This window comes from Atractosteus spatula, chromosome 14 (assembly GCF_055471065.1).
Source record: "Atractosteus spatula isolate fAtrSpa1 chromosome 14, fAtrSpa1.hap1, whole genome shotgun sequence".
Lineage (NCBI taxonomy): Eukaryota > Metazoa > Chordata > Actinopteri > Semionotiformes > Lepisosteidae > Atractosteus > Atractosteus spatula.
In genome coordinates, this window is record NC_142719.1 from 40,321,760 (window position 1) to 40,465,938 (window position 144,179).

At 41.8% G+C, this 144,179-nt stretch overlaps 3 protein-coding genes across 3 annotated transcripts; 2 read left to right on the plus strand and 1 right to left on the minus strand.

The window, feature by feature from the left end:
* The first annotated feature begins 4,705 nt into the window (after nucleotides 1-4,705).
* flt4 (fms related receptor tyrosine kinase 4) lies at nucleotides 4,706-73,255 on the plus strand. Its single transcript, XM_088933019.1, has 30 exons — nucleotides 4,706-4,936; nucleotides 37,450-37,546; nucleotides 39,280-39,554; nucleotides 43,825-43,952; nucleotides 44,306-44,483; nucleotides 45,929-46,068; nucleotides 46,539-46,710; nucleotides 47,523-47,640; nucleotides 48,281-48,456; nucleotides 49,187-49,352; nucleotides 52,761-52,902; nucleotides 53,992-54,100; nucleotides 55,138-55,497; nucleotides 56,226-56,372; nucleotides 59,308-59,439; nucleotides 61,889-61,995; nucleotides 63,117-63,252; nucleotides 63,922-64,026; nucleotides 64,782-64,895; nucleotides 65,139-65,227; nucleotides 65,604-65,754; nucleotides 66,428-66,522; nucleotides 66,872-66,994; nucleotides 67,741-67,852; nucleotides 68,674-68,773; nucleotides 69,253-69,358; nucleotides 69,662-69,795; nucleotides 70,428-70,548; nucleotides 71,663-71,748; nucleotides 72,550-73,255. Exons 1-30 carry the CDS (start codon nucleotides 4,879-4,881, stop codon nucleotides 72,746-72,748), a joined length of 4,176 nt encoding a protein of 1,391 aa, XP_088789145.1. The 5' UTR covers nucleotides 4,706-4,878; the 3' UTR covers nucleotides 72,749-73,255.
* Nucleotides 73,256-73,761: 506 nt separating this feature from the next.
* On the minus strand, nucleotides 73,762-101,088 carry ergic1 (endoplasmic reticulum-golgi intermediate compartment 1). Its single transcript, XM_088932330.1, has 10 exons — nucleotides 100,952-101,088; nucleotides 90,649-90,710; nucleotides 87,230-87,302; nucleotides 84,618-84,712; nucleotides 79,830-79,954; nucleotides 79,426-79,530; nucleotides 78,972-79,032; nucleotides 77,817-77,917; nucleotides 77,303-77,425; nucleotides 73,762-76,431 (listed from the first exon to the last, which is right to left on the minus strand). The coding sequence occupies exons 1-10, from the start codon at nucleotides 100,969-100,971 to the stop codon at nucleotides 76,324-76,326; spliced, it is 873 nt and encodes a 290-aa protein (XP_088788456.1). The 5' UTR covers nucleotides 100,972-101,088; the 3' UTR covers nucleotides 73,762-76,323.
* A 7,546-nt stretch (nucleotides 101,089-108,634) lies between these two features.
* Nucleotides 108,635-113,213, plus strand: dusp1 (dual specificity phosphatase 1). Its single transcript, XM_088932942.1, has 4 exons — nucleotides 108,635-109,386; nucleotides 109,715-109,863; nucleotides 110,355-110,574; nucleotides 111,625-113,213. The coding sequence occupies exons 1-4, from the start codon at nucleotides 108,984-108,986 to the stop codon at nucleotides 111,978-111,980; spliced, it is 1,128 nt and encodes a 375-aa protein (XP_088789068.1). The 5' UTR covers nucleotides 108,635-108,983; the 3' UTR covers nucleotides 111,981-113,213.
* Nucleotides 113,214-144,179: the final 30,966 nt, after the last annotated feature.

A 144,179-nucleotide genomic window follows, 5' to 3' on the forward strand; every position in this document is an offset into this window, starting at 1 on the left:
GGCTGAGTTCCTTTGGTGATTCAGCCCCTCAAACCCTGCCCAGAACAGCATGTCCAGCTATTCCACTGTTTGTGCGTTTCATCGCGCTCAGTTCAGCCCAGTGCCACAGTGTCCAGCCAGGTGTGACTGCCTCCTGTTCGTCACTGAGGAAATGGGATGCTCTCTTGCGGAAGATGTCATACAACATTAGGACATCCACTTGGCAATTAGGGCTGAAAAAAATTGTAAAAGGAAGCAAGATTTTTTTCTTTCATTATTATTATTATTATTTTCTCCTCGCTGGCACTTGAAAGGCTACAATTTCCTTCTCAAGAGTCCCCCCCAGGGTGTCCACTCAAGGACAGAGCCTTGAAACCAGTTCTTTCCATTCATGAGGTCCCAGGGTCAGGAAACACATTACCGAGCCCCAGTCAGACACGCTGCCCAGGATGGAGCCTCTATCTTTAAAAGTGTCGCAGGAGTTACGGTCCTGTGCCGAAGCTCTTTTATCTGGAAACTGATACGCATTAATTGGCATTCCCTGCTGATCTTTCTTTTCTCTGTTGTTCACTTGATTGTGGAACAGCAATGAAATGCTCTGCGTGATGGCGAGTCCCAGTTATCATTTTACCAAAAAACAGCATCTTCCTCAGGGGCATTCCTGCCCTTTGTCAATCAGTTATTTTTGTGCTGTGCTCAAAGGTATGTTACTGTTTACAGTAGAAGAATACCATCACGATATTATCTATTCCCTTTTGCTTTGGTTTTGATCAGTCTTGCACATTTTCTGTGTTTTGACCTCATAAAACAGCTCAATCTCTGTTACCCAATGGTCCTGTTAAATTAAGTGATGCCTCTAAATTACTCCTGGGCATGTTTGTATGCACATGACATGAACGGGCATCTCATCCAGGATGTACTGGTGCTTTGTACCCTGTGATTGCAGGAAAAGCTCCAGGATACCGTGACCATTACCTGTTGCCTTGTCCTGTTAAATCAGATTGTGACAACAATCTGTGTATCGTTGCTCGGGACGCAGACCTACTTAGGGAACGTAACCACAAAAGCCAGAGCACGACGCGTACGTGCATAGCAGTATTTGACGTCTACTGCTTTCATTTTCCAAAAAGAGAATAGATTTCAGGGCGCTTACAAAATTTGACAGTTTAAAATATATAACACGGTTTAAGCTATAAACAATGAAAAATTCAGAGTTAATCAAATTATTAGTTCCAGTTATACATATATACTTAATATTGCTTGCAAGGGTAAGCCATTCCATTAGTCAGATATGCATTCTTCTGTTCTCAGACTGTCAGTTATAAGGCAATGTTCAGCTGATGCCGAATTCAGAAATTCCACACCACAGAGACAAAAAAATGTGATTAGAGTTTTAAACAAAGGACTGGTCCCAAACAAGTTTGTACCCCTCTCTTTTCAAACCTTGAAAAATATGATTAATTTCTGAATGGCTGAAAATGAGTCTTGTTTTTCGTTCGGAGGTGGTAGATGAGTACTGTGAGGGAGTTTTGTGCTTTTCATGCATTGAAGAGAGTCTCAGGCCGCTGTCTTGTTTGGAATCCATTTGAGAGGGAAGAGGAGATGACCTTCATTAACACTCTTCCTTCCATTTTGTATTAGACAGTTGATCTTTATAGAGTGCTGGGCTGTTTGTAATCCCTTTAACTGACATCTTCACGTTTACAATTGGTTTGAATCACAGGGACATTTTATACATAAAAGTTGATGCATGAGCTCTGGGGTCACTCTGTGATCTTCAGCAACCTCTGGCTCTGTCTGGGTTGAATCAGCAGGGTCTGGCCAGACATTTATGTACTCAGTGAAGATGTCAGCATGCTAGCAATCGCGAGTCTTGAACAGGGGGGTTAACTTGCCAGAAAGGAATGCCTTTTATTGTCAAGGATCCTTGCCAAGAGTTGTGGACCTGAAATCCAAAGGAACAATTTTTAATTACAACTGTTCAATGCAAACATTGTGTGGAAGGTCTGAGGTATGGGTGCCTTGAGGCGCAATGTAAAATATTCCTCACTGCTTAAAATAATAGAAAAACATTCTTATTTCAATATTTTTCTTTACATTCCTGCTGAAGAATGCACTTTCTTTGCACAATGTAACTTCCTTTCAGGGCTCAATGGCATTGTTCAGATCTCTCTCATCTTATGCAGATGTCATGTCCTCACAAGACTTGTTGATAACTAACATGTCTCTTTTTGTTAACTCCAGTGGCTATTTCTATATTGTGAAGGGTGCACTTAATCAACCTTTTGGGAACTTCCACACACATTCTTAGTTTTTGATGCCACTGAGCAATGCACACAAACTTCAGCATTCTATCATTCAATATTCAGTCCTGAGGCTATTTCCAAGGTGGGGAGTATCAGAATATTTCAAGTTTTGTAATAGCTTTGTGACAGCTGTTGATATAAACAGTACAAAGATAACAATGAACTCTGTGTGAAGAGATTTGGAGTTCTTCAGGAGGAATCAATTTAAGGTAATGCATTAGCCTGGAGTTCCTCTGCCTGTGCTGAATGTGGGCTCATGAAGAAGAGTTCTCAGCAGGAGCAGGCTATAGAATGCTCTGCCCACAAAAACAGCTTTATTGATAGATGATGCCATGGCCAAATAAAACATAAGCACAGGGAGTCTTCTCTGGGAAAACATGATACAGAGCTTTGCGATAACTTGACATGGTGGGGTGCCGATTGTCAAATTCCTGAAATGGAGCTTTGAAAATATCCAAAGTTAAGCATTTTTTCTTCCCGGTGGCTTTTGATTACCCAGCCTCTATTATTTTTTTAGTATAAATTCAGAGTGATATGAATTCACAAAGGACTTACTTAATATGAGTCTGTAGGGAGCACATGGTTTTAATTGTGATGGCTTTTGCAGTCTATGAAGATGGGGCTTGAGAGTAGAAAAATACTGAACATCTCTTTACATCGCTTGTTGCAAATGTACAACATACGTTGGAACTGAATACCAGATTTTATCCCTGTTTCTCAGTAATTAAAAATGTAAATGCACATCTGTAGTGACTTTCCCTTAGGAAGAGTTAATCACTTGCATCATTCTTGAATCTTTAGGATTTATACAAATGTCTGTGAAGCAAATGAAGGCGATGCTTCACACTTAGTACTTGTATTGGTTTGCTTTTCCCCTTACATACTCTCCCACACCCCCGAAGGTTCGTGAATGGGGATCACAACCATTAAAAATTGCTAAGCAGGGGTGCAGCAGTCAGGAACGTCTGCAGGACAATGGCGGTACTGATGAAATTTAGACATTACCTTCGTCCATCTAATATTCAGGATTTTCCTGTCTGGCTTGGAGTACAAGCTTACTGTGCCTTAAGTTTTGCAGGTTTTTACGATATTGTTTAAGGCCTAAATAGTCGAAAAGGAAACATTGTGCTCAGATATCAAAGCCCAGGGAGTCTGCGGTGTGGAGCAGCGATCAGGGTTCTGGTTGTGGGTTTGGACCTCAGGTGTGATACTGCTGTTGCACCCTTGAGCAAGACACTTACAGTACCTTGAATTGGTCCGTCAAAATGGCCAACTGTGTCAGTGATTCCAACTGCAAAGTGCGTTTTATAAAAGCATCAGCCAAATTGATTTTAAAAGCCAGTTCACGCAACATGTTCTGTGGTGTATTGTCATTACAAAGCCTTGGTAGATGTTCATTTAACTTGAATGCTAATATATTGCATGAATCTGAATAATCTCCTCGCTTTTTTTCCAACTGGTATCACTTATTTGTAGCTATGGTGTTTGTGATCTAATGACATGGGCAAGGACTGCATTTTTTCCATTTGTGGCTACATTTTCTTGTAGGAGATATGTTGCGAATACTATACTTTGTTTATAAGCACATTTTAAAAATCTCAAAGCTCTGACTAGAAGAAGGAGATGAGATATAACAATGATATAACAGAAAATACTATTTTGGAAAGTTCTGTACTCTAGGCATTGGTCTTATGCTCACTGGCAAACCAAAGTAAAACACACTGAGGTATGGGAGTCAGCATAGCGGGGTTAATTTCTGTAAGCGGTTCAAAAGAAATTAGTAGGTGTTGTTTCGTGGGAGACCTGCAGTAGTACAAAAACACCAAAGCACAATTTGCAGTGTTGATTTTCCTTCATTAGGTATTTGAAATTTTTCTTTTAGAAACGTTTTCTTCAGCTTGGGATGTTTTTAGACTCTTATCACTGATGTTTCATTCCAATTGGTTTTAAACAGATCGAAGCGTAAAGATCATTTAAAGACACAGAGATATACTCGATTTAACTTCCTAAGGAGTTTTTTCTTTCTCAAACGTTTGACTGTTTTCTCCTAACACAGAGAAAACAATACTTGAAAGTTTTACTTTTCCAGATGTCAGATGCTAGAACAATTAAATGTACATCAGAATCATTCGGACACTTGTCTTCTTCGTTGTTATGTTGGCGCTGGTATTACAGAGTGGAGGAGGGATTCTCGCTTTTTACTGAAGTGAGGAGGGGGTTTATCATGGAGAACAATCGCCAAAACCATTTCTGTATTTTTGTGAAAGTTAACGGTGGATGTGGTGCCTCAGTCGCGAGCGCTAAAAGAAGGGGGAAAAGGAAATCATTGTAAATCCATTCTGATCTTTAAAAAAACATTTCCTTTTAACAGGAAAAGCGCCTTTTCTCTTCCCTGACTTTTTAGACATCCTCCCTGTCGCGCTGTGAGGACAGAGCAGCTTTGCTGAAGCTCACCTGAGACTTGCTGTAACCGCGGACAGAGACTTCTCTCTCACCCCTTTCTCCTTTTTGATTTCACAGATAAAAAAGGAACAACTGGGTTTTTATTTTTTAATTCGTTAGCTCTAAACATCCGAGGACTGGAAATCTGGAAATGAAGAGAGATTTTACTATTTTCTGCCGGATTTGGATTGGGATCGCTTGTGTATCAGGTAGGAGTACCCTCTTTTCGGTCATTCCTCATTTGTAACACCCTAAACTTTCAGCTATTTCTGCGTTATAATTAATCTGTTATTATACCAACTGTCGAAGTTTTTTTTTACAGAGATGTGAGAGAAAATGTATTTGCAACACACAAGTTAGTTTTCAAAGAAAATGCATAGAAGCCCAGCCAAAGAAAGCTGTCGACTTTGTGTATGTGTGGGATTTATAATCTCATTCATTTATTCTATGTATAAATGTAATATAAGGTAGATGCTGTATCTTCGGGAGCCAGTATCATCGTTGTTGTGGTTTGGTTGGTTAATGGAACAGACCGGCAATTACGATGGGTCCAAGTCATACAAAGGTCTCTTTCCTAATACACGTGAAATACAAAGAAAGAATCGTAGTTAATATTTCGGAACTCTATACATTGTTTTTTAATCAATTAATATTGAAACTGTTCATATAACTAATTTCTTTGGCTATGAATGGAATTCACTTATTCACTCGATATAAATTCAATAGGCTTATGGAACTAACAGACCTGTCTCCGCAAATAAAGTGATGCTTGTAAAAGTATTTTCCCATATTTCGCGTAGTAAACAGCCCTCGATTACGCTACATTTTGCACGGAATGTATTTGACAGGTTGAAACAGGTTGTTTACGTCAGAAATACGAGCTGTTTTCGTGGGCCTTTGTAACAGTACATTACGGTTTACTAAATAATTTAAAATTCTCGAAAGTCGCAGGTTTAAGTAAAAATAAACAACGAGGATAAGCGTTAAAAACTCTGAACATTCCGATTACAAAAATAATTATAGAGGAGGAATACTATTGTAGAGTTGAAACGTCTTTAAAATCTATGCGACAGAAGAGAATCTTCTGTGATGATGCGTAACGCTACTGGATGAAATAGTGAGAAAGATTAACTTTCAATTGTGTCAGACTATTCGTTTTTGAACAGTTCTCAAAAGTATATTATTCACTAAACTGATAGTGTTACAATGATATATCATGAAAAAATAATAGCTACATAAGTGTAGTTTAATGATCCGACAGTTACATTAATAATACGGAGCTGCAGCTATTCATCTCCAAAAGAGTACAGGAGGAGTAACTTAAATATCAGCTGAAGTGACAGTATCTGGGATCCGCGCCACTGCCTTGATGATCCAAGGAAAACGATTAATTGATCAGAGAACGCAGACAACGCCTTACAATTTCACATGCAGTAGTATTACCAACCGCAAGGGGGAGACCCTACAGTATGTTATCATACCGTCACGCCACAGCAACTTCTATAGCATCCGTCCTGAAGGATGCTTATAACGGGATTTTCATTTTCAGATGCTACAAAACTTTGAGTATGATGTGAAACTACATGGTATACAAATCCCCATGCTCCTCATTTAGATGTGATGTAGTGTAATACAAAGACTTTTACATTTTTGGTTCAAAATGTATTTTTGTCTCATGACAGTAACAAGGCCGCTCCACTTGAAACCTGCATTTTACGTGTTTTTAGTTTAATCAAAGTGTTTACAATGACTTGTGAAATGGCTCCATGTATGACCTGGCAGACGTTTCAGAGCAGTTGCAAAACTGAGTCCGAGTAATTTTAGACAGCGCAGCGCAGTCTCAGTGGATGAATAATAGATGAGAGTTTGGAGAAGTTTTCACGCGCGGCCAAAGAATTTCACAAGCGCAGGATGTGTTGTATCACAGTTTTAATAAGTGCATTGTATGCTTTCCTCAAGGTGATTGGTTTTGAATGGTGAAACCTGTCAAAGTTGAAGGGGAACAGCCACGCATTTTACATAGGCCACTCACTCGTTCAGATGGAAATCGAATCCTATGTTTTACTCTTGTTTTTTTAATAACTGAGTATCGCTTATACCTTGTAAGCTGGCAGTCAGACTACTATATGGAAATTACCCAGAAGTCTCCATATCCTTGATTATACCGGTTTCATTTGTTAGAGAGACGCAATGGATTAATTATGTTTTTTACATAATGCAAATATTTTTTCCTTGTTCTGGTCATGAGAAGACATGGTGGCTTCTGCCTCATTTGCAGAGTTTACATTCACTTAAATGTTATACAGGGACGTTTGCCTTATGTCATTTGTATAGAAGGAACGCAACTGAGCTCATGCGACGTGTCCTATAGTTACCTCAGCACATTTGTGAGCAACCTAACGTATTTGTAAGACAACAACACATAAAAACAATATTTGTTTTATTAGTATTTGCCTATATCAACTCTACAAGAAGATTATTGAAGCTTTTATTGTCTTTGTGCGGAGTTACCATCGAAAGAAGAACATTTTCCCTTTTCACTTAAAAACTCTGCCGCTTGGCCTCCTTTTTGAAAAAAGGATTTTGTTGTTCAAGGCATTTGGCAAGACATAAAACAGTCTCCTCACTCTTCTCAAAAAATATCCAGCAATTTCTAAATGGGATCCTCTGGGAAAGGAAGTTGCATGGATTTTGGAATACTTGCCTTTATTTTTACTATTTGTCTTCAAAACACTGAAATGTGATATGCGAAGTGTAGCATTAAAACTTGTAGATTCTTGCACTATATTGATGCTATTGTCAAGGGTGACTGTGGATTATGGTAACTTTTTGATGAGTTAAAGATGAGTTATATAAGTAATGCTATTCTTGTATGATGAGATTTCCAGTTTCTTTTTTAAAAAACATGAATCTCTTTTACAGATGAAACAAGTCGTATGACTCCTAAAAAGTTCCTTCTTGAAAGCAATAAAAATCTGTTTATCTGTGTATTTAAAGTATTTGACTTCAGCTTTCCGAAACTATTCTTCAAACCTCACTGTTGTATGGCCAATGTACAGCAAGACGTGAACGACAATTTTTTTAATGCTCTTTATATTTAAAGTAGTGATGAAAACAGACATTTTAAGTAGTTGTGATAATATTAGGTTAAGTTTTTAAAAAAGGAGGCTCCTGCTTGAACATCCATTTTCTAACCAATTCTGGGTCACTGGAGCCTATCCCAGCATGCAACAGTCAAAAGGCAGGGTACATCCTGGACAGGACACGAGTCCATCACAGGGCAGACAGACACAAACACGGACACGCACACATTCACACCAGATCCATTTAGCTTTTCAATATGTGATAAGTGTGAGGTAAACCTGCGCACCCAGAGGAAAACCATGCAAACCCAGGGAGAACATACACACTCCACACAGATAGCACCCAAGGCCCAGAAGAGGACTCTCATTATTTTTATGGGATAATGTGGGGATTTGGGAAGAGTGTTGGTAGTGCCTACTCTAGCCTGGCTGGAAGAAACCGAAAGCCAAAACTTCTGTTCTGATATTTTCTTCAGTGTTCTCAATTCTTGCCCTGCAGAAAGCTAGGATGTGTTCTATGTGGCTGAAGATTGAAGAAATACAGTAAGTGTGACAGATTTTGTAACTCCTTTAGCTGTGAATCAACTAAAACTCAGATGTCGGGTTTGGGATCAGCATTGTGGGGAGCCTGATGGACAAGACATGTCTGAAGTTTTATTGCTGAATAAAACACTAAAGAAAATATGTGGGAGCAGGGGATGAATTCATATTATTACTCTTTGTCCAAGCTGAGTTTGGATTGCAAAGAACCATGGGTAATGGTCATGAGAAAAGCTGATTATGAGTTTTACTAGATCAGAAGAAACTATCTATTTTTACAGGAATCCTGGTGGTATCTCTTTATATCCCAATCTCTAAGATAATATCCAGTACTATCCAGTACTGTCACATTCTGATCTTAGATGTGACGAGGACTTTTTTTACTTGGAATTGTTTCGTGCTGTTATGATCATTGGAGAAAAGATCTGTTGCACAAATGTTGTTAACAACAACAGACAGACACATTTTCCCAGCTTTTGTTTAACCATTACTTCTCCCCCCGGAAGAGAGAGGAAGCAGGAGCAGTTTTCCAGGGGACTCTGCTTCATTTTCAGATGTGAAGTGGGTTTGTGGTTTCCGCAGTTAAACTTGAAAGATACAAAATGGAGGATCTTTTTTGAAGTCTAATGCTTGGTTACAGCTGAAGTTCCTTTAAGGTTGCATAACCTGGCTTTTCATCACTTCTGATTCTGGTCTCTTTTTTCTTCCAACAATGTTTATTGAAGTTTGTAAAGCAAAGCACATCTAACAAATCCTCCAGATACTGTATAGGCACAAATCCTCCAGCTGTAATTGGGTCTTTGTGGGGGAGTCTGTATTTGGCTTTTTAGAAGGGACAAGTGTCACATGAAAATTGTATCAGTAACAGAAATCTGATCTAACTTTAGGGAGTGACAATACACTCTGTATAGGGATAAGGGCTAGACCTGAGAAGAATAACATCAGTACAGGTAAAAATATTTTTTAGTCATAATTTGTTGCCTAATTTTGTTATTGCAAGTATTGCTGTGCACCAGTAAAAATGAAAACATTCAAGGACACTTTAAAATAGCAGATGGGTTCCCTCTGCCTAATTAGTTCCTGATGTATTTGAAACATGGTGTGGTAACAATAACTGAAAGCAGATCATATCCTAAATTGATAATTAAAAGATAGGGGCTATGGTCCTGATAAATTAAAAAAAGATTAGCGGACACTAGCAGTGTAATACCTAAATGGATAGGGACCTTTAAAGGATCTCAGCTTCAAGATTGTACTTAAAACCATACATCTCTTTAGTATCCAATTTATGAATTTGACAAAATATCTAATTAGTTCAGTTAAATATGACATACTTGTCCTTATTTGCCTCACCCTGCCACTGAATTAGATGGTCTAATAGTCTGAGACCAAACACGTATTCGGGTTATAAAATAGCCTTGTCACTTTCCTGGATCCTGAGGCTTAATTTGCTCTGCCCTGGTTCCACAGCATGCGTCTGAGCTTCAGGAACTAAACTGAAACAACAAGAGTAACTATGATGAACATGCTTTACGGTTCAAGATCAGGCATAACTACATTAAGTTGTCGACACTAGTATGCAAAGATAGGTAATCTGCTGAATCCAGGAACTGTTAAAAGAGCATGTGAATACACATGAAGAATTTATTGTTTTCATATTGATTTATGTACATAACGTGCTTGATGACAGAGAGGCTATAACAAAAATGGATAAATGTGGAACCAATAATTTAATTATGCTATAACTTGTTACATATGGTTCCAGATAATTAAACATGTATATGTCTTTTGCTGCTCCACTGCAGATGTGTGCAGGATGAAGGCACAGTGCTAAAGTAATAAATTGCTGTTAAACTTGTTAAGTGAACTTCCACGGAAATGTGGACACAGGTTTTTTAGGCAGCTGTTGTTGTAAGTTTTCGCAGGTTTTGTCAATTAAATTAAAACACTGCTTAACTTGCCAAATACATTAACCACTGTGTGGGCCACTGCACCCCTCGATGGGGAAAGAAATGATTTTTTTCCAGTCTGTCCCCACTAGAATCATTATCTTTGCAAAGTGGCAAGGTTCTTTTTCAAAAGGCTGCACTCCTGCTGCACAGTTATTGCATTACTGTCTAACTGAACAGTTAGGTTAACGTGCTTTTACTGGTCCTTTAGTCTTGAACAACGAACTCTACGAGAAAGCTGAGAACAGGAGACAAAGGCAGTTCCCTGGCTTTTTTGAAGAAATGGCTGGGTGAGATCCTTGGTTCAATTAATTACTACATACCCAGCAAACTCGATGGGCTCGTCTCGTTCTAATTTTCCTGTGCTGGCTCCAGCTGCACACGGATCAAAGCTCTCGTTGCTTGTACATGGGAGCTGAATTAGGTGCCTGTTTTGCCATAAACCCCAGTGGCAGGTATATAAAAACCCAAAAGGCTTGTAGCCCTGAGTGTAGCTGGGCGTGTGGGGCTGGGAATGTCCACAGTAGAGTGACAGGTGGACCCGTTGTGTACTGGCCAGGGCTGAGGCCTGCTGTGAGGTGTTGGACATGTGCGGCCCTTCTTTTAAAGCCTGCATAATTGAAGCCCCCGAGGAAGAGCTTGCAGACTGCTGCTTAATTTCTGGTTTCCTGTCCGTGAGCTTAAGAAACCACGCGCTGCTGGCAAATTCACCTTCAGTGCGGCCAATTAATGAGAGCGCAAGAGGCAGTGACTGGGGAAAAGCCAACTGTGGCACTTAGTCGGGGCGCTAATTAATTTTGAAAAGTTTCTCCTTAGACAATTTAGTGGTAAATGATTTAAGCATTCCAGAAATACAGCAAGGATTCCCAGCATGGGGAACCTCTTCCCTTCTGACTGGGAATCCTAACGGTAGCATCAACAGATGTTGCACTCGGAGACATTCAGGCTGACCATTCTTATTTCTTGCACGTTTGTGTAGTCTTAGTCATGCATTCACAGTAAGAGCATGGCATGCATGTTTCTGGTAAATAAGACAAAAATAACAAAACATGCATTGAAATAGACTGAATTTGCCAATGGATGAATTCTTCTGAATCCGTTTTTTTTTTTTAAATGTTGTTTTGCCTTAATGCTCTTATCAAAGCCCTCTCCTCCAGCTGGGTCTGCATTTCAGGGCTGCTATGAAGTAAAACACTTTTGCAATTTGTATAGAATTTGTTGTATGGAATTTGCTCTTCAGTTTTCTTTACACTATAGTGCCTGAGCGCCAGGAGCTCATAATCCAAACATCTGTACCTCCAAGACCAGAAAATAATTTATTCACAGTTACTTTCCTGGGTCAGGAGAAAATCATATTAGTCAATAACAGAGGTGTTAATAATAATATAATCAGTGATAAAGTCATTGTGCAGTATTGATTCTCATTAGTGAAAACGCATAACTGTATGTTAAAAAATACTGTTTCAAAAAATGTTCTATTAAAACTGACTGTCATGCATTTTACTCTTACTATGTACTATGTACTATATATCCAGACATCCCCAGATCATTTGACTTTAATAACAGAACTCTTTAATAACTGTATTACAGATTCATAGTGTGATGTACTAGCAACTGAAGGTCTTGCCAAAGGTCTCTCACAGTCTGGCATGTTAATCTGATGACTAGATAAAGAAAGTGAAGAGGTCTGTGCAGTCATTTATATTTCTTTGCATTTAAGGCTGTTTTGTACATAGTGTGGACTTCCTGCATGGGATCTTTTTAGACGTCTGTAACAGTTTTTGCAAGAACTTTAATAATAGCCCTTGTCCACTGATAATTAAGTTGCCACAGTTTCAAAAAGCGTTGCTTCCAATTTTCTGAAACTAATTGTCTGGCTGTGTCAAGTCTATCAAGAGAGTAGAAATGGCAAAAAGAAAAAATAATTTCTAAGGAAATTGTAAAAAAAATTCACATCAGCTGGAGTCAATTTAGAGATTGAAAAAGTGGACCAAAAAGCTTTCATTGTCCTGTGAGAAGATTTTGGGCCTTCATCTCTGAGTGTGTCCCTTCTTGACTGGATAGGCTTATTGTCAGAAGGTTCTGTGTTTCCAGTCTTAGGATGTCTATTTCATTTCAAGTATTATTTTCATTATCCCTGTGTCTGTAGTCTCTTCTGTCCATTGTTTCATCATTTAAAACAGAAGAGCTGTAATAAATCACAGCAGTATGATACTAGGAGCCTATGCTGCTTTGGGATGTGCTGGAATGTGCTTTTTGTATTTATTAGGTGCAGGGTAGCCTTTAAACCTCAGAATAACAACCTCAAGCACATCTCATAGGAGGTGTTTTCTGTACCCCATAGTCTCGCTGCAAGAGGGAGAAACAGAATACAGGTCACTGTGAGCAGGAATGTGGGTAAATGAGCAGAGTCACACAGGGCCCTTGAGCAGGCTTTGAATGTCAAGGTCGAATCTGATTTAGCCAGATTTCATTTCTAAGGAATCTGCGCACAACATTTTTCTGATTCTGAGAGATTCTGCTGAATTCCGTGAATGGAGGTCATATTTAAGTTGCAATAAAAGAGGAGTAGAGTAAGTGGTCCATTTCTAGCTAACACAAACCATTGTTACAACATTTGCAAATATTGCTGGCAAACTATTTTAGCAAGGCTTTTACACCCTTATGGAGTTTTTAACATGTCAGATATTTTAGACACGAAGCTATAGCCACGTTCCAAAAACCTAAGATGTTTCCCTGTGTGTATATGTTTTAGAATACATTAGCCTGGGATGTTTTATACACTTTATTAAAATGTCAGAGTGTTACAAAATCTCGTGCTGGCAAGTGAAAGTTCCAGCAGCATTGTGTTAGTTATATTTTGGCTGTGTCAACATGGTAAAGAGTATTTTGTCAACAGCTGCTGGAGCTTACAAATTGTCTTTGTCACAATTCTGTACTAAGTTACAACTTTTCGTGATGTTGCCACAAAGTTATGGGGTTAGCAGGGTTTGCCAAGGAGAAAAACTGGTTACCAGGAAGTAACTGTCACTGGGTGCCTGCAGCAGCAGTTGTTGATGAATGCTTTACCTTATAATGTATGTAAGTTGCTTTTGATTAAATGTTCTACTAAGCAGCGTATATTTGTGTGCATTTGTATTATAGTAATCAAATAAAAATGATGCACCTAAAATTGTCAGAGTCACTCCAGTTATACTGTATAGCCTGCCCTGTACTCCAGTGAGCAAAGTGTGGGTTTGTCATATGGTCTCTGGAAGCTGAGGCTCCTTTATGGGTGACGGTTTCAGCCAAGTGGCAACCAGAGTCCTGCCGTTCGGCCACGAGACCCTGTTCTCATTACCCTGCGCTGGAAGTGACCCCTGCATTCTGTGGGTCAGCTTTCCTAAGCTATTAGGTTGTATTTGCAGAGGGACTGCAGAAAAATGAAGAACTCCCAAATCAGCTAAACCATACCACACACAGAAAGTCTGACTGGGGCTTTTGAATAAACTGGAGATCAGGTGCTTCAGTCAACAGTGGGGACGTCAGTTCGGAACACCTCTGGGAGTGAGCAGTGTTTCCACAGTGGTGGTCTGCTCACGGCAGGAACGCCCGTGGAGAAATATAGACTCTGACAGAAGGCCTCTGTCAACACAAAAAAAGCGCAACTATCTGAGCCGTGCAGGTTCAAGCATCTTTTTTTAATGACTGAATTAAGCATCTGTGTCCGTCTTAAATATGTTTTATAATGAGCCCCATATTGTGACCCCTGACTTCTTCTCTCTCCATAAAAACACTGTCCTAATGATCGTAGCTTACTTCATTTTCTGAAAAATGGGTGATAATTCTTAGTTCTGACCACAAATCTAGTCTCAAATGGCAAACCTTCCTTGCCTTTGAAAGCTTTAATCACAAGCCTAAGGAAGTGAGTTAGCACAATGTTTTTTGTGTTCAGTCTTGTTACACATAAGCTCTCTGTTAGTTGTATTTGTAAATGTGTCCTGACTGATCCTTGGAAAGCACCAGTTGTCTTTTTCACAGGCTGAGATATACATGGATGAAATATCATCTTGCAAAAATTAAAACCAGAGTTTGGGAGAGTTTCTGTCACTAACTTCATGTTGTCCAAACATTGAATTATGTTACATTCCATATCATATGGATATTTCTTTAACATAATTCAAATACACTTAAAAATGTATGACCTAACAATGAAACATTGATAAAACTATTTATATATTGCTTGATATCTCTGTTTTTTTTTCTTAAGATAATATATTGAATTTAATCTTTCTTCTGGCCAATAAAGCATCCAGACTGTACTCATCGTGGTTAGAAAAAGAAAAATACAGCTGCAGATTTTAAATAAAATCAGTCACTTCAATTTGTCGATAACTTCCTCTGGCCTTCGCCTTCACCAAATAGAGCAAAGCTGTGTTTTGTGTTACAGTAATGAAGTGATGAAAAGCAAACTCAGGGGACTTGTTGCAGTCAAGATGTTCTCTGTCTGTTAGGTACAACGCCACCTTCGCGTCAGTCAGATGGAATACAGACACGGATGTTTTTAGAAAACCACATATTGTCTCATGAACCATTTTGTGTGTGTCTGTTTTGTATATTTTGTCTCTTTGCATTTCTGTCAAGGACTGACTTCTGTGAAGGCAGTAAACATTCATGGTGTTCTCTACAGGCTATAGCGAAACTGCGCTTAAATAAAGACAGGCCTGACTGATACAGGCCCTTCGAAGAGCAAAATACAACTCGTGTGCCGTGGGGAATTTTGGACAGGATTGCAAATTGACTGCATTAGCTGTGTAGGAATCCTGGGAGTTATCAACTGACAATTCCAGTTATCTACCATGTAACTGTGCAAAGAAGAATGACACATCTGAGGAATGCTGATATACCATTTGGGTTCAATGTAACCTATTGTAAGAAAAAAAATTGAAAGATGTCTGAATGGGTTGTTATTATTATTGATAGTCATTCGTAGTCCGTGACTAAGAAATGTGCATAAGAAATTGCTTTACAAAATTAAAATGGCTGTGTTTGTGTCTGTCATAAGTAATTTTTTAATGGCAATAAAAAAGTAATAGATCTGGGTTTAATTATATGCGTCATTCAATTTTGGGATAAGTCTTTATTCTGAAGCCTTAAATGTATTTATAGACTGTTTTAATTGATGGATGTCTGTGCATGTACTGTACCTGGTGCCTCAGGAAAGTCAGTATACGAATGCTTGGCCACAGCAATGTGTACTGACTTGCCTTTATCAACACGGCAATCCATAAAGTGAAGCTACGTCACAGGCACAGAATTACCTTAAACCAGGTTCCAAAATGACTAAGCCAAAATCAGTCATCTCGGATGTTAAAGGAGTGGCTTTTAAAATGATTTCATTTGGTGGGACATATTTGCAACAGTACAGGCCTCAGTCATTGAGTGGATAAAAGCCTGTGGAGCCTCTTCTTTTCTTGGTAGTGCTTATACCGGCTCCACTTGTGGTGGAGGAGTAATTTTATTCCACCCTCAGTCTTTGTTCTTGTCTTCACATGAGCATTTACAGGTTAGACCACTGTGACGGTGAACACGATATTTCAGGGGGTGATAATGGAAGTATGGCAGGAGGATTAGAAGGCAAAGCTTTTCATAAACGAAAGTCATACAGTATGTCAAGTCAAGTCTGATAAAGACATTGCAGATACTCTTCTTACTGATAAAGCCGTAAATGAGAGTAAATAAAACAGAACATGTCACAACAAGAGCATAATCTTCCGAATCCAGTGTGTTCTAGTCCCTCACAGTGCAGACATACCACCCATCCAGCTGATTTGTTAGCCGAGAGCTCAGCCAATGGGAGTCGAGGTCCAAAGCAGCTGGAGAGCTGGACAGCTGTCCAGCTAGACCAAGGGACATATCTGTGCAGATAGACCAAGGGACATATCTGTACAGATAGACCAACAGACACATCTGTGCAGATAGACCAACAGACACAGTTTGGTCCAAACAGCATTATTATTTTATTCTTTATGTATTATTTGATTGGAGATAAGAAAATAGACATTGCCAATGTAGAATGTATAGAGTTCTAGTGTAGTTTTTAACCTGTTCATATTCAATACGTTCTGAACTCAGTTGTGCTGCGACTGAACTTTTGTACTAGAAAAAATCACCAAGAGCTGGAACAGTAAACCCTTCTTTCCTTTACAAGTTTCCTGAAGCAGCTACACGATCTTATACTGTCTTCTTCTGTTTGTAGGGCTAGTACTGTATATCATATTGAGCAGGCCTCAGCCATCTTGTCTACTGCAGCTCAGAGCCTCACGCAGGTGGCCCGCTCTAGGAATCGGCCACCTCTGGTGATGGAAGAGGGCTTGAGGGCTTGAGTGGTAAGGTGGTCTCACTGAGGTAGAGGGCCAGGGGGGAAGTTCAGAAGCCTGATCCACTTGGCAGCACAGCTCCTCGGAGAGCTCCGGCCAATACAAATAAGACTGTTGCCTAGATCGGATGAAAGCTGCAAGACGTTTTTTTTTTAAGCTTTTATGAATGAAGCCCAGTCGAAGCCAATAAGAACGAAAACCTTTCCTTCCCTCATCTTCTGCTAATTGCGATTGGTGCTTTTACAACGTATTCTGTTTCCCCACTTCACTTCTGATTAATTCGTGTTAAGAAAAGAAAACGAAGAAAAAATTGCCTGCTGGGAAGCTCAGCCTAGGCTGCAAGAAAGCAGACACCACCGAAAAAAATCTGCGCAGGTGTTCGAAGGCTGCTCACACGTCCTGGGTGAGCCTGGAAGAGGCATGAAGACCGCACTAAAGGAGTGAGCTAGTCAAACAGCATTCACACTGCATGTCCCCTGGACACTGGAAAACAAGATGTGCTGAGGGGGTTAAGCAGGTCTGACTCCTCTGGTCAGTGACACTGCTGGTCCTGGCAGCGAAGGTCAGTGGAGGTTCATGGGAAAGCGAGAGCTGGCAAAGCCAGCGGAAGCCGGCCGTTTCCCCCTCAAACATCCCCCCCCCCCTCCTCCGTCACCTCCCTCCCAGCAGCCGCTCCGCTGGATAATGTTGGCTTTATTTAGCTCTCCTGACAACCTGCAGGACTCCGTGCAATCTGTCTCCCCCTGATAAACAGCCTACCATGTCGTGCAAACAGCCAGAGCCACTCACAATAACACACTAACAAAACAACAGCAAAGCGGCCCTTCGGTGATACTGTATCTGTAATATCGCAATCCCACTCTTTCGTTTTGAGCTTGCATCAATACAATCATTCATTTTTTTTTATGTGATCCGAGCCAAGCGCTAATGATACTGTTGCTAAACCATTCTTTATGGAATTGTAGCCTTTATCGGCAATATATTCCATAAGCCGTAGAATAATTGACCAAACCGTTCTGAAGGTATGCATCTGGGAATTTTAGTTCTGAATTACATTTAGATGGGAGTGCAAAACTCTAGCCAGAACTTTCTGGACTCAAACAATCATTGTCACCTTTGCCAATTGAAGGTTAAATCTTTTTTTTCTTCTTTCTTTCTGTGTTCAAACTTGGCAGCAACTCTGTGCATAAGAAGGTTGGCCCATGACCTGTCCTGGAATTGTTACCGGTACAAGTCATTTGAGCTTACTTGCAGAGGAAATGATTTCTAAATAAATACGATGACATCTCAAAACCAAACACGGCAAATGAAAGCATGAAGATGTCTGTGGGCCCATTGCAGGGGACAGGAAGCTATAGCTGGGATGAGAGGAGGAAATCAGTACAGATGGTCCCACAGACATCCTCACTGTGCATAACTGTGCAGAGACAGGAAAGAGGAAGCTTGAGGCAGGCAAGCAGACATTCACTAGAAAATCCAGTTACTCCTAAATTTCTGTCCAAATCAGATCAACCAAAAGAAAACACTGTCCTTCAGCGATTTCTGGCTCTGCATCCCCGAGAGGAGGGAAACTGGCCTACTCTCTCTGCGTGCGCAGTGCATCCCCCCGATTCCAGTACCCAGCAGCCTCCTCCAGGGGGACTGAGGGCTGCTGACTCCACAAATCCGGGAGGAGGTCTGCTCCATGGCCTGGCTGCCCTCCAGTCACAGGCCGGACACAGGGCTATTTCAGAGCAAGGTGGTGCTGGCTGCGGGCCTCTGCGTGTGACTTCTTGGATGCCGGGGTGTGTGCAAGCTGTTTTGTGCTAGGCCAAGGAAAGGAGAGTTTTTCACATTTCGTAGCTAGGAATGATCCCTTTCCGAGACAAACAGAATCGCACTTTAGCCTTGTTTCTGCCCTTGTCACCTTCATGATGTAAAGTGAAAGATGGACTATCTAAATGTTTACTGTTCGTGAAAACTTGCCAGTGAGGTGATGCTATTGGGAAAAGCTGATGAACAACGAGGAAACACTTTCTATCACTGATAATTTTAGGTTACCATTGTAGGTTTAAATGGTTAGTTCATTTAATATTTCAATTTGTGTATTGTCTGTGGTAGGAAATGTGTTATATCTCAGATGTGTATCTGTTGCTAAATTTTCCTAAACAATCCATGGTAATCAGTGGAGAGAGGCAATATTTACTGTCTCTCGCCGCTCAAAAACTCAGCTTGTGAGTGCAAGTTAGCAACCCACACCAGTGCCCATGCAAGTGGATGCCTCTCTCTCTCACGAAGCAATCATTTGTGAGTCAAAACTACAGAGAGCAAAGGAAATGCCACATGATACTTCTCAGTCTGTGAGGGGAGGAATTGAAGAAGAGTAAATGTTAACAGGAAATTAGCCTGGAAGAGAATATATATATAAATGCCATTGGGTTTCCTGTTACAGAAAGGAAAGAAGTTGCAGGCTGTTCATTTATATGATTGTTCAAGGAACAGTAGGCAAAGCTAACATGCTGTGTTTACAGTTCAGGATATTTATGTGAAGTCTAAATCAAGGTGCTCTTTTTTATGTATTCGACTAGAGATTGGGACGACTTCATCCCCAAAACAGGCCAAGACCTACTTAATATACTTCATTGTTGATCATGATTAAATTCAAAATGGGAATTATGGGTATGTCTTGGTTCAGCAGGAGTTCTGTTTTTCAAGTGTGCGGAGACAGCCCAGAGTGACAAACTGATAGTGTGAGATTCTTAGCTTATTCAGCAAAAGGAGTTCATTATGAACCACACGTTTCCATGTAGTGCCACACGTACTGTTGTGCCAAAAAAGCAATATTAGAAGCAAGTGTTTTTAATGAAGTTTATTGGGAGATCGGAGGAGTTCATTTGGAACAGAAAATGACAGATTGTAAATCGGCAATACATCATTAATCCAAGTGAACCAGAATTTCCCACAGTTTTTTTTTCCTTCTTGTAGTAAAAGCCATGCGTCATGAGCAGGAAATTAACCTTCATAAAAGTTACAGAAACCTCAAGAATTTTGAGGGCAGAAAACTATGATGCTCATAGGGGAGCGAAGGCGGTTATACCATTCATATATTTCAAGATGTTAAATAAAATTGACTTGATTTTACACCTTTTATAATTATATCACAAAGCATTTTATATCCAACCTGCAAAGCAATGATAAAATCATTTAACTGTAAAAGACCAACAAGATAGTAGATACTTCGCAAAAAAAAAACATTAGGAAAAGTATGTTTTAAGCTGTAATTTAAAAATGATAGGTGATCCAAAATCTCTAAAATCCTCAGAGGAATATTAAATGTGATATATTACAACTAAATGTCTTGCTCCCCTTAAAATGCCATTTTGATTAAGACACACAGCTGTTCAGAATCTAGATTGGGACTTTCGAGTTGATTTGTTGACTTTAAGTTGATCTGACAGGCCCAGTGGAGTTAGACTATTTGATGCTTTACAGGTCAGCAACCAAATTTTCAAATCAAAAGGACGAGAAAAAGCACAGTGAAACATACATGTGTAGAATAACCATCAAGGGAAGGTTGGTCATTGCTTTGACAGCAGCAGACCTTTGCAGGGTAGTTTCAGGTGACAGCCTGCTACATCTAGTTTAATGGTACAAATGAAAAACAATTCAACAAAGGAAAGTCTCTCGCTTTTCGGCTGTCTGAAAAAATGCTCTGCCTCGAGTTATTTTTTTTGTAGAGGGAGCAAACGTAACATCCTGAAAAGTTGCTTGAAGAACATCTGGAGACTACATGCAAAATGCCAAGTTTGAAGAAGAACATCACTGATTGTCTTCAAAGACACACACAGTGTCTGGAAAAGCAACACAAGCTGAGCTTTCACCAATAGCACACAAACCGTTCACAGCCACGGTCCTCACTTTCAGATGTGCCAAAGAGCAAAAGATGTGGTCTGCGCCATTATCTTTATTGTCTAGATGTTTTGTTAAACCTCTTAAGTTTCATTGAAAAAAAAAAAACTTGGATAGTTTGGCTTTTGTTTTTGCTTGCATTTACTTGAAGTTTTTTTCCCCAACATAATCCTGGATGCCAGCTAGTTCAAAGATAATGCCGTTTGAGGTTTGGAAAAGAAATCTGCCTTTGCTTTATCTGTCTTAATGGGATTTCTCCATGAATTTGTCTCTAATTCCTATATTTTTTTACTCTTCTTTAATAAACATTTTCCTTCATGGGAGATGTTGTGTCTGGCTTCTAAAGACCACATGTTTGGCTGAAGGTTGAGGCTTTTTTTGTGCTTGTTCTGGGAGCTGAAAAGCTGTTATTTATGTTAAAAAAAAATTAAACGAATTGTGTCCTTGGCAACCACCAGTACTGATGCCAAATTTTTTCTATGCAATAGCAAATATATACTGTATATACTCTGTTAATTAAAATGCAAAGTTCAACATTTGTACTAAGCCCCTCTGTCAGGGACTGAAACTTCATCTTCCTACTGGACATTGAATTATAGATATGAAAAAAAATCCATTAGGCATCCTTATCTTTTTTTAAGCTTGTAGGACACTTTGTTTGATTTATGTTGACTAGATAATTTAATCAGAGGTGCAGTCAAAGCAGTATAATAATTTTCACACTGAGCATAGCTTCTCCAGATGGATTCCTTCATCATCTTTAGCTTTACAGGTGACTAGTGATAGCTGGAAGCAGAAAGAGATTTATTTAAAACAGACTTTTATCTATTTAATGCAGGCAATATCAAGACAACTGTCTATAGGGTCAATCAGTTTCTATTTTTTCACTATTTAATAACCTAAACTGTGTGATCATATGTTAATTTGATATACAATTATCTTTTTGATAGCTAGATAAACTAATCTCCTTTACTCCAACACCAATCAATCAGAAAAAAAAATGTGCAAGACTGAAGCTTGATCCATTCTATAACTTCAAGACAAACACATTTCTGGATATTGTAAGCTAACATTTTTTTCACTGTGAAATTCAAATAAATGTATTCCCTTCCTCTTTCTTTTTTTAATTTTGAATTGCAAATGATCATTTACTATACTGACCCAGTTATGAATGTGCAGTTGTTTTGAATCCTGCTTCTCTGGGAGCAGCTTCGACTCATGTGAGAATGAGACACTTAGACATGCTCCTCCAATGTGGCCTCTCTACAGCCATTTGTCATTTTGCATGCTTCAAGCTCCAAAATGCATGACAGTAGAGTTAGTGCTGATTGGAGGAACTGCCTATCTGTCAATGACATCACTGCAAGCCTACAGTCCTCCAGGCCTTACAGAGTTACGGTTTGCCAGCCCTGCCACAGAGTGATGCCACCTGTGGAATTCAGGTCACAGTCATCTAGTCTCATGACTCGGGCACCCCATTCCTTTTTTATCAGTGCAATGTACAGTATACAAGAGCCCAAAAATAGCAAAACCTCAAAAAAACCAAACTGCCATGCACGTCTTCATCAATTACCTGCACTGGTGAGGTCCACACAGTACTATTTTTTTTAAATATCTGTATTCTTCTTCCTCAGAGATTTGAAGTTCAAAGAGACTTTAAAGACAGTAATTAAAGAGAAAACTTTAAAGCACTTTGAAATAAAACATTCAGCAAATCAAGGCCGATACTTCTTCTAAAATAAAATCTTTTGAGGAAGGCAGAAAACAAAGAGTTAATTGAGATTGCTCCTTTGTACAGTTACAGCAGAATTATACTGGAACTAATCACTTTTGAGCTTGCAACCCAGTACTATCATTTAGGCATAAAACCAACGTACCGCTGAGTATAAACGTCACAAGCTAGATTTAAAATTACTGCAGAAATGTCCAACATTTGAAAAACAACTTCCTTTTTATTCTTTTTCACATGTTAATGTTCCTAAATTAGGTATCACATTTCTCAAAGAAAACAAAACAAATGAATTTCTTCCAGGCTTAAAAAACTCAGTCTCAAACCAAATAACTTTGTGAAGTACTCTTTGCATATTAAAAATCAATGTATTTTTTTATTAAATCAAAAAGACATTAACAGACTGGTTCCAGCAGCGTCCACTGTTGGCTATCCAATGTTGTTAGGAGGTTGAATTAATATTAGCATAGTCTTGCTCTATAAATTGTATGATTGTATGAAGTCGTGTAAGAAGATTCAACCACTGTAATGTAATACCAGGATATTTAGCTTTTGGGAAGCAAAATCTCAAAGTGAAATTTTGTCACCATATTCATCAGGAACTTTGCAGACTTATAAAAGGCTTAACTCTTTACTTAAAGCATAGCAGTTTCAAAAACAATATTTGATCATCAGTTTCCACAGATACTGCTGAATGAGAAAATTACATTTGTCTTAAGCAGTGTGGATTTCCAAGAAAATTTCTGAATCTGATGAAATGCAATTCTGCCCATATTATGCACACAAAAAGACAGCTATCCCTCCCAAAAATGATCTCAGTTGCTGTTAACCTCTTGCCTAAGGGCGTTTTCTCATAGTGTATAGATCGTAAGGGATACACTTTATAGATGTATGATTCTTCACAGACACACTGGATGAACCTTTGCTTGCAATTATAGAATAATATATAGATATGTCTTTCTTAAGTATCCTTGTTAAATGTGAAATTGCCCATAGTCCCATTGCTGGAACTGAGCCCATTTATTTTTCTTACCATACAATCAGCAATCTGTGCTGTACAGGAAGTCCTTACAAAACCATGACAACATCACAAGAGTCAGGCCCTGAAAGTTACCCTTGATTCGGCCTCTCTGGAGGATGGGGTGGGGAGTACCTATGCCTACTGCATCACATCATAACTTTGACTCGCCTGGATTCATTTAAACAACTGAGCTCAGAAAACAGCATATTTTCAGGAAACGGCTTCACACTTAACACAGGTTCGAACAATAGAAAATCGGTCCCCGATGACTACTAAATGTCTCATTCTCATTTCTCTATGTTAAAAACTTTAACCCTCTTCTTACCAAATGCATGAAGACTTATGAGCATCAGAATTCAAACTTTTGTGCATGTTTGAGCTGTTAACTGTTTTTACTTTGCTACCTAGTAATACTTATCCAGATCCCTCTGTACTCCCTACGTAAGTAAAGCTTCTGTGTTCTTGATGGCATAGTTTAGGACCCAATGCAGACAGTATAAAGGAAGTAACTTGAAAATGACAACAGGGAAAAGACAATGAGGATCAGAATGGGATGACAGACAGGGGGGGCGTGACGACGGTGATCCGGTGCTCGGGGGGCGTGGCGCAGGCGAACAAGTCCCAACAGTCCATAAAGGGAATCCGGGGTGCAGGCCAGGGTCCAGGTGCCAGGAGAACCATCCAAAACAGACAAGGTTAAAATCCGGAACGGGATCCGGAACAGGAACAGGAAGTTAAAAACAGGATAACAAGGCCAGGCGCTCCGAGCCCCGGACTCAGACGGTCAGGACACCGGGGAATAAGACCAGCCCTCGGCTACGCGCAACGCCCATCTTCCAATGCTGAGCGAGGAATAGCGGGAGTGCCGGGCTTAAATAATAACAGGCAAAACAGGGGGCAGGTGCACTTAATAAACTAAACTATGAAAGGGTCAGAGCGCCCTTAAGAGGAGGGATGACGATAGTGACAGACGGTATGAAAGCATTACACGGAAAATGTTAATTTCTTTTTTTTTTTTTACATATGTATGTTAGAAACTAGATCATTCACCAGTGGGCTACAGTCAAGCTACTATTATCAAGGTGGTCATTAATATACAGTGAGTGTAAGTGTGTTCATTCAGTCCTGAAAGACAAGGGAAATCACCCTTTTGGAACCAGGAGAGTGTTGACTTGTCCCACAGTGGGAGGACCAGCCTTTTGGCTTTCTGGAATAGCTGAATGCAGAGGAGCCTGTGAGAGGCTTCCATCAAAATCCCACAGAGGGCAGAGTGGCACTGGTCACAGGTTTCAACTAGCGTGAATATCACAGAGGCCGCGCCTTCTGGGGAGGGCTGCCCGTTTCCTGATTTTGAAATTGTGCTTTCCTGTCGATCAATTGTAATGAAAAACAACCAACAAAAAAGTCAGAAAGATGCAATATATAATATAATGACGCGTCAGACTGCATATAATGACAAAACTGCAAGTACACTCTACATTGTAAGAAGCAGTGTTTTCTAAAAATATCAATGAAATGTGGTTTCTTATTGGAGATCCACTATTCATTTGGGCTAAGTTCTAGATTTTCTTTTCGAAGTCCATTTCAGTTCAGTCAAGTTTATTATATTGGAGGCAATAAAGTTCCCCAAATAATCTAAAAATATTGTAAACCTAATATTTACAAGGTATGCTACACCCAATACAAAATTTTATATTTTTTGTCCAAGAGATAATTTGACAGACGGAACCCATCAGTCTCTTTCCATATGTAATCTCTGAAGCATCGGGAGAGCCTATACCAAAATTAATTCAAAAACCTTACATACACAAAAATGTGTTTTAAATAACTCTTTGGGACCCCACCGGGGAGATGATGTAATGGTCGAGGAAATGCAGGCCAGAAATTCTAAACAGCTGGAGGCAAACTCTAATTGGGCAAAATTAATCTCATTTAGGTGCCTTTTTGTCCAGCATTGTGAGTTTGACCTTATATTTGGAGGAAACTGTGGAGCAGAATTAAGGAGAGCTCTGGTTGCAATTGTCTTATAACCCAGCACTGCCTTCACCAAACAAAGACGTCCATTCAGGTAAATATGACCCGTATTTTATCAGACCTAACGTAATGACGTGTTATTCATACCACAGTACTGGCCAGAAACAAAGACATACAAATAATAAAATCCAGTCTTATAATGTGCGTGCTTTGCAGCTTATTTTTGCATACAGAACAAACATTGGTATCCACTTGTAGCTAGTTACTGCACAGCAATAACTAGGTTTGGGGGAGTAGTTTGGATAAGGTACTTTGCTCATGGGAAAAGCAACAGCATTCTGATCTGGGATTCGAAGGTATGACCCTCCTCTCAGGAATCTAGAGCCCTAATTAATGTTCCGCCGCCACCCTCTTAAAAAGCCCTGAAGTGTGTTGATGATTTGTAGGTATCAGGATAGCCAGAATATAGGGATCACAAGAGCAAAGATCAAAAGGTAATTGGTAATGGAGCAGGCCTACAAGGCTGTCAGCAGGTAGCTGGTGCAAACATCAGGGTGATAGAAAATATCTATGTGTATATGTTAGTGGAGATATATAAACTGTATGGATTACCTAAGTGAAAGCTTTATCTGCTCTAGTCATGGTAATCATGCGTCATGCTCATCTTGTTATTCAGGAGAGACTTCAGATTGAACCTGTTTAGTCTCCAAATGTCAATGAGTTTGACCTCCTCAGGGAGACTTTACAGAACCATCATGAGGTGCAAATGGATGCGGTAAAACTTCCAGATTGCAGCCCAGGCTTGACTTGAACCCCAGTCCTCAGGCTGGAAAGGTCCGGCCTGTGAACTTCCCCTACCAACAAATTCCTTTTAGCCTGGTGGTATTTGGAAATTTGGATAATGGTTAATGGTTTTTATCGAGAGCTTATCTTGCCTCCTCAGTACGAAATCAGATCTGGAGTGCATCATGATGATGAGGCCTACACAGAGCAGCGTGCTGTCGAGTTGTGAAGTGCTACCCAAGACGCTGCAGTGAACATACCAGGCACATTTCACTGATGGTTATCTTGCTGTGTATGCTGGACAGATGCAGTAATCCCTTTCAGGCCAGGCGGAGTAGTGGAGAGCTGTTGATCGTCCCACTAGTTGCACAACAAAAGAAAAGATCTGGCAGTCATCAAGCCAGTCATCTCTTTATGAGTATCTGCATGGACTGTGTGAAATGTCGATGTGGGCAGTGTTTAGGAGGATCAAAAGCTGCCAATAAAATTTCTTTGGCAAGATCTGGAGCCCTCATGGGGCCTGTATCACTGCTGTGCTGCTCCAAAAGCAGTAGAAGGCACGATGGATGAAACAATGGTAAATGGGATGTTTCAAAGCTTTGCTTTCCAGGGAAAATCACAAATCCATAACCCAAGGCCCACAGGCAATGGATCACAGAATTGCTGGGCAGAGCTCTTAAGATTTTCAGTCCCCCCAGGCAATGGGTACCTCCATTCCTGTGAGGCAAGTAAAAGATAATAAAAACTGAATTGTATGAATTCCCCTATCCCCTGTCCTTTCAAATGACTGAGCTAATTGTGCTTCTTAAATCACACAAGAATAATGCAATAAAATGCAACAGGCACAGCTAGCATCCAATATACATAACTGAATAGTGTCCATACGTTACAATGTTCATGAACACATGGTATTGCTCATTATAACTGGCACGTGTTTCGAGAACATATAGTACATATCTTAGCAGAACAGACTGAAAGTTATGAGAAAATGGAAATTCCTGTCAAAAGAAGCTTTAATCAGTGGAATTCAAATTTCTGTACTTTGGCCAAATAATTAACAAGGGCACCACATGGAGGAAGTCAGACACTGAAAATCTGAAAATGTAATTGCACTATGGGCTTCTAGATTTGTTTCTTCTGTGTGTATATATGTCTTTAACCAGGGCAGGATTAGTACTCTGAGCAGACAGAGAGAAAAAATCACTTGGTCTCAACATAGCACACTTTCCGCTGCACCGTACGGCTTCATGGTGTGAAAGCAAACACACCTGTAGCACTCTGGAACTCAGGGTTTTAAATTCCTGCTTTTATTTGCAGAATTTTAGTGCCTCCTGGTGGTCACCATTCATTTTTGTTTTCCAGATCTGGTACAGAATGAAACACAGTATTTGTTTTTCTTATTGAAACCTAAACATGTAAAAAACACATTTAAATAGCTAAATCCAATCTTGGTCGGGTTCGAAATATTCCACAATTTGCCATGTTTTACACACTCACGTATATAATTCTTGCTTGTTACTGCCAGCAAGGTGGATAGCAACAATTAATGTTCACTCTGACATCCAAGTCTTTCACTTCATTGTCTTTGACAGGCAGCATAATTGGCATAGAATCCAAATCAATTAGTTGTTTTAAGATTTTGTTTTTGGCCTTAGTTATCTCTAGTGAATTTCTAATCCCCTAAAATACAGTTTGGGCCATTATCCTGGAATGCTGGTTGATTCACTGTTTTGCATTAGGAGGAACAATTCCATTTTTTTATTACTTTTGATATTACTTGCTTAAACTTTTGTTTTGTGTTACAGTATGTTTAATTTAAGTACTTGTGTTTTGCTACTGTTCTAAGAATCAGTTCAACGGGTTAATAAGAGGTTGTTCTGCTTCCCTATGAGACAATGCAAGCTGCTGTTCAATATATCAAAGCAGAAATATATCTGACAGTAAATCCATTAAAACTGGAGATAAACATTTTATAACTAAGCAAATATCCACAAAAAGACTGTCCTGCAAATATATACAAAATCAACAGTATATATAACATACAGTGTAGATGCTTTTAAGTAGCTTGATAAAGATAGGATCCTTGTCTGCAAAAACATATTCAGCCTTTTTGCAATTTAGGGTTTAGAAACATGTAGCATACATTTTTCCACAAGGTTGGAATGGCTGTCCTGTAATATTTAATCTACTGTACCTGATTTAGCTCTCCCATCCAAGTCATGGCAACCTGTCTGCTCTGCCCTTAGCATATGGGAATGCATTCTGCTAACAGAAAAAGTACATATGGAATAGATCAATATCTGGCTGGAATTCCTTCTGTTGCTGTCATTCTTGAATTTAAAGTGTAATTAGAGTATGATTTATATGTACTGTATATATTTACTATCACCTGAATATGAGCAAAACTGATCCAACCCAGGTATTTTTTTCTTTAGCAGTGCTGGCTTTGTACCTATATCATATCTCAATGTGTGATTTCTTGTTCCAATCCGTTATGCCCCACATGTTTGAAAACACGTAAGGATTCCCACCAGATGAATTTCCTCTCCAATCCAGTGCAATGAGGGAGAATTTAAAGGCTGACAGATACAGGTCTTGACGTACCCATTCAAATAAGTGTGAAACATCATAAATCATATTTTTATCCTTTCAAGCAGGGGTGAGCAGCTGGAAGGAGTTTCATTCAGTAATGTTTAAGATGTGATATGGCTGCAGGACTGTAAATCATCACGAAAGCTTAGAAAAATAGTTACATCTGGTGTTCAGTAAATAAGTAGCACCTTGGCCTACAGTAAGAGACTTGTTGTTAACAATCCAGGTTGTAAAAAACCCTGATGTCAGCCCTGAAAAGGATTCAGGAAAAGAGCATTTTCCTATATTCAAAAATAAAATTTAATCAACAAAGTCATGCTATTAAATGCAGTTTTATTAACTTTAGAAATGTTAACATGCTTAAGAAAGGATGAATTATGTTAATGCACACATTCAGTTACAGTTTGGAACAGTCAGATATTTAACATGATTAATTTATCAAAAGTTTTAAGGTAAGATTAAATATTGGTGTTAAAATATAAAAATAATTTCATAATGATTTGTTATTAGTTCATAAATAAAGTATGTAATTATTTAGGACTGTAAAAAAATTCTGTTATACATCCCTGAAAGAAAATATTTTCAGATCTGTTGTTCTGTAAATTAAAAAAGAAATGATAGAAATATTCATTTGAACCCTGCAAGTTCAAGTGATTACAGCTGTCACAGTGATGCAAGCCACAGATTCACAACTCAAGTGCTTCAGTGCCAGCTTACAAGTGCTGGAATATAATCACCAAAAAGTCTGTTTTTCACAGTGGGGTTCAAGCCACATGAGCAATGGGAGCCTAAAATAGAACAGCTGCTAGCAGACTTTTCTTTGTGAAACGTACACGTATGAGACTCGGTTCCTATTGGATTCAACAATGAAGGGCGTAGCCCATCTCCCAAAGGAAAACAGGTTCTGAGAGTTAAATAACGTCTGTCTCAGAGCCAGGCTCAAGTGTTGTAAACAGCACGATGCTTGTGGTGTCTATGAGCAGTGCACACAGATGTCTGATGTCTGCTTTGACATTGCAAGTTAAAACCGCACACACATTGTTTCTTGTCCATTTATTGGAGCCAGAAGCATAAAAGCTCACTAGTCTTACACCGCTCTTTGTGCACTTTGGTGCTGCCACACAATTTTGCATCATGGTCATTTCTAACATAGCACATAAGTGGTTATGTTCCATAGCCATACATAGTTGGCCAGTTCTCTATACAATAACGAAGTATGACTCTTATACATACTGCCACCTGTCAGAGCCCTAAGACCATTACAGTAACTTAATGTACTTTTTCTCTAGGAAGCCTAACATTCTTCCCCAAATTACCTCTTCACAAAAAAACACTCTGCTGCTAAACAATTCTTTGTTCGAATCATAACATTCAGATAAAGGGACTCCCTTAATCCCTTAATTTATAGTAGTAAATCTTTGTAGTGTATTTACTCTGTAGTGTACATTTTCCTTAACTTGTTGAGTTAATTTCAACTGGCTTGAGCATGGTACCAACAATATCCAGCTCTGAAGTTTGATTCCCGATCGATCAGAATCCCATCCTGCACCTTAGTCACCGACTCTACAGCATAGCTGAATCTGCGATGCTGCTGTGACTTGACTGAGAGAGAGGCCATCAGTTAGGTGGGAGACTACCAGCATAGCCCCGATATAAATCATGAAACTAAAATTGTCCTTAGTTCTTCACATACTGCCCAAAATCAGTGAGAGACTCTGCCTGGAAAGTTGTCCCAGTGAAGTCAATCTAAAAGGATTACATTGGAAGGGCTTAGTTAAAGACCCTGGTGAATCATGCACCACACACACTGAATTTACTTCATTTTAAAGGATGAAAAATAAGTATGTAGGTTTTTAAAAAATACCACATGTGCTTATTCAGTGGTAAGGGTCAGGAAACCTAAGGGTAACAAAACTAGCATCACAGAGCTTAGTGTTAAGAGAGCCGGGATGCAGCTTACTTTAGGAATGTACCACTCTGGCACTGACTTTCTCAAATCATAGGGCAGTGGGGAGGAAGATTTCTAACATGCCAAGAGTAAGCTTATTTCACCCCAGGTATTGTATTCTCATGAACTTCAAAATTTAAATGGAGAAACATTTTTCCTGCCCGCATGAGCCCTTACATTTTTTGCTCATGCCCACACTCCTAGTGGAACACTGTTTCAAATATCCATCAGAATGTGCACAGGAGTTTGAGTGTAATGTTTTATTTGCCTCGCAAAATGGCCAAACACAGTCAATAAAATACCTTAGATAATCTGCTACCCGATTGTTAATAAAAAGGATGGAGCATACAAAATTCACTCATTGTGTTCTGCAAAAAGAAAAGCAAGTTTCTTTTAAATCACTGATCACTTTTTGGATGCAGATGATGATAGTTATAGAGCAGAACAAAAAACAGACAGTTCTAAGTGTGATGTTACTTCTCATCAGAAGACAGACAGAACATTTCTACCTCCAGTACATGATCTGCAGGGCTTTCAAACTTTGCCCACATTAGCCAACAGAAATGAGGCATAAACTGCAAGCCAGCTAGTTATAGTACAGTACATTGATTTTAAAAGAGAACAAAACACTGTGCAAAGATTGATTGGAAAAGGTTTCCTCAGACCGTGTAGAATGTCAGACCTCAAGCGTCTTCAGCTAGTTTTTCTACATTTCTTTCAACAGCTTTTTTTTTGTCACAGTGAACCAGTTGAATTAAAAGGCACAAAACATGGTCAAAAAGGCCCAGGAGATGTTTATTTTAGAAATTATCTCAGATTCTTCAAACTCTTACTGTTTGCTCATATCACGTTTTTCATGTTTGGTTCCAAATATCTCACAGACCAGAGCCTGAGCAGTCATCATTCCTTTGGGTTTATCCTGTGTTATTGCATGTCTAACGGATTGGTTTCAAATGAGATTCCCACACAGAGCAATGCCAGTCAAGCATTAATAATTCAATCACTTTCAATCGTATTTGTTTTACAAAGATTTTTGTCAGCTTTACCAAAAGCCGGGGGATTGTAGAGACAAGGGAACTCTGAAGGTGAAAGTAATTGCAAATGTTTTTTAAATTTAGTAGTATCCAAGAACTGGAATGGTATACAGCACAGAGGTTTCAAATAAACCTCTCTTCATATTCTCAGGCTCAATGATTCATCTTTGTATGGTGTGTCCCATTTGTACATTCTCAATTGATACGTATCCAACAAAAATATTGAAAAAGAAATGTGTTATGTTTGTGCAAACCACTTTGCGTCACACACATTAATTCTATTCCTAAATTCAAAACTGACAGGCCTGGCTAATCAATAATAGAAACTCATAGCAGATGCATTCAATTAGGCATTTCTGCTCAGATTACTTCACAGAGGATTTCACATAATAGCTCTTACATTACTTTAATAAAATCCAGCGATTTCTCTTGATTTGGCTATTACAGACATCAATCAATCCGCTGTTGCTACTGCTATATCAGCACTCAACTTTCACCACACCATAATAAGAAATTCCAAATTGTTATTGTTTTTTTCTAAAGAACATAATCCAATTCCCCCAAATTTCCCCCATTTTGTGATGTAAAATGTCCTTCACTCCCTCGGTGAATCTTATCTTTTTGGCATTTGTTTTGAGAAGAACATAATGTCTTCATAAAACAAATCCTTGTAGCTGTGATAATGTTTGGATAAAAACTCATGTCAGGCTCTCTGACTAGGCAGTGGCAATTTGTAATCCACACATGGAAAGCAAAGTATTTATTCTTTTGTTTTTATCTCAGGCCACCAATCTGCCCATTTTCAAATATGTTAATGGATCCCCAGTGTAAACAGCTCTTCAGCAGATGCATTTAAAAAAAGGGTTATAATTATTGCCAGATACAGGGTAAGGACTAGAGATGGCACTAGGTTAAGGTTTGGAGTCAGGATTAGAGATAGCATTGTGTACGGAGACGTACAGTATAAATTCTCCATCAGCTTAAGATACTACTGCAGATTTTTCAAGTTGTGAAATCTAAAGTATAACTTTGAATTGTACAGATTTTTCTTTTTTTCACCTGCAATTTTCTGTCATTCTGTTTCCTGCTTTATCCGTGGCCACATATTCTGTATGTACAGTATGTTTAATGTGCTTCAACTTCCTGCTTCAACACTGTATGTTTTTTTTTTCTGGGCTTCCTAACTGTAGAAAAACCAATATGGTAGGTTTGTTAAAAACCCCTTCACATTGACAAGAAAATGTGGTGGGAGGTACATTACCCCAAAGCCCAGTGGTTACGACAAATAAAACCTGTGCAGCACTGATGTGTACTTCTGTTTCAGTTATTTTTATTATATGACAAGTAGTTTGGAATCACCACATTTTTCATTGTTATTAACATTAATGTCCCATACCTGTTGGGAAGGACTAAAACACATGGACATGCTTAGTTATTACCCCCACTTGAAGAATTATTCATTCATACATGCAGCAAAGTCCACAGTGCCTGACAGGAGAGTTACCACCATATTCAATGAGCAATTAGTTCAATAAGCAGTGCCTCTCTAATTGACTTTACTGCCAGAAAGCCCGACTGATTAATCCCATCCCAGTGTTTTGCCAGATGTGCACTGTTGCTTGGGAAATCAAATCCCTACCGGATAATTATATGACATAAACTTAAACTTGCATTGTCTTGCATAGAACGTAACCTGCTCTCCAAGCAGATGTCCTTGAGCTAGGAGCCCCACCTTGGGCTTTCTTTAAATACCTAAATACTGATCACCTGGTCAGAATATAGTATCTGAAGAGCAGGTAAAATAATTAATCCATCGTCATTAGCACTGTAATATAGGGCATTCGATGTGTGCTGTTGTAGTTCAAGTACAAGGAGAGGGGGAAGTTGGGGAAATAAGTGAGTTTCTCCCCCGGGCTTGAAGGAGAAACGTTTCCCAAAGAAAGCTGTTTGTTTCCATGCATTCGGGAAGGGTAGGAAATACAACGTTCCAGAAATAGAGGAGGTGCGAGCCATCTTGATGGGAATTTCCTTTCTCACTGTCCAACAGTTGGCTGATGTTTATTTAAAAAGCCACAGGCGACTCAGACTCTGTCTGACAGCGACCCCTGAAAGCAGCTTTCTTCGACACAGTCTTATGCTCTACAGATATCTTCAGAAAGCTACCACAGAGCCTTTGAAATAAGAGGTCTGAATTTCCCGCTGTGATTATGGTTATGAAATGTTCAGTGGAAAGCTGTGTTCTTCTGCACAGTCTTTGTTCCCAAATGTCTAACGGGGTGTCTTAACTGTTGTTTCTCTCCATTGTTTCTCTAAAATGCTCAAAAACGTTCATGGTTTTCAAGCAGCAGAAGGAATTTCAGCACTTCTGTGGTCTACTAATTTCTACAGATTTTCTATTTGAAAAAGGCTGAATTGTTCCACTGTCCATATACTGATGTTGGACTTCAACTCTGGGAAAGAGGCAGTAGTCAGGCAGAACAGAGACAGTCATATGCCTGCTGGTGCTACATGGGAAGAAAGGTAATGCCCCCAAAAATAAACAGCATCTGATCGTACTGAAGAACAGGTGTGATCAAATTGACCAAGAAATGTAGGAGGAGTGGATGGCAGCCTTTGAAGAAGGAACTCTCAGCTCTATCTTCAGGGTTGTGGGACAAGTGTGTACCATCTGAATGAAAAACCACAAGTTTACATCCCCCAACAGGCTTCCATGCAATGATCATCTTCATGCAGAGGATACTGACAGAAATATATTCCCTGGACACCTGGATGTCCGACCAGCGTGTGCATCAGAGACATGGTCATTCACCTGTGCAACATCATGGCTGTGAGGAAGCAGGAGACGTGACAGTCCCTGTATATGCATACTACCTGTATTTGTGGTGCGGAGTGCTAAGTGCTGGGCCCACTGCAACCAAGTTCTGCAGCTGCTCATATACCCACTGTGCCAGGTCATTCATCAGCTGTTTGTAGCTGGTTTCCACAGCACAGTGATACTCTCTTCACGTACACCATTTTCAGGTAGGACCTGACTCTACTGTAAGAGAGAACAAAGGCCTTCGTCCCAATTGTCATCGTTCTGCTAGAATTTTCTCAACAAGAGTATTTTAAGTAGAAATCCAGATGCATGAGTTTCAAAGTCACTGTGATCTTAAAGCAGCCCAACAACAGTCTTCAGGAGAAAGCCTTCAAAACGTCAGGAATGGCCTCATCTTGCAGATGTCTGTCTATTGCAGATATCTATTAGACTACATTCATATGTAGTACCTTTTTCCAAAGCTCCTTTTTCAGAGCTCTCCCTGATGGCCATCAGTCAGCTAAAAGCATTACTGAAGGAATGCAAAGTAGTCAATTTCTGCAAACACATACATGAAGCAATTGCTCAAGAAAATTGTTGGAAAATTTTTCCACATTAAGAGTCGGAGACATTCAGCCATGTTTGGATTTTGGAGCTTCTTCCGTTTCTGAGAATGGCAGCCCCACAAGCTACAATTCCTGGAAGAAAAAGAGAGCAAATGCAACTGGAGATCCCTGTGAAAGAGATGATGGGAGGCTCGCGTATCCCTATGACCAGACAAGAAAAAGACGGAGGATCTCTTTGGATCAAACAGAGCTTGAGACAGACTATAAAATAAGTGGAAGTGTGACAAGAAAGACTCTTTTGGGAAAGATGTTGTCCTTCAAAGCATCTGAGGTTCCCTTATCTCAAACTGTGGAATACCCCTACCCAACGGACGACACCTTCTCCCTTGACACCCAGCCCACAGCAGAGAACAGAGAACAGGAGAGCCTTCTTACACTGCAATCACATTTGTGTACAGAAAACCACAGGGCTTATAGACTTTTGTGCAGCTTTGTTAATTAAGAATTCTTAATTGTTAATTTTTTGCTTGTGGTCATACGTGTATACAGTATGTGCAATCGTGTTTGCAAAAATAGGACTTGTTGGCATTTATTTTCACAAAAACAGAGGTTATGAGAAAGATCTGTCTATGTGAGATAAGGATGTTGTGTTGGTTAGTGAAAAGGGCTCTGGATTCATTAGTGGAAGGCTGTTGACACAGAACTCCAGTGGGACACTGCTATTGTGACCTTGAGCAAGGTGCCTGTCTCCAATTGCTTTAAACTATACAATGGATACAAATGTTACAAATGTACTGTAATTGCTTCAGAAAGAAGCATCAGCCTAATTATTAAATAATAATTTTTATCTTTAATTGGTAACAGGACACCATGTGTTGGTAATGGTGTTGTGTTAAGTGTCATTTCAGTCGGGATATTTTTGCATTACAATTTCCAAAATTATGACATAATGTTCAAGTTCATAAATTATGGCAGAAGATAGTGGTATTTTAATTATTTAACATCTTCTTTGCCTGATTTATGGATGTATGAGACTCAGTGGATCAAAATATCAAAATGACAGTTGATGTTATTTTGGGGGTGCTTACAGTGCAGTGGACAGGAATGTCAAGCAGGGAATTTCTTATCAATGCTACCGAGTATCGTGCAACCTTTGAGTTCAGCCAACCTTTTAAAACAGTGAAACATGATTGCTCAGTTTTGTACAGCCAGTTATCTGAGGGCTTAATTTTCATTTGTTCGGTTTACAGAACACTAAAATCATGTAGCTAAAAAGAGAACAATCAAAGCCCAAGATTTATTGCTGAGATAATAGATATTACTGCATCACTGAGAACATTTCAAAATCAGTGGCTGATGCTTAATAATTGCTATGTTCCAAACTTGAGGTTTTTCCCTGATCATTTGTCTCATTAATTTTACAATTTCCTGTGGTCTCGTGATAATCTAATCCTGGAAATTGGTCTAATTGGTTGTTTGTCCTCAGCAAAACATTTTTCTAACAGTTACATGGTCTGTTTGGTGCTTTGCTTCCGCCTTTAATGAGCTCCAGGTGTGATATCAGTTGCAGTGATATTTTTATAAAGATTGAAGCGTGTGACTTTATTATACCCACAGGGGTTTTTAAGTGTAGGTAATGAAACTGTGACTTAGCGTTGATGTGAACACAACTCAGTGTGACAGTAATTACGGAGATTAATAACGAAGTCTTAATGGCTAGGCTGATGTGAATATGGTCCCATAGCTTTAAATCCATCAACTAATGCAAGCACCAAAGCCTTTGATTTATCAAGGAGCCTTCAGTGAGTGGAAATTTGCACCATATTGCCTGAATGGGCAAAGCAAACGCTTGATTAGAAACATTTCGATACAAGCAGCTCGTGTGTTGCATTCTGAACTCTGAAAGAGTGCTGAAGGTCAGAGTCTGCATTAGATGGCTTGATTACCTCACTACAAAACAATGACTCTAATTACATTTTGACTTGAATACTATAAAAACTCTTACCCCAAACATTGCCTCCATGTGGATTGGGATTTGTTTTACCTCAATCAAATGGAAATGTGCAAAACGCCTCCATATTCCTTGACAATCCTGACTCTTAAACTAGCCTATAGGGTAGTGAAGGATTCTCATCTCATCTCATTTAAGGCAGGTTTTGCGATATTCAATCAATTTAAAATGCTTCTAGACCCATAGGTCGTCAAGGTTACTTGGAGAAGCAATCATCTCAAACAGCACAGGTTATGGGATATGCAACTGGTTGGAGTGAATAAAAAGGAAAAAGTTTGATTCTCGAAAAGCTTGCTTTCTCATGCAGTGAGAAACTATCTGGGTCAGGAGGAGACTACAGGAGACAAACATTGTACTGCAGAGCAAGACTGTCACGCAGGACAGCTAATCACACTGGCTGACTGACTGATGAGGAGAAATAATTATTATCTCTTCCTTTCTCCTAAAGGTCAAGTGACTGGATATTCTATGACTCCACCTACCATTGACAGCCTGAAAGAAGACCTTGTTATCGACGCCAATGACACATTGACCATTACATGCAGGTAAATGATTTCCTATCTGAATGCCTTGTTTATATAAGATATGAAATGCAGGGGAAAACTATGTGGCTGGGCAATTTTTGATTTTACAAGTCCCCAAGTTCACTTATGAATATAACGCTGTCCGAATGTTGACTTTTTGCATTATTTTGTGCATTATTGTAACATGTTTTTGTTACATTCTGATCAATGTGAATTCAGGATTGCTAAATAATCAGTTTGGTTTATTCTCACTCAAACTAAGCTGTATTAATATGATTCCAAATCTTTATCATAGAAGAAAACACTTGTGGAGGTTTTGTTGAGGCCCATACAATATACATATCTAGTAACTCCTCATTGTCAAAAACATTTACACAGCAGTGTGTACGTATTGTAACATCTCCCACTGACAATGTGCCAACTAACAGCCACCATAGTGAGAGATGTGCCACTTCTCCAGTTGGCACTGAATCTCCAGCAAGGCCCAGTGGAGTTCACAGTGTGTGAAATTGAGAGTGGCACTACCTGCCAGGTGTGGGTGTGAAAGGAGCATGTCCGCAGGTTCTTGCTTCCTGTGGAAGTACAGGAGTTGTAGCTGTAAACCTAACTCATAAACAACTGGCCATCCCCCAATGGGAGAGTAACAAAATAAAAACAAAATGACTTGCACTTCCAAATTCAATATTGTATCAATGTCAAATAAGTGTAGTTTAGCAGACGTCCTCTATTACAGAAAGAGCAGAATCTGGTCGACATGTCTTGCTATGGAGACTTCAATATGGGTATTAAAAATATCATTTGTTTCATTTCATAATGTTGAATGGCCTTTATGTGCATAGAGAAAATATGTCCTTAAGCAAAGAATGTATAAGAGCTGTTACAGGTGTTTCACAAAATGCAATTTCTCTACTATGCATACACAATAAGTCCACATCTTTGTATTAAAGCTTCTAAACATCACCAATCCCCTTATTACTCTCTTAAGTAGATTATAGATCTGCTTTTTCCAAATATTAGATAGTACCAGATATTCACTCATAGACAGCATGTTCAGGCCTCCCTATTCAGCCATTCCGGTCATTGTTTTTAATTAAGGGGAAGCAAAATAAAAATGGAGACAAGAAAATGCAAAACCAGAAAACTGATCTTTCTGAAGGAGTGTGTTTATTCAGGCTAACACACCTACATTTCTGAGATATTTTTTAAAGGATACTAATATTCCAAAGCCATGTTGATCACTACATCTTGGGCACTAGTGGTGAAGTGTTTCATAACACGTGTGTTATGAAAATGAAGTATTACCAGCTTAATTTGTCTCAGATTGCAGAAATCTCCCTTCTGTTGTCCCTCTTGCCAAGAATCCTGAAGCCAATCTGTCTTTTGCAGTAGCAGCAATATGCTTTTTGGAAGAGTAATAATATTCTTGGCAGTTCTACTTTGGAGTTGTTCATAAAACAAAATGTTTTGCATTTAAATATTTTAGGGTTTCATATTTAAGGTAGCTTTGAAGGTCAATACTTTATTCCAGAGGAAGTTTCTTGTGTTCCCAGCAAACTGCATTGGGTAGAATTGATTTGTAAAAATCAAACAGTGCTTGCACATGTCTGGTCAGTTTTGACAATAGCCAACTCAGTTGCTATTTGGAAGATTTAGAATGTAATCTATTACAGTATAAAATGCTATTGTATTGTATTGCATCGCTAGTGTACAGTATATTTGCAGGTGACACTGTCCCTTCTTCTTTCACTGTCCAGGGGACAGCACACTCTGGACTGGGCCTGGCCTGAGAAGAGCCTCAGAAAACAGGAAGTGAAAGATCGCCAGGACCTGCTATATCCCACTGTGCTTCCAGGTCACCGAGCAGTCTGGGTCAAGGAGTGCCAGGGGGAGCCTGGAAAACCGTACTGCAAAACGCTCGTGCTGACCAGAGCCTGCGGCAATGATACCGGCTACTACCGCTGTTTCTATAAGGATGTTAAGGCCGCCATCGATGGTGCCACTGCAGCCAGCATTTACGCATTTGTTAAAGGTCAGTCTCTGCCATCCAAGGCCAGGCGCAAGATATAAGGGGTAGATTGATCAGACGTGCAATATGTCTCTGTTTTACATCACAATTCTGCCCCACAAAACACATCAGAGCAGTTAATGGAGTGGGTTTCAATTTTTTCTGTTGTATGATAGTTTTAAAATTAAAATTATTTGGAAGTACAAACACATTTTGCACTGGAACAAAGACTTTTCTAAGTCGTCTTGGATATTGTGACGGTTTTACAATTCCTCACTACTAGTAACAGAACTTTGTAACTCAAACCTCTGATCCTGTAAGTTCACTTATTGCAGGAACTTAACACACAATCAAGTACTAAGCCTTGATTCTGCTGTGAACAAGGAGAGAAAAAGCACATTCTTACATCTAAGAATCACATAGCTCTGATTTTTTAAATTAGTTTTACATTTTACAAAAGCAGAACAAAATAACACAACAGTAGAACATGACAGCTGTCCTTCTCCAGTCATTTCATTAGAAAAACTGATTCTTTCCATTTCACACTTGGTCTTGTAGTGTAGTGCTTTCAGTCACTTTACTGTACTGTGGGTGTTGGCCAAGAGTTCACAAATATGAATGTCATGTTCAAAGAAGAAAAAAATGCATAACAAAGAAAATCCCTTTCTGTTTCTATTCATTCACGGCAATTAAAAATAATATAGCCCATTGCACCCTCTTGCTAAGGGGATTGAATAACCTACAACAGGAAGACAATGTATAAGATATTAATTTAATAGTACATTCAAGCATGGTGCAGAATTTCTCAGGCTCTTCTGTTATGGTTTCATGCCATGACTAAAGCAGTTGTGTTTCGTCTGTTAGCTTTCTGAAGTTTGTTCTTCTACTGGCATCTCATGCAAGTGACCTTTCTCACCTCTAGTCTTAGCCTTCCTTATTTTAAACCACCAAATAAAGCGATTAGAGGAATGCACTTCCAGGAATGAGAATCTGGAAGTGCAGAACCTGGGGTTGAAGAGATTGTGAGAAAGCGTTGTGCACACCACAGCCCAGGGGAGATAGGATCACATCTCACCTCGAAAGTTGCATTACTGTTTCATCCAAAGTTAACAAAACTCTATACTGAAACTAATTCAATTCATTAGTGTCAACGCTAACATTTCAGATCCGGCACAGCAGTCCCATTACCTCATCTGAACTAAGCAGGCCCCCAGAACAGTCTGAAGCCCATAGTACTCCAGACACTTTCTACAGACAGCCAGTGAAGATGTTGAGAGCAGGTTACCAGTTGACACATAGTTTCTGTCAGTTTTGGACTGTGTCAGTAAATCATACAATAGGGCTATGCGTCTATTTTTCCTTCCAGTTCGATCAACGCACTGATTTAGCTTTAAAAAGAAACAACATGTCAAATTTGGAAAGGAAGGCATTTTAAAGCATTCAATGTTTCTGAGTCAACACTTGGTGTGTTGTCATTCTGCACTGCTCTATGATTCATTTAAGAAACCTTCTGTTAGGTTTTACAGTGTGTAGGGGTAAGGTTAGCAAACACAATTAAAGCATGATAATATCAAGTCAAAGCTCAGATTATGGTATGGTAAAGCAACCTAAATAAAAGGGAATGTTTTCTTATTCAAGCAAACATCCTGAAGCATTGTTGCATCACAGATTAGTGCTTTACAGTTATATTTGCTTAGAACAGCATTGATTTGGATAAAGCAGACCATTCCGAGTTCCTAATTTTTTTAACCTTTTATAGGAATTGAACACTGGGCCCCTGTGCTGTGAGGCAGAAATATCACCATGCCACCCATAAATATAATACATGTTGAAGATAAAAATATCCAACAGAGCTAGGATGAGGGCAACACTGTTTTGCTTTGGGTACTGTAGGTTACCCACTGGTTGCATTAAATTCCGTTATGTGTGCCATGGGATTCTACAAAGGTTCAAGGATGGACAGAACTGTGAAAGAGCAGGGATCTCTCTCTGTGGTCAAGAGGCTGACCTTTGGGCCTGAAAACATCTGCATCTGAGGTTTCAATTAGCAATGTGCCAGAGGGCTGCAGCTTCTGAATGACAGCCACCACTCTCCGAGTCAAGAGCACACAGCAGTCCACTTTCTTGTTTTCACAGGCATGCCAGTAAAAGTATGCAAAGGAAAAGCTAATATTTTCCTTTTGGCAGTTTAGCTTTTTTTTTTTTTAACTGCACGTCTTTATTTATTTTTGGTTTGTTTGTAAAATATTTGTATAGGCCATTACAATGAATTTTTCTTTTAATCAGAAAGAATACAGAAAAACAATTTTTCTAATGAATTTTAAAATGCTCTTCAAGGATAGGAACAGACAATAGACTCTTTTGACCTTGTAAATATGTCTTTTTCGAGTAAAAACCAAACTATTGGCTTAGATTTTGTTTCGTGCTTTTGTAGAGTACGACAAAAAAATCAGAAATCAGCCGTGTTTGTTCAGTTCAACGGTGAAAAAACATATTTGATCATTGCTTCCACTTTACCCTGACGTACCACAAAAATCTATTTCGTTGACATGCGAGAATGATTTGCTTATCAATTATTTGATTTTTACTAACACAATTTCATTAACACATTCACTTTACTTTCAGCACAAGCGTATAGCAATTAATAAAACCCACTGCAAAATCAAACTAAAGGCAAAATTTCCTCTCTCTTTTATTTGGATTTTATTTAAAAAATGTCCCTATGCACTACAAAGGAGATAAGTATTCACAGATTACTAGGATTTTTTAGGAATTCAAGCCATGTTTAGCACCATCCATTACCAGAAAGCTCCTTTTTCCTGGAGAGGGTCTCAGTGTCTTGGACTAATGGTCTTTAAACAACAATGCCTGCTGTGCTGCAGATCAAACTACGACTGGGCATGGCTGCTCTCTCTGATGTGCTAATTTGCAACGACATCACCTGGAGTTTGGGGCCAGTTGACATCTTATGGAGGTCAAATACATTTTCACTTAGCCCCTCGAGTGGCTCAGAACCTCTAAGGTCAGCTCAGGTCACACACTGTCAGTGGGACAGAAACTCAGTATTTGGTTTTCAGGAAAACAGAAAGCGTGCTTCTGTTTGTGGGGTTTTACAATATTCTTTAATACTCAGCGCCAGAGCATCTCCTCTTCCATCTTGCACAGTCCTGAGGTATAGTCTCTTTCAAAGAGTTTGCGTGCCTCCAGCGGACGCTGCCCGAAGATTTCATTCGGTGACTTCTTAATGCAAAAAGGGGTATGAGTTCATAGTAATTAAAGGTATTAGGTGCCAAAGAGTTCACCTTTACTCTTTCTTTATTTCTGCTGGTTTCCTTTCGTCCTCAAAAATAATGAAAAAACGTGGTGTTGATTATGCGAGCTCACTTCAGATTATTTTCAGAGGGATGGAAAAATGTGCTGGTTCCTGCGAACACACACCAGACGGAACTGGCCAAATGTGATAAACACTGCAATAGCAGATATTCCGAGGGATGTGACTGAGGTGACAACTGTGTCTGTTTTGCTGGTTTCACTTTGTTTTGAGCAACAGTACATCCAGGGAAATTCCGGTTTTAGTCTTTTTCTGCATTCAGCACACACAGTCTCCCTGTCCGTGTTTGACTGTTACCATGTGCCTGCTGGGGTCATCGCGACCACTGTCTCTCTTTGCTGCGAGACCCCTCTTTATTAAGCTTGCTGTTCACGGTTCACATTGAGTTCAGACAGCAGCAAAGCTCTAATTCGGACCCCGAAGCCTTTTTTGCCTGTGGATGAGGTCAGCAGGCGGAGACGTTAAGTAGGAGACTGGTTCTATGAAATCTGTCCCCCACTAATTTCCCCTGACAAGGTGCCAAAACAGTTTCCACAGATCTTACCAGGGGGGTGATAAGAAACAGCTGAAATCACAACTGTAAAAGAAGGATGAACGTATCTGCAATGCCCAGCAACTTGGATGGGATTACACGTGGTTTTAGTTAGGAGGCCTGACTTATCTTAGGGAACCCCTTTCAAAGTTGGCTGTTTTACCATATAAAGTACGACTGAACCAGCCACTTAGGAGTCACCTAAGTTTGGAATCGACTTCCAGCTTTCCCTTGACCTTCTATTGGATAAAGTGGATAGAGAAATTGATAAATATTATCTGTACCAGATATCACCTATGATATTATTCCTGCATTTCCAAACAGTCTGCTGGTGTGACCAGCTGGGACCGTCTATCAAGTGTGTGTTTGCCCAGAGAAATCCGAGTCCACCCCAGGTCAGAAAGTGTCTATTCTTTTCTTCTCGATCGCAGATGAGACCCAGCCCTTCGTTAAAGGAAACAGCGATGCAGTCGAAGCTGTTTTTATCTCCCCGTTGTCGACTCTTGTCGAGGTACCGTGCCGGGTGACAGTGCCAGACGTGGAGGTCAAAGTTGGTCTGGTGAGTACCCCTTGTCCCATTACAAGAGCTCTGCCAGCAACCCCCCATCCTTAAAAATAAAATCAAATAAGATGAAGATCATCACTTATTGCCTGTTTTCCCTCCACATTATGCATTTGAAGCACAATTCTGAATGATATCTTAAAATTCATATTTCTCATGAGCACAGTAGTGAAAACTTGAACTTGATTGTGGCACTTTCTCAACAACACGCCCTATAATTGCAATAATACCTGAGTTTGTTTGTGAACTGACTTGCAGCAACTGTTGTTTCCTTTATGCACTTTGTACTTTGGGACGTTTCTGTATTGCTGTTCATCGCCACAGACGCTGCTCACAGCGTGTCCTTTCAGTTTGACGCAGGGGTGGGTGTCCCTCTGGACGAGAAGCAGCTGATCTGGAACAACAAGAAAGGCATGTCCATCCCCACCCAGCTAATCGTCACAAGGACCACACTCCTCGGCCTTTACTGCCAAACCTTCCTCAACAATGTGGAATACAGGTCCCCTGTCTTCCTCACGCACTTTACAGGTACCGAGACCGTCCTCTCACTCCCCCAAACCTAAATAGCAATGGTAAAAAAACACAATGGCAAAATAACTTCCTCAGCAGCCTCTACTGAACTGCAGAGCTTAGCTTTCTTCTTACAAAAAGATCAGACATAAATACATTGTCTTCTGATGCGCAAATGCACTAAATGACTGTGCCAAGGCCCAGAACTCACTATTTATGAAGGACAGGAAGGTCTTTCAGGGCAGGGGCAGGTACACAGTTTCTGGACAGGAGTGGATGTTGCGAATGACAAGTATTGGCATTTTTACCCCAGTGAAGTCTGAATATTGAAGGCTAGAAATAAAATCTAGGATGTTAGGAGCTAGAGAAAGTGGTGGGCCGAATTATCAGCTACTGTATGTTTCTCGATGAATAACATGGTGGAATTACACTAATATTTGTAAGATAAATATTAATACAAAGTACTATTAATATACATAGTATACAAAGTACAGTACACACTTTTTGGGCTATAGCAAGTAAACTGATACAAAGGGCAGTCTTATTTTCCTTGTAACCATTTGAGATCTCCTGGTCAAATGCTTACTGTATTCACCGTGTCAACACCACACTTTTCCTGGTAGCTTAGTGGAAAACCGAGCTGGAGTGCAAAAGAAAGAAACTGATTACAATTAAATACATCAGAATTAACGGGTTTTTTTTTTAATTAATGAATGCACTTGTTAAGAAAGCTACTGTATACCTTTAACGCAGTTCTACTTTCAATACTGCCAACCAGTGGTTTTCTTCCAAAGGCTCGAACTGTCGCTGATGTAAATTTAGGCGAGCGAGTCAAGGACGTTTGCTCATTGGAGTCTGCCAAACCATCTCTGTATTTAGTAATCTTGACTTCCACTATGAATTACACGAAGAAAAACCATTTCAAAAACAATTCACTTCCCTCACTTCACAAACAGCACGACAGCTAGCGGAAGCCCTTTTAATGTGTAGTCTGTATTGTCCTTTTTGAAACCTTCCGCTTGGAACTTTGCTTTCCAATAGGACTTGAAAGAAGCAATACATGTATACACTTTCTTTTTTAAAGTTCTAGAAAATATAAGGCGGCCACATTCATCTTGCGTCACGTTATAAAGCCAAGCACATTACAGGTTTTTCCTTGAACGCAGAGACCATTATGCAGGGGTCACTGTTCATAATGTTCAGGAAGCCAAAATCACAACGCTGCCCGCCAGTTCTTCAAACAAAAATGAAAAATGTAACTTATTTTTTTTCAGATTTTGTTTCTAACAACAGATAATTGGAAAAAAAATAGTTACAGAATTCCCTGCTAAGCAGAATCCTTTTGCTTCGGCCGTGCCGGAGAATTAGGTCGTTTACGGTCAGGAACAACTGTAGCAAGACAGGCAGCGACACCAGAAGGCTGTCCCCTACCCGCTGTCTGAATCCTGTTCTTCCCCCAACAGGCACCATCGTTTACGATTTCAAGCTGTATCCCGAGGAGTCGGTGGAGCTGATGATGGGGGAGACGCTAGTTCTGAACTGCACGGCGTTTGTGGAGTTTGACACCGCGGTGCATTTCAATTGGACCTACCCGGGCAAAAAGGTAGAGGGCTGATTAAAATCAGGCCGAGACCGGCGAATGGCGCATTCAGCGAAGCAGCAGCAAAAGCAACCCCCCACCATGTAAAAAGTAGTTCTTACGTGGGATTTTATGACCGTTTCTAGACTTTCGGTTAACAAAACAAGAAAGTAAATAACATATCTCCTTCAAAAGCAGCAAAGTACTGCATGTCTGCTTTTAACATCCATCAAATGCTGCCTCCCCTGAAAGAAAATATTTGGGGATTATCTACCAGGATCAGCTGCTTCTCATTAATAAGAACGCTTGTCTTGTTGTTAAATACACACATTCTCGATAGTATATAATGTTACAGTTTTCAATACTTTTACAGATTCATCTTCATCTGGGCAAAATTCCCTTGTTGTGTCAAAGCGCGCTTTTCTCTCCCCTTTCCATGATTTCTCTGTCGTGCTGAGTTTCCTTTCTCCCTGGTGACTGGCTGTGCTTGGCAGGCTAACCGCTCAGTGCAAATCCATCATGAGAGGAACTCTCTGACCCACAAGACAGAGGCCTCCAGCACTCTGGTCGTCCACAGCATGAACGTGACAGACACGGGCTCCTACACCTGCACTGCCAACAATGCGGAGAAGAGCTTGCAGCGCTCCACCCATGTCACTGTGCAGGGTAAGGCTGTCCTGAAGTCCTGAAATCCTGACCCATGGGGAAGGGTCTCCCCCGAAACCCCCCAGGAGAACTTCAGCAGGTCAATAAGTGCATTACAGCGAAGAAAGAGCAAGAAGGGGAGCAAGGAGTCTCCCTTCCTCAAAGGAGTTCAAGAACCCCTCGGCCCTCACACATTAACGTGTTGGCCGTCCCTACAACAAAACCATTGCATTGCCCGAATCAGTGAGTGTTCGAATAAAAATATAGGGAGAATCTGAATCCCGAATCCAGGGCCCATGAAGGCACTTGCCTGTGAAGCTTTAAACAAGACGAAAAGCTTTATCCTTGCTGTGCTTCTTTGAAAAAACGAAAACTTTTGTTATACAATTAAAAGTTCAAACTATTTAAAGGGGCTCACAAACTGTTATCATGTCATATTTATGCAGTACCGTAAAACATGTCACCTGAATTTGTTTTTTTTGTTGTTGTTTTTATGAATGCAAAAAAAAATATTTTGAAAACAATGAGGTGGTGGGCTGCTATACATTTGGCCTTCAAAAATGATTTTAATGTGTATCGCATTGTGAACTCACTTTTTATTGTCTTTTTTTCAATAATAGAGTAAAATCTCTTCTTTGGATGTATGTACCATAACCCCCCTCTCCCCAAGGAAAGCAACAAAGTGTACAAATAAAACCACTAAACAAATTTGGAGGTTGCAAAGTAACATCTGTAATTGAACAAAACATCAGTGGATCTGGGAATTTTGTGGCTTACAAATCTTTATTATTAGCACAGCTGTGACATAACTTTCTCATAACTTTGTGTTTCAGAAAAGCCCTTTATCAGCATTGACTACAAGGCAGGGCCACTGGTCGAAGCCACAGCTGGTGACAAGATCCTCAGGCTGTCAGTGAAAGTTTCTGCCTACCCCTTGCCTGAAACACAATGGTGAGAGAAGACTGGTTTATATTGACAGACTCATCACTACACTCCTTTGAAAGCTCCCTCAGCTCCAGATGACCACCTTATAAAAATAATAATGTGAATAATGAGAATAATGTCTCTGAAATGTCTTCTGTGGCTTGCATTTCTCATTGACAACCAAAAAGCAGCAATCTAGATGTTATTTACCATATTCACAAATTAGTATAAAGTCTCTTGAAGGCTTCAAAGCTTTTTCGTTCATAAATCATTTACATTTACAATACAACAGTCTAGAACTCTAGATTTGTGTTCACTTGGAGTGAGATTTAAAAGTGAGATAGTGAGCTACTGTATGTGCAAGTAAGATACATGTACTGTAGTTGTAGTCATAATTTTATTAAATTTTGAGCTAATCATAAGAGTACTGTAGTGTCTCAGTGGGAATTTGTTTAGATTTGTTTTTATTTTGTTTAATATTTTTTTTATTTTAATTTTATATATTAAACCCCCAGCCCAGAGGGAGGAATTGCAGAAGCAGTTGACAAAGCAAAACAACAAAGAAAAAAGTGGGGAAATGTATTTGGACAAGGAACATGAAACATCATATCACTGGAGCAATAGAGTTTCAGCGGGCATTTTTAAGGGTGATTTGTGCTTGTTTCAGGTACAAGGATGGAAAGTTAATAACCAAGAGCCCAGAGTTCAACAGGATGCGGTACCAGAACCATGGACTGGAGATCCGGGATGTGTTGCAACAAGATTCTGGCAACTACACCATCGTCCTCAGAAACAGCGCAGCCGGCCTGGAGAGGAGCCTCAGTCTCAGCCTGGTTGTCAACGGTAAGCACCTCGTCACACAAAGCTAGGCTTTGAGAAGGAGGGGGAGATCGGAGATTTTCATCAGCGAACTTACAGAAAAGTCCAGAAACCAAAAGGCCATATGACTTTGGAAATCTAAGAAGAATCAGCTGTTTGCATGAAGTTTAGAGCAGCAAGTCCTGCAAAAGGACAAAGTACTGTAACTATTCCTGTGCCCAGTTCCACAGTAACCTCCCACAGAAACTGTCTTTAATACTGTGTGTTTGGGAGCCGTGGTAGCTCAGATGGCAAGGGTGTCTAGCTCCTGACCGGAAGGTCCCGGGTTCAGTCCCAGGTAGGGGCAAGTGATTTTGCTTGCTCTAATTCCTTCCATACAGCTCCAGGTCCCCTCAGCCTGCTTTCTAAATGAGAACCGAGGGTTAATCCTTCCAGGGAAAAATGGTGACCCTTGCCCCCCATTCCCCATGGGGCATTCTGGGCCTGAAGGGACCTACTGTACCTACTGTGTGCTTGGCAGTCTGGCCAGAAACAGTGGAATTGGACAGCAAGATGAGAAAGCATGCAAAGAATAATCAAGTTACCTGAAATATATAGATGAAGCAAATGAAACATATCAACCAGTGTAGCTCACGGCATGTTTTGCATGGACACACGCAGTACTTTTAAAAGAGAAAAGCGGCAGGTCCAGGCTGCTGTCCCGCTCACCTCTGGAGCTCAGCTTGATCTGGGCCGGTGCCCTGTGCCTGTGCAGTTCCCCCGCGGATCCACGAGAAGGAGGTGGCTTCCCCCACCAGCATCTACCCGCGCGGGAGTCGGCAGACGCTCACCTGCACGGCCTACGGTTTCCCGCCCCCCACCTCCATCACCTGGCAGTGGAGGCCCTGGACGCCCTGCGGCCTCAACAGCACTCGCAGCACGTAAGGAGCCGGCCCTTCCGCTGTCTTCCTCTGGCAGAACCTGCTCGACACAAGTACAGAACGGGAGTCACGTTGCCACCCTAAACAGTACACAGTTTGTGCTTACAGCAATGCTTAGTTTGTTAACATTTTTAATAATAATAATAATTGCTTATACTTATATAGCGCTTTTCTGGACACTCCACTCAAAGCGCTTTACAGGTAATGGGGATCCCCTCCACCACCACCAGTGTGCAGCCCCACCTGGATGATGCGACAGCAGCCATAGTGAACCAGTACGCTCACCACACACCAGCTGTCAGTGGGGAGGAGAACAGAGTAATGAAGCCAATTCATAGATGGGGATTATTAGGAGGCCATGATTGGCAAGGGCCAATGGGAAATTTGGCCAGGATGCCGGGGCTACACCCCTATTCTTTTCGAGAAACGCCCTGGGATTTTTAATGACCACAGAGAGTCAGGACCCTGGTTTTACATCTCATCCGAAGGATGGCCCCTTTTTACAGTATAGAGTCCCCGTCACTATACTGGGGCTTTAGGACCCACACAGACCGCAGGGTGAGCTCCCTCTGCTGGCCCCAATAACACCTCTTCCAGCAGCAGCCTTCGTTTTTCCCAGGAGGTCTCCCATCCAGCTACTGACCAGGCTCACACCTGCTGATCTTCAGTGGGCTGCCAGTTGTGAGTTTCACGGTGATAGAAGGATACAGCCATAGACAAAATTGTAAACCCTTGTCTCTTTGCAATGAAAATGCTGCAGTATTTACTGAGCTTCTTACAGAAAAGTTACTCTAAGATAGGTCTGTGCTGCACCATCCATCGTAGCAGTTCCATCAGGGCAGGACTAGATCAATCCCTGGCGGGTAAGCGAAGGAAGTGCAGAGGTTAGTGTTGCTGCCTCGCGGTGCTGGGGCCCTGGGATCGATCCCTGGGGACCTGTCTGCGTGGAGATTATACGGTACGTTTTCTCCGGGTGCTCCATTTGCTCTCTCCCTACAGTGCAGCTCCAGCAAGTGTATCTAGGTTTATATGCCTTGGTGAAAAAAAAAAGTTAAATCCACTTGAACATATCAAGAAAATCAATTAGCACTAAACCGTTTAGACTACATCTAGCATCTGAGGTAGTCTGAGCATATAAAATTGTCTCCATCTTTATCAGTGCACAGTTGGCTAGTCTTGGCATTCTCAGCTGTTAATTTAAGGGCACTTGGTTCATACGGAGTTCAATCCAGATATCTCTTGTCCGCTCTGGCATTTTGCCTCCTCCCATTGTACGCACTTGCAGAGGGAATTCACCCTTTTTCTGATGCGTTTTTTTTTTGTCAATGGTGGAGCAGAGGCTGAACTTTACTACGGCACTGCTCCTTCCGCGCAAGTGAGAGGGAGATAAGGCAGCCGCGGGGGGGGGGGTATATATAGCGCGGTGAGTCAAACAACAGGAAGTCCTGTTTGGGGGGGAGGAGGTGGAGCAGGGTGGCATCCTCTGGCTTCGGGAGGAAAATAGCCAGGGCTGCTGTGTTGTCAGCACTGACACCGCTGTTGACACCCGGCACAGACCGTTTCCTGCCAGATTCACCAGGGTTCTCTCAGACAGACAAGCCCCTGGGTTTCCTCCCAGCCCCAGCGCTCAGCTGAATGGCTATTTTTAAGAACCATTAAAGATTCCCAGAGGGGACATCTGCAGAATCCTGTAGCACTATTACAGCCTCAGGGCACTCTGACTATCTTTTGAGATTTTTATAAAAAACGGTTAATTTTACCCGGTTCTAGTGTAAAAAGACTGAATATTACTCTACATAATGACATAATGAAACCTGAATGTAGTTCACAATGAAGTCCATCTGTCCAGTATAAAAAAATCGCTTAATTTTATTAAGGGCTGCGGCAACCTGGAGCTTTTCCTGTAAGCACAGGGTACCAATATTGTGGGCACACAAAGGGTCAATTCCGAGTCATGGATGTCCTAATAAAGAGGGGTGATGACAGAGCACCCAGGGAAACCCCACACAAACACAGAGGAACATGCAAACTCCACACAGAAGACCCTTCCTCCCCCCCGCCGTGCGGAATTCAATCATAGACCTGAGCTCCCCAAGGCAGTAACCCTACCTTCCAGACCACCATGCCAACCTAACAAGACAGGAAACACACTGTTTCCAAATGCTGTTGTGTTGAATCCTGCAGGGTGATTTTTTAAAATTGCACTGGAATAATGTAGAGAAATATAGCAAAAGAGTTTTTAAATCCAGACTTCAAGTCCGTACATCAAATGTAGAATCCTGTCCTCATGATGCATAACACCAAATGCTACCCCAAAACATTACAAAGTCTATAATAAAAACTAGACTATATCTAAATAAATCTACTCTTGTAAAGACTAAATATCTTTCTTGTAACACAGCAATCAATACTATAGAATGCAGGTTCAGGTTATCTGGCTCATAAGACACTTATTACTATTTTTACAAATGTTCAATTTATGTTATCCTGTCAGGTTCCTGGGCTAAGCTCAGGATGAGCCTCTGCAGTACCCTCTATATCCTTAATTATCTCCATTCAAATGCAGGAAGGTAGTACCAACATAAGGAGCTTCCTCATAAGGGAATAATAATTCCACATATCCTGACAAAGAAGTGGACAATGCTGTCCGGTCATCATGGAGGAAATAAAACTTTTAGATCTACAAAAGTATACTTTTTTCACAAAGCTTCTCACAGATCTTTAGAAAAATCTTGGTAAGCTCTGTTATAATGAGTACAAGTACTGTACACGTACATTTTCTAGATAATGTGGCGAAGCAGCTGAAAAAGGCAAACAAAAGACAAAAAATGTCAGTGTATATAGTTAAAATGTATAATAACAGTAATCATGGGATGTTAAACTTCCATAGTCTACCAGCAAGGCTTAATTTAGAATTGTGGTCAATATTGGTCACTGTTTTATAGGAAAATAAATATATTGCTGTTCCTGAATGAGTCCAGAGAAGAGCTGCCAGATGCATCCTGGGACTTCAGAGAGTGCCTGACACTGTCAGGCTGAAGGAAAAGAGTCTTTTTGATCTTGAACGTACACAACATTATGAGGGGACCCGAATCGAGTATTTGATATCCTAAAGTCAGCTCCTTCGGCGGTATCAGTGAAGTATGAAGCAGAGGACATAAGGGGAAACTATACATGGAAGTTCATTAAAATCTGAGAGCAAAAGGCTTGTCTTTACACCAGGGTTGTGTGGGAATCTGGAACAAGATTCCCTGCCACTCTGTTGCTTCTTTCCAGAAACATCTGAGTGAGATCCTGGCTTAATTAATGACTAACAGGCTAGACGGGCCAAATGGCAGATGAAAGTCGTGGAAGGCAGAGTCATGACCTCTTTTTCAAGGCAGCGCTGTTTTCATGGTCTCGTTTCAGAGGGCTCAGAGGAGCAGTGAAGAGAAACCAGAGAGACCGCATGCCGGATTGTCAGAACTGGCAGGAGGTGGAGTCGGAGAACGCGGTGAACCACATTGAAAGCATGGACACATGGACTGAAGTGGTGGATGGTAGAAACAAGGCACGTCTTGGCTTTGTCCAGGTTGCAAATAGCAGGGCCTCTGTTACCGATGTTTTAAAGATACTGTACCAGGCTGGGTTTTCTACTGTGAGCAAACAGGCTCTCTCATTCTTTTAATGTCTACAGTACCTCATACAGAACTCAAGGTGTCTCTATCACTCTAACTCGAAAACATTATGGTCTCCTAACCATTGCTGTAGGGCATTGCAAGAGGATGTTTTCCTGGTATGTCACCAATTCCCATAAGCACAGTTGTAGCAGTTAAAAAAGGGGCAAAACAGGTCTCTTGAAATCATATGTCCTCAGATAGCACCGGGCCAACTAAAAAACATTTTGTTTTAAGCATGACAGAATGTCACGGTGTTCTTCATTAAGACGATTGAAAAGGGCTGTGATGTGGTGAGGCTGGGCTGTGAGATGCCTTTTCTTTTTGATTCAAGGCTCTTAAATCCTCGGGCCTGACAACATTTGTCCAGTGAGGACAGCAACAAGGCCAGCTGCTGTGCTTGCTGCCATGTGCGATATTGAAAAGTGCCATGCTGTTCACACTTCCTGGAGGGAGGGGGAGTAGCTCTCATGTCCTGTTCCCAGACACACTTGTGACGGGGGCACAGGGGCGTTTTGGACAGATGGACCAGTCTTAACCTGAGCAGCCTTGGCATGAGCAGACATTCCTAACTCAAATCCGAGTTTGAGTCACATTTGGCTTTTTTGGGAAGCTTGCGACTAAAGCTGCTATCAGAAAAGTCTGCATAGCAGAATTTATTCTGTCATCCTATAAGGTTTTGGAGACAAGATGTGCAATTGATTGATTGAGATGTTCTCGGCATTTCGATTGTCAAATTCTGAGGCTACAAATTAATCACTAAATTGCTCTTCGGCGCTGCTCTGTTTCGTACAGTCCTCCTGTATTATTGTGTTACGCAAATAAAAGATTTACTTACTAGTTTGTTTAAGGTATATGTTAATAAGTTTTATTTTTGTCTGAAATGTAAAAATCCAAAGAAGGATTTTTTCATTTCACGACCCTTCCTTGAAAGTTGTAGTAAATTACGATGATTCTGAAAGTTCTGTATTTTCTCTTAACAGACAGTGAGCAGGATTGTCATTCAGAACGCCAGCGTCTCTGTGATGTATAAGTGCTCCGCTTTCAACAAAGTGGGAAAAGATGAGAGGCTGATCTATTTTTATGTGACAAGTAAGTATCATAAAAGCGTATTACAAAAATCCTCTTCCCAGCGTGTTTATTTACAGTAACACCACTGACGTTCCATTACAGAATTCGCGAAAATAGTAACAGCTGTTCATGCAAACATGAGGCTTGCAGAAAGAATCCCTGAGGTCTTGGTTAATTGATGTATCCAGTGAGCAATTTCCTCCTTGTGTTTGAAGGGGAAATCACACAGAGAGAAGAAGCTCCGTTATGTGGAGCTTTATCATTCATTTTTTACTAATCTTTAGTATCATTGTTTTTGAAAATGATTAATCATATTTATAGAGCATCTTTCACCCCAAAAAGAGATTCACTTCACCCATTGCTGAAGTGTGAAAGTCACCTGGTGTGACGTGTGGCTGCCATTAAGTGCCATCAGCCCCGAAACATAGCAGAACAGGAAGAAAAGTGAGCAAATCGTCAATTACAAGCCTAGCTTGGGGTTTAGACAAGAAACCAGGGTGAATATCTTGATCTTGGGATCTTGGCATAACATCACATCTGAAACACGGCACCCTCTACAGCAGGGTGTCACAATAACAGGACGTTGGTTTCATTAAGAAGGAAGAATGCCACCTACTGGTCTACATTGTTTCTTGGCAAATACCAATAAATAAAATTACATTTTTTGTTGTCATTACTGAGTCAATAAAAAAGTAACAAAGTCACTAATGACTTTGTTATCATAAGTAATGACTTTGTCATTAATATACAATCTTTACCTTGCTATTTTTTTCAATATCTGTTTCAAATTTTCATTTTGGCTTCATTATCCCACGTGAAATGCAGGAATAGTTCTCTAAAGACATGTTAAAGCACAAATGATGAATGTTTATTTAGGTTATAGCGATAGATTTGCATTGAATTCCTGCAGATTAGAATGCATCTTAGTTAACGAACAATGACTTAGTTAATACCTCGACCTTCATGGCCTATTCACTTGTCAAGGGCAGTAACTCACGTGGCAGCAGCAGGGGTTGATTGTAACGCCACACGTATCTGTGCGTCACTTCCTGTGGCAGCTATCCCAGAAGGCTTTGGGATCGAGCTCCAGCCCAGCGAGGAGCCGCTGGAGCACGAGGTTGTCAGCCTCAAGTGCAGCGCCGATAACTACACCTACGAGAACCTGCAGTGGTACCGCCTGGACCCCCGGGCCCTGCAGGACGACAGCGGCAAGCCCTTAGTGCTGGACTGCAAGAGCGTCCACCTGTATGCCAACCGCCTGGAAGGAAACCTGTCCTTCGAGGCCGCCACCAACAACTGGGTCCTGGTGCTCGACATCCCCAACATCCAGCTGAACCAGGAAGGCGACTACGTGTGCGAGGTCCAGAATCGGAGGAGCAGGGAGAAACACTGTCACCGCAAATTCATTCCGGTGAAGGGTAAGCCCTCAGCTATTTTACCCGAGCTCGACTGAGTTTGAGCTTTTTAGTTTCGCATATTCATGCACAGCTTTTTCGTAGACTCAGTGTCTCAGCTGACCAAGCACCGGTTACTTTTTTAAACACACATTCTCTACACATAGAAGTGTACAGCGGAGCATGTGTTCACAAAATGCTGCCATTCTAGAGTATTCTCTTGCCATGCTCAGATAGGCTTTCTGCCCTCTTTGCAAAACTGAAGACATGCTTCAGCTGCAAGACACAGATCATACTCCACAAAAAATACTTGGTGCCAACAATCTCAGCAAACTGATTCATGAAGTCACTTCTCGGCTGATATACAAATCAGAGGGCACAAGTGGAGGCTATGTGAAATTGCTTTTAAAGCTGAGAACAGGGGTCACTTCTTTACCCAAAGGGTTGTGGGAGCATGCAACAAGGTACCTAGACACGTTGTTGAAGCCGATACCCTGGCTTCCTTCAAGAAACTGTTGGATAAGTTCCTGGGATCAGTTGACTCTTCACTACCAGATGAGCTGGATGGATAGATACTTTATTGATCCCGTGAGGGAAATTGCAGAAATTTCCGGGATGGACTCAGTCCCCATCCCGTGTTTGTAAGCTTTCTTATGTTCTTGTCCTTGCGATGTAATTCTGCGATATCTGTCCAAAATCGTGGCCTGAAGTGGGCAAGCAGAGGGTGATTCTGAGTTTTTAACAACCTCCAGCTCAGGAGGCCCCTCACTTCCGGCACAGCCCGACCAATCAGACCGTGAACGTCAGCGAGTCCCTGTACACGAGGTGCGATGTGGAAGGCACGCCCACCCCGCAGGTCTCCTGGTATAAAGATGACAAGCCTCTCCACCAGATATCAGGTGAGCCGCCTTTCTAATCGCCTCAGGAGGGCTCAGCAAGAAAGCATGGAAAATCAAGGAAATCGTGAACAGTGACCTTAAAAATGGAAATCGGTCATAACTCCGACATCCGCAAAACCCACCTTTTCCTAAGGGCAGTTTTTGCCCCAGCTGTTTTGACAAAAGACAAAATGGAGAAAAAACTAAACTGCACAGTGTTTGCAATACAAATCAGTGTCAGCATAATATCATTCGTTCCATCTAGTTTTGGATGAAAATTGTACACCTGCGAAGGTGCAAATAAAAGTCAGCTCAAAGGTTTTTAAAAGACTATGACCTTTCCCTTTGAAAAGGGGGGGTCTTGTCTTTTTCTAAATGCTGCACATACTGTAGTGTGTGTAGCAACCTGTACGTTTTCCAAATTGTGTAACTTTTGGTGCTGAAGGTTTGTTTTTTTACTTTGTCTCCGCTGCTCCTTACAGTGGTGTAAACAGGAAGGACTCGTGCAAAGTCGGCAGCAGTGAGCCAAGACCATAAAGTGAAGTTGAGAACAGTCACAAGCCAGAGTGGGCCATCAGACTTTCCTTTGGCTCGTGAACAACTCCTGTCCCTTCATGTGCAACACTTTTGAATGGGAACCGTTTGATCCAAAGGGTCACTTTATTAACCATTCCCTTTTCTCTTGTGAAGCAAACAGAGGCTTGAGGCACCCTGGGCCCTTTATTAGCAGTACTTGCAGGGATATAATCTTGTAATGCAAAAGAACTAAGAAACTGTATTAATAAAAGAGCATGATCCGAGCGAGTCACGGGTATGTGCTGTTAGAATTGCAGGGAATATATAGAACAGATATTATAACGGATATATAACAATATTTTAACAGTGCTGATATGTCTATTTTACTTTTATACTTCAAAAATCTGAGTTATCCAGCAAAAACAATTGTACTTTTGCCCTTCTGAGGCTTTAAAACCAGAATAAATTCTAAAAATAAGTGAAGATGCTTTCAGGGAATTTGCCATTCAGTTTTTAGTGAATCGTGTTAATGGAACTCACTACATTGGCGAATGACGAATGAGCTACATTAGGAACAATAGTGGCGACTTTTCCAAGAAGTAACCTAAAGGGATGGAGCACTACAGTTTTTATTTGGGATTGATTTTTTTTATTTTATACGCAGTTGTAGTTAGAAATATTGACTCTTTTTACAGAATACATGAAGCTATAGAACACAGCTGAAGAATTTAATTAACGGCAGATGTATCCTTTCCACACAGTAGATACGATTAATAAGGTACAATTCTGGTGTATTTAAAGTTAAATTGAATAAAGGCTATATTGCAGTACAAAAACATTTTGAGATAATTTCCCTCAATATGAATTCCAATTCCAATCATCATTAGTTTCTAATGATTTAATGTATTTTAAAGGGGTATGAATGTTTTCTGTCATAACTGCTTATACGCTCAGTGTTAAGAATTCCATTTACATTTTAACATCTGACCATTGGAAGACACTTTCTGAACACATCGCAGTGATTGAACACACCACAGATGTACACTGACACCCACTCATCACATAAACCATCAGCCGTATTTTGCTTTTCTGATCCACATCGTAGCCCGCGGTCCTCATGAAAATGATACTCTGAATGTCTGCAGAGGTGTGTGCAACTCTTTGGGGCCGCACAAAGGCATCGGACAGCTGGCGTGGAGCTGATTGCTGGGAGTGTCTGTGTGTGTGTGCCTGGAGTGGCCAGTCCTTGGCTACAGCTGTGCTGATACAGTGCTGTCGAAGAGGTGCAGAGTGACCTGGAGCTGTGCTGGCAGACAGGGAGTGTCTCTGTAAATTGCGTCTTTCAACCCTGTAGGCTAGGGGTTTCCCAGTCCCTGTCCTAGACGCCCACACACCACCTGGTTGTCTTTCTAGCTGAGCTTAATCACCTAGCTGAAGCCTTAATTGAACCAACCAGTTGCTTGATTTGAATATTTGCAAGCCTTTTTCTATTGAAAAGTTTGGGATTTTATCTTAGTTAGGAAATGCAATAGTTAAACTACAATCTCCAATATGTTTTAGAGATGAACACAGGCAGGCAGTTCAAATTAATGGAATGATTTATGCGATGAAGGGCTCAGTGGCGTAACACAGCGCTGGGCTGGAGCAGCCACCGGCAGGAGTGTGGACCTCCAGGACCAGTGCTGGGAAGCCTGTCACACCTGCAGCACTGCGTGTGGAAGTGCTGTGTGGATGATTTCTAATCGGGAATCATGTTTCCAATGTTGGGGTTCTCTGGGGCTTTAAAGTTGAGCTTGGAAAGGTACCCGGAAAGATTTGAGGCAACAACGTAGGTTTCAGGCAGCCTGCTGATAATTTTGATCCAGGATGTCAAGGCTATAGGAGCAGGTTTTACCTATTCCCACCTACCCAAACCCTGACCTACTTAATTGCTGGGTAAAACAGAAGCATCAAACTGTAGTATCCTGACTACGTTTTAGCTCAGGGTCCTTGAATCAAGGGTGTCCTTTGAATCATAAACTTCTGCAAGGCCTTAAAAACTCCTTTTGAGCGCATGATGAGGTCAGGAACAAGTAAATGAAAAGAGCAGAGACACCACGTTTCGGCTGTGGAGCCTTCTTCAGGCACACTGAAACGCTGTGTCTCTTTTCTTTTCAGCATGCAATAGACCTTTACCTGTTCCTTTGCAGCCTGCACATGTGGACGTAGCTCCCACTTGAATGATTAGATTAGTCATCTGAGAGTAAGAGTAAAAGGCTTTAGAGCACCTCGTGAACTTAGATCCTGCTGGTGTAGATGGTGTTTGCAGTGAAGACTAGACGGATGGTTTGGCGGGTCCTGTGGGTTCTGATTAGAATGGTGCCTAGAGCGAACCTGTGTGAGGGCGGCCTTCTGAGCTGGAGGAGGAGAATTTGATTGACTGCTGTCTGGATGTGCACAGGGATCGTGCTGCAGGACTCTAACCAGACGCTCAGTATCCAGCGAGTGCGAGAAGAGGATGCCGGCCTCTACACTTGCACGGCCTGCAACCAGAAGGGCTGCATCAGCATGTCAGCAACAGTCACCGTCGTGGGTAAGAGACCCGGACCAAGAGCACGTGTTTGTACCCAGGCGGGCTGCGGTGCAATGCACATGCGTTCACGCACACATACATGAGCCACCCTGGCATGGAGATAACATACTGTACCTGTATGTGAGACACAACACCAGTCACAAAACGGAGCAGACTCAAACACAGCAACATGGGTCACCCTGGCTATGTCCTTCACATTGGAAAAAAATGCAGAGGGCTGATGTTTACACTGGTGCCTCTGGAAATGTGGGGGAAAAACTGGAATAAATATTCCAGTTCGGAATTCCACTTCCACTGCAGAAGTGCTCATTTTAACATGCTGTGGGCAGGTACATTTATGTATGCACACAACATGCTTTTAAAACAACACCCCAAAAAATGCTAAAGCGCTGCTTCTCAGCATGCCAAATGTGTAACAAGTATTTTTTGTGGCCACTTAGAAGGGCTAAGTGGAAAAATTATGGCTTGTAAAATAGGAAAAGGCTGATTTCTTCTAAATCTCTACCATGGTGTTTTATCTATAAGTATTTAATATGGATGAACATTACCTTCTGTCAGGCACCAGTGATATCAGGAATGTTATTTCACCTAAAACAGCATATTTTATGAAAGGAAAGTCGTCACTATTGGTTCTAAGTGTTGTAGCGATATACAGTCAATTACAGCATGCTGTCAAACACTGTATGAAATTGCAGTTTGTTAATATGCCAATGCACGAAAAAGATGCTGGTGCTCAAGAGTCAGCAGTCACATTGAATCTTTTTTTACAAGGAAAGATGAAACAGTTTGAAAAATGAATTGTCCGGGCTGGGGGGTCAAGCTGGTGGGGGTGTCCAAGGTTTGTCATGTGACCTGTGTTCTTGTGGTGTTGCTATTAGAGACACAACAGCACCTGAATTGGGTTAATCTGTCTGACGAGTGTGAAAATGGTTATTTTGACAGAAGGAAAGAGTACAGAGTCCTCAAACCTCCTACACTGCTTCAAGAGTCCAGCACCTCACAGAATAATTAACAATTGGTGTGTACACAAAGAATAATACTTGGATATTCCACATTTGTCTGCCCCCTGCCAGCTCTTGGCGCTTTGTGCACACTGCTAGTTTTCTTGGCACGAAAACATTTGTTATTGCTGTAACTTATATTGAAGGTTTGAGAAATCAAGTAAAAAAGTAATTTGACAAAATCAAGAGTGTTTTTGATGGTTTTCATCAAAAGGAAGCCTTTAAAATGCACTTTTGAAAAGGGACTACATTTCTGATGAATTGCCACAAAGGAGAAAAAAACAAATGAACAAAACACTCTGATCTAGCATAAGAAAACTGCTGTTTCCTGTGGTCATTTACCTCAGTAAGATATTATGTTTTAGTAGAATTAATAAAGATGGAAGCCCTGCTAGCAGGGAGTCAGTTTTGAGGAGCTTCTTCCTGATTGTAGATTATTGCTGATCTCTGTAAATGTCAAATATTTTCAATATCCTTCATAAAACCTTGCTAATCCCTTGGCAACACATGAAGAGAGTCAAACATTGGAAGCAGTTTCAGAATTAAATGCTCTTTTGCTCCCTCTAGTGCTGCTATGAGTGTACTGTTGTTTTTGATTTAGTTCTAATTCTGCTTCAGTTTTTTTATCTTGGCAACACAATTTAACCACAGGGTAGACACTTTAAAAACATATCTTAGTTAATATATTGCCATCTGCTTTCATTCATTAGTTTCTGCATATTATGACAAATCTATTATATTATATATTATATTAATATATAATATATTATATTATAATCAGTATTATAGAAGCACAGCTTTTTGCATGGCAAGTGTTTTCAAACCAACACGCAGATTTACAATTCTCTATCAACAGGTCAGTTTGATGTTGTTTTATCCCTGTGATGTTTGTGGTCATAACAGAAATTATAGCTGGTTACGCTGATTGCATTGTGACCTGACATGCATGCACCGCTGTAACGTCGGAAATTAAAAATCACAGTGGATTCTGTCATTTATGATGAATAAAGTTTGTATCAGATTACTAGATGTTTTCGACATTTCTATGCTGTAAAATGTAGTTTTGCGCTGCTCAGCTGTGAACTATGACCCCCCCCCCCCCCCCCCCCGCTTGATAGTGCCATGTTTAGAAATCAATAGAGTTGTCAATTCGAGATTTAAGTTTCAGGCTCTTTGGTAGGATGGGTCAGAACTGGTCAGTCAGTCGCTGCTTGAAAGAATTCACTCGATAACACGCTGGCAATGTTAACCCATGCTATGCCACGCCAGAGGTCCACAGCATTTTAAATATTCTCTTTAAACCTCCCCAGCGCCACTGCGGAAGTCGTACGTAGACTTACATAAAGAGAAAACGCTCCATTTCCTGAAGGCAGCTGGCCGTGTTGTCTGTGCCCAGGCCGCGGTGCAGACGCTGCCCGCAAGGCTCTCTGACCTCTGCCCTCTTCCAGGCTCGGACGACAGGACCAACGTGGAGATTGTGATCCTCATCGGCACCGGCGTCATTGCTGTCTTCTTCTGGATCCTCCTCCTCCTCATTTTCTGCAACGTCAAGAGGGTGCCTGCACGCTTCTCTTTTTTTACTCTTCCAACCTTTACATGAACACTTGCTTTCGATCAAGTATTTTAAGTGCCTTCCTGATTACCAGTGGGCAGGGTGGATGATACGGGATCATCTACCATATAATTTTATATTGAGGTGGCCCTTTTTCCTCTTCCTGGTAGCTCCTGCTTTATTTAATTTTATTTAAGTGGGCTTGCACTCCATTAATTCATTATCCTGATGATCTGATTGACATTTAATAGATTTTCATTTCTAAGAAGCTGCTGTGCATTTCTCCATGATATGAACAAATTCTCATTATCTTGGAGTTGTGATATGTTTCCACTTTTATGTGAGAAAAAAAATACTGATAGCAATGAAAAACAGGGGCTGTGCGTGGCACGGACTAAATGTAAGATGTATGTAAAGCTTCATGGATACAACTGCCACACAACTTGGATTTGAAAGGTGATCTGCTGTACGTACTGTATGTACTGTAGTACAGGTAGTGTGCATCACATAGCAGCTGTGCAGTTTCTGTGATTTCTCAGTTCCTCAAATAAGCTGCACTTTTCTGGAGACTGTCATACAGAGTGTGTACATCTACATTGTCTGCAATTGTATATAAAGTAACAGCACATGGATTTACTACAGTTTGAAGATAAGTGGACGGTGTGCAGAATCTGTTCTTGGTGTTGTTAATGGTATTTGTGAGCAAATTTTAAGATTTACAGGTATAGGTATTTGCAGTATGTGCTAGAAAGACACTTTATAACACAGGGATATTCCCTATAGTGTAAATACAGTGTACTTACACTGGAACAATAGTGCATTAAGAAAGTTAATTATATGTAGCAACCAATACATTTCTATTAACAAAGGTGTAATTACACTACAGAATTTCTGTGTATTCAACAATCATTGAATATTGAATACAGCTTGCTATTCTGTAACGTCTTCTCACCAAGACATTTCAGAATATAAATTGCAATGGCTTAAAGTCTGAACAGGTAAAAGTCTCCCAGTAACCTTGGGAATGTAGAATACATGTGCTGGATCAGCCACCTTCCTGTCAGCAGCCTGTCCATCTCCCTCTTCAATTCCATTAAAGTGTTCCTTTTTGTCCCCCGCGACAGGCCAACCCGGCAGACATTAAGACAGGTTACCTGTCCATCATCATGGACCCAGGCGAGGTGCCACTGGAGGAGCAGTGCGAGTACCTGCCCTACGACTCCAGCCAGTGGGAGTTTCCCCGGGACAGGCTGAGGCTCGGTGAGGCCCTGTGTGTGAGTCTGTGTGCATCACACCACACAAAGAACAGAACCCTGACCCCTGGACCTTCGCAGTTGTTTGTCCTTCAGAAACTGCGAGAGCTTCGGCCCGACCCCCTGGGGGAATTACCTCATTTGTTCAAATGTTCCTTCTGTCTCTTGAATAAACACAAATGTTGGTGTATTTCCAGAAAGAAAAAAAAAAGAAAAACATTTCCTGTGCTCTCCTAAACTGTCCTTCCAGAGAGGTTTCATGTTTACAAAGCTACACCCAGAAAACGGTTTGAATACCAAAATTACACAGTGCCTTCTCCTAGGTGAGACAGTGTGATGTGTTAAACTGAGACACGTGCTGATGCAAAAAGCTTATCCTCTAGTTCTTGTCCGCTAACGAGAAAACGGCCGTATTTAGTTGGATTTGGATGAGCACCATTTTAAAGTGGCAGGGCTCTGGAAACCAAGCATTGATAGAATTAAATTGTTGATCTCAAATTAAGGTAGATGAGATGAACGGCCTCCTGTTGTTTGCAGAATTTCTTGCGGTCTAAGAATGATCCTGATTTTTGGCAAAAAAAAATGATTTTTGTGCATCTCAAAATGTTGAGGGTGGCCCAAAATGGGATTTTGAAGAAAGTCTCCTGCATTCCCTGTCCTTGCATCTTTTTAATAGGAAAGGTCTTGGGACATGGAGCTTTTGGGAAGGTGATGGAGGCCTCTGCCTTCGGAATTGGCAAGACGGACAGCCTGAGCACAGTGGCGGTGAAGATGCTGAAAGGTGAGGTTTTCACAGTGCGAGCTGGACGCAAGCTGTGGCCGTTACATCCATTCCCACTGTTTCCGTTTCGAAGATCCAAGCTTTTCCGAAAGAGAATGTTGGTAAGGACGAGTGCCGTCTTGAAAACTGCATAATTCTTCGTAGAGGTCCGCCATCAGTGTTAGGTGGCACTTAGGTGCGTGTCCTGTAGTGTCGAGTGTAGTGTCGGGTCTCACACTCAATCAGCAGGAACATGCTGGACCCTCCACCAACCAACAGAGGAATTAACACAGTTCTGAAAACACAAATGCAAAAATACTTAATTAAATCAATCTGTGGGCTAACATGATTAGTTAGTCTTAGTGACTGTGACATTTAATATATTTTTGACATCCCTGGCCTTCTAATAATCCCCATCTCTGAACTGGCTTCATCCCTCTACTCTCCTCCCCACTGAGAGCTGGTGTGTGGGGAGCGGACTGTGCATCATCCAGGTGGGGCTGCACACTGGTGGTGGTGGAGGGGATCCCCATTACCTGTAAAGTGCTTTGAGTGGAGTGTCTATAAACGCGCTGTAATTTCTGTAAGGAATTATCCTCAGAAAGTCTCTGTGCACCCCTGGCCTGCCAATAGTGTGCCACTCGTCCGCTGTTGAATTTATTTTCAAACATTTCTGAGAGCAGGAGAGGAAGAGGTGTGCATACTCGGCTCGCACGTCGCTATGTTCCCAGAGTGATGATAGGGGAGAGGCTGACGCTTCTTTCTTGGGCCTGCAGAGGGCGCCACCGCCAGTGAGCACAAGGCCCTGATGTCGGAGCTGAAGATCCTCATTCACATTGGGCACCATCTGAACGTGGTCAACTTGCTGGGGGCCTGCACTAAAGCCAATGGTGAGCAAAGATAATTATTTATTATTTTCCACTAATGCTACATTTACAACAAACAAACTCGAAAATAGCTTTTAAACAACTTAGTACTCCTTAAATAAACTTGCTGAAAGATTTATACTGCACTTTTACAAAAATATTTAGTCGCTTCTCATGGAGAGAAAAATGTGCGATTTAAAAAGGTTTCTGAATACCGTATTGCCCATCCTCTTATAAATGTTAATATTTCTCTACATCTCTCTCCAGGCCCCCTGCTGGTCATCGTGGAGTACTGCAAGTATGGGAACCTGTCCAATTACCTTCGTGCCAAGAGGGAGTTCTTCCTACCTTACAGGGTGAGTATATAATAATTCCTTACACTATATAAGTGTAAGTAATTATGAATTAATTATTAATCTACACCAACATCTACAATCTACATCTACATCTACATCTACAATCTACAGCAAACTCCCCGGCTCACACCTCACAATAGTGAGGGGGGTTTGGGCAGCTTATCCTCTCAGATAGACTGACTGCCATTCCCTCAGCTAAGTGATTCACAGTAAATACTTTACACAAATATCACCTCTCTATCACCTGCCTTAGGATCTAACCAAACTACTGAAATGTGACCTGTACTTCCTGTGCTGCGACGGGAAACTTTTCCGACTGAAGGGCGATGTCAAACGGAGGTCGGTCTCTGAGCTGCTGTGTCCTTCTGCTGTCCAGGACCGCTCACCCAAGACCCGCAACCAGGTGCGCAGGATGATAGAGGCTGTGCAGGTGGACCAGAGGAGCAAGCCCGCAGCCCCCGCGAGCATGGTTCCGGGTCGGTCCGTGGGCGATCAGAACCAGAACGCCGGGCCCGGCCCGCAGAAAGGTGACGCAGCTCCTGGCCGAGTGGGCCTTGTGCTCCCCGTGCAGAGCCGGAAGTCCTTTCCAGCTACCGAATGACCTGCTTGCCGTTTGGAAAATAAGATTCAGTTTAAGACTTAAATCAATCGACAGTATCATGCACGAGAGGAAAAGGTTTTTTTCACTCAATTGACTTTTTTTTCCATTTTGAAGAGCAGGGAAGGGGAAAGAAATAAGAGCCAGTGGGAGTAGCTCTCCACTGTGCCTCGACTTTAATTAGCAGCTGAAGGTGAAGTGAAGCAGAAGCTGAGGCTTAAAAGCCGGTGGTTATATACCGACGCGCCTCAAAGATGGCCTGCACTGTGAGGCTTGTTTCTTTGTGGTTCGTTTTATTGCGCATGGACGTAATGGGGCTCAGTGGCGCTGAGTGGCTTGCAGGTGTGATGTCAGCCCCCTCGAAACCACAGCGGCGGCTCCCGCTGGGAAGCACTTGGGCTCGTGTTTGTCTGGGAGTAGTTGTGTGCTCCTCTCAGCCATGATCACGGACAAGAAGAACAGAGCATTCCTCATTTCCCTTCCTGTTTCTTAAAATTTGAAGTAGGACTTTTGGAACAAAGTGTTTTTAATCCCCCCCCCCCAGTATACTGTATATACTGGACCTGGACTGCTGGAGTTACCTGTCTCTCCTTTCCCTACAGTGGAAGACCTGTGGAAGACACCACTGACAGTGGAAGATCTCATCTGTTACAGCTTCCAGGTGGCACGAGGAATGGAGTTCCTGGCATCTCGTAAGGTAGGAACTGGCACGCTGGCACGGGCTGGGCGAGGTACCTAAAGGGAAAGAAATGCCGTTTCACACGCTGAAGAAACGCTCTCCAAGATCCCCCTCAGGGGCACACTGGGCAGCTTTTCCTTCACATCTGCTATTTCAACCCATTGCGACACATCTTGCATGCAGCTATTTAATATATGGAGGCACCGTGTATAACCAACTGCTAGACATGTTTATGTCATGAATATTTTCATATCTGGAATGGAGGAGATTGGAAGTGCACTTTTCTGTATAGCAAAGCTTGGCCGGCCTCAGTTCTCCTAGTGCGGACACGGGGAGCCTGGAGTCCTCAGGTGTCTCCCTCTTGCAGTGTATCCACAGAGACCTGGCCGCCCGCAACATCCTCCTGTCGGAGAACAACGTGGTGAAGATCTGTGACTTCGGCCTGGCGCGCGACATCTACAAGGACCCCGACTACGTCCGCAAAGGAAATGTATGGGAGCTGCTTTAATAATTTGATCTTTATTTAGGGACAGCCTCCCACTGAGACAAAGATGTCTTTTTGTGGTGAGGAGGGCACTGCTGCACCTGCTAAAAGGAGTCCGGAGATCTCTATACTAATGAGATAGATTGAATTGCACCACAATGCTATGCTGCTCTATAACACGCACAGTATAGCTGGAATAGTTCAGGTGGGGAGCTGCGTCAGCATGCGTAGGCTGCAAAGGAACAAGTAATAGGTCTCTTCCATGCCGAAAAGAGAAGAAAGAAAACACAACGTTTCGGCCGTGGAGCCTTCTCTCACACCTGTTTTCACACCTTTCTTCTCTTCTCAGCATGGGAACAAACCTATTACTTGTTCCAGTATAGCTAGAACTTCAGTTTAATTAGCATCCAAACCACAAGGTGGTGCTTTAATAGCATCCCTGGCAACGGATACATTTTACATCAGTGTGAAACTTCATCTGTTCAAGTGCAAACTGGGCCTGGCCTCGTTTAGTACTGGGTTCTGTCAATGAGCTGCTGACAGCTTGTATGCCCACATGGGCCGACTTTAAACCACGACCTCCTGGTAACAGGTGCAATGCCTAAGTACTGTTCTTGTATGTTCTAGGCTTGGGAGTTAAAAATGTGGTTTGTGTGCGCTGCCGTCCTCGTCTGGGGGGTAGAAAAGGGCAGAGTCCCCCCCCCACACTCCTTCCGTCTGGTTTGACCTCTTGCTTTATTGCTTTCCCTCAGGCCCGTCTGCCCCTCAAGTGGATGGCTCCTGAGAGCATCTTCGACAAACTGTACACCAGCCAGAGCGACGTGTGGTCCTTCGGAGTCCTGCTGTGGGAGATCTTCTCCCTGGGTGAGGGGGAGGGGGCTCTGGGAGACGGGAGGTGGTGTGTGGAGTGAACGTCTGATAGTGGCGACGTGGCTGGAGGCAGTCTGACATCACAGCAGCCGCTGCGAAAGACAGGCAGACACAACATGGCTTCGTCAAACGGGGCTTTTCGTGTTTTTACTACTCCCTTGCATGTTTTAGAAATGCATTAGAACATGTTGCCATACTTGTTGCTGTAAGCAGGTGTGAGCCTGGTCAGTACCTGGATGGGAGACTCCTGGGAAAGCTAAGGTTGCTGCTGGAAGAGGTGTTAGTGCGGTCTGTGTGGGTCCTAATGCCCTAGTATAGTGACGGGGATACTATACTGTAAAAAAGGCACCATCCTTTGGATGAGACGTAAAACCGAGGTGCAGATTTTAAATGGTCATTAAAAATCCCATGGCATTTCTTGCAAAGAGTAGGGGTGTTACTCCGGTGTCCTGGCCCTGGCCTTTACCCATCATGGCCTCCTAATAATCCCCATCTCTGAACTGACTTCATCATCACTCTGCTCTCCTCCCACTGAGAGCTGGTGTGTGAGGAGTGTACTGGTGCACTATGGCTGCCGTCGCATCACCCAGGTGGGGCTGCACACTGGTGGTGTTGGAGGGGAGTCCCCATTACCTGTAAAGCACTTCAGTGCATTGTCCATAAGCGCGCTATATAAGTGTAAGGAAATATTATTATTATATTATTACTATTATTTTCTGGTGGGAATGTGCGCTGTGGAAGACACCAGGGCAGACGGTTTGTTGGTCGAGCACAAGTGAAGGCCTTACACTAACTCATCCTCCTCCTGCGCACAGGGGCCTCCCCGTACCCAGGGGTGCAGATAGACGAGGAATTCTGCCAGAGGCTCAAGGACGGCACACGCATGCGCTCCCCAGAACACGCCTCCCCTGAAATGTAAGTGCCGTGCCTTCTTGCCCAGCAGCTCTCGGCAGGTTCTGGACGGTCCTCAGCAGCGGGACAGGGCTGCAAATCTATTTCTCGGTTCTGCTGATCCATGGCTCTCCAACAATGCTGTTGAGTCCCAGTCCTCTCAACGTGCAACTCAGAGCTGTTTGGCCACCTGACAGTCTTGAACGAACACTGGCCCGCCACTATCTGCCTTTCTGCACAAGTATTATTCGTGCAACCACTGCAACCATTCATATTTTGGTACTGAGCCAAAATTTTTAGAATATGAACCCCTTGAATTGATTTTATTTTTGTAGCCTTTGACATTGTTTTAAATACTACAGCAAAATAAAGTATGGTCAGTGCAAAATACCCCATTAGCCCAAACCATAATGAGCGTAACGGGAGATTTGAAGTCTGGCAAGTACATCCGCAGAGCTCTGTTTGTGGGCGTCTGTACAGTAGATTCCTCCCTCTGCTCTCAGATACCGGATCATGCTGGCCTGCTGGCAGGGCGAGCCCAGGGAGAGGCCTACCTTCCCCACGCTGGTGGAGATCCTGGGGGACATGCTTCAGGACAACGGCTTACAGGTGAGGCGTGGCTGGGCCAGAGGCCGAAAGCTTTGGGGGTTGTGAGCAGCTGGGAAGCAGGGGTTCCCACACAAGAGTGTGGACAGAGGAAAGAGAAAGGCAACCTCTACGTTTTTGGTCCTTAATGACTGCGATGTAGCAGGGTTTTACAATTCCTCTTAAGCTTTAGGACCTGAGAATTGTAAAAACCTGTCCAAATGAACAAGCACCTCAGTCAGTCATCATCACCAAACAACAGAGCAGACGAAGACGGATTGAAAGCTTAATTTTGTCACACTCTTTAATACCGTTTCGTGTCGACAGGATGGAAAGGACTACATCCCTCTCAACACATCTCAGAGCTCAGAAGACGACGGCTTCTCTCAGGCCTCCTCCAGACCTCCTTCCCAAGAGGAGGACAGCGACGTGAGACTACCCTGCAATGTCATGCCCAACAGGTAGGGAGCAATGTAACGTGAATTCAGCAAAAGTAAGCAGCAAGGAAGGATCTGGGAGTGGCAATTAAATGTCACTGACCCTTCCCTGTCTTGAGGTTTTTAGAAGAATAAAACTGTGTCTTTTTAGCTAGAAAAAGTACAGCTGTCACTTCCTGAATTCCAGTTCTGGTATGAAAATCATTAATACTAGGCGAGCTGCCAGGATTTTGGTAGGAGTGATACAACAGGGTTGAGAGTTGAGCACAAAGGTGTTTGTTCTCAATGCATAAATGTCCAGAACATTATCACAACTTAGTGTGAAGCTCTGTTAAGTGTGAACCACATGGGCTTTGTGCTGTACACATTAACACAGGCATTGTTTGCTGACTGTTAACAGATAATTCAAAGTTCAATAGACTGGTGAAAAGAGAATGACATTATGACAGTGTATAAACAATGGGTTCTTGAGGTTGCAAGTGGAAGCTAAGAGCATGTGGATTTAGGATTGAGAATATGATGCACGTCTTTGCACAGAGTCATGGCTAATGGGCTGAAACTACCCGTCCTGTAGCTCAAGCTGATTCTCTGAGCTCCTTCATGAAACAAGCAAAGGTGTATGTCCTCCTGTAGTCTGAAATTTCTTATCTCCACAGATACTATAATTGCGTGCCCTTCACTGGATGCATGATTGCTAGGCCGCAGAAGGTCTGCCGCACAAGGGTCAAGACATTCGAAGAGTATCCCATGGAGCAGACTTCCCACAAGGCACACCCGGTGAGCACCACATCCACTTTCGCCTTTGTCTCCCCCTCTCTATACCTCCATCGCCTTTACTTTTGAACCACACCTTTTCTCGGTCTCTTTGCTGGTACATCATATCTCAATATCCACGAGTTATGTCACTGATCTATCCAAGTGTCTGCTCTTTCTGTAAATTAAACAGACTGTATTTAATGCTGTGCAAGCATTGACACTCACCTTTTCTTCGCCTCTACGATTGTTCCAGGGTTTATACCTGCGTAGTCCTCCGATCACCCTCAGGGTCATCCTAGGCACTTGCATCTTTGGATTTTTGCAGTCTACATCAGGCCTTCTCTCTCAGAGAGCTCAATCACCTTGTTTACTCAATCAAACTTGTTTACTAATTAAGTCTAACCAGATGGTTGCTGATCCATTCATTTCAAAACCACAGAGGCCTGCGCAAGGTCTTACTGTTGGGAGTAGGACCCGAGTTTGATTTAAGAAATGTGGGGGGAATCCTTCTGAGGTGTGGCATCTAACTATGCCAGTTGTCCTCTAAGCTGTACCCCATTTCTGCCTGTGCCCATTATTAGTACCAGTCCATTATTGCCTGTGGAAACCATCCTGGGTTCTCTAATTGTCACATTGATCGGAGCTCAGGCTATACAGCATCCTGAGATTTGTGCTATAGCCAGATGGTATTATTACACAGCATATGGCAAAGAGTAAAAAAACAACATTGAGAAAGACTGGAAACTGCAGCACTAAATGAAGCATGAAATAGAAATTCAGAGAAACAAAAAAACGGGACCTTGAAGTTTCTCTGGAAGAGGCACCTTTGGAATCCGGCGGAGGGCCCGGATTTGACTCAAGCCCTATCCCCACTGCCAAAGCAGGCCGTGTCTTCGGCACCCCTGTTTGAAAACGCGTATTTGGCAGCAGGCTAGCATTCAGACACCCAAAAAAGTTGCCAACTGGAAGCAGCCATCGACTCAACTAACATCTTCATTGCACTCAGTCAGGGAAGACATTTAAAGCGCACTATGGAGCCTCCCAGATTTCACCTCGTGACCCCTCCTACTAGACCGCAATAACCCCTGTTGGGGTAGTAAGGCAGTGTGATGGCAGGTTGAATCTCTCTGTGCAGGACAACCAGACGGACAGCGGGATGGTTCTGGCCTCGGAGGAGTTCGAGAGGATAGAGCACAAACACAGAGGAGCTGCGACACTCAGGTAGGAGTAGCAAATGCTCAAATGTCATGCCCGATCTGCCATGTGGGTCCATTACGTTTGAAAATGTTCTACAAATTTGTATTGAAACATTAAAAATCTACTCTGTTGAAGCATTAAGCAGAAGAAATCAGCCTCAGAGTATCTGGTTGGGCCCTGATGGTTGTACCTGTCAAATGCCATATAGTATCCGGAGTAAAAAAAAAATTGTAAGGTAGGATGTTAAGCAGCCAATGTTAATATTTAAAATGATTTTTCTTAATGTTACAAATTAGAACTAAATAAAAACACCAGTAAGTTTTGACATCGCTGTTTTTCCCCAGACCACAAGATAACTTCTTGTGAGTGTGCTGGAAGAGTTTAGTGAACACAAAATTCATCGTTATTATTGTTTTTAACCATTATGAAGCAATTCCAAGAAAGGATGCTTTTGCTTTGCCTTTGAGACATTGCCCACATAAAACAGAAGGGACTTTGATTCTCAGAATTTTTTTAGAAATCTGGGTAAGAGATGTCAGTACCAGTAGCAGCTAGATTCTGTTCCCAAGCACTGACCTAAGACAGAGCAACCTTGACCCTTCAAGTGTACAGCTCTGCAGGAAGGTGATCAAGACAGTATGTGAACTACAGTAGCTAACGGTGTCCCACTTCGTAGTGGATTAAACCTGCTCATAAAGGTCACGTGAGCCCAGGGAAGATCAGCTGGAACAAAGACGTGTAGTGGACTTGAGAAGGGCCCGAGTTGCTTATCTCTCTCTTCTGTCTCTCTTGTCTCTCTTCCTTTGTCAATCTGACCATCCGCAGTCAGCAAGCGAGCAGGAGTACAGAAGATCCATTAGGACTTTCCAACAGGCATCAACCGCCCTTCCGGAGCCAGCTGTCCGGTCAAACCTTTTACAACAACGAGTACGGCCAGCTTTCCGAGGAAGCGATGGGAGACTTCTTCTCCGTGCCCAGCGACGTGGACTCAGAGGGCGGGGGCATGGCCTCCTCTAGCTTCTAGAGAGGGGCAGAGAGCGGGGAGGGGCAGGCTCAGGCTGACACCGGGGCCTGTTGCTTTCAGTCCACTGCCCCACCACGTCTCCCCTCGCAGCACTGAACTGAGCTCACTGATGCACAACACGCTTTCCAGCCACTGAGTGGCGCACTTATCATCTCAACCAAAATCCTCTCCATCTTATCCATCCAATTTATTTTTATTTTTAACTAACCCAGAGTAAGCTTCTTTCTGATGTTATTTGTAAAAAAAAACAGTAAAAAGAAAAAAGAAAATGGTGCATCCGTTTCTTATTTTTCCTGGGGTTTTTTACATCCATATACAGTATTAAAAATCTAGGACATTGCTTCTGAAGCGATGGTAAACTCTGACCATCCGATACGGGATTGCTACTTTTAGTTTTATTTTTCAGATGCGCAGGTATTCATGTAAGAAAACCTTAAAACTTTATAATTTATTTCCCACATGTTGAAAGGTAGCAGTACTGTCAAGACAAATAAAATCTGTTAACAAAATGCACGTGTTATGATATTTCATAATCCCCTACCTTCTGAATTGTACCATAGTTGTGAAGAAAAGGCACAGACGTATCGCTCCTAGTTACAGATGCGAGAAAAGGTTGTGCTTGGTTTAGTAGCCATTACAGGAAACAATAGCTGACAAAGTTATTACTGGGAAACTGACAGCATTACTAAGAAAGATCTGAGTTGGCTTCCAACATCACAAAAACCAAGAAACCACCAATATTACGATTCGGCATGGACTGTACTGTACTGGAAAGGACTGTACGCACTTTGTGGAAAGGTTCAAGGTTAATTCCATGCTGGAAAGTAAAAAGGAAGAAAAAAACATTTTGGTTTCATGTGCAGGATATCTGAGTGACCAGATCGATGAATTGTCTCCCTACCAAAACGAGAGCTGCGAGCAAGCAAAACCCGCAAAACACGAGGACCACCAGTAACTCATCATCACTGTCGCTTTCAGAATTATCCACCCACCACAACAAAATACTCAGAGACTGTCCGATTGAAAACAAAACTTCTATTAAACATTCAGAACAAAACTTAACACAAGGAGACACAACACTGAGGATGAGACCGAACAAATTCCATTGAGACAAAAAAAAAACAGCGTTTGTAAAAAATAAAACTCAAGTAAGCCATTCAACAACTTGATTTTGGAAAAAAAAGATATGATTTTGAAAATAAAAGTTAAAAAAGAAACAAACCTGTAGATTTGTACATTAATTACAGAACACTAGTTTCCTCAAACATAACATTTAGCAATTGCCGTTCCAGCTGAAAATTCAGAATACATCACAGTAGAGAATTCTTTAGGCAGTGATCTACTTTTTTAAATAAATCATCTCTACAAATGGGACACTGGTAACTGTTGCACATTCCCATACTACATCTACCTAGACTCTTGGAATGTTCCTCCCTTCTTCATTTCACAAAGACTAAATAGGTGCTGAAATTCTGTCACACTCGTCTCAAGTCTATTTACAAACAATGGAGGATTGTCATATGAATTTCCTTTAAAGGCAGCTATGTTTAGAGTCTCCCAATCGTTCTGTTGAATGGGAAAGTTCTTGACAAACCACAGACTTACAGTAACTTCAAACTATAACAGCTTCATCGCAGACTGTTGCATGGATTAAGGTTGTAAATAAGTACTTCAGCACATCCTGGTCCACTCCTGAGTATTGTCAGTCATATTTTTTTTTAGAATTTTCTTTTTTTTTACCAGAACCCTGTGTGTGACATTGGCTTAATATGTCATTTATTGAGAGGTTTATAGAGATGTGTGACAAAAAGTGCAAAAAAGCTTTAAAAATACTGAGACTTCACGAGTACAATGGCACACAGATTTGTTATAGAAAGAAAACACATCTGACATTTTAGAGGGTGCACCAGAGAAATACTGAGGCTCATACTGTGCATTAGTCTGTGTTCATGGATTACTGCAATTCTAACTGGGTTTCTCCACTGTAAATGCAATGCAATTGACTCCCAAGTGGTCTGAAGGTAAGAACTGATTAATTCAAAAATGTCTCCAATTGAGACGATACCGTTTTCACAACAAAAGTACACACAACAGATGGTGCACTGCACCTTTGCTATTGTCGGGACTTGGAACTGCCGATACATGGATTTGAACTCACAACTTAATCACAACGAACAGCTGATTACAACATGATCGCCCACTAGATTTGACTTATTGTCAAACAGGCCATTTCCCAGCTAATACATCTGAAGGACACTGGCATTATAAATTCACGCATTAATGTTGTGGCAAAACAGTGTTGTTACTTGGATCAGCTACACATGTGTAAACATATATGACATGCATCTTTTCAGTTATTACGCCCTGGTAGTATTGGCTAGGTTTCCTTCCCTAAGTTCTGAAAAGAATGGTGTCCATTTTGTTTTTTCAGCTCAAGTCACTTGTTAACAGCAGTGCATGGATAAAGGCACAGAAATACTTATCCGGTTGATCAGCAAACTGTAAGGGTGTGTGTTCCCAGATCATATCAAAGAGTTATCATCTTTATGGACTGTGTATAAAAGTCTATTGCCCATTTAATCACATTCTGTATAAACAGTGTAGAAAAGGGTTAACTGAATAATGCTACTACAGGAAACTCATGAGGGTTTAACAGAAAGCTGTTTACATTTCAGGCAGTAGGAAGATATTGATTTGGCATCGTGTGATCATAAACATTCTCCGATTAAGTGATTGAGGCTGGGTGTTCTTTTCTCCTGCCTTCTACCTTGTTTTCTGGTATAGGCTCAAGGACATTTAAACACGCACAGTACTCTGCTCCTTCGACTTGTATTTCTCAGAGTTGTAAAGGTTGTGTAATGTAATCTTCCTTGTGGGCAAAAGCATTTTTGCTTTTCTTAAAACAATACCGCATTGTTGTGACGTACCTAATGAACATGATTTTCTCTTTCACAAGTGAGATGTCACACATATGCCAATGCAACTACAGCAACTTAAAGTGCCCAACCATCCTCAGTGTCACATTTAGATCTACAGTACCAGGTACCGCCCATATTAAAATAACCTGCATGTAAAATGCTGGATTTGTCCTGTTTACCCTACAGTACTCTAACACCTGTGCCTCTCAGTGTGACTGTCTGCATCTGACCCTGTATTAGCTCATTTCCAGTTTACCAGACACTGGTGCCATTGCCTCTGATCCATTTTGCCCTTGATATGTTGTCAAAAGTTGTCTCTTGTAGCTGAGCTCTACAGCTTGCGGTCAGCTCCTCTTTAGAAGGGAATGAAGTCAGTAACAACAATGGGCCTGTGGCCTTGTCTGACTGTAGTGCACAGGCACTCATCTTTGAGTGTGGAGCGAGACCAACAGCGAAATACAACAACGACACAAAACTAGCACTTTAAAAAAATATAAAACCCGTGAGGCTCTTTGCTCTTATTTTGTCAGGGGAATAGAAACGGACAGGTTGGGAAACTGGCTCTGCTCGGTCCCAGTGGCATGAAAACTAGCGGTCATCTCTTTGTGTTGAGTTTGTGGGCGCCCCCTGCAGGGCACTCGTGGCACTGCTGCGGACTCAGGACATCTTTCCCAGCTGGACCTTCTTCCAGGCCTCAGAGGCAGTGAATATGCAGGAGTCAATGATGCCGGCCACCGTGAACGTTCCTCCAATGATGGCACATATCTGCAAGAAGAGCACCTTCTGTCAGTCATTTGCAGCCGATATCTTCGAGTAAGAGCGCTCATGAAGCCTGCCACTGTGTAAGAGACCTCCTAAACTCATTAACGCTACACTGTGTATTTGAAAGGCTTCACATTTAACTGGCCTGTTAAGAGACGCTCATTGACCTGCAAGACGGCAGGAAAATCCACCTGAGATGTCCAGAGACACCTGTCACCGTGGCAACAGTGACACAAGCCACCAGTGCTAGGAAACAACCAATCAGGAGGTGCCACATCATCAGATGCTTGAAACATACTGCGGCAGGAAATCGTCTGTTCTTTCCACCTTGACAGCTCTGTCTCCAAACAAGGCCATGCTGTACAAAGCGACCGTCAAGTGAACATTGCACAGGTCTTGGAATGTTTTTTTTTTTGGCAAATAATTGTACTGATATTGAGCTCTGAGAAAAGAAAAGATGAACATCCACAACGTTTAAATGTGGCAAAAGAGAACACCTTTTAAAGTATTTGGCAGACCCCAGGAATGCAGTAACGAGAGGGAATTCTCAAAAGGGTTTAAGGCTGAAAAGCGGACGCATGATAATGTTCTTCATAACACTAACTGAGCATTTTCTAGCTTTTTTTTATTAAAAACTGTATTTAAAAAGTTTGACAGTGCATTTAACCTGCAAGGTGCCTTTGCTTGCATGTGTGGAGAGACCTGAAATCTTACCCCGGCAGGGGGGAACAAAAAATAAGACAAGACAAGCAACCTCTAGTCTTTTCACTGAAGGTGCTCATTAGCTAACTCGTCAGTGTGTGCTCAGTGGAAGGCAGGGGGCAGTGCTGACCTCTGGGGGCTCCGGCCCCCGTGTGCACACAGCAGGACTCACCGTGGTGACGAAGCGATAGAAGGGCTGCCTCCTCTCGGTGTACTTCACCGTGATGGGGCTCAAGTCGTAGCGGAACCAGATCGCGGGGATGATGCGCCCGGTGTGACTATAAGCCACATATTCCTGCCGGAGAGGGACAGCTCCAGTGATCCGTACCAAAGCTCGCTTCCACTCGAAGTGGGAAAGAGCGCAGTCCCCTCGCGTACGCCGAGCAGCACTAGTGCTTCCGAGCAGGCGTTTCACTTCTTAGCGACATGCCGTTTTTATTTAACGCCAGCGTACAAGTGACTCGACATGCAGCCCACCACCTTAGATGGCGTCCCGAGCCAACACTGTGAGCATTCATGTTTAATAAAAGTTTTTTTTTTATTTTGAATTGGAATAATTGCTAGGTTTTTTTTTAAAGACTTTTCTAAGATTTACATATAAAGCCTCACAATGGGGTAACCACTTAAGGGGGTGTTTAAAAGACACCACTGTCCGTTTGACCTCGGCATCAATGGATGACTATTACCTTATTGGCTACTGTGTACTGGTAAGAGAACCTCTGTTTTCCCCCCATGTCTTCATACACAGTGGGAACAATCTTTAAGATGTAATCATGAGATGCCAGTGCTGCAAAGAGAAAAGAATGAGAAGCAGAATAAAGAAGCCAGTTGACTTATGATGTCACGCTACTACTGCATTTAAGCTGATCAGAAAGAGACTGCACACAGTGGGTTAACAAGTCAATACCGTCTAGTTTACACTTGAAGTTCACAGTGTAATGTAATCCACCGTTGCTTGGTCGAGTACAGGGTCACCGTGAACCAGAGCCTGACCTGGCAAACAATGGGTACAAAGCAGGAAACGTGCCAGCCCAAAGCAGGGCACACAGACACACATGCACACAGGGAGCAATTAGAAACACCCATTAGCCTCAACTGCATGGTCTTTGCGTAATGGGAGGAAACTGGAGTAGTAGGCTAAAAACCCCACAGATGCATGGAGAACATACAGACTCCACACATAAGTCATCCCGATCCAGAGTCGAATCCAGGAACCAAGAGCTGTGAAGCAGCATTGATAACCTCCCAGCCACACTCATTGATTAGTAACAAATAAAATGGCTTCCATTTAAGAATTGCAACAGACATTTGCTCCTTCCACACTGCACCTTTCCCAAGGAGAAGAGCAATGCTTTTGTGCGTCTTTTACGAATAGCGGAGTCTGGGAAACCACCAGCTGACAAAATAAACCCTCCAGACCCATCCACATAAACCCCTCATACCTGTGATGAATCGAACTCCTGAGCTGTAACCACTAAATGACTCAAGAGACCTTGACTAATATGACCGTTTCACACATTGCACAAATGTAGCCACAAATATAACCATTTCTGCTAAAAGAAGAACAAAGCGTGCACATTCTCCAGCACATAACCCTGTCCTAAGCGGAGTTAAACTTTTGTGGCTTTCTCTTCATTTGTGTTAAGATGACTTCTGAACTGACTGCATCAGCCTAAATACCTAATCATCAGCTGCAGTCTGCAGCCAGAGTTGCTGATCCAGACACTAAATCATAACAGAAGTACCACCACTTGATAGGACCCAGTTTGTTCAAAACAAGAGCTGTGGTTTCCGTCCCTGCATTAGATGGAGAGACTACAGGATTTGCACTTTTTACGTACGATTAGAATCCAGTCTGTTTGCTCCTCCTAGTGCATTGAAAGCGCCTTGGACTTTTTCAACCTACAATGGAAAACAAACACAGGTTAAAAGAAAAAAAACTCAATCTGGCATTTATCTTACCAACCCAGAAAAAAGAAGTATTTACACAAATTCAGTAGTTTTTATGTAGGTGAGTTGAACATTCACAGAGGGACTGTGTTAATTTTTTTGCCATCTAGATTTGAAAAGCTAGAGGTTATGCAGATTTAGAAACACTAAAATACAAATTAGCTTTCAATGTGGTCCTGCGGACACCTTTTCTTTAATACCTTACATTATTACAGGCAGAGAACAGCACTTTAATTACAGATTTGTCAATATCGCAGGTTTCTGAGTGTTAACAATATTATAAGAAATTAATCCCAATAAATTATTTCCCCTGTAACTCAACACTTTCACACAGAAGTTGGTCACCTGTAGCTTGTCCCCAAAAGCCAGCTTATGAATGATATGGGTCATATCAGGATTCTGTGGCTGGGCAGTGGCACTGTGTGTAGATACATGAAAGTTGCCAGGCACCTGTTAGAGACACCAAACACAAGCATTAGACATAGCGCACACACAGTAGCTTTGTGTAGACAAGTCAACACTATTGACAGAGGCTTCAAATTCATTATTAATGTTCCAAACACACATTGTTGGGTATCAGGTGACGTGTCATGTGTCACTGAGCGTCCAGACGTGTTTTCTTGCTTGTGGCAATGGGATTCCACACACTTACTCCAATACCAACCAGCCACTAATGCGAGGCTCTGACAATCTGAACATCCTTTGAAAACACTCCTTTTGATTCTCGATAGCTAGGGCCTTGACGTTACCTTGTTGATGCTGAATTTCCCCTCGAACCTGCAGCCCAGACCACCGTTCAGAGGGATCTTCATGGAGTTGTCAATGTGGCCCACCTCGTGTCTGCCCATTTCATCCTGGATATCCAGCCCAACGACTTCAAGAAGAAACACAAAGGAAAAAAGGAGACAAGCAGAAAAACCAATGAGACTGGGTCTGCCCCTAGAAAAAACTGTCCTTCTTCAGCCACAGCGGTATCCTGACACCTTGTGCACCTCAGACGTTAGGAGACATGGACAGACATCGGAAGCAGTTGTATTTACAGAGAAGAATTTTTCCCAGAGGATTGCAAATAGAAAGATATAAGTTCAGAGTAACTCAGGTGCACTTTGATATCAGCTCTGCAAGAAGGAATGTAATCATTTAGTAAGAAATACAAACAGCCAGAGCCTACAAAATTCATTACAAAATAATCAAAAGGAAGTTAAACAGCATTAGACTTTTTTGAGATTTCTCTAGCAAGTTCTCAAGTTACCTGCCCTGGCTACATAATATCCACTACCAGCAGATTTATTTCATTTTCAGCTTTTAAAAAAACTTTAGTTAAGCAGGAAAGTCAATTGAGAAATTCTTATTTGCAGTGACATCCTGCAGAAGTCAGAACACTTCCTGAGTGGGGTACCTAAGGGATCCACAGTAAAGTCCCACCCAGGATTTGAACCCTCAACCCCCCAGTCTGGAGTAAAGAGATCCTAACCACTGCTCCACACTGCTGCCCAAAAAAGTGAACGCTTGTTTTGAACTGGACCGTTTCTACAGCCCAGAGAGCTTCTTGTTGTTGGCTTTCGACAAATGCACAGATTTTCAGACAAAGAGACACTCTTAACTGTATGAAGTACAACTTTTATACATCTTCCAAATATTCAATATTACGACAAAACACAGTGGGAGGTATTAGAGTAATGGATGGAATCTGGTAACCTAGCCTTGTGCTGCCTGTATCAAAAGGTATTTTAAAAAAACAAAGCTGATTTGTATTAGCACCTGTGCATCTAATTTCCCCCCACAAAGTGTCAAGAGAAGAAGTAATAAACTTCAAAGGACATGAAAAAATTGTCCGAAAGTGTGAAAGAAACCAGACTAGATCACATTACACATGAAATGTGCTGTATAGAAGTGTTGGGAAAGCCCAGCAGTTTGTCCGCAGATCAGTCCCAACATGGCGTTACTCTATGTATTGAGCTCAATAAAGGAAAGCACACGAGGCAGGAATTTCCCACACCAGGCACCCAGACACAACAAAACAGAAAATGGGCAACTCAGTAAGCACTTTGTCAAGGCTCATGCAAAGTGCTATTTCTGGCACCCTGCTGGCATAAAATGCCTCTACTCTCATGATGGAAAGTCAATAACCACTTGTATCACTTATTACTGTACTTTCAAAAGGATGCCAGAGCCTGAAAGGTAATTCATCTCAGATACAGCAAGGTCATTTCTATTTTTGTCTAGCTTCCAGGCTCAGATTAAAAAAAAACAATCTTATCTTACTTTCTGTAAAAAAAGTGATTAATGTGTATAAAAGAGACAAGGTTTCCCTGTTCTAAATCTATGACGCATTATTCAGATTCAGACTGTTTTCCAATGAAGTAATTAAGATGGATATATTATCTTCATAAATAGGGTTCCTTCTCATGCACTGAAGCATACTTTAGCAAACTGTTAAATTTATACAAAAGCAAGATTAAGAAACAGTCGTATCTTTCAGATACACTTTGTATTTTTAGACATCTGTGCAATAGATTTATTTTCCTTATAGGCATGGTTTACTCTGAAGCACAGAAACTCGCAGTGAAGCCGACATTTAAAATGAACCAAGTTCTGGCCTCAACCCTAAAGTAACAGTCACTTAGTCTAACAAAGTATTAGTTAATGGCATAAGAACAATTACCTTCTGCCATTACAGTAACTTAAACGTGATGCCTGCTTCTCACAAAAACTATTGCTCCTGAAGAGGCAAAAAACAGGAAAAAAACCCGTGGAAAATTCATCATTCTTGATTTCCTTATACTTCAATTGAGAAAATCATAAAAGTGAGCAAATTAAATAACGACCAACAAGTTACCGTATACTCCTTTTGCTATATACATTTTGTTTCTCTCTTGGCTGTTCTACATCTAAGGATTTTCTTTCTCCTCTTCCACTCTAGCTTAAATGGTTTTAGTAGCATCAGACCAGGCTTTATCCTATGGGTGTTGTGAGATGAGATAGACGGAAGAGGTTTCAAGAGGCATGACTGATGATAGCATGTACCTCTGTGCATCACTGGAGATCAAACCTGTCTAATACGTCAATCCAGACAGCTACAGGCAGCAGTTGGAGGACAAAAAACAGCAATAGCAATAAAAGATCAGGCCACATGAAGCTAGTGAATCACTTTACAAATCTCTGCAGAACTACATCAGCTACTGTGGACTGAGGGATCCCACTGATGTCTAAGGGGATTTTGGCCCAGAGCTGTAATCACCACTGGAGAGAAACCTGTTGGGAGCAGTCTCTCATAATTTGGTGAAGCCGTGAATTAAATGTGGCAAACCTCACATTTCTTTTTACAAACGAAGCATTCAATACTTCTCAGTACTTACACGTGCACACATTCCCCTGCATGTCATACAACTTCAAAATGGTATATAACCCCAAACAGAAGAGGCAAGTTTAATTTCCTTGAGCTGGGCAGGTGATCAGACTTCAATCCTGCACTGCAGGAAATCAGGTGAAGACCCTCTGGCCTGCCCAGAGAAATAAGGTAACAGGCACAAACGGCCGCTTGTACTGTTTCTTTCTGAGAGAAGTGGTCAGGAAAAAGAGAAATCATCCTGCTGGAAGGGCCTTGCCTGGGCGTAATCATTTTACTGTAAAGAGTGACTAAAGCAGTTTCTCAGCATTAGTCACTGTACAAATAAATGCAAAAAATCTTATAATTCATCCCTTTCCTGACTGAATCTTTATTAAAGGAGCATGGCATTTATTCCATGGAGAGGACTGTCATATGAATTAGACAACTAAACTGCAAACAGGATTTTCCTCTTTATTTTCTTTTAACATTTCATTGTCACAATTGTATAACTAACAAAGTATCATTTTATTCTGATACCTCGATTTATGCGCACTCATTTGATATTATGCCACAGTTACACAGAACAATGCAGGCATGGATGTCTGGAACTTTCAGTCCTTCAGTATTTCCAAGTCACAGAATTTCTACAGTTCACGACCCATCCTACTAATTTGTTTTGAAAGAAAACACGTTTAGATCACCAACATAATCACCACAATCTTGGAACAACTCAGTCTGCAGTAACATCTATCTGTGGTTATACTCTGCAATATTACAACAAGGGCTGAGTTATTCCCACACTCAGGGGACCGTAGCAGACAGGACATCACAGCACTAGACTTTCGGACAGCCCCATGCGTCTGTGAACACAGCTATAATATGCGCAAGTTTGCTTTGCTGTGACGAAACTCACAATACTGATGAAAGTTCATGCAATTTCACTTCCATTTGGTTTTGTGGACAGACAGTCATGCATCTTTCTACATGGATGGGATAACGACACTGAGGTCAAACCTGAACATTAGGTCTGGAACACAAACCTGCCCTGCCTGTGCCCAATGGCTGCTTGTAAGTCCACAATTATTGTTTATTTCAAAATTAAACCATATGATTTTACAGCATAGGTCACTGAAGACAGAGGACTAAGACCCTGTCCCATGGTTGGGTCGTGTTAAGAGTGAAAGCAGCAGGCAGGTCAGCACTTGACCAAAAGATGCACTTCCTTTCCAGATTTCAAGGGAAGCTATTAGCAAATAATGAAACTCCCACATTAGGCTGGTTTCCTACTTTCACAAACTTAAAATGAGGAACTACTTCTCATTTTTCCTCATACATTTCTATAAGCGTGGTTTAAAATTTTAAGAAGCCCTAGGATGTGAAAACAAAATACTGTGAAATAATTTTAAAATCATTCTAACTTATACGCTCACCACACCATCACTAGTTGCTATAAGAGGGTATGTAGGAAGAAACATTCATGTATGTTCATTTCACATATTACCCATTATGATCTGTCACAAAGTTTATTTTCTAGGCTGAGTAACAGTTAAGAAATGAGACAGTGTTTACTTCTGCCCTTGGCACACAGCACTGACCCCTGCCTTTGATCTAACAGCGCTGGACTGAGCGCAGCTTTGTATGTGGAATTTCTGAGTGATGATGCGGCAAAGAAAAAAACTGAAATCCATCAGGAACCACAGGGAGATGGGACCTGGGAAACCAGCGATCACTGATCAACTGCCTTTTATAGGGAAAAGATCTCAACTGTCTTATCTGAGTCTCCTGAAAAACCTAGTCCATAACTTGTTAAACTGCCATAATTTGTCCATCTTTTTTTAAAACACCGGATAAAGATCCTTTCGTTTTTTTCAGGTTTGGATGGAAACACTCACAGATGTTCACAATACACACCGGAAGCAAGTTTGAGGTTGAATATGTAGAAATTTACATGGTAGGCTTCATTCCATCCATAAGCTCCAAATTCATAAGCACAGAATTAAGCACGTGGAAAAAATAAATCAACCCTTTGCACTTTTAAAGCAAAAGCAGGCTATTCTTCTTTTAACAGTGCATTGACTTTAAACCAGAACTGTTTTATTTTAGGACTGATTCATGATACAAAATAAAAACCAGCAATACAATTGTATAAGCAATACATGTATTTAGGCGTTTAGAGAAAAGAGATGTATTTTATATATATACTCACGATCACAGTTCAAGTTTGGCAAACTGATGTTTAAACTCACATCTATCTTCCCTCCACTGTCCTTATCTGGGTCGTCCACATACAGTTCATTTACTCTGTGGAAAACAGAAATGTCAAATAAACTTACTGAGTCACTGAAACTCACACAAAATTTGTTTAAGACCATGTCACACAAAAACTCCCAGAATTCAGAGAACATGTTTCATTGTTAACTGAAACAATCAGTTTTTCTGCTTAACGTTTTGCCCTACAGTTCAAGATCCTTTCAAAACCCCAAGATCTTCTGTGTTTGACTGTGGTCCTTACTATATTTTCTCCATAACAGGATCAATGCTTTCCCTAGAAAACACAGAAGGTGTTTTTAAATGGAGATATGTGGACCTCTTTGGCTTTCTATAAAATATCTTGCATCTAGAAAACAATGGCACAGCAATTAGGGCAATAGCTAGGCTCATTGATCAAAGTGAGGATTGAGGATTAAACTACACATCCCTTCACTTTTATCAATGTAAAAGTTTGAGTTTAGGGCTTTTGAATCATTTTGAAACTGAAGGTTGTGGTTTCAAATCCTGGAAGGTGCATTACTATTCTACCGCTGACCAAGGGGATTTCTCCAGGAAAACACCCTGCTGGATAAATGGACAATTAATGAAAATCTCTTTAGATGAAAACATCAGGCAAATAAATCAATATGTCATCTATCCATTCATTTTCAATAACCACCAGTGCAAAGCAGGGCTGGAGCCTAATCCTGCAGACAATGGGCATAGACAAGACATCCCTGACACACACACACACACACACACACACACACACACACACTGGGCAGCACAAACTGAAACTGGCCTTGCCACAGTACATTTCATCTGGTCATCAGGAAGACCACAGAGAAATTGCTATCTTTACGATCAGTTAAATGTTTGTCCAATCATGAGGTAAATCGATTTCCTGACGGAGCATCCCAAAATAAAGAATGGCTTGATGCCTCATACAGTAGTAACTACATTAGCAATGTGTTCCAGAGACTTGTAACTTCTGAGATCACATGCGATTAATATCCTCACTCTTGAGTATTCTTATTGTTAATTGCTGGCACAGTAAATAAGCACAAAGCGTAATGTGGGGTGTATCTTTCTATACTGTGCCAAATTACATTTTAGAAAAGTCTTTAAACAAAATGTTTGCATATTTCACATTCAGTGAAACTTTAAACTATGCCCTTTTGTAAACATAATGGGGTATGTACAGCCATTTGAATCATCATATTTTAATGTTTCAACGAATTAAGCTGCTATTTTAAAGAAGGCACAGTAACAAACTGGGTACAGATAATGTCAATGTGAATCAATAACACAAGAATAAATCCACTCAATATCTATGTAGGGTGCAACAGAAAAGTCCTGACAAGCAGTTGTAACTCTAATTGGGCCAGAACTCATCTTGGTTTCCATGGAGTTAAGTGGACTGGAGAGCATGTGATCCCCCTGGATGTGACACTGGTTTATCACAGGGATTTAACTCCTAGTAATGCTGTTCCTTAATCACATAGCTGGGTGGACTAGCACCCCTGGGATACAGTCCCTCAACAGCAGTATCTGCAGGGGGGACTCAAGCCCACAACCAAGCAGATATGAGCCTAGAAACATACCAGTGCTGCCTCAATATCTATGTACCAGCGCTTAAATACAGCTCAAACCACTAACCAGTCTAATAGAAGTGTAAAGTTTCAAATTAACCCCAACTCTTTGTTGTTGGAACTGCCTAACCTAAATATTTGCATGGAACAAAATGGACTGTATTGGCAACAGCTCCACCTGGGAGATCTAAAAAGTTTGCTTCCCCCATAAACACAGCAACCTCACACAGAAAAGGTCCAAGAAAAGCAATTTCTTTTAGCGTATCCAAACCCTCTTACATAGATGGAAAAAACAAGCAAGCATGAGTATGTTTTGAAGCTTTTGCAAAGACTATTTTTAAACCTAAAAATTAAACAAGAGTTTGACTTATTAGAGCCACATTCGTCTTCCTGTGATCGTGCACTGTAAGTACATAATGACGGCCAGGCAAATGGCATTCAGATTGAACAGCAGCTGAGGCAGCAGTGTGTGAAGCCAGAAGTAACAGTACCTTGCAGATGAAAAGGCTCAGATAACACAGTACAGATCTGACTTGAAGGAGAATCAGTGTTCTTTCTCTGTTAACTGTTCCAAAATGCTGAAGACGAATTCTGAAGACAGGAAGACGAATTTCTACATTTCATAATGTAGAAAAGTGCTCAAAAACAGTAGCATGATTGTTTAGAGTTTTTAAGATATTGAAAGCAAATAATAACATATGTAATAATATATGTCCAAAACACCCAAGACAAATAAGTTTGCAGGAACAAGACTTTGTGTACCCTATAGGGCCAGATGCAGCTGCTAAATTGCACCTGGGATATTTACATTGCGAGTGCAGGAAAGCTGCTCAATTCTACTGCATTGGTGTGTAGGATGTTTACTTTAATCCAGCAGGGAGCTGTGTCTATACTCACACATGCACGTACATACACTCACACGCCTGACTGGGCAAGCACTGAACTGTTAATGGCACGTGGCCCAAGTTATACATACATTTCTGTGGCTATGAATCCTGTGAGCTCGGACAGGAACAGAAAGAGCATGAAGACACAGCAGCAGATTGAAACTGGGGAGGAGAGGAAAAAAAAACAGATATTAAATTTAAAACACAAATTCAGCAGTCTCAGTCTCAGTACCCCATGTTAAAAGGATGGAATTTTTTATCCAGGTATAACTGGATGGTTGCTATATGTATATTAATGGACCCCTCTGCTACCTTCAGGCAGCCTATCCATTATTGCTGCACTGTGCTGAAAACAAACCATGGTATTCTGCAATACCACTGGAGAAAACGTGGTTAAGCAGATCTCAGCAAGGTCAAATTGTCAATTTTCCAACTCAGTCACTTGATTCCCCGAAGAGTTTGCAGAAGGAGGGTAATTTACTTCATAATGACCTTCTACCCCCAGAAATATTGTTCTCTGCTGAAGCAGCAGTAGGAGGTACATGAAGAATTTCTAGATAACTTTGTTGACGTAACTGCTATGAGCTAAGACCACTGAAAAAAAGAACTGAAATGATACACCGTTACAGAAAGACCCCCCTTCTTCTTCATAATTCTGTGATCAGGCAATAGCTAATTTCCCTAAAACAACTCCCTGACTCATGAGTCGGGTTGTAAGGCATGCAGTGCATTACCTACACCTATAATTATTACAACACCAGGAATGATCCACTGAAAAACAATGTGAAGGAACGTTACTTCCGCTGAAGAACCGCAACACACTTCGTAATCACCTTTCTGAACAGCGATGTCACTCCACAGTCATCAAATGCAGGGCTGTGCCAACAAAGATCTCAGAAGACTACAGCAAGATGAAATTAAGAAGGTCCATAAAAAGTCAAAATGTGAGCAAAGCAAAACCAGAGCAAGCTTCATTCCAGGGCAAAACCAGTTCTTAAATAAAAACTGTGTGTGGAGTTTAAAGAACAGAGATGACTTCATTTAGTTGCTGAAGGAAGAAGGAACAGACCATGTCAGAGCATTGTGTTTCCAGATGTAAGCATTCCACTGAGGCCGATGGTGTTGTAAGCAGTTTACTTTAGCAGAACTCAGTAAGAATATGTGTACAAAAGAGAACAGAGTGTCCGGGGGCCAGGCTAACAGAGCAGAGACACGGTGTTACGATTTAAACAATGCCTGGCATCCTTCTTAAAGAAAAGCGATGAAGAAAGACTGAAACAAGCCACAATTTTCAATCTATACTCATGCATCTGTTGACTGGATCACAGTAATAAGTTCATCGCCCCCTGCATTCTCAAACTGTTTCTCCTCAACATTGCCCCCAATGAGGTGATACAGCGAGTTCTGTTGCAAGGAAAAGTGCCAGGTGTGGATGGTTGTTTAGGGCGGTCAAGGGAGCTGTGAACAAGGAGGTTACGCAGATTAGGTGGTCGGCGATATGAGATGATAGGGCGATCAGAAAAGAGGGCCCCAATGGAGGGATCATGCTCTCAGCAAGGAACACTTTCTCTTGCAAATCTCTCCATTCTCTTACAAGTTTCGGCTTTTCACACCTCTCCCCCAAATCACCTCTCCCCTTTCTCACCTGCTCTGTTTGGCTCCATAGCACTGCTCCACTGTCTCCTTGAAGAATCACCATGCATTTCTTTTTACTTTTCCACATGGAACTAAGCTCTGCTTGTTCTTTTCCATTTTTCTCCCACATACTGGGAAAAAACCATCAAGGCTATCAGCATCTGAAAGCAACCTGGTACGCAGTGCCAACGACTGCTTCCTTACTCTACTTGTCAGAATACATACTACAGGGGAATGCTTTGAAGGATGCTTTTAAACTTTACAAGTGTCCCAGACAAAGGTTTAGAATGGTGGGAAAGTAAATTATAAAGAAATGGAGAGTTACAGAAACATGAAACAGAGCAGGATAAATATGGAACAGAAAACAGCTGGCACGTTCACGGCTTCTGTTTGAAGCTCAAAACAGATCCATCGCAAGAGCCAGTAAATCGAAGGCTATAATTTAAATCGAGGGATGTTGTTAAAATTATGCACAATGCACTAATAAGTCAACATTTACAATTAATGTAAAATCATGGTCAATGCTACAAAAATATGTATAATTACCATCTGCTTTATTGATCATTCACTTGTTGGACAAGTGCTGTAAAGCTATTAGAAAATGGTGTTCGACTGACAACTAGAATACTGGTATTGATCACAGAACACATTTGCTCAGTCTTTCCTTTGTAATGGTTGTTCCCCAATGTGGAGCTGTCCCTCTCCTGCCCTGCTCTGCTCTGCCCTGCGCCAATGTTAGTGGCCGTCTCAGACCTGGAGGAACAGGGCAAGTGACTTGAGGATTAACATGACATTATAAACTACGTTTGCTGGATTGGGAAATGTACAGCCCACCCCTGTGAAATCTAAAAATGATAAGTAAAAATTATCAATCTTACTCAAAAGAGCAAAATCCAAAATATATTTTATATGATAAAATCTATGAAGTCTCAAGGACTGTATCAAAGACGTACATATTAAGTTTCTAAAATATACAGCCAAACCCTAACTGAAGTATATTTCAAAATAATAACTACTATATTAATAAAACATTCCAGTAACAAGCAGCAAACCCTTCATAAACATACACACATTCCTTCTCATGAAAGGCAAACGGCAAACTGAGTGTTTAGAATGTAACCGCTCTTAAATTGTGTTGCTGCCAGGTTTTACCACCTCTGACCCCCACAGGTCTGGCAACTCACCGACCATTAAAGACTACCGACACACCTGCAGGACCACAGCCTCTCTGGGACAGTTCCCCTGGGAACGTATTCTAACGCGGGTCTGAAACACTGATCTTTATGATACTGTCACTCACATTTGCCAACATGCCATTTTTTGTATATTCTGAGTTCTGTAAAGTAGGTTAAATCTACAAATGACATTATAGTATATTACGGTAATTTTTCCATTTCTGGTTTCGTAATATCTGGGTCATCCTCAGGGTGGGGCTGTTTCTACAGCTGCCAGCTACACAGGCCACTCCCATGCAATTGTAGGAGGTACAGAAACTTGAGACTCATCCAGTGAGGAAGAGCTGGTGACTGTTTGCTTACTCAAGACAGAGTTAAACCCCTGTGCTTGCAACAGCACAGGACATTGATACGAATGACAATGACCAAGAGCTCTGTGTCACAGAGTTCTTAATGAATAATCAATTTGTTACTGCTAAGAGTTGAGACAAAGTAGCAGTTGCTGGAAAAGGGCCATCTTTGTGCTTCCATTGAGCCAAGATGGCATTAAAAGTAATGAGGTCAATAAGACAGCAGTAACTCCTACATTTACCATTCTGACAGTGTAGCATTTAAACAGAAAAACATAGATCAGAGTGCCTACATTAGGGAGTATGTGCAGGCAGGGTGGGGACACACTGGTCTGGCACAATACTCACTGAAGGCTCCTGTGTACGTTGGCTGTGTCAGGTCCTTGGGCACCTTCCTGTAGATGTCAAATCTGTGAGGGCACACAAAAGACAAAAGACAGAAAGTAAACAGAGTGCCTGCGAGCAAGCCGTGTGTAAAGGCACACCGTGTTCCCAGTGAAGCACAGCCATATTACTGTAGTGCTGTGGAATGTTCAGTCTGGCAAAGAGCCACCTGTAGGCCTGGGGCTAAAGAGACAACAACAATCTGTTTCACGTTAGGTGTGTAGTACATTTCCTCCTCAAAATCCTTTATACTTATAGAAAGGTGAAGAAAAATTTCCCCAAAAAGAAGTATGAGCATATTGGTATTCCATCCATCAGTTGTGACTAATTTTATTTATTCTGTCATTTTTAACCAAAAGCAACAATCATTTGCACACATTTACACCCAGCTGGGCGTTCTACTGTTTTTACTGCAGCAGTCCGAGTGAAGTATTTTGTTCAAGGGGGCCAGCTGCACTGTCTCACCCAGGAATCGAATCCATAACCTTTCAGCTGCTGATCCGAAGCCCTGGCTACTGCAGCCCACACTGACACGGTCAGAGTGGATTTCACTCTTAGTGCAACACCAAATGGAACCGTCTGCCGTCTTCCATCTTCCATTGCGGTCATCTTAAGCAATAGGCCAAGGGCAAACACCCTAGGGTTTGTCATCGTACAGCTTTAAATGGCCACTGAACATATGGCAACACTTACTCAACCTTTTCTACCACACAAAAGAACAGAACGCACTGTTACTGAGGGTTTGAAAAGGACTCATATTTCTCAATCTACCCCCTTTACATTTACTGTGGGAAAAAAAATCGATTACATTTTCTCTGGTCAGCTTGAATTAGTTTCCTCTTTCCCACGTAAAATATCATGATTTGTCTCGGAGCAATATTTCAAACTTTTTAGCAACAAATACGATGTTTTCAATGTTGCTGTGAACTGAAGTCAGCAATTGTCTTTTTATGGCAGTGTAGGGTTCACTTGCAGGACACAATCTTAAGTTTCCGACACTTAAATGGGTGTCTTAAAATACAAGATTTAGAATTGCACCATACACCGACTTAAAAACAGCAACAAATCCACCGAAGTACTTCCAAAAAATGAGCACAGCTGACTTCATATGAAAAAAGACTCAAGTCCCATACAGTTTAATCATCCGGCAAAAATAAAGTCAAGGGAATAAATGACAAAAGACAAAGCTGCCAAATATACCCTTTTTGTTTTGCAATTGTTCTAATGGCTCAACTGCAGAACTATTTAATCCCCACACACTGCTGCTTTTTCTAAGCCTTCCCTTTTTTGGCCTGAACTCTCTTCTCCAGAACCTTATACTCCCCCCCGATCCCAAACATCCACATCTGTTCAGATTCCTTCCACTACACTAATCCAGGCTGACGCAAGGCGAAGATGGAGAGGAAGCAGGGAGACTTCCTGTCCAAGCACACACCCCGCTGTGCGTCTCAAAACAAGCCCCCCTCTCCTTCGCGCAGGTTGGATTAGCCTGTTCTCATGAGTGCTGCCCATGGGAAACGGAAGACACAGCCCTCTAACCCTCTGTACTGTGCTCACCAAGTTGCGGCACACATTTGAGAACAGATGGGCGGTTTAATCTACTTTTTACTCAAATTGGAAATGCCAGGTATTTTTAGCAGTATTTGAATATCGCATTTGCATGGTTCCACAAAACCTATGTTCATAGCAGAAAGTAACATCTTCTCCATCCAGTGTCTCCAATTGTGAAAGCGTATAGCTCTGGTCCTTAAATACCCCTGGGTCTTTCATTAAGTTATTCCACTTAAACTGTTAATAAACTAAACAATCGGTCTCCTAAACAGAGTCAATGTAATCAGATTCCCAGGGTCTTATAACTTTGAGAGACTGCTGGACTGTAGCCCTGCTCCAATGTGGACTTCACTAGCTCTAGAGGGAGATGACTGCTCTGGGTGTGAGAGAAGACCTCACGACAGTTTTTATTCTGAATCCAAGTTCACATCTGACTGGGATTCAATTGGGTACTTTCATTTGCAGTACTTTCTTAGCTGATTTGTTGTTTTTTTTTGTAGTTTGCATTCCTACATTTCTTTGGGGATATTAATAACAACTAAAGCATTCTGCCCTGAAAAGCTGGGAGGAGTCACCAAATCACTACGTGAAAGTAAATGTGCCCAGAAAAGATTGGATGAGGGAATAAAATTCTATTCAGCGAGAAAAAGTGCCAAATACATAAATCCATACTTCCTTAGAAGCAATGATAACAAATGAAAAATAAAGGAGGCTGTTCCAAATTTTCTCCACATCTGAAACTAAAATTCAACACGCCAAAAAAAAAGTGTTTTAAAGAGGCAGCAACGTTTCGGGAAACCACGATGCTTCTGAGAGAAAGGCTCTCTGCAGTGGGTTCATATTTACAATGCTAAGGTATCAATATGGCCTCGTCTGTATTCTCCAGTGGTAGTTTAAGACAATGCTTTAGATAAGATTGTATGAATAAGGATTTAATCAATATTCAAATAACTCTAATTAAAGGTTCTGCAGAAAGTTCATTAAGCAGCTGTCACGACCCAGTTTTCTGTAAAAGTCATTCCAGTACCCCCATATGAGACTTGTTTACATCTGCACATCTGGTCTTAGGCCAAAATAACAGAGATTTTAGCTGCAACTTCCATAACAAAACATAGCCCTAACTAGATCATTAAAGCAACTACACAACTAACCTTTCAATTACAATGAACATTAAACTCATCATTCCATATTTCTTATTAAAATAATTTTTATTTTTTAAATGCTTCCACAACATTTGAATGTCAGATTTTTCCGCTGTTATTCTTACTTTAGAGTGGGAAATGCAAATATATTTTTAGCACAGAAACCAGTGATCTTTGTAGTTCTAGGCACAGAGAGAAAACTCCTCAGAACACACTGTTCCCTGCTAGTCCCTGCATAAACAGTCACTGAGCTGCTACTGCAAAATAGCCACCCCATTCAGTCATGGAACCTTTTGCTGAAGACACCATGCTTATGGAAAAGGAAGCATTGATTTACTCATCCTCTACGGCTACCTGGACTTACATTCCAACAGAAAGCACACAGTCACATACACCAGTTCCTTTCGAAAACTCAGAAATACTTGCCACTCTGTGGTTTTAATACAGTTATAACCAGCCCAAATTAATTTGTAGATTGTTTTATTTATTTTTTTTCCAAATGGAGGAAAACATATACTGTACCACCAGGACTTTTGACGTACCAAATGCATATTGTTTTTTGCTCATTTGTTTTTGTAACATGGAACAGAAGCGTATTGTTTCTGTGTCTATATTATCATGCACATTTTATGCCACTGTAACATTTTCAAAGAACACTAAAGTTAGAAAAAAAAAACAATGAGCACTTTTAGGCTCAGCTTTTGACGCTAGGTCAAAGTCACAAACTGCAGCTTTCATAAAAGAGCAGGGCATCTCATTAGGAACTGCTTATTGTAACTATGACAATATTTCCCTCTGTAGCCAAGACAACAATTCAAAAATAAACCAGCATGGCCTTATAATGCCATCTGTAATCCTCAAGCTCTTCAAACAGAACCATCACCCACCACACAGCTTCACCACCAACTGTCAGCAAGGGGATATCTCTCTCAGGAGCAAGAGAGAAGTGTGCCCAGACACTGCGTGGAAGCTGTATTCAAGGCCACTCTCAAGTCCCCCAGTTGACAAACACAAATCTAAACCACTGACAGGATGACAGGAGGCCCAAAGCAAGTCAATAAATTAATGGGGTTTGGGAGATGTGCAGGATATATGATAACCAATGGAAACCACAGCAGCTGCTTAACAATTGTCCACATAAATTATATATATATATACACACACAGACAAACACAGCTATGACAAAATACCAATGCAAAAAGTAATATCAGCAGGAAGTAATATCAGTGTCAACCATGCAAAAGCTCTGACAGAGACACCAGCAGACTGGTATTTTTACACACCAAGCTCACTGAGCAAACTAGGAACGTCCTTCCCTTTGAGTGGCAGGTCATTTCAACACAGTCAGGGCACTCCATACTCCAAAAGACAGTCCGGACATGAATAAGGCACCACCAGGCAGCACAGCAGTCAGACCCTGTGTTTACACAGCGAAATTCCCGATTCCCAGGAATTGTCATGGACAAGGTTGGGTCTGTCCGGTGTGGCAGCCCCTTCCTGGTTAACCACGACTCCAGTGTGCTCACTAAGGCAGTCAAGCATGCATGAGAACACAGAATGACTGTAGGCCTTTAAAGTAAAACGCACGGGAACTGATCATCAAGCTAGCAGCTAGATTAATATAAAACTATTACTACTACTATGAGAGCTAATAATAAATGCATGGATTCCAATGAATGCAACTCCAGGTTCAACACTGCAGAGTGGTGAAACGCTATTGGTTTTAAAATTTCTTGTCTAACACGCAATGCTTGCTCAACACATAACATGTGCTTAATCAATCCTCTATGTTGTTTTGAGCTTTCACAACATAAAACCAAATAAAAATACAAAACCAGGAATAAAACAGAAGCGTAACCCGCTGCGCGCCGTCTGCAGACTCATCCCCAGAAGGCTGAGAACACTTGTCCTGATTGCACTGCAACGTGCACAGCCCATCCTGTGCAAACCCACGAGCACGTGCAGGAAGCAGTTTATTGTGACAAATATTGACCCTTCTGTCCTGCGCCTTATGGCGAGAAGAACACCCAATAATTGCGAATTCTGTAAATGCTGTGTCCAAAACTTTGATTGCGTTTCACTGAATCGACATGTACAAATCTTTTTTTTCCCCAGTAATGTGTGGAAACAAAATGTAACTATGTAGTAACGGTCTAGTTATGTAGTAACTAGTCATTGATTTACTGATTTACAGTATTATTGTAGTCTCTTAGGTTCAGTGGCTACACTTTGGTAACAGAACAAATAAATGATTGGTACAGGGGGCAATATCACCTTCATCTCAATCATCTCAAGATGTGTAAAATGCTGTCAAAGTTCTTATTAACACATGATATAAAATATCAGGCATTTTATGAAACCAACTTTTGTCTGAGGCTTTTGAAGCACTAATTTGCTTAAAGCCTCACATTCAGTCATTCAGTTTTATCCACAGACTAACATTACTATCCATACCTGCTTAACAACAATTCTCAGACTTCACCTGTTTATATTCCAAAGGAGCCGAATAAGAAGAAATCTTCAATGACCTTTCGTGAAATTACTGTACTGTAAAGCTGATAATGCATTTTTATTATCAAGTGGCTGTCGACACACTTGCACAAAACTCTATAATGTTCAGTTTCATGTCAGCTTACGCATTATGAAATGAAACAAACTGCAGAGTGAATTTTAAATACTGTGAAACAAATTCACATGCCTGCACACAAGTCTTCCCATTTTCCACTGTGGGCAAACTGCCACTCCACAACATGTAAATTTAACTGTCAGTTCGCATAGTGCTTGCTCACTTTTAAAGAACATTCCTCAGGTCTCAAAACCATATTGTCTCAAAAAGAACAATCCTAAACTGAGCATTCTCTTTCTGTTCCAGCAGTGACCCCAATAGGCAGTGGGCACCAAGCTGCTACAGATGTGCATTCAAACACTCAGTAGCCTAATATCATTAACCAATCTGACTCTTTTGATAAAGAACCAAAGCCATTTCCTATTTATTGCAAAAGAAATGTGTGGGCAGTAGTCGATATCTCATTAGGAGCACATGTATAAGACACAGTTCGCCAAAACTCTTTTAGCAGTTTCATAATTTGTCTGAAGCAGCCCACAAAAAAAAAGTAACCCAAATATTTTGAAAACCACTTCGCCACTTGACATTACATCAGACAAATAGGGAAGACACAAAAATCCAAAAAGATGTACGTTGCAGGAGGAAGTGATGCACTCTGACAACAGAATCATAACAAAATTGTGTTGCTATAGTTACTGTATTTCAGACTTATGAGATTTCCTGAACCACAGAATTGAGGACATAAGGCAAACCTGCGACACAATATCTCAGGTTGCATCTCTGACACAGACCTGGGAAGTAACAGCACTCCCAGAAACCTTTGCAATTTCCTCACTAACAACACATTAAACATCTAATTTCAAAAAATACCACGGCCACAAACTGCTTGCTTAAATTGGAAATATCGCACTGTACATGACTAGCTGTATATTTAATTCCCATACAGGCAACAAGACATCTTGAATAAAAGCAGTTTTCAAGACATAGACCAAACTGCTGAACGGATCAGTCCACGTCGGCCCCTGTACTTGGCCACTGATTCAATGTTTTCAATTAATTCCTCAGCGAATAGTGTAGAAGCAGCAGTACGGTACTCTAGGCTAACAAGATAAACTGAAAGAAGCTACTTACTTTATATATGGATGTTACAAGGAACATATTTTAGGTTAATGAGTGTTTTTAAAAGCAAGCTGGCCTTGCTATGATTCATGAGATATGTTAAATATTAAATAGTTAATACATTTTGTCCCTAACATGATGCTGGAAAGCAAAAATGTTAATGTTAAAAGTGTAAACGGTTCTGCTTTCAAATGTTGTGCAATTTTGACATTCTAATGTATTGGCCTGTATTATAGAAAAAAGGCAGATCAAGAGGGCTTTTTAAAATCTGCAGAAGACAGACACTGCCGGTCTCTGTAGCTACTGTATACGTAGCCGTAAGCATGGCTCACTGTAATAAGGGAACACCCGCCTCAGGTGAGAAAGCAGGTCCAACCTACAGATCCGCATTCGTCAACCTTCGGATGAGACGGCTGAGGGGTGCCGGTACCTACCGCTCCTTGGCAGAGCAAACAGACAACATCTACGCCTCAGGCCACTGAACCACAGAAAATTAACCTTGAAAAAGACTTCAGACGAGGAGACATCGGAGAAAACAACACCTGAAGGTGAACACCCGTTAAATTAAATTAGACAAATGAGATGATTTCTCTGGCGCTTGACATTCATGACCAATTTAGTCTCTCAGTCAAAAAACTGAGTAGGTTCACGGACGCTCAGATGACTGCCCTGTGTGGTAGTTTGAACAGAAACAACTGAGCCCAGCTTTGGCTCGCACAATTATTCAACATCCAGGCTTATTTTAACCGAGCGGCGACAGAATGAAAGAAGTCAAAAGTTTTCCCTAATACGGAACTCTTACCCACACAAGGAAAAATCTTTCTACAGATAGACTAAACAGCTTTTTGCATTTTCATGATTAATTTGCCACCTACAGCAAATATTCAACTGGTCGACTGAGCTTTAAAGAATCCAAAGCATCTAATATATGTGTATGTTTTAACATGGGTGGGGGGGACACTATAAACAGTCAGAAAAGTTCCCCAGATACACAGCACTGGGTTATGACTGAAAACTGATTCGGTATATCCACATACAAGCTCTTCCTTCAATACAATTCAATATCCATTTTAGTTAGAATTAATGACCGAAGGTTATTCTTGCGGGTCTTTATTAATTAACCATTAAAAACCTCTGGGATCAATTCGTTTTAAGTGAGCTGAAAACTGAAAATGATAAATGTAAAGAGATTAGTAAGCAAATAACCGCACGTAAGCAAAATCAAATTGGTTTGAGGATGTCCCTTAGACTAAGCAAGTACTTTTCTCCAAAGTGTTTGCACTTCAAGACAAAACAGACAAGATATATAAAAACAAATAATACCAGAGTTATAACAGTTCAAACGAAAGACATTACTTAGCAAAGACCATATTAAAGGTGCATCTTTAAGCAAAATTTAGAAGTGACTTGGAAACTTATTTGATTGCCACGGGCAGCAATCCAAATTGCCCTTTACCCACAAAGCTTAGTCTCACCTTAAGAGACATACAGGAATGTGCTACTGCAGTAACACCTTCAGGTGACCAGGGATGCACCATTTAAAGCCTTAAATGTAAGCACCAGAATGCTTGATATGCTCAGATATACTGTATAAGGTTTTGTTAAAACCTGAGCTTCTATGATATAAGCTTCCAAAAACAACTATGAGTCAGAAATAGCCCCAATATGTCTGCCCTCACCTTACACAATGCACGAATGCTGGTAAGATTCATGCACTACTTAAGACATGGCTTGATATTAACGTTTGTATCAGCTTATTTTAGTGTTTGAACAGGCTGTTCACTGTGAACACTGTGAACAATTCAAATAATTCAGATGAAAATGCCGAATTTGGTTTTCTATTTGGTGGTAAACAAGTCTTACCAATGAAGCCGGAGCGCCTCAATGTTTAAAGGTCACGCACTCAGATGACATAACTAACCTGGGTCACAGTCAATCAGCAGAGAAGGGAGAATCTACTGAAGCCAGACTGTTCAAGCCCTGCGCGGAATTTAGCCAAGACACCAGACAGCAGGGTTTATACCCCTATACTTATGAACTGTGCCAGAGCATCTGTTATTACCCAGAGGTCACAAACTCAGTTTAACTTCTAAAGCTTAAACATTAACACGCAGATTCTTTAGGATTTTTGAATCAATTTATTCCTATGTAATTGGCACGTTCAAAAACTAGTTGTTGCCATTTCCCCATGAGAGGACATCTGACATTGGCTAAACAGCACATTATCCAAACAGCCACTTCCCTTTCAACAAATGCTAACAATTAGAGCTACAGCCCTCACTCTCAGAAAGTGCTCCAGTGCAGGAAACTCTTAACTGTAACTCGTAAATGTAGCCTATTGAATCGTAGCCCAGGGGCACACAAAAGGTGTAAAACAGCCCCTCTGTCATATTTTGCACAAGAGCACACTTGAAAAGCTCATTTACAAGAGTGACTATAACCGTTCCAAACTAATGGTTATAGTAATGTGAAGTCAAACTGGTTATGCAAGCCTTTAACTGTTTTGGACTAACGATAAATGAATGCCATTGTCCTTCACACATTCTACGGAACAGCCACCGCACTGAGGTAAGACACTAATTCATCGCTCACCTGTGCTAAGCTTTGAACACGTGGCAATATCCTAGTTCCTGTTTCCTACTAGGATCCTGGATGTATGCTAATGATTCATTAGGACCACTGTGCTTTCAGCAAATAATACCTGGGAAGCGTTCCAAGTGCCACTTGATACCGTCATGATTTTGTTCTGTATTAGTTATTGTAATAGTTTATCACTGAAAAATAAAAAATCTAAGTAGTAGACACAAAGCTACAACTACCTATAATCTATAGACATGGAACATGCTTTTCACTTTTTCTTTTAGTTATATAACTTCTAAACATTTGTTATTTGAGGAAAACCTTTAGAATAGGTACCTCTCAAGACCTAGTATTTAATAATCAATAGTTATGTACCACCCATGATGACCCTATATCTCATTTGATTTCTGTGTATTCACTTGAGTTCACTGTAGCACTGGAACCCAGTTAGTGACAGAGGGGTTTAATTAGCATAACTAAAATGTGGTTCAAGCTCCAATTATGTGTATACGTGTTGCACTGTACACAGCCTCAAAATTCTCAAGGTATTCAAATTAGATAGATGCTGTAAGATCTGGAAATAACTAGTAAACCACAAGAACACAGTCAAGACTTACATTCAATAGATAAAATCATAGTTATACGGGGTAAAAGGGACAAACATTAACATTCACCGACGACAAAACAGCATTCTCTACCTTTGATGAACTGAAATGCTAAAACCGCGCAGCTTCCACTCATAATCATAATAATGAAAGCGACTCACTTCACAGCGTGATGCGTTTTTATTTCTCGTACATAAAGATATTTGGGATTTTCAAAAGTTCATTGTGCAATTATGAACTTGCAATGCAAAAACAAAAACCAACATAGCCAAAATAAATGAAACCTCAAATGCAGCCTCAAAAGTTAATGCTCAATACAAAAGAAATAATCAGCTCCTAGAGATAGAAGGAAAAAATAAATGCCCTCCCACAACATTGTTTCTGCGATCCCCTGAATTAACCATAAATGAACTAGTTTTTAGATCTGTCTGCAGCTCTAGACACTTCACCCAATTTCAAAGATTTTAGATCAGACGTGTTTCTTTGATACTGAATCGCATACTTATTCGTTATAAATCAAAGTACGGGATGCATTTCGTAATAATAATTTCTTTTCTATAAAAAAGGGAGCACTGCAAGTTTGCAGAATGCAGTCTCAACAGGGGCTGTCTGATGTCAGCAGCCTCATACAGCAAGCTTCCACAGATGAAGAACAAGCCACCCAGGCCATTCTGGGGATGGACACGGGCACCTGCAGTACTCACCTTCTGACATCGAAGGCCATGGTGTTTGCATGTAATAAATTGTAACACAAAGGAGAAATAAAGTTAAAGGGACCACAGCTGAAATCTGCGCTTCTGTCCGCCGGCAGCTCACACCGGGGGTGACGTCACCATAGGACGCTTTGCAAAACTCCATTGGCTACTGACACGCGGGCGCTTGATTCTCCTTCCGCTCCGTCTTTAAAGGGACAGTAACAGGCCTGCATACGGATAGGTACTTTCATTTAGCATTTAGATTGTTTGGCTCATTGTAAAAAGGCTTTTTTATTATTTGAACGCAGGTTATTCAAAAATATTTAAACGTTTCTTCGTCTTAGTGTTGGTAATGGTGAAAAGTGTGTCCGTATTTCATCCTACATATATATTTAGTCGATATGTCTCTGTTTATCTCGTTAAGTTTTTGAGAATGGTATTCCTTCGTTTTAACAAACTAGAATTATCTCGGTTCAGCCTATATTTTTTGTTCATATCTATTTTTACTCCTTTTGTAACGCAATCTTATCACAATGTAACTCAAGTTGGATAAAGACCTCTGCCGAATATTAATATATATATATATCATTTGTGACGAGGCTTTACAAAATGAAAATACTGTCTCAAAAAGTGCCCTTTAAGGAAGAGGGAACGATAAACTTCCATTTCACAAAGATAGTAAAAGAACCTGATAGTGCTTATTCAAATATAGGATCTTCCATTCAAAAGAACCTCTTTGTTATGGGATTCTGTGACACAAGCAGCATTGTTAAGCCCTTCTCAATAACAGACAGGCTCAAAAACCTTTCTTTGTGTTCCCCTTTCAGAAACCCATGCTCTCATTTTCTTAATTTACCTACAGAAATGTTCAGATAAATTCACTTGTGGGTCAAACAGCGTTGTACAGCTGTAATAATTAAGTCTGTCTACCTGTCTGAGTCCAGGAGGCTTGTCCTACAGGTTAGAAAACACAGATGATGATGATTGAGGTCTGCTTTAAAACAACACTGTTTCATTATACAAAGGAACAAGTAAAGGTTTGCTCCATGCTGAAAAGAAAAGAACAGAGACGCAGTGTTTTGTTTTTTTTTGACTGAGGTGCCTTCCTCGGGTGATAGTTTAATTTTATAGTCTTTTGTCAATGTTTAGGGTTTGGTGCAAAGCAAGAGTTTGTTATTTAAACCAGGGATGAGAACTTAACAGGTCATATTGCCAGAAGGGGGCTGGGGTGGCATTCAGGATTAGCTGTGTCTGAAAAACAGGCGTGAAAAGAGTTTAGTTAACTCATGGGGTGCTGTTGAATTGTTAAATGAGGAGGTGACCCATCCTGGAAGCACATGATTTTGATTCTGCAGGGTGTGGCTCCAAATCTGTGTTTGAATCAGGCTCCGTTTCACTTTTTCTTTTCTGTTTAGAGGATGATGAGTCACCATTGTTACAATTCAGCCAAAGAATATACGCAAACCTGCATCTGCCCTAACCCAGGAGATCTAAGATTTTACTACAGTGCACCCTCTCAAATATAAGTGTTTTTTTTTTTTAAAAAAAAAAGCATAACACGCTAGGTCATCTAACAGATGTTAGCTTTTTGTCCTAACAAGAACACTTCTCTTTACTAGAGATAGACTACCAACAGTTCTACCCATCCACTGACCACAGCTGAAAGAGTTTTCCCTTGTGCTCCTGTCTGGAAGGACTGAGGGATTATTGGATTATGTCATTGGTGTTTCCTCATTAAGAAACAAAAGAACCCCGCTTTCATCCAAGCACAAGCACAGTAAGATGACTAGTACTGTTTCAAACTTCCCCTGGGTTCCAGTCAGCTTCCTCACTAACATCACCACCATTCGCTTTTGACTGGAAAAGATCAGAAATTACAGCACTCGGCGGAGAGGGCAGTCTTTAGGAACAGACCAAGGCAAACTTGAAGGTTTCAGTTCCCTTTCACTCTGTGAAGACTGAAGCCACAATTACAGTATATCATAGCATTCTTGTCTAAAGGCAGATATCATTCAAACAAGGTATGAGTCAGTCATCATGCCCTGCCACGACACAGTCTGTTATTTTAGAGCATTATATACAATGACTTGTCAGAATGACAAATAGGGTGTTGTTTCCATTTGAATCTTACATCCAATATAAAAGGTATATTTATCCTCACATTATAAAAAGCTAATTTGTCAACATATTACACACATTGAGAAGAAAGAAAACACGTTTCGGTTGTGGAGCCTCCTTCACGCCCAAAGAAGGGTCCACAGCTGAAACGTTGTTTTCTTTCTTCTCTTTTCAGCAGGGAATAAACCTATTACTTGTTCCTTTGCAGCCTACGCATGCTGAGGCAGCTCCCCACCTGAACTATTACATACATTTATATTGACATTAAATTAGGATCATTAAACTAAATGGAAGTCTTTCAAAGGTAGTACAATATGGTAAAACATGAAAAAAAATCAGAATACTCGCCCATCCCCCTAAAGAAAACACACACCCTCCCTGCCTGCCCTGTGCTGATTATCCTTCATCGTGACGTGCTGACTTCAGCAAGCAAAGTCCATTACTGCACGTACTGTCAACAGGGAGTACAAGAAAGCCTGATGCAGTGCTGCAGGGTTTCCACAGGGCACATAATGCACTGCTGAGCTATAGTCTTCAACCACCTGAGCTCTGCGTGAGCCGGTGCATTCCTGTTCACCTTACATCACAACAACTGATGGTGTTATTTTTTTTTCTTCTTGTAAAAGACTGTCAATGCAAATCACCCAAACAGTATATAAATCAAAGAATTCTAGAATCTACAGTATGTTCTTCAATGTTACAAATTCCATTGTTGGAATAGGAACAAAGGGAAAAAACATACTGTAATCACATAAAAGGACATTGGTTGGTGAAACAATTCATGTAAATTTAAACTTACTGTCATAGCAAGAGTTAAGATGTCTACTCTTATTACAAGAGCATGATAAGGGTTGGCAGGTCTACGTGATTAAAAATAAAATAATTTTAATAGATGCTTGTATCTGCTGTAAGACAGTAACTAAACTGAAACTCAAAAAAATGTTTAAGATACTGTATAAGCATAAAACAGTAACATAGACTGTATTAATAAGGAAGCAAGAGTTCTTCAGTCATATAAAAATTGGACAAATACCTAAAAATATCACTTACAATATTTTTTGAAAAAAGTATTATTTTATTTTTTCTTATGTCTTGTGATTCACTGTGAAGCAATATGTTCTTGACTGCATTGTAAATGTTACACACATTTTATATGACTCACATTTGAGAATTTGAGCCCCCGTTATGCAATTTTCTAAATGTCTTATTTACTTACTCTGAAGGTTTTATCCCACTTTGAAAAAATAAAGTACACATATGTATTGGAATGTTCCAGACTCTTAGAAGGTTTTGGAATGTTAAAGAGAGTTCTGCTGATGATGTCATGTGATATTTCAGAAAACATTACATTATCTCAGCCAAATGTGATATTACTCAGAAATGAACCACTTCAGAACATAAATTCATATACTTTTAAAGCAGGATTTTTTTTTTACAGTCTTTCATCATTTCTTAGTTTTAAGCTTTACAAACCCAAAGAGTAATAAGTACTAATAAGACAAAAATAACACAACAGACTGGATTTCCTGCTGTAGTGAAGAAGAAGGCTCCACAGCGGAAACGTTGTTTCTTTTCAGCACGGGAATAAACCTTTTCTTGTCCCTTTACAGTCTACCCATGCTGGCGCAGCTCCCTACCTGAACTACTTCAAGCATATTTAATATTGATTCGGCGCTCGCACCCATACAGACCCCGTAAAGCACAGCAATTCCGTTCTCTTATAGCCCGTATCTATTGTTGTTCATCGCTGTCGTTATCAGAATCGATTCGGCACTTTTTTTTTTGTTACGAAAGTAAAATCTTAGATGCTCCCAGTCACCCCCCCTTAAAAAAACGAAACCAGTAACCCGCAGGGCGGCCCATGCAGATCCACGGCGGTCGAGTGCTATCGGCTCTGTGCCCCTCCCCGAACGTGACGGCCCGGCGACATGCCTTCGCTTTGAACGTGATTCACTCCTGCAGAGCCTGACAGTAACCATAGACCGCAAATCCCCCCCCAGCACAACGCGATACTGTGCGCATATGACTCACGAATCCTTTTGGAAACCATAACTTGCCTTTCTCCGTCCTTGCTTTTGTTTTTGTTTGTTTTTCTGTTTCTTTTTGCTCTGTGCTCGTGTTGACAGCCACGAACCCATCTTTCCGAAGTAGCGGTCCAATCCCGGAGTAACTCAGGGCAAAGGAATACAGGGCTGAAGCGCCGAGCGGCACACAGTGCCCGTGTCTTTCTCTCGTTTGGCGTGAACAGCCCCGGGTGACTTGTTTAAATGATTTAATTATGATATAGGCTCCATCTCTGAGCTAAATAAAGGCAAACTTTAATGTTATTTACGTTGTCTGACTGGGTATACGACCTTCATTACCTTGACTGAGCTTCAATACAAAATAATGTGTTCTTCGCTGCACATTTTCATACAGGTGTGTATTGTATGGATGACCCAGGCTTGAACCCAGGCATGTCATTCCAGATCATGCTTGAATAAAAAGAAAGTGTAAATCTGTCTCATATTCTGATGGCATAATATATTATGCTAAAAAAACAACTATATATTTCTATATTGTCTTGTTTATTGTAAAGGCCAGTGGTCGAAGGCAGACTTTGTTGGAATATTTATTCAAATATTAATAGCTCTGTCATATCAATTTTCTTGGCAACCCCTATGGTGTGTCACTTTAGCCACATGTTTTTTATGCAATGTTTTCATGACACCAGCAAAAAACGTCAGCCACACGCCCTATTCAAACATCCTCCACGCCCAGGTTTAACTGAGGCCAAACGATAAACGGACAATCTAGTTTTTCAGCTCCCAAAACAAGCAAGTAAGTAGCTCGTGAAAGGACAGAACGGAGAGACCGGTGTCTCTTCAGGTGTGTGGCCAATTCCCCACCTCTGCAAAGTCGTGTTTCTTCTTTTGTTTTGCATTTCAGGCTGGAAGTAATAACTTTACTTGACCCCTGGCACACTTACACAGTCCCTAACTGAAACCTCTATATCTCAGGGAGACTCGTTAGGGCCAAACAGAATGATCTTCATCTTATACATGAATCATCTTTTAAGGTCTAATCTAAATAACATTGAAATTCCTCGCAACAACTCAAAATTAGGATTTTTGTGGTAGCATGGGATTATAGAGCTCTGTACTCTTAAGGTGGCCTGTTTAATCTCAATACCTTAATTATTTTAGAGCGGTGGCTCTGTGGCTAAGGATCTGCGCCTGTGACTGGAAGGTTGCCGGTTCAAATCCTGTGGCCGGCATTGGAATCCTACTCTGTTGGGCCCCTGAGCAAGGCCCTTAACTCCAACTGCTCCAGGGGCACCGTATAAATGGCTGACCCTGCGCTCTGACCCCCAGCTCCTCTCCCTGTCTGTGTGTCTGTGTCTCATGGAGAAAAATCTGGGGTATGCGAAAAGATGAATTTCTAATGCAAGAAATTGTATAGGGCTAATAAAGAAACATTATTATTATTATTATTTCCATGTTGCAGTTTTCATGCAATCCACCTGATCGATAAACTCAGGATAACCTTAGAACAGTACTGTTCTCTCTTTCACACGCATGCTGTAAAAAGGAAATTGAATGATTGTTCTTTCAGCTGGGACAAAAACAAGGCAATAAGTCTTTGTACATAAGGTGTTTGTCTGAGTCACCTGCAGAATAACCGGTATTGCACGTGACTGTACCACAACACTCACATCAGCACGAAAGCTGTGACTCATAACTACCAGCGAAACACTACAGAGAGGAGTAAACCTCAACGCAGCGAGGGCTACTCCGATATTGCCATCCATGTCTGCTGTTCGTGTTCAAGTCAGAAGACGAGACAGCACGTTCTACACACAGTGGGAGTACGTAAAAGTACATGAAAAGTTGCCCAGCCCTGCCGTTGAAGCCAGTAAATTTCATGAAATGACTGGGTGACGTTCTTGCATCAATGAGCTATGAATTGCCACACAGGCTGGGTGGTCTGAAAGGAGTCCGCCAGATTGTCCCTCGTGTCCTTGGGTTCTCGATTTATTTAACAACAAAACGATCGTCTTTGTCAGGTTATTCTCTACCTCTTTGGTATAAGAGCTGACAAGGGAAAAGGCCTGTCCTGTGGTGAGACATTAAGGATGGGCCTCAAGACACATGAGAAGACATCAACAAGGGGGGGGGTCTGTATTGTGGTTTTAATTCCCCACCACGACTGTACCTTATTGTACCTGCTCGTTCACGTTTTTCCATTTGATTAAGCCTTTCTGTGGCTTACATCACTCGAAGTCTCCACGAATGGCCACAGCATGTTAAAGGGAAGGTGACGATGAAAAAAGCCGGATCCTGGACGCAGCCACAGTATATGCACCCTCCACACAGCAAGTGTTGATAGCCTCATGGAAATTTACCAGACCCCAGGTTTTTATAGAGTGATTAACTTTTATGGTTTACCTTAGCACCCAGCATCAGTCCCGATGCAGTACTTAAGGAGAACATAAAATTTTATGGGCGCCGGGGCAGATATTCGTTTTATTGTCTTGTTATTTGTCAGCGCTCCTTTGAGGGGTAAAAAATAAAGCGAAAACAAACAATAACATCATGGAATTTTTTTCAGCCCTCACAGAAAATCACTGGGATTCCTGACATGTCCCCATGAACAGGCAGCAGAGCCCTCGGATTAAAACGCAGTTTAAAGATTTCTCATTTCTGGGGTAACAAAGCGTCACCCGACTGTTCGGAAACACGGCTCTCTCTGTTATTTATCCGTAAGCCTAAAAAGTAAGTCCTGAAAGAAAATTCACTTAGGAAAGAAGATACCGTACTAACACAGCATACTTACCTGAACGTGTGCCTCGTTTTACTATCTTACTAACGGTACTTTTCAAAATGATGTGTTTGAACCTGTTTCTTATTTGATATTTGATATTTCGTTCCACCAAGGCTGGGTTTGACTACCTATTTGACTACCTATTTTAAAACGTAAGAGGAAGTTTTAAAGCGAATCGTCACGTAATCCTCGGGGGTTTATTCTTCTACAGCAATCACTTTCGGGTCAAACGTCAGGGGCTGCATTTTGGAATCGAGAGGTCGGCAGCAGACGTTACAGATCTAGAAATGCTCTTTTATCTTTCCATATACAGATGATATCTTTGAAGTGTTTCAAATAATTGATGAGTCAGGTGCGCCGTCCTGATAAAACATCAGAAATATTTGATCACCGTTTTTCATATATCATAGGATTGTATTGCACACTGTGACATCATTGTAGTTTTTGGTGAATAACCTTTAGTGCCCGGAATAGGACTTCTCCTCTTTAAGCAAAAACACAGCGGTAAAGTCACGGAAACTCTCGGGACAGAACCATTCCTCGGCCGTAACATCGTGCTGCCCTGCTTCTCACAAACTTGGCTTTGCTCCAGGTCTCAGATCGCAGTCTCGGGTTTGTTTGGCTTTGCAGGAACTTTGGCTGCCCGGGTTTAGCCCTGCTCGTGGAATGACGTCGCCCGAGTTTACGCTGGGCGCGCTGCCAAGAGAGGCGGAGCCTCTACGTCATCGCATTCTCATTCACAAAAAGAGCGCCGGCTCCCCATATATAAACCACACGGCCGAGGGGTAGGCAGAAGCAAGCGTATATCAGAAGCTGTGAGGTGTTAGGCAGGACGGACGCCAGAACAACAGCAAAAGAAAAACAAAGGGACTGTAAAGAACAAGCGGATTCTTATCTACACCGGCTTTTGGGTTGTTTGTTTGTTTTTGGAGGGCAACCCGCGTGTTGTTTTTCGAACCGAAAGAGTGCTTCGTCAAAGAACAAAAACAGTTGCCAACTGAAGATAATCATCGTAATAAGTTAAAAAAGGGGGCGCAACAACCGCATTCGTCCCGCGCTCGATTCGTTTTCGTATCGGGGAAGGAAGGGGTGAAGAACGGACTCGCCATCTGCTTGTTTTATGCGTCTAGGTTTGTCGTTCTCAGCGTGTCGCCCTACTACTATGGTCATAATGGAAGTCCCCAGCATCGACTGCGCCGCCTTCCGAAACCTGCTGGAGGCCGGCGCGCTGGTCCTCGACTGCCGCTCCTTCTTCTCCTTCAACTCCTCTCACATCCCCGGCTCCACCAACGTGCGCTTCAGCACCATCGTGCGCCGGCGGGCCCGGGGCGGGCTGGGGCTGGAGCACATCGTGCCCAACGAGGAGGCCCGGTGCCGGCTGCTGTCCGGGCAGTGCCGCGCCGTGGTGTTCCTGGACGAGCGCAGCGCGGACTTCGAGCAGGTCAAGAAGGACAGCACGCTGATGCTGGCCGTCGCCGCCCTGCGCCGCGACCCGTGCGGGGCCAGCGTGTTCCTGCTCAGAGGTGCGTCTGAACCCCGGCTCTTAACGCGTTGCCGAGCCCGAGAAAGAGTCTTTTTGCTCGGTGAGGCTTCCCACGCCATTAGCGTGATGGCCAAGTCGCGCACGCTTCCCCCCCCCCTCTCTCTCTCTCTCTCCCTCCCTCCCTCCCCTGGACTACAAGCCAAAGTGACCTGTTTTGTCACTGTACATTGTCTCCACTTTGGGGGAGTGAAAGAGACCGGGCTGCTCAATTTCCAGATTTAAAAAGCGCTAGGGTAGACCGGCGCTCAAGTCCGGCGCTAGGCATTATTAATAATAATAACCTTCTGGTTTCTCTTTTCATGCTTTAGGTGGCTTCGAGGCGTTTTCCTCAGAGTTTCCCGAGCTGTGCACGAAGCCCGCCGCCCCGCAGGGCTTGTGTTTGCCGCTGAGCTCCAGCTGCCCGCCCGGGAGCGCGGAGTCCGGCTGCAGCTCCTGTGGGACGCCGCTGTACGACCAGGTGAGCGCTCCTGCACGTTTTAAGAGCAAAGGTAAAGCCTTGCACTGCTCGGCTCTTTAAAGTGAACTAGGGTCTGTGTTTCGCACTCGCTTCCCCCCTTTTTTTTAGCGTCTGACCGTGACACGGCAAAATAATGCGCTAAAAACCCTGTTGACGGCAAAAATTCCCTTTGTGATGGCAGATTCGGGGAAAAAAATAACCATTCATAAGGGTATTTTCGTTCGCTAAAGTTTTTTTTTTCCCGCCCCCAGACAGACCATTAATTGTGTTCTGTAGGGATTGTGACAGTTTTCTTAAACCTTGTTGTGGGTCGATTTCACCGTGACCTCCTAGTAACGTGTTACTCGCATCTTACTTAGAAGCCTTCCTGTTAAAAAAAAAAAAGTTAGAATGACATAAGCTGAAGAAGGTTTTTTTTTTTCCCCCAGACTTGATAGGACCAGCGGTGCTTCTTTAGTGATCAAATGTGTTTGTTGTCCCTCTCCATTCAGGGTGGTCCAGTTGAGATTCTGCCCTTCCTCTACCTGGGCAGTGCCTACCACGCCTCCAGGAAGGACATGCTGGACACTTTGGGCATCACGGCCCTCATCAATGTGTCCGCCAACTGCCCGAACCACTTTGAGGGTCACTATCAGTACAAGAGCATCCCCGTGGAGGACAACCACAAGGCTGACATCAGCTCCTGGTTCAACGAAGCCATCGAGTTCATCGGTGAGCATGTTCTTTTCAACACTGACCAATCTCCTCACGTAGACTTGAGTTTCTTCTTGTGTCCCAGAGAAGGAAGCTTTCTTCCAGTGTTGGCAGGCCATCTATACTACTGTACTACTCCTAGCTGTGGACTTGTGTGCTTTCTGATTTCTGCTTCTTTAGCTTTGTCTGGAAATAGTTCTAAAAATGCCACTTACATTTGGCATGCTCAGTATTGTCCCTTTATTGTCAGTATATTTCATTTCTACTACAAAAAATGTTTAGGGTCCAAAATTCTAGTATTGATATAAAATTACTCAAAATATAAGTGTCACGTGCAGAATGTGGCTACGGGTACACTCCAGAAATCAAAAACAGACTCTTAATGGAAGGCCTTTCTCTTCAGCTCTGCAAGACTTGATTCAAATTCAAAAGGGGTTTCCCTCCAATTTTTCGACAGCTGGTCAGCCGAGCTCCCCGGCAGGCAGGCTGATGTCATCCCCCTCCCCCCCCCCCCTTGCCCCATTCAGATTCAAGAATCCCCTAAACCACACGCGCACACCCCCTCTTGCGTTAACCACAAGGCCACGACCTGGGCTGCTTTTGAGCAGGAGTGGCTGGTCTGTTTCTGTCGTGCCTCGAGTCTCCAGCAGAACAAAGGCCGCTGAACAAAAGGTGGTTTCTCCCTCGCTCTCTGCTGGCCTTCCTCCCGGACTGATGCTCGCAGCAGGGGAGGGGGTTGCTTTCTTAATGTGTACCCCCACCCCCCCACTCCCGCCCTTCAGCCAGAGCAGGCCTTTGTCAGTCTTCCCCTCGGCGAATACCACCCCCCCCCATTTGTTTGCGCTCTTTATAGCTCCTCTTCCTGTTTCAGAATGAGGCAGTGTTCCTCTATTAGCCAGGTCATTAACGGCTTTATTGCCAGCGCGGAGCGAAATAGCGGAACGAAATCGGATGCCGTCACAGCGGTTTTCAGCCCCTGCTCCTGCCGCGGCGTTTTGAAGCCCTGAGAAAACGCTGAGCTGTGTCGAGCTGGCCGATCCTGAGCCTCTCGCCCCCTCTCTCTTCCAGACTCGGTGCGGAACAGCGGCGGCCGCGTCTTCGTCCACTGCCAGGCCGGCATCTCGCGCTCCGCCACCATCTGCCTGGCCTACCTGATGAGGACCAACCGGGTCAAGCTGGACGAGGCCTTCGAGTTCGTCAAGCAGCGGCGCAGCATCATCTCCCCCAACTTCAGCTTCATGGGCCAGCTGCTGCAGTTCGAGTCCCAGGTGCTGGCGCCTTCCTCCTGCTCGGCAGAAGTCGGCAGCCCCGCTCTGGGCAGCACGGGCACGGTCTTCAACTTCCCCGTCTCCATCCCTGTCTGCTCCTCCTCCAGCCCCCTGACCTTCCTGCACAGCCCCATCACCACCTCCCCCAGCTGCTGAGCCGGAGGCCGGATCCGCCGATGCCCTGGCGGCCACGTGGCTGTACCTCTTCGGAGACCCGGAACTGCGGGCCTGATTGTCTCGTTGGGATGATCATGACGCCAGCGGGGGGCGAGGAAGATCGCGGTTGGCGACGGGGGGAGCTGGACACGTCGGTTCTCTGGACTCGGCTCAGGAGCTGCTCCCAATCTGTGCCTTTGCCCCTTGTTTTGTGAAGCACTACTTTAGTTGCAGCAGGCAGTGAAGATGACTGACAAGTCCCCTCTCCCCGAAATGAACTTGTGCAATAATGTAAAAATGACAGTATTGGGTCTCGCCGTTCCTGGGACAAAGAAGCATTCAGACAACCGTGAAGGTCTGCTGACCTTCTCCCCTACTCCCAAACCCTCTACGGCAGACATCCAAGACTCCTGGCAGCAGCTTGTAGGAATGAGCTGAAGCAGGTGGTTGGGGTCTTTGGTGATTGTGTCGGTGGTAGCAGCAGCCAAGTCTGAAATCCAGGTTGTGCATTCAAGGAGAACCTCCAGCCTTGAAATACTTTCGTTCCGCACCTTGGTAGATGCACAGAAATCGGGTGACCCAGAAAGACGGGTCTCCCATGATTTTCATTGTGCTTCTTTCCGCTAAGCTAACACAAGGTGATTCCTTAGCCTTGTTGGTGTGTGTGTGTGTCTTGGGAAGGATTATTTGTATTTATCATTCTCTCAGGTAGCTTTTTTTTGTGGTGTGTGCGTCAACTCCCAAGTGTTCTTAGTACTATTTCATGTTGCTTAGGTATTATGTAAAAGGACTGTGAATTTAAACAAAATGCTGTAGCCACCTTTCACTCGGAGGTGAACAGGCACTCCTCAATTTGTTTGTTGGCCTGAGGATGTGTCTGTGTTGTTCTTGGACTTCTGGCTGTCTTGAACACTGCAGAAAAGGCTCGGCCTTTAACTGAAGCTCTTATTTGCCTTCCAAGATGTCATTGAAAACACTGTGTATTTTCCAATAATTCCTTTCTTGTATTGGGGAAACAAATCCCCAGGATACCTCACTGAACTGGTACTGTGCTGCAGCTCTGAAACAATCCCAATGAGCACTATTAAAGGGAAGAATTCAGAAAAGACTGCTATTTGATAACTTATTTATAAACCAAAGTAATATATTTCTTTTATATATTTTGTCATTTTTGATATGTCACTGTTTTTTTTTTTTGTACCAAGAAATAAACCATTTTTCTTTTACAAGAAAGCCAATTTGCTGTTCTCCTTTATTGCTTGAATTGGTTGCCCTTGGTGTAACAGTTCCTTCTTCAGCGAATGGGGAAATTCCGGTCGATCAATGCAAGCGAGTTGTTCCCTTTCGCCACCGTCAGGTTTCACATATGCACGCCTCCCCTTGCAGCTACGGAAGAGCTCTGAGAAGACCAAAAGAGAAGGCTTGTGATCTGAGCTGGACACAGTTCAACATAAGGCTTTGGCCCCCATCTCTTTACTCTTATTTGTGTGGTGCAAAGTTGGGGGGGAAAAAATCCCTGATAAGAATAAATAGTTGCTTACAGTAGATGTAGGAGTTTAAACATTTATTCCCATATCCTGTACACATAACGGACTTGGAGAGCCGCAGAACCAGGTGGGTTAGGAGCTGTAGAATCTGTCCTCCCACTGCCAATCATAAAAATAATCTGCTCAAGTGATACCTCCAGTACAAAACAAGTACTGTTTTGTAGGTATATTATTCTTCATTTCTGCTCCCTCCCTTTCTCCTTTCTCATGTGAAGAATTCTTCTTTCTTTGCAGGTAAGTCCTCTAAACTGACTGTAGCTGTTTATAGAAGGCCATACCGTAACTGAGGGCAACAGTTTTGATGCATGTTGTTCTCATTATTCTAGTCTCTGAGGGAGTCAAAACATGTTTACAGTTTGAAACCACAAATTGTCCTTCACCGCATAATTTAGGTGATCTCATCCTTTGAACTCAGCAGTTTAAAGTGTCTCTGGTATCATTCCCCCATTTTCATCTGTTTATGATTTTAAAAGGTGTATTGTATTGTATGTGTTGGCTCATATTTCACAAGAATTTAGCAAAATGTTTAAGATTATGAATGGCACACCCATTTTCCTGTTACTGTAAAGTAAGCAGAACTAGTTATGTAGTTCACAGAGGGTTTCAAAGACTTTGATATTTAAGGAAAACATTTTTGAAATGCCACTAAAATGAACAAGAAAATACAAAGTGACTAGTGTGACAAGTATTGTAAGAACAAAACCATGTATTTCAGGAATAACTGGAAAGTTTTTTTTCTGATAATGTCAGAGTTTTACTTTTATGTAATAGACGGAGTGGTGCAGCACACGTAAAGATAACTTAAAAATGAAAATGAGCGATTGTCTAAAGCTTCAGATTGTGATCACTACTCAAGCTATTTTGCGTTGTGCGGAAACCTAGGTCTCTACTGCAGAGCCTTCAGCTGTTACCAGAAAGCAAGCCGTACAAACGGAATTTAAAAGTGGACTTTGGGTTGAAAGTAAACTCTTAAGCACAGTTTCCGTGCAGGGACTCCGAACTTTCATTCCGAAATCACAAACTGAAAAAACAAAAACTCAGAAAATCATAATGACGATCACGATGGATCCTATAGGACTGCTGGAATAAAAAAAGATTGTTTTACTAACAGGGCGAGTTGTAGGTGGTTCTGTAAGAGATTCTGTGGCATTTTGCTCTTTTTCCCTGAAAGCTGCTGGTCTAAGGCTACCCCTGCAGCTCTGTACCTTTTGAGTTCCACTTCAATCACCCGCCATCGCATATATGCTTTGAGCTCGCACACCGCAGGCGAAGCGATCTGTGACGACCGTGAGTATTCGAAATTCAAGGCCCAAGACTTGAAATTGGGAAGCCCTGTTGAGCTAAGAGATTTATTTATGTTGGGCCCTTCCGCTGGTTCTAACGTTATTGTACATTCCTAGAAACAAAATGAGCTGAAGCAAGAGGTACAGTATGTTCACTGGTTAAACAAAGTCTCTGTGCAGAGTGACATGCCTGTGTATTTGGGATCGCGGGGAGGTACACAGTGAGGGCTTGTAGCTGCAACGGGGGGGTTAAATGAGAACTTGTGTTGCCGGGGCAGGAATGGACAATAGGGACAGCTGCTAGGCGCTTGAGAAAAGTGGGAAGAGTCGGGGGCTTTCACTTCTTATTCAGATGCAAGTGTTTTTATTCCCATTTTCCAGCTAGGGGCCGCATGAAAGACTGTAACAGAGATTCCCACCGAAAGGGGGAACGAGGTGTGTGTGGAAAATTAGCACAACATTGAACGCCCCCCCCCCCACCCCACAACACCCACCACCCAGTAGAAAAACAAAACACCCCTCGCCACTCTGAATCGCATTAGTGCATTTCAATAGCCCAGGAAGAAATAACCCGACTGCAGAGAATGAGGTGAAAATCAGACGTCTCTATTGTCTTGCTGTTCTAGTTTTTAATGGCAGCTTATGTGTTTTCAGAAGTGGGAATTTGTTTTTTTCAGCATGGCAGAACAATTAAAAAAACAGGTGTTTGTTACTACTTAGCTTCTCTAAGCAGCCTCGTCCTAAGGACGGAGCTGTAGTAAAATCAAATATTCTCACATGCTGTCCATGTTCATTTTTTCCACTCCTTCCCAATTTCCTTACCGCTCAAGAGGCGCAGTCAAGAAACATGTTTGTTTTTCAAACGAAATGTAAAAAGAGGTGGTTAAAATCAACAGGAGCAAAGCTCAAATCTTATATCATTAATTGACTCAAACAAAAACAAAATGTAACTCTCTCCGCGCAAAAAATGTTTCATTACTACTTTGTAAATCTTATCAAAATTAAAACTAATATGAAATATAAAAAAATAAAAAGAGATGGAGATACATAACACTAAAAACACGAGAGAGGATAATTTTAATAAGAAAGGGAAATTGTACACGAAACTTTCCGCAGTTGAGAGTGACAGTTAGCTCATCAGACGTGTGAAGCCCCTGTTGCTAGGTGACATCATCGTGACCGCCTGAAGAGTCCCCGTTGCCGTAGCGACTACTCTCACTTCCATCCAGGCTTTGTGGCGAAGGCATGGTGGACTTCCTGTTGCACATGTGGCTTTCTTGGCTCCAGGAGAGAAGAGGGAAGGAGCCGAGTAAACAGGCAGAGACAGGGAGGGGCCGCCGCATGGCTCCAGACGCAGGTCTTCAGCAGGGCAGGCAGTCACCAACATGCCTTGCCCTGCAACACAATGGCCAGCAGACTTCTCTGACGTTAACCCCCACTTCCCACCGCGACAGGAAGAAGGCTCTGAACGCTGCACACACGCCAGCAGGCCCGGTCCTTTCTCTTGCACAACATCCCCTTTCGACCCACGTTCAGCAGATCAGGAGCAGATCTGAATCAAGCTACCCACGCCCTCAAACCTGACCCGCGTTTTCGAAATGACACAATTTCAAAAGGATCACCTAGATTCTGAAAATCAGAACGAGAAAAGTGCAGACAGAAACAACCTGCCCTGCTTCTGGAGTTATAAACGTATATGCAATTTATATACAGATATACAGGATCAGCATACGTGTTCAAGTTTATCATCATCTGGGAGAAATGTGTCTTTCTGGGGGGAGAAACCAATTGAATAGATGATAAACAATTACTTTGTCATACAGATAAGGTAAAACTTTGAAGCACACTTGTTCTGTTGATGATATTTTGCATTAGAGAGACTGCTAAAAAACAAGTCAACTTGTGTAATTCATAAAACGGCACATAAAGGTTCATTGAAATAATTCATTGTAATATTAAGAGAGACTGTTCTTTCCAGGACTTCCAGAGCATAGAAATGGCCATACTCCATACTCCTTAAGCTTAATTGAACTATAATAAGCCTTCAGACCCGCACACCTGATTTTTGTCCTCTGGAATGCGCTGGGGCAATCTGGGCGAGTCACCTTGTTCAAGTTTAAAGACTTAAGTACAGTAAAACAAGGACATTTTACAGAATATGATGCTTCGACATAAAACGCATGATTGAAATTGATCAAAAGAGAAACCAAAACAATATTACAGAAATGCATGATGCACCTCATGATTCACAGCATTTGCACAATTTTACAGGGTCAAGGTCTGGTCTCTCACTTGGTAAAACTACCTCAAGTACCTTTGGAGTAACGTGGAGGACAACAAATTTTCACTAACAGACATGTACCAGGAACATATTTCTATTCATACAAACAGGTCTAAACAGGTCATGGTTTCAAAATCCTTTAGATTTGCAACAGGACAGAGTGACAACAACACTTTGTTATAGATTTCCCTTTTCTGAATTCAGCCTTGTGTCTAGTAAATAAATTACTTTACCCAGAAGAAACCTAGGACAATGAGGAAACTGTTCTGCATAGTAATGGACAGGCCACAAAGATTGTAGATAAAATGGTAATTCACAGAGCTATTTTGTTTAAGGACAGTAAAGAATTTTATTGAATTTCATTTTATGCAATAATAGTACCAGGGAAAAGCATATAAAACAGAACAGCATGAAGGAGAGTTCAAAGTCACGTTACAGTACACAACTGTGAAGATTATATAATAAATTCTGTATGTTGTACACAATGGTACTTAATGTCTTAGATTAAGGTACAAGAGGGGACTCTATAAATGTGAGACACTTTGGAATAAAACTAACACAGTGGAGGGGAGAAAATGGATTCCACTAGAATTGCTAGGTTATTTATTTCTCTACTTTAAGATCCTCGCTTAAACCGATGAGGAAATTGCTTTTACTCAAATTAACGCTTTTTTGTCCTTGTAAACTGGCCACTTACAAATGCCCTTAACATGTTTTGCATAAGGACTGAAATGGCACACCTTCAGTGCTGAGGCCTATTATTTCCAATGGCTTGGGTGTTGCTGATACTTGGATTCCTTTTAATACAGGGATGAGGCAATGGAAAATTTCATTATAGGCTCTTTTCCTCACCTCATACGTGTTGTGTGCCGATGATTATGGCTCTCAGCTTTTGGTTGCCTACGTCAAGCCTTTGGCCTCAGCTTTTTAGCGCCTTATCCTGCATTAGCGCCTTCCTAATCTGGCTCCGTGGATAAGGCCACTTGGAGCTCCAGCACGCTGACGTCACAGTCTACAGGAGCTCCCATTGGCTGCAGGGCTTCAGTGTTGCTCATTGTCTGGGTTCTGAAAGGTCTCCAGGTTTGTCGGTCATAGCTATTGCTCACTTTGACCGAATGAGTAACACAGCACGTGCCCAGTTCACAAAACTGTAGCCCGAATGCTTGGGGATGACCCTGGTTCATGCTGGTTCACTCATGTAGGTTCTTTAGCACAGTAGGAAATAAGAAGACTGGTTTTAATAATGATGTGAGCTATAAACAAACAGCCTTCTAAGGACAGGGAATATTTTGCTTGGTCCATTACCGATTATTAAATAAAAATTAAATGCTAGAGCTTTAAGATCTAGAAACTGCTGCTTTCTTTCACACCTCTTTTTTTCCTAACTGGCTACAGTAAGTTGTTGGATCTTTGCAAGTCTGATCGGAAGAAGTCCCAGATCAGTTCTTGTAGTGTAGTCTTACTCAAATAACGAAGTCCTGCACTTTTAACCATTTCAAAGATAAAAAGAAAACGGGGGAGAGCAGAATATCATGACAAAAAGATTGAAGGAAAAATTGAAATTATTTCTTACACATATACAAGGTTCTTTATTTTTATTTTTTCGAGCCTAAAGGAGATAGCCTCAAACTTTCTAACACCTCTTAACAAGCGGCAACCTGGGTAACACATCATATCAAGAGGACAGTCATTTTGATTTCATGGAGAACAGGGAAGATGAACAGACTGTGACTTAAATCGCACTTAATATTAGCTCCACTGGAAATTATGTACAGTATTACTTCATATGTAGTTAAAGATATGGACATTTACTGTAACGTTTACTCTGCTGTCAACCATGAATGTCTAGAAATATGCCTTTGTTTGGAACAAAGCAGTTTCCATAGTGTTTAAGTTCTTGTTCTGTAAGATGAAAACAGCTCTATAAAACTAAGCTTATTCTCCGGGCTCCCTGTGGTTCCTACGCGGACAGCAGAGGCATCCGTTGCGTGATGGAGACAATTGCCGTTATCTTACAGACCTGGTAACTCTAGAAGGCTGAGGGCGCTGAGTAATTTCCTGCCTAGCTCTGCTGACTATAAAGGTCATCGTTAGCACACTCGATTCACTGGAAGGCCTTCGCTTGAGAATGTGACAGACCATTTTTAATGACAGGGAAGCAGCTTCCTAGGCCTCGAAATGACAGGGAGACAGACAGCGTGGAAGCACAGTGCTGGAAGGATCATTATTTACGCTGACTTTAACTACATTACCTTTCACAAACCGGTGATACACTGGCTAGAACACCCCCTGGAAATCACAGGTCATCTGGCTCTGACTCTCCCGTGTATCTCTTTGAAGATTCCTTTCTGATGAACGAAAGCCGTTTCAGCCATAATAAAGAGTAAACCCATGTGTTCGCATCTTAATGGGATTTTAAAAACCGGCATTATTTTCCAAATCACTACAACCCCTACTGCTATGCTCCAGTTGCAAGCTTGTCATTTTAAACTAGACTTAGACGTACAGTGTACTGTATATATTTCTCTCCTGGGAAATAGCTGAAAATCAACTTGACAGTGTGATTCAAAATTTCCTGTGTCTCATTTCGGGCAACTATCATTCAGACAATCTGTGGAATATTTCTTGTTCCTTTGCTGCCCGATGCCTTAATCTGTGCACGACAGCCGAAAGAGATGAAGTGGCATTTTTGAAGTCATGTCATGTCATTTATCAAACAGCTTTATGCCATACGGTGTTGTGGGAAACAGCGAGCACAAGGCAGGGTACACCCTGGATGTGGCACCAGTCCATCGCAGGGCCAGTGCAGGCCCATCATACATGGGGACAATTTGGAGCCCACGGTAAAGGCCGAGGGGGGGAAATTTGGTCCAGAAACCGGGATAACTCCCTACTTTTATCGAGAACCCTGGGATCTTTGATGACCACTGAGAGTTAGGACCTCGGTTTAAACGTCTCATCCAAAAGACGGCGTTTTTTAAGTAAATACTTAAAAGCACTATGAGCACAAGCGGGCTGACATCATTTGAACACAGACCCAATGAAATACAGGAGTATTAAATTACCTTTTACTGCCCCATGGCTTCGCTCCAACCCTCACAGGGCTCCCTCTGTCCCTGCACTTGCCTCACAGGGAGCTAAAACAAAGGCTCAAGGGGGATTAGAAGGAAAAGTGGCAGCAGAGCCTTTCAGATGGCATATTTAAAATGAAAGATTGGGAAGTGCTGTCCACACGTACCATCTCAGTCCAGCCAGCTCCCGGGTGGGCTCGCACTTCGGATTGTTAATGCCAGTGGCCGAGGCAGCGCAGCCGGACTTGAACACGCCGCGCCGCTCTGAAACACGAACGAAGCAAATCGAATCACATGCAGGAAGTCATGCCCGATGACCGAGGCGGGGTCTCTCTCCAGCCAGCACACACAAAAGCATATGAGAGTGCTGCCATGTGTTGGAATAAGCCAGGGAATCTGCTCTTCAGGATGACCTCTCGCTTGGCTGAATCGCAGCCGTGTCTCTCACACGGCCATTTCTTTTTCTGGAAGCTTCTCAGGCCATGCCAAGGCAGCAAGAAATTATTATTTTTATTATTAATTATTATAAGAAATTATACCCCCCCCCCCCCCAGTGACCCCTTAGAGCCAAAGTAACATCTCCTGGACTCAAGAAAATCATCGCTGCTTATAACTTATAACCTGTGAAACGTGGTCTCTCTTGAGAGCCACCTAACACTGTGTAAGACTGCATGTAAGTATGGACTGTCCCCCACACCGAACCAGCAGAGCTTGCAGACACGGACTGGTGCATACCTGGGCTTCAGAGAAATTCGATCTCTGCACTCCCAGCTACAAATAGATCAACACTTCCTGTCATGCAGCATCAGGGGCTCTGAGGCTGGTCATTCCACCGTGAGAGTTTAACAGTACGCCGAGCAAACCAAGCAAACGTTGAAAAATCGGTCTTTGCTCTTTCCAGAGCTTGTTCCCAACAGGCAAGAGGCTACCTCACATCCTTGGCAGAGACACTGGGACTTGTTTTAAGTTCAAAATAAACAGTGGAAACTCTGTTTCTCCTTCTTCTCGTTTTCATTTTGAGAACTTCTACATCTTGTCTTGTTGAGACACTACTGTAATACGCCCAGAGCCGATACAGACATACTCACCACAATACATCTGTGGCTATTCACATGATGAATTCACAGTAGAGATTAGTGAGCATGGGATTGTGTTATTACAAGGTGTACTAAGCTTTCAGACAACAATACAATGCACAGACCTGACAAAACAGCTTTGTCATGGTTTGCAGTTTTCAACCTTGGAGTATCATGGCTTTCCTGAAGATGACTAATTCCTTGTTTTAACTGTCCACACTGCACAGGGTTCAGTCAATGATAAACCAGAAGCATTTCCACTGCACTTTGCACAACGGCTGAATCAGAGCAGGACCAGCGTTCCTTATGTCCTGTCTTAACACAAGGCCAAGACAATGGCATGAAAATGTGATTGAGTAACATCACTTTTTACAGGCAGGATGTTCTTTCTTTGTATAATAAACAGTAGGCTCTATATTCAGTAAACTGCTTTACAACTGAACAAGATTTCTAGGTAACAAGCAAAACATGTATTAGAGATGGGATTAGATAAGTACTGCTTGTTAGCTGTTGCTGATAACGTTATCTGATATTGAAGAGAAAAATGTACATAGTGCCTCAGCGTTTATGGGATTCTAAGCTTTTAGCAGGACGAACTTTTATTGAGGTCAAGGGGTTCTGGGGTTTGTCACTCGAAGCAAAAACAGGGCTGGTTTTTAAACTGTTAAAACGTTACGCAGGCACGAAAGGGCGAGCATATTCCTCTAGCAGATGCAGATTTCTATGTATATCCATTGATTTAGCAGGACATAGCATTATTATACTATTTCGCCAGAGTTAAAGTTAAAATAGCACGATTTCACCCACTCTTAAGCAACTTTCGCGGCTGGGTACAACATTCAATCTCACTGCCTGCACGCCGCCTGACCCTCGCAGCGGTCGAGGGTGACGTACAGAGCCGGCCAAGGACATTCCTGAAATATCTGAACCTCAGATTTGCACGTGTCTCCTGGCGGCGGCTCGGCTCCGGAGGCGGCGCCTTGGAGGTGCCGGCGGATGAAATTTGTCAAAGGCAGCCTCCGTTCTTTTGCTGTTAACGACAGTCGTGAAAACGATTTCTGGATAACAGAACCAAAACATTTATCTTGCAGATGAGATAACTCCTGCCTTTTAACTTGTCTCTTAACCTAAATGGTCTTAAAATTAAATACTGCACCGCTAGCACTAGTCCGTTACCACCATTACACCTAATAAGAAGAATATGTGAATAATAACATCATTAAAAATGTTTCACAGCCAGCATAAGCAATATAGAAAAGTTTTCAGTTTTTTCCAGATGGAATTGTATACTGACAGGCTGAATGCGCACGATCAATCCCTACTTCTGCCGGAGAGCAATGTCAGGGATTACAGAGAATATTACTGTACCGTTAAGACATTGTGTCCTACTCCATATTCGGATAGGCGGCTTAATTGGGGAAGCTGGAGAACAAAAGGGATAGTAAACCTGCTTATATGTATCCTAGTAGCTTACTGACCTAACAGCTCCAATAAGGCCACCTCACTGAGGTACAGTAGCTTCCAAAAACACCCTGCCTCTATGAAAGCAGCAAACTGTGTTTTACAGTAATGTTTGTCTTGGGCAGGTAGCTCAGTACCATATGAACTGCAGGCAATTATATTTCTATTCATATCCACTTGTGTTCTGATCCACACAAGTCATTAGTAGCTGGTGAATGATGAAGTCATACAGTCTAGTAGTATATAGCTCCAGTAGGGAGCTGCGTCAGCATGCGTAGGCTGCAAAGGAACAAGTACAGGTTTATTCCATGCTGAAAAGAGAAGAAAAGAAACAACGTTTCGGCTCTGGAGCCTTCTTCAGGTGTAGTTTAGTACTGTAGTCAGTAGAATGGTCAATCTACATGTTTTGGTTGATCTAACATCCATTACAAATATTTCTAGAGGTGGCAAAACTGAGCATTGGATTCTAGATACTTTGCAGATTTTGAAACAGGGGGCTTGATTTAAATACACAATTGGGAGTTTCCATTCAGTAATTTATTTTTCTGTAAATGATAACCATTTACTTTAAAATGTCTTATTCCTTTATCATTTCACTGCTAAATGCATCTTAGTATTTGAATAATGTAAAAGTACAGTAGTTCTAAAGAATCACATTATTCTTCCTTACTGTTTGCTGTTTATTACTACAACAGATAAATTCCCTATAAATCAACACAGTATAAGGTGTGAATCAAGCAGGAGCTTACAGACTTATGTCCAGTTTTACCTGTTTACTATGTTTGGATCTTATATAAATGAACACTCTCAATATGTTCTCTAATATTTTTTATATTTGACATTCAATAAGCAAAGTATTAAATTAAGTAACATCAATACTGTAAAAGGGGCTGAGGATGACTAGTTTATTTCTCTCTGTGGCCATCTACTTTAACCACGCACGCAGATGTGGCCTTCATCTTGAGCAGACATGTTCTTCGGAAGTGGTTCAAGCAGGGACCTGTGTCAGTGTGCAGGCTGCAAAAGAACAAGATGAGCTCAATTCCTCGCTGAAAAGCAGAAAGACAACAAAACACAATATTTCAGCTGTTGATCCTCCTTCATACTTCTTTTCACTACCTCACACACTTGAGGAAGGCAGCGGAAATGTTCTTTGTATTCTTTCAACTTTTCAACATGGCAATACGTTCTTCATTCTCAGCATGGTGTTTTAGACTACAGGAAACAGATGATGTCCAGGTTTGATTCCATTTTTTACACACGAAGCAACTAAAAACCAGCACTGACCTGTAAATGTTTATGATCAAGCCAGGTTACAAAGGTAAATCCAAAACCTCACTTACAAAATCTGGAATTTACAATGACAGTAAACCAACTGGCCAAAATGCAAAAAAAGAAGAAAAAAGATCAGTTTCCATTTTCAGTGTTCGTCTTCACACAGCTGCTGACAGACGTATCAAAGGCTCTTTTCAGTCAAGGAATTTCATGCCATATTGCACTTCTGACTTCAGTACAATCCTTACTGTACATGAAATACCATGTGTTCTGCAGCCCCCCTGCCTGATATACACACTCTGTCTTGTGATGGAGTTCGTGATATATGAAGTGAACCTTTCTAGGCAGGCTGGGGCAAGCTGCAGGCATGAAAATACAATTAGACTATTTGCATTGAGTTAAGGGAAGGAAACTCAAATCCTTCCTTTATTTGGAATGGAAATCAGAATTTGCCTTGAGCACGCAGAAGCAGGAATTAAGTGTGATCTGAATTACTGCCAGATGTTTTGTACAATGGCAAGTCTGTGCTGCCTGAGTATTGCCACTCCCACTGAAGGTATTTCTTGAAGTTTATACAAATGTGCTTTTTTGTATGTGTGGGGATGTGTAATTTTAAAACAGTTACTCCCTCTGGTTTCCACGGGCATTGCAAAAAGAAATAAATCAGGTTGAGTCTGAATGTGCCTTTAAATGTGTTTTAATCTTCTCTTTTATTCATATATTTTTATTAGCCTTTGGGACATACCGTATATATATATACACACAGCATAAACAGAAAAAATATTTTAAAAAAAACTAGTTTTGGGTCTAATCATGCACCTGAATTAAAAACTCCAAAATGTGGAAGAAATTTAAAAAATATATAGGATATACACTTAAGAAGTTTAAATAATATGAAGGTACTATTGAGGAGTTTTTTTTAAGGGAGGGTAAAAGGTGATTAAATATCATCCTGCAGTATAAGGGTCTCATCCATCAACCAGGAGCTGAAGGATTCTATTTCATGCTCTAGTTCACCCTGCCCCAGTTGCTCCATTATGCCCAGTTGTACAAATACATGTCAGGATTGCCGATGGGTCAGTCTGTGATGGACCAGAGTCCCATTCAAGGTGGACTCTCAGTCTGTTAAACATGGGTATGATGGGCCTCTAGTCCCAGAATAGAGCCTTCTGCAACTTGAAAAGGATGTCTTCTAACGTGCTCGTGAACTTTTACTTGAATACTTTACCTCTTTGTCATCTTCACTTATTTAAATACTTGGCTTCTCTACACTTTTCACTTATTTAAATTTGTTTACAGCGGTTAGCTGTTGACGGACAGGAAGGTGACCTGTTAACTTTCCTGTGGTCGGCGAAGGAAAGACGGCGGACCTCAAGACAGCCAATTCACGTCCAAACACGATATATCCTATCCACCACTGAGAAAATAACGCGCTCTGCCAGGGGTTACAAAGACATACATAGACGAGGAAGAATACCGCGTGTGTTTTTTAATTTACGCACTCTCCAGATGGTTGGAAACGCGGTGACTCTGTTGTTGTTGTTGTTTTTAATTTACGTTATGTTACTTTAGATGAGAGAAGCGTGATCTTCTACAAACACTTTCCACGATGCAATATCCCGGGGTTTAATGCCTTCGCCTGACGTAAGGAAAGGACGCTGAACCAAGCAGCGGTGTTGGAGATGTACTGTCCGCGTTGCCCAGGCAACAGCGCCAACAAAACAGTGCGCTCCAGCAGGCAGGGGAATGCGCAATCTAAGCACTGCTACCGCAACGAAGCAGAGATAGCCAATATGAGCTGTCAAATATCTGTCAGCTGGTTAAAAATAAACAGAAAACACGCACAGTACATACAGAAAGGGGGTGATAAAACGGATGTGCAGTTTATAGAAGCCGGGCAAATACTGCAGGTCAGTATTATCCGATACTTTGTTAAGTGTTAAATTAAAACGAGTTATAAATAATATTTAAAAACTGGTTACGGTTGGTTGCTTTTTTTTTTGTTCATGTTTTGTACAGTACCGCCGCAATTACATTTCCGGAAATCAAAATTCCAACAAGCACTTCTGTGCGAGACTTAGCAGCAACAGGGCAGGGAAACAATAAGCTCTTTACCTTTTTTAATTGCTGTATTTTCGTAACGCTGGCAGACATTACATCAAGGCCGGCTTTCAAAATGACCCAGTGCAATGCTTTGTGTGTGGGAACGGGAAAAGACTAACGTGTTGTGGCAAAAACCCATTATCTTTCACCTTACGCACTGTGATGGGTGTTGACTTTATTGCTACTGACTTCCAACACATCTAAAACATGTTTTAATCAATCTGCCTTTCGTTTTTTTTTCTTAAAGTCTAGCTTCCGAGCGACGTCCGGACTCGTGGGAACGACCTTTTTAAAGACCTGTTTTGTTTGTGGGGGTTATTTGTGATATAAAACTTCCTATTAGTTCCCCATGCCCACAGGTTTTAAAATCGTGAACCGCTGTAAAATGGGGTATTATTGGCATATATTCTTAACTGGTTCCCTCAGCAAGATACATTTACATTTCCTATCACTTACTTTACAAATGACGTACGTTTAATGGGGAAGCGATTACCTAACCTAGTAAAATACGGTGTCAGCATTTCTTAACGGTATCCGATTAGTCAGAGCAGTCAGATTTTGTCTGCTAGAGTGGCTGGAAATGCTTGATTTCCACATTTTAGCATGTTTTGGTTAATCAGAATGTCCTCCGAATGCTGCAATAATGTCTGAGAAATCATCACCACCAATGAGAAACCCCATTGTCTCAGATACGGCCATGGCTTAAAACTAGACTTTGAAAATCCTGGTGAGCTGGACATTACAGTTCCTTTAGGAATGGCCAAGTGTGTCTCAGATCGTACCACACACCAAAGGGGATCAGAACTGTACGTGCCCTCCTCAGTCATCAAACAGGAACCTCTGGAACATGACACGGATCTTCAGCTACTTCCACCGACTCCCTGTGTTAGAAACAAGTTGTCCAACAGAATCTTACAGCGCACACAGACTAACCGCTTTTCTGCGCTGTGCAAGGAACTCTGGTGCCCTGAAGTCTTAAGCTCGCACATTCTAGGCCATCGTTACAGAAGGGTCCAAAATGAATAAGATCTTTCTGAACATCCTAAAGAAACTGAACTTCTTTCATAGTACTTTGTTAAAGACTTGATCAGTGTTTTTATTCCTCCTGGGATATATGGTCTGTTTCAAATCCTACTTCCTGCTAAAAGATTCACGTATCTTTGATGGGACTATTTCTTCTTTTTGTGTCAGGGTAGTTAATTAACAAAACACATTTGCACTCAAAAGAGCCATCTGAGTGAGGGTCATTGCTCAAAGGTGTCACAACCATCTTCTAGAGAGGATTTGAACCCACAACCCTCAGCTCTGGAGTGTACAGACTTTATCACTACCTCACCACTGACAGCATTGCGATCATATTTTATTTGTAAAGGAACAAGTAAAGGTTTATTCCAGACTGAAAAGAGAAGAAAGACAACACAATGTTTCGGCTGTGGAGCCTTCTTCGGGTGTAAGAAAGATAGGGCAGTCAGCAAAGATAATATAGCTTGGCTCCCGCCTCCTCCTCTCTCCTGGCCTTTGTTTCCCCATGCTGTATTATCTTTGCCGACTGCCCTATCTTTCTTACACCTTTTCAGCAGGGAATAAACCTTTACTTGTTCCTTCGCGAACAGCCTGTCGCACCGGCTCTAGATCTACAACGCTTCCAGTTTGTCATCACCGTACGCGAGCTCCCTCTGCTGGACCTGGGCGAGATGAAAGAACATATTTTCCCGAAAAAAAGATTAAGGAAACCGTCACTTTTCAAAGTACTGTACTTTGGCGCCCTCATGTGTGTGAGATGAAGGTCAACACCGCAGTTTCAGGGAGCTCAGTAAGTTCTTGCTCCCTTTTCGATTATGACTCATTTTAATTTCGTACCTAGGATTTTAGACCTCAATCTTCCAGTTAAGAGGCCGGAACCCTAAGCACGCCTGAACACCGCTTCCCCCCCCACAGCAAGACAAACACGTTCGTGTTGTTGTTCTATTTTTGGTCGTCCCGCCTTCCAGCCGTGTAACTACAGCATGTCAGGCGCAGCCGGTATTGCAGCGCCTGGCCCGGGGCAGGGCAGCAGGGCAGCCGGGCTGCAGCTGCAGTGAGGATCCGCGGGGTGACCAGACAGCTGCTCTGCTGCCTGTGAAGGAGAGACCTCCCCTAGAATAGCGCTTTTACCTGCGCCTTCTCCAGTACGACCTCTATCAGACCCCATCTGGTTAGGCCACGCTTAACCCAACGTGAATCCTCAACAACAGCAATTATTTGTAGCTATTTCTGAACCACGGCATTCCCAATGTAGCTACTCACCTATCGTGAAGACCCCTTAGCCTATAAAATATCGTGCATGGTTTTGCTGCCTTAGGTTGTACAGAGAGACTTTGCTGCGATGGGTTCTCCTGTGTGTCACAACATAAAAAGTCTCGATATTGTTTCCACAAATCTTTCCGAAGCAGGATTAAGTCGTCTGACCACACACAACTACAATATTTTTCGCAATAGGCATTGAAAATAGTCTGTGGAGTGTTGTAAGACTGGTAATAATATACGTCCTTAGCTAAACCTAAAGGGCTGGACCATGATCATCTATTTTGATATCCTAGAATTAGATGTTCTTTTTTTTTGTTGCCTACATTATTCCTGTATTCATAAGTATTCTGCTTGAATGAGATAGCAGAGCAAGCCCGGTTCTTGTTATTTTAACCGGCGTGTGTCTCAAACTCTTTCTATAAAAATATCGAAGGACCGTTTTTTAGCAGATATACAGTTAGCACTTGGCACCAAAACCCACCCTTGAATTCTGCCAAAGCCTTCCCTCCGGCCGGCCGCGGTGCGCTCCCCTCTCCGCTATTGGACAGCTCCTCGGAGATACCGATATCCACGTGTTGTTGTTTTATCATTTAAACACAGATCAGGCGGGAGTTTCTGTTAAATTGTGTTTTTTTTTCCTCTCTCTCTCTGTTGCGCTTTTTTGTTTCCTTCGGAATGACGCTATAGCTCGTTGAATCCCCGCTCAGGAAGAAGAAGAAGAAAAACGCTGGAGCGGGTTATTTCTATTTCTTTTTTCATCCCCCTCCCACCACCTGCTGCACCTCGACCCCCAGCTGTAGATTCATTAAGGTATTTCCACCTGCGTCCGCATCGCAAGCGGACGCTTGTTGCAGGCGACCGCGGATCGCCAAGAGATGGGAAACAGTGAATCCTTCCCCCCGCTGAGCAGGCAGTGCTGGAGCGGGCTGTCCTCCCCGGTCAAAGGCGCCGACTGGCAGCGAGCGGGCGGCACGGCCGGTGAGTGACTCGCGTTGTTTCCACTCGGCGCGCCGTTTGACAGGGGCGCTTTCCGCGGCGGCGGCGGCGGCGGCTCCTGGTTCCCCCCCCCCCACGCTTTCCCACGGTCAGCACGCCGCATTTAGCGAGATCTAAAAAAAAAAGAGAGAAAGAAGAGAAGTTTGCTTGGGGTGGCGTGGAGGGGTGAGCGTGGGCTGCACACATTGGGCATAGTGTTCCGAAAAACACGCCAGATGACACGCTTACTGTTTCTTATAGGCAAGATAGGAGGTCCTATGGACAGAAATCCGATCGCAATCTTTCGACTACTGTCTTGCATTTTTTTCCCCAGTCAATACCTGCCAGTTACCACACGGGACTCCTGCATGCAGTCAGTGTATTCGATTTGAAAAATGAAAATCCCAACCGCTTCTCTAGGAAATAACCACCTGACACCAACTGTTGCTGCTAATTGGCATGTTACCATTATTGACTAAAGACGGTCGCTCTTTTTTTAATGAATGCGTTTCATTCTTTTTTGTTGTTGCTGGTATTGCTATTTATCAATTTCGGGGTGAAAACAAATGTATTTAATGCCGGATTGAAAAATGTTACTATTTGACTAGAAGTTTACTGAACTGTGGTTTTATAATTAAAAGGTATCTACACAAAATGGATTAAAATAATTCGTTTAATTTTGGATACGTTGTTCAAAAGTACTCTGAAACCCAACGTACCCTAATCCGGCAGTTATGTAGATAGATAAGACTTTACGTGCGATTTGTGCAGAAGAATAAGGGTGCAGAATGCGTGGACCAACCTGTGATTGACTCCGCTATCCAATACACTTCGATAGGCCTGGAAAGGTTGTTTTACTGAATCCAGCAAATGCGTCTTAATCAAGATGAGTCCCATTTGCGTGTTTATGGGTTAAATTGCCCTGAAGGCTCCTGGGGTCTTTCCCCCCCTCAATTTTACTCTGGAAAGAAATTAGTACCTTAAAGATCAGAATTTAACAGGTAGGCATCTGTCGCTGAAGTTTGACAGTTTTTCGGATTCTGATTGGATTTGTGTTGTGGTGTGTACTGTAGTTCTGAAACCTCTAGACTAGATTTTTTAAATAATTTGCTTAAGAAACAGTCTGGCCATTGTGCCACACATGCTTTTTAACATCAGCAGCAGTGAGGCCCTGGTCTGCTGTCCAGAATCTGTTTCTGGGGGTACAGAGTACAGAAGGTCTTCCAGTTGTGCTCAAAGCTGGGTTTTGGAAAAGCTTTAATGAAACTGAATGAAGCTGGCAATAATTCTCAAGTTGTGTTTGAACCGATGACAAAGCCATATGTCCATTTTAAAACAAATGGTGATCTCGCAGCTCCTCCTGTGCACTGCTGGGATGTCATGTCGTATTGCTCTGCTTTGGCTCTTGGGGTTTGGTTTTATACAAACTGTTCTGTTTTTTCTGTCTTATGAGATTTTTATAACAATTAATTGGTTAAAGTTATGCACTGTTCTGCAGGTGTCCTGTTTTTCCTTCTCTTTGGCTACATGCACCTCCAGAATGACCTGAGCACTGGTTTGATTTGGCTGTTTTATATCTTGTGATATTTCAGTTACTCAAGGTGTTCCACAAGGCTCAGTTCAGGCACCTTTCCTATCTAATACATCCAGTAAATGAAGCCACTTGGCCAGATAATTCACAATCATGGACTTGGGTTTCAAATTATGCTGATGATGCACGAATTAAAACGGAGACTAATTCTGCTAGTACCATGGTGCTTTCTGTCTAACATTAAGATATGGAGTTAGAGGCCATGCAAAATTGAGAGATTTTTAAATCTCACTTAAAGACTTATTTTAGACTACAGCTTTAATGTATAATTTGGTTTTCTGTTGGTTATGACTGTGATTCTTTTTTTTTTGGCACTTGCACTAAGGTTTTGAAAAGCGCTAATAAATAAATGTTTGTTAGGCTACTGTATACTGTATACATTTTGCACTGTGTACATTTTTACAAATTGCATACTTGAGTCAAGTATACCAATGAGTAAAAATGAGATGTTTACTACATTAAAAGGTAAAAACATGGGACCATCGCAGCCTATGGGCCTGTCCTGGACTGCATTTGGCAGGAGTGACATGGGAGGTACTGTATGCAAATACTGTCATTGCGCCTTGAAATTCAGTTCTGATCAAGTGTCTGATGTCAGGCAGGCACAATGACATCTTACCTACTCTTGAGAATCTAGTGGTGCCAATACGATCTGGAGAGCTCTAAGTGAAAGTGGTGGGCTCCATCTCTTGAGGTGGACATTGCTGTTGCCACCTTAGTTATAATCGGCACCTGTCTTCCACATTTCAAACATTACCAAGAGCATTGCAATCCAGTGCATTGGAGCAGAGCTACAACATAACTATTAAAGCAAGTTGAAAGAAGCCTGACTTGTCCAATAATCCTTCTTCTGCTTGGTGGAACTGGATCACACAGGTCTCACTAGACCTTACCTTCAACAAATGCTTTCGATCAGCTCTGAACTTCAAATACATGCGCGTGTATGATGTGGGCTTTGAAGCCTGCTTTGTGATATAAGTTAATGCATTTAAAGATTAAAAATATTTTTTTTAATCTGCATTATATATAGTTTCACTTTTTTGATCCGGTTCTTGAAACACGGGGCCAGGAGGCTCACACTACTGCAACCAAAACCCCAAATCGGCACCACATTCAAGCATGCATTTTGTATAATACTGGCTGTCAGGAAAGAGACCGTCTTGCTCTCAGATTTAGCCAGGTGTGTGCAAGGGCTGACTGAGCTCCTGATTGATTTTATGGGATGTCTTGTTTTTGTTTGATCTGCACTCGAGTGAGCACACACCTCCTCGTCTGCTCTAATCCGGTCAGATGATGGAGGGATTCTGTGTCACTCATCACACTGCGCTGTGCTGTGCTGGGCTGGCTCTCTCTAGACAGCAATGACTTTCTCTCTGCGTGTCACTGCCTGGACCGTTTTGTTCAACTTATAAAAGATTAAGCAAATTCTGTGAAGCTGCAAATAATAAGCAAGAAGGAACAAGTGTGTTGGAGGTAATTTACCATTTAATAGGCAGAAGAAAGCCTTTGCACAGGAGAAGTGAGAGATTGAGATCTTCTGTAAACTACAGTTGGCATCATGGATTTTTGATGTTGTCTTAATTTTGTAATGAAATAGACAGCTTCCAGCTCTCTGATCTCTTTTACAGATGTTTCACATCCAAATCAATTAAAATTTTATATTTTTGATTTGACGTTTTATTGATTTATTCTTCCTGTGTTACAATTACGGTATTATACATCTGTTTTAATAGTACTCATATCCTTACACATACTGTATATAGTGCTTTTCTAGACACTCCGCTCAAAGCACCTTACAGGTAATGGGGATCCCATCCACCACCACCACCAGTGTGCAGCCCCACCTGGATGATGCTCCAGTCCTCTCCCCACACACCAGCTCTCAGTGGGGAGGAGAGCAGAGTGAGGAAGCCAGTTCAGAGATGGGAATTAATTAGGAGGCCATGATTAGTAAAGGCCAGGGAAAACTTTGGCCAGGACACTGGGGTAACTAACACCCCTACTCTTTTTTCGAAAACCCTGGGATTTTTAATGACTGCAGAGAATCAGCACCTCAGTTTCTGTAGATTTACTGTGTTTCCATCCTGTGTATAAATACCAAGAAGTGACACAATACAGCACTTATGTTTCTTCCCACCTTATCTAATGTTAACATCAATGGTCGTTTTCAGTATGAGTTACAATTAATTAAGTGCATCCAATTGTCTAAGCATCTTTAGGCACACAATTATATGAAAATACAATAGCCTCTTTAAGCGGAATAATTCAGTGACAATGATGCCACTTGCCTTGTCTGCAAACGTCATGGGCTGACTGGAGACTAGCAATACAACTGAGCCTCGTCTTAGCAAACAAACAAAAAAACTATTATGGAAGGCTTAGCCTTAAAAACGATACAGCTGTGGAACAAAACCAGAAAACCTCCAGTCTGACAAAAATACTAAGTCAAAGAGTTTAAACAAGCCATGCCATTGAACAATGTACTAAACTTACACGTGTTTATTTCTGCACTAGGGTATGTTACAATAATGTGACAGGCTTCTCCATCAACCCGGGATGATTGCCCGTTAATTGAGCGACACATCATAAATCGAGCGTTCAGGGCCGACTGCCGATGACTCCAGAGAAGGAGTGAATCAGATAAATAGCTCCCCAGCAATCACTCACTGTAGGCTGAGATGGATGCACTTGTCTGTCCCGTGTTAGTTTAGTCTGGCGAGAGCTGTTATGAAGTCTCCGTCCTCGACAGGCCGTTTGGTGGGGTGACGCACAATGCCGGTCGACGAGGAGCAGAGAAGCGCGAGTTTTTTTTTTCAATAAAAGCTGTAGCCAAGTGTGCGGGTGGTACTCTCGACCTCCGAGAGGCGGTGAAATCTGAGGGCTGTTTTTATTTATTCATCACTTCTGCATTCTCGCTTTGCCAGAGTCCTATAAATTTAGCCCTTTCAGCGCTGTTTAATTTTCCTTTATCATAATATTTATCTTCACGTAAGAGAAGGGGCCCAGAAAGGCAGCAAGGCCTGTTGGAGTTTATTTATAGTATTGTTCTCCAAATCATCTCTGTGTTGCCTCAGCGACTGGGCAATCCGACATTTTAACTCCGATCATCAAGGGGTTAATTATCTGCGCATCCACGTCTGTAAGGAAGGTTTCATAATTTCACAGATGCTGATTTTCTAAATTAAAAAAAAATCTACAAACAAGAGGGTATAAAAGCTTATTGGCTCCACCGGGGGAAAATATTCCCTTTAAACACAATAATTATTTTTTCTTCGTGAAAATGTAACATTGTGGGGGGCACTACTATTGCATATATACGGCAATATATTCATAATATTTCCCCATTATTTACACAATATCTTCACACTCCCCTTTGTGCAAATATAATTAACATAAAACAATTACGATGTCTCACCAGTTAGACCTACACCTGCTAGTGGTTTACAGCCGTTCTGTATACATAAAACACAAAAAGGTTTCAGCCTATGCTTATATGGAATGCATCTGAATTTGGTTTTACACAGCAGCCAGCAAGACACGTGTCGTGTGAAGGGACAAGGAACTGACAGTATTTCCGCGTCGGTTCGCATAGTCATGAACGTAATGAAATACGGCAATGCAACCCTCAAAATCCAAAAACAATTCCAGGTCGCCACGCCAAGCTGCTTGCCGTAGCCAATAGAGTAACGCATTTATGAAGAGAGGCCTGTAGGTGGCGATGTGTTAGCATCAGTATTTTGAAAATAACGCAATGTTATTATCTGTGCATTATCTCGCAATACTTTTTCTCCGTGGCGCTAATAGGCTTCCGTAAGAGGGTTCTATCTTACATTAGAAATATCAGCATAAATCTTTCTTTTCTGGTTAAATGAAATATGTTCTCCCGGTAATTCATTTCATCCCTACCTTGTGCTTTTACGTGCCTTGCGACGTTATAACCATCGTATTGTATGTGCAGAATTTGTAATTGACTGCAATGAAATTGTGATTGAAGTTCAACCTTCTCTTGTCTGATAAACGGTATTGGTACCTGTAATTGACCAATTGCAAGCGAATTATACACGCAACCATTGTTTTATGATAAATGCTGTATAATAAATGTTTAAAAAACACTTGTATAAATGTACACTGCTCTATAAATTAAAATGGGGATTATACTTTATTGGCACACTGATTAACCTTACACCTGGCTGACAGTAGTGTAAGGGAGATACTCACGTGTTGCTACTGTACATCGCTGACAGGGGAGAGTTTAAAGTTCGGATGGCAGTGGAAAAGAGGCTGAGGTTGAGGGAGGCGGCTGTGAGCTGGAGGGGAGGATTCTGAAGTAAACCTGTAGGCATGAGCTGAGGTACAGCTTGTGTCAACGGAGAGAGTTCACAATCTATGACCTGTGATGCCCTGGACACTATCCTTTCCAGTTTTTCTGTTGTACAGCTGTCCAAATTCCCATACCACACTGTGATGGAAGCTCTCAGGACACTTTGATCCTGGCTGTGTTGAGCTGATGAAGAAGTTGCCGGTTCTCTCTGTGTTTCTTACGTTGCCTGAGAAAGTACATCCTCTGCTGCCCCTTCTTAACAATATGATATGTGTTGGTGCTCCATTCATATCGTTACTTATGTATGATCCCTAAAATCTGAAGGAATGTGTCATCACTATAGGGCGGTGCTTCATGCTGAAAATCTTCACCTCAGCCTTCAGACCTGCCTTTCAGTGCAGCCGAATGTGTGCCGACCCTGACTGACTCCTGGCCAAGTGGGCTTTGGGTGTGTGCTATAAACTATAAATCCATGTGGAGATACCTACTGAACCAAAGAGTGTACAGCTTCCATTTCTGAAAACGGAGTGAAAGCCCCAGTGGGAGAACACCCAGTTTTATATAGAACGGCAAATTCAATATGTTGTAGTCACCTTAAAAAAAATGATTTTCATGGCAGGCCTGTGTATCCTCGTGTATCTAAATGCGTCTATTTATATATTCACACTTATGCATACAATATAGTACAATCTGACAGCCTTGAATTAGCTGGTGATGGAAGAAGGGCCTCCTGGCACTCCAGAGCTCCCTGCTGCCTGAAGAGGCCCTGTGTGTCTCATAGTTGGGATGTTTTTGAGAGATGGGTTATAAATACTGGCAAGAGATGAAGTGGAGATGATTCTGATATTTGATATAATTTAATTAATTCTGAACGAACTGCACGGTTTGTTTAACTAATGGTACATATAAATTCGAAGCTTATTTATGCCTACTGAGTCATGCGACCTTTCTCCCCTCGCGGTACTCCAACCTTTTTGGCTGTGGCATACATAGTTAAGCTACACCTTTGTATGAATGCCAGATGTTTTTTTAGCAAATGCACGACATTTCTGTGATAGGTCAGCACAGGAAGTCCATCATCGCCTTGCCTTTTAAACAAAGAAACGGCAAGAACATCCTACTTGTTACCCATTTTTAACAGCTCGATTCCCATCCAAGTGCACCTCTTTGGCCCTAAGGCCGGGATTTTGGGAAAGGGAGGAAGAGAACTTCTTTTATTTTTTCCTAACCATAATATGGTAGTCAGCACTCGGCCAGAAAAACTTAATTGTGCTATAAACATCTGAACTTCTACAAATAGAGCACGTCTCCCTGATCTGATTATAGCAAAGACTGACTGACACATGATATTGATAACTGCAAAAAAAAAGAAGAAATTCTAAATATAAGGTTTCAGCTGACATTTATAACGTGGTTGCAAATTGGGACAGGCTGCAGTTATGCATTCCTGATCCTGTAAGTTGTCCAACCACAATCATTTTCTAAAAGTGACTAATTGCTCAGTTGGTCATAAACTGCGCAGGACTGTATTTCTCTTACTGCGTTGGTTTACTAACAGAGGATGCTAAGCAAATGCTAATTAATCGATCCACGCATTAGTGTGGTTTTGATCACCAGCTGCTGATCAGATGTGAAATGGTTTTGATGTCCAGTATCTAAGATAGAAAATGCATTCACCGGGAGCACTTCTTCTGTCTTCCAAATAGGAAGTGCATGCCTTTTTCCCATGAAGAGACGACCCTGTAAGGGAGCTTTTCTCTGGAGGGAGAAGTTCGTGTCTGGGTAGCAGTGTGGGATGTTTCCCATGGCTGTCTGGGGAGGGTTAGGGCAGAGCTGCCCATAATCTGAGAGAACTGTGGGAGGGCAGGAATGTGTTCTGGCTCCGCTCACATGACAGAAGGATGGAAGGACTATGTAAATCTTGTCTCTCTTACACTTACAGAGCTCTACAGCACGCCTGCTACTATCGGGAGGACAGTACCTTCTGAAAAAAGACTAGCCACTTTCATTAATCACCACAGCTGGAACACAGCAGCGCACTGGAACACTGACATGTCTGAACTTTTCAGACTTCAGTGGAAAGATCCAGTTCTTCAAATGTATTTGATTTCCAACATGCACAAAGGAAACACAAATCTATTGTTTTATGTTTTAACTAATACTAAGAAGCAAACTATAGTTTTTTTAAATGACTCTTTTTTTTAAATTAAATGAAAGTTTCACAGTAAAGAGAGACCAAAGTGACCTAGTGATTCTGAGCTTCATAGAAGTGTAGGTCAGTAAGCTTGTATGATTTTAGCCAGAATGTCTCCGTTTCACTGTTTCAGAATAGTCTTGCATTTTAGCACATTGGGCCAAACTCTCTATGCCTGCAAAGTAGAACTTTTTAGATTGTTTCCCTAGCCAAGGACTCAGTGGATACCTTCAGTTGTAAATCATCTGTAAATGTCATACACATTATGTCTTCATTGGATGGTGTTCACTCGAGAGCCAGGGTCTGGTCATGCGGTACAGTTCAGACTCAGCTGTAGCTCTCACCCCACCAATTACAGCTACTCCCAGTCCCTCCGTGAGGATAATTAAGTCGAACTGACTGCTTAGAATTCATTCTGAAACCTGTTCTGATATCTCTGTGGTGTAAACGAGACTGCATAGTTTTGGGAGTTTTCATCATTTGAAGGTTAAAAAAAGGTATAGAGAATGTGAGGCTTAAAAGAGTCTTTAGTGCAGCTGAAACGCTGTGTGGAATATCACAGCCTCTTGTTTTAGGCACTGCAACAGAATAGCTTCTAGCTTCAGTATTTTGTATTCTATATTTCAGCTTTAAGAAATTAAATGCTTGACCCTTATTAACCATTTTTAAAACGACCGTTACATTTTATTATATGTTAAGGAAAATATGAAAAAAAACAACAGTTTACATCTTAGTGAAAGAGGTGGCAGGTTTCAGAATATTTCCGGTATTATCTTTTCTGTTTCAGCCCATGGTAATGCATGTGGTTCTGTACGGAGTGTTCAAGCATTGGATGAGGTTATGAACTGAACCTGTACCACAGCATAAATAGAAATCAGTTAGCATTTCTCACTGAGAACATTCACATGTATATAACGTCTGAAGCTGAACCTCAGTGAGAGCCTCCTTAGTGTTCTCCTTAGTTTCTAACTGAAAGTGCCTTGTGCAGTGATAGCGATCCTCTCTGATCCAGTCGAATTAAAAGCTGTAAAGTGATCTGGGCTGGTTAGATCCTTGCTTAAGTGGGTTAATCCTAATAGCCTGCATCACGGAAAGGCAGGAGCCAAACCTCACGTCAGGAGTGATGCTCAGAACGAGATCTGACATAAAGCTGCTCCAGTCCCCTCCATGGGCTCAGTGTGTGTTTGCAGAGTGTCTTCTGGAGAGATGCCCACTCTGTGTGCAAGGGGGAGTTCGCCAGCTCCGCAGGTAACATGAAAAGCGATTTGGGTGTCAGTCAAGCTTTTAAGGAGCCTGGTAATAAGGTGTGAGAGTGGATAAGCATTTTACACACATCAGGGGGTGATTATCCGTCATACAGCAGAGGCCTTTTCAGCAGGAGACTGGAATGACCAGAGATGAGCATCAGACATAAAATGAGTCAGCACCAGAGCCAGTGCCTGAAATGAATCTCCTGGTAATAGATAATTTACCTCAGTCTCTGAATTTATGTCCTGTTCTTTGTCTCATATAAGGTTTAATCATAACAGCGACTTGTTTTCCAGCTGCTTTTATCAGACATTTGTATTGAAATTTAAAAATAAAACAGGATACAGATACTTGGCCAATTGTGAGACAAAGCAAAGACAAAAAAAATTAACTTATGAATAAATCTGTAACACTAACACTGTTCCTAACAGGAATGTGTTGTCTGAGCTTCTACATTCCGTGCATTTTCAATTCTGTGGAACTTGAGCCTCAAGTGATGTCCACAGGGTGAAACCAGTCTCTTCCCACGTTAGTTTACAACTCGTCCTTCAGCAGACATGGAGTGATGCATCAAACATGCTTTTAAAAGAAGCTGAATTTTTAACTAATACCAGGTACATCCAGTAGGTGGCAGTTTTGTGTCCTCTTGCTCGGAGACCTCTTGGAATTCATGGAGCTCTGGGGACTTCCAGAAAATGTGGCCCTCTGCTGCTTTTTTTTTCCCCCTAGAAAATGTTTGTCCAGTCTATTTCTGGGATACCCTGGAGAGATATTTAAGTCAAGGTCATCACATCTCTTCCTGTCTGCATTTCTGTTCGTAGTAACATTACACAGTAACTAAGTGTTATTCTGTTAATTCTTAAATGATCATCACAACAGGAATGGCCATGTCTATCACAGTTCACCTAGGTCAAGGCTTTACAGTCAAGGCCACTGGTGTGATGAAGACAGAGGTCAAATATTCCTCCAAGTAGTGACCACTTTTAACAGCTCTTGCTGGATAAGAACATAAGGTTAAAAAGTGAGACTTGAAAATTCAGCCCAGTTTGCTCATTATTTTGTGAGTTACGTCTTGATCGGAGCATCCAAACCCCCTGTGTCTTGAGAGATCTCAGTGAATCAGCTTCAGTCGTGGCTGAGCAACTTGTTTCTGACACCCACCACCCTTTGTGTAAAAATAGCCTCCTGTTTTCTGCCCTGAGCACGATTGTGCACAACAGATTGTTATCGTATGTGGTTAATAATACATTATTGTTTGCTATTTCCAGTCTTTTAATTCTCTCCTTCTGTTTCTGTATTTCAATTCACTGTGCTCCTACAATAATTCTAATACACTGGTTGCATTGTCTGCAGTAGTGTACCCGTCATGAATGTGTGTTTACTACATGAAGGAAGATGTAACCTCCAGCGGTGATGATGGCTGTTTTCAGGTGGATCTTGACACTGCAGCATTTAAAAGGAAAACAGCTGGCAATTACAGCCCTGGCCTGTTGTGTTCATGGAAAAGCTTCTCCGAAAGAAACCGCAGCTCTAACATCTGGATACCGGGTGGCAGTGCTTATAGAAGTAATGTCCCACAAGAAAATAAGGAGGTAAAAGAAACAATTGCACACAAAAACAATAAAGCCTCAGAGCGATAACTGCGGAGTGATGGCTCTTGAGCGATCTGAAGGAAATTGATCGTTTCTGGTGATGGGCGCTCTCCCTCTTCTGCTCTCCTGCAGTGACGGAGGGTGTAGTGAGACAGGCACTTGCAGATCAGCGCAATCACAAGCCCAGATCACAGAAGAGCCTCATCCTGCCTGCACAATGTCGTTCTTATTTTTAATTAGCATTCCTTGTGTTTACTGACATGCAGAAGTATTTGTCCCAGACCTCCTCCTTTCTTGCTGTCTCTCTGCTGTCCTGCTCCACCACGGCCCTGCCCTCCTCTGAATCGCTCTGCGTTTGCCGTTTGTTTCCCCTCGCGGTTTTCGGATGGCTCTCGACACTCTTAGGGTCGCGCTGTCCTGTCCCCTACACTTGTCCTGTCCCCCATGTCCCCTCACCAGTGCTGCTCCTGTGGGCGGCTAGGACACCCTCAAGTACTGTCAGAACAAAAGCTGAAAAAACGGCTGCAAACCATATCTCCCAGATGTCCATGGAGAACCGCATTTGAGTGCTACAGTACATTTTAGTAAAATCTGAATAGCCCTTTTGTTAGAGGAGTAACAAGAGGAAAATTTGACCTCTTCATTCCACATAATAAATGGATTCCAAATATTGTTTCAATTATTTTCATTGGCTAGATGATACAAATCGGCTTCAGCAGTAAATATTGTTGATAAATGTGGTATGTACTTCTAATGCCTTGGTATTATTTTTAATGTTATAATAAACTACTGCCTAAATATCCAACCAGCAAAGTTTTTTTTTTTTATAAATCTACTAGTGTACTTGCAGCTTTAAGGAAATTCAAAGAGGACAGTTTGAACAGCCATTGATAAAGCCAAGGAGGGGGTGGCTAATTGGTGGTGTGTCATTTTCCACTCTTCTTCTTAAATTACCTATTAATAGAGGAGCTATAAATGAGAAGGAAGGTTCCTGGAGATGATTTTTGACTGTCTTGCACTACGTTAGCTTTGTTGTGGAAAGGCTTCATCTCTGATTTTCCCTTTCAAAACTACAAGATCCATGAGGCGGCTTCTTCTCGGCTCTGTTCTTGGAGAGCCCAGCGTCTGATTATGTTTTACATTTCTAAAGTGGATGAAAGAAACGGAGCAGGTATTTAGACAGCTAGGATCTTTTCCCTTTTCTGTGAAACATTATAGGTGGCTCTGGCAAACCAAATGCTAGGATACTTCATTTAGTTAAAATCGTAGAATTTAAGTCAAAGCATCTTCTGTTAAAATTCAAGACTCATTTAGGATGTCGGTAATTTGTGTCACAAAATGGTGCAGTTTTTTTCACCACATGATGGGAAAGATAATGCCTCTCTGGAATCGGTCTACAGAACAAACTAAAAAGAATGTCCTGCCCTGAGAGGCTGAAAGAACTGAACCTCTTTCTTTAGTCTTGAACTGAGAAGGCGAGGAGGGATCCCGATACAGGCTTTCAAAACCCACAAGGGTCAACCCAGGAGTTCTTCAGAATGAGCAGTGAAACAGGAAGTAGGACAAGAGACAGTTCTGTACCCAAAGGCTTGTGGGAGTGCGGAACAAGCTGCTGAAGCCCAGGCCTAGGTTGAATGTGATGCATGGATCAGTGAGCTCCTTCCTACCAGACGGGCTGAATGGGCCCAATGGACTCTCGTTTGTATCCTTTCTTATGTTCCCATGACTCATCAGGCGCCTGCGGTGGCGTCACTGAAGGACTGGCCACTCCGCCCACTGTCGCCGCTCTCCTGTACAGCACCAGGGAACTTTCCATGTGTCAGAAGATGAATGATCAGGCGTCAGAGGCACATGTCTGCACATCTTCATTGTTCCAGCGCAGCACAGAGGGCTTAAACTTTAAAACAGCTGTCAGTTCCAAACTGGGTGGGTGTGTATATATATATATTAAAAAAACAAAACAAAACACACAACTTTGTTTAAAAAATATTCAAACAAAAGTTAATTAATAAGTTCTTTGGAAATGAATAAGTTCCTTGGAAGACTGAGGAATTGTGAATCGAGGTTTGTGAGGGGGTGGCAGACCCTAAGAGTCACACACTGAAGCCCAGTCCATCAGGTATCTGAGATTCGATGTTTATTCCCTCTGGTGTGCACTTGTAAATGTTTTATTAAAGCCACTACGACCTCATTGTTCTGACACATTACCCAGCTGTTTGGTGGCGTGACAGTGCTTAGTTAAACATTTAAACCTGCCTCTATAATTCATTGCCATTTCTCTTCCCTCGTTAAACCATTTTCCTGCTTCTATCCAAACTCTTCCTAAACATCTACATAGCATGTATGATACACTGGTGGCTGCTCACAGTCAAACCTTTGAGCCCTTTTTTGCTCATGAATTTTAGTTTGCTTCTAAGCAATCAAGCCAATATTTTAACATCCATCTTTTTCCTGTATATCCTAGCACTTACTAGAAACAGGGTAACACATCAGGCAGCCTTGTAATGCATGACTGCATACATTCTGCATCTTAATTTGTTTCTTATTTGTGTTGAAGGCTTGTTTCTCCAAAATCGATTGCGAATTTCTACATGCACTCAGGTTAAAAGTGCTTGGTTAAGGAGGGTGAACATGTGCGGTTAAGTGCTGCATGAACATGTGCCTCTTGCTGGAGCTCCTGAGAGCGCTGGCCAAATTATTAGGAAAACTCACTCAAATAAACAGTCTCCCTTGGTGGCAGACAATATGTGTCTTCCAGATCCCAGATCACTTTCCTATAGAAGACCGGTGGGACCAGTGGGGCAGCCAGCTCAATGTCACATGATTGTGTGGAAATGACAAGTCTCTCTGCTGGCAAACTTTATGAGTGAGTGTTTGTGAGGTTCACCTTCTGTGTAAGAGATGCACGGATCTCGGGAGCAGAGGTAACTCGGATATTGTCAATCTGAGCCCATCTGCCCTAGTCCAATGTGTCTAAAGTGTAGGCATGGCAGAACCCGTGATGCTTAGGGAGGGGGTGTTCAAGGAAGCTTCCCACTGCACTGAGGTTCCCTTCCATCTCTTTCCCTGCAAAATCTGCTTCCTCTTCCTTTCCTGCTCAAAGACATCCTCTTCGCGTGATGAATTCCACAGAGTGGCGATGTAACTATATACCATAAAACCGTAACATTGAGAACAGGGTGACGCGCAGCTGGACTGAAGGCCCAACACTGTTGGAAATCTGACATGGGGGAGCAGCAGATGAACAGAAATGTTTTTAAAGGCGCAGAATAGGATGTTGCCGAATTATCCACTTTGGATTCTGTCTTTATCTGATGTTTTGTTTCTTGTCTTGTGTTCATGACACTGAAGTGCCACATACAAGCAATGCAATTCTTAACCTGCGTGGTGTTCATAAGTATAGCATGTGCATTGATGAGTTTCCAACAACTCTGGCAGATGGGTACATTCATGTGACCCAGCAGTAATGTTTTTTTAAATTTGACATTAGTAATGCCTTGTCTATGTCTGGCCCAAACCTTTAGGGCAGGTTTTCTGTCATTGTGTAGGCAGGCCCTTTCAGATGTGCACACTGTAGTGAGGTGAGATATTTTGCTTAGTGAACACTGGGATAAAGCGGCACATGTTCACATTTTTTCCAGTCCATGTTTGTTGTGTTTATTGCAGTGTGGAATGTGTATTACTTCGCTTGTATGCTTATACTTTCATTTAATTTTCATTTTCCCGGTGTCTGCTGATGTCAGATATCTAAAGCTTTATCTAGGTGCAATAAATCCTATGACTAACCCCGAATTAATATAATTATGCAACATCTCTGGCAGCCAAACATCGATTTTCTTATAATTCAGGGTCCCGGGGGAGCCAGAGCTGCAGGCACAAGGCAGGGTGCACCCTG

Excerpts from the sequence above, each read along its gene's own strand:
- flt4 (XM_088933019.1), top strand. The coding sequence starts at position 4,879 with ATGAAGAGAGATTTTACTATTTTCTGCCGGATTTGGATTGGGATCGCT. Across the intron at positions 39,555-43,824 it reads CATTTACGCATTTGTTAAAG|ATGAGACCCAGCCCTTCGTT; the intron begins GTCAGTCTCTGC and ends TCTCGATCGCAG. Across the intron at positions 56,373-59,307 it reads GCCTCTCCACCAGATATCAG|GGATCGTGCTGCAGGACTCT; the intron begins GTGAGCCGCCTT and ends GGATGTGCACAG.
- ergic1 (XM_088932330.1), bottom strand. The coding sequence starts at position 100,971 with ATGGCCTTCGATGTCAGAAG. Across the intron at positions 84,713-87,229 it reads GGATTCATAGCCACAGAAAT|AGTAAATGAACTGTATGTGG; the intron begins GTATGTATAACT and ends TGTTTTCCACAG. Across the intron at positions 79,531-79,829 it reads GGAAATTCAGCATCAACAAG|GTGCCTGGCAACTTTCATGT; the intron begins GTAACGTCAAGG and ends TGTCTCTAACAG.
- dusp1 (XM_088932942.1), top strand. The coding sequence starts at position 108,984 with ATGCGTCTAGGTTTGTCGTTCTCAGCGTGTCGCCCTACTACTATGGTC. Across the intron at positions 109,387-109,714 it reads CAGCGTGTTCCTGCTCAGAG|GTGGCTTCGAGGCGTTTTCC; the intron begins GTGCGTCTGAAC and ends TTCATGCTTTAG. Across the intron at positions 110,575-111,624 it reads CGAAGCCATCGAGTTCATCG|ACTCGGTGCGGAACAGCGGC; the intron begins GTGAGCATGTTC and ends TCTCTCTTCCAG.